Source organism: Polypterus senegalus, chromosome 5 (assembly GCF_016835505.1).
Source record: "Polypterus senegalus isolate Bchr_013 chromosome 5, ASM1683550v1, whole genome shotgun sequence".
Lineage (NCBI taxonomy): Eukaryota > Metazoa > Chordata > Cladistia > Polypteriformes > Polypteridae > Polypterus > Polypterus senegalus.
Window position 1 is genome coordinate 48,908,249 of NC_053158.1, and position 144,179 is coordinate 49,052,427.

Genomic DNA, 144,179 nt, shown 5'->3' on the forward strand with positions numbered 1-144,179 from the left:
CTCCTTGGTTTTGCTGGTATTCAGTTGTAGGTTGTTTGAGTCGCACCATTTAACAAAGTCCATGATTAAGTTCCTATACTCTTCCTCCTCCTGCCCACTCTTGATGCAGCCCACAACAGCAGTGTCGTCAGCAACTTTTGCATGTGGCAGAACTCCGAGTTGTATTGGAAGTCCGATGTATGTTATGTATGTTATGGATAAGCAGGGAGTTTACAAAAATGCTTACCTCTAGGTGCAAAAGATGTAAAATGTTGCAAAGCCTTTAGCTTTTGAACTAGATAAAGATGGCACTTTTTAAAATTAGGAGCACATTAGTCCAAGAATTCACATCAGAAAAGCTCACAATGTACGAGATACAGTGGACTTGAAAATGAAAGGATGGAGTTAACACGTAACACAACATAAGGATGACACAGTATGTCTAGATATCCAAAACAGACTTCATTATTTTAGACAATTTAGGAGAACCACACTCTTCACAAATATTATTTATTAATGTGAAAATACCCAGGATGGATTAACATTATCATAACCAACGCAATCAATATCTTTAATTATCTGAGATAATAACTTTTTGTTTCCTTTCTATGCAATTACCTGGTTTAGGCACTTCAAACCACCTCTGTACTGTATACAGTATCTTCACCATTTACGTAATGCATCATATAGTCCAATCTTATTACGTTTCCCTGATCAGCAGCATTTTATGCACGATAATCCTCATGCTATGATGATCACATTGTGCTTCTTTCTGTGCTGAAATAGAAATCTATTGCTCAGCAAAAGCAGTGGTTATGATATTTGATACAGATAATAATAGTTTTACAAGCTAACATATTAACAGTTGCATCCATGCACTTTTTAAATGAGGCCAACAGCATGATGCATTATGGATTAATTGTTCTTCCTGTGTAGAAACATTCTCAGATTAAACATACCTGTTTTCACTGTCTGCGGATATATACAGACCATTTAGTAATTTATTATCATAATTGTTTGCATGGAGGCTAGAAGAAGCAAAATATTCGATATTAACAATAAATCACATTTCTGAAATCTGCTTAATCCAAATCAGGGTTCTAAAGGCTGGAACCTAACCAAGTGCCATTGGGTACAAGACAAGAACAAGCCTCAAACAGAGTGCCAGTTCATCCTCGGACCCGCTCATGAACACTCATGCTGGACTAATTTAGAGTGGTCGGTTAACCTAACCTGCATGTCTTTGGGAGTGAGAAAAAGAAACCAACACAAGCATGGAAGGAACTTTGGGACAATGACTAGTCACTCAATTCAAACCCAGAACTGTGACATAGCTAACCACTGCACCAGGTGCCTTGCACTCCAAAGACATATTATTTGATTTAAATGATTTATAACTTGTCTATTAAGTATTCCAATATCATTTCTAATAACAAACAATATCACATACTCATGTGTTGTCCTTGCTTTGTGCAAACTTTCCTCAAAATGCATTCCCTTTACAACTGCAACACAATGACCGGGGGTGCAGTGCCAGTTGGGTGAAGGTTAGAAGAGCCTCATATACTGTCTGATGGCCATCCCATTCCTAAGATGAGAGTTTACTTAATAATGCTCAGTATCTTGAGTCACACGTTTACTATTCATTGTGTTATGGCTGTTTTTGTTCTTTACATTTTTTGTGCACTTTTCTAAAGTGATCAATGTCTGCTGGGTGTTGTTAATGGCATTTTCAGATCCAAGGAATCAATTTCTGCAGTTTGATTTTTATTTGAAAGCTTATGTTATCTTTTGGCACTACTTTGTTTGGAAACTGGGCACTACTGTTTTATGGATTTTGCATCATTTGTTACCTAGGTAACATTTGTCATAGTTCTCTAGGACAACACATTATCGACATGACTATTTAAAGGTCTCTTGTTTTAGTTGTAAACTATTGGAGTGGAGTTAAAAACCCAGGAATTCCTTTTCAACCATTTCTTTGTATTTCTTGGCTTTGAAAGACCTCTTACTTTCTAACGTTCGATTTCAATTTTGCCCTTTTTGCTTTGATAAGATGAAACTTCCATCTGCCATTAAACAAGTCTCTGACTATGCTTTCTTTTCTAGTTCTTTTCAAAAATATTTCTGTCTAGCTTAGGCAGAACACATTGAATACAGTGAATTTAAGCTTTTTTGGTTTAACATTTTGGCTTTGGAATCCAGATTTTGATATTTAGATTTTTGTTGTTAGATTATTTTATTTTCCTTCTAGGCTTTAAATATTTGGCTTCTAGGATTTTGAGGTTAGGATTTGGATCTTAATTCTTATGTAACTGAAGCATTTTCCTATTCTTGATTTAGTTTCTCTTTAGTTTTTTTTTTCTTCTTGTTTCCCTTATTTAGAACTTTCCTTCATTTAAGAATTTGTGTTTTTTTCAGGGGTTCTGCCTTGCTTTTGTTTTCCTTTGTAATTTAATGTTAATTAGATGGCAGGTTCTTTCTTGGCCTTACTTATTTTACCTTTTGTTCATCTGTTCTGTTTAGTTACTGGTAAATCAGTGTTTCTTATGACTCTTGTTCTCCTTTGCCTTTTGTGAGAACGGTTTAAATAAAGATCCTTTTGTGTTTAATCCTGTATTATTATTCTGGTTTGTCTTTCATGCTAATTACCAATTAAGGGTTAATTAAATATTCTCTTGTGAAGTCACTACTGCTTAAAAACAGCTGAAACACTTATTCATCATTTTGTTATTTTGCTATTTTGTCAGAATTATAGTAATGCTGTATTTTCTGATGTCTCCAGCAAAGTACTAAACAAAGTATGGTACGTATATGCAAGAAGATTATTTTAACTCATGCAAAACCTTTAGTCCACATTTATATTTTATGTTTATTCATTAAGCAAAGCTTTTAACCAAAATACATGCATAAGAGATCAACATAACAGAGTAAACATCAGTCTGGGGACTGTTTGGGAACAAGTTTTATAGGACAAAAAGGTTAAATTCACCATCACATATGAAGCTGAACAGAGCAAACAAAGAACTTACTATTTACTTAATAGTTACAAGAACCTATCAAAGCCATTATAAAATTAGATATTGACAGAACAAGAGGCAGCAAGTGCTTCTTAAAACACATTGAGAGATTCAGCAGCTTGATTGGAGGTAGACAGCTCTTTCTACTATCTAGATTGAGATTTCATGCCATGCAGATATGGTGTCACCAGATGCTATTCGCTAGTGGATCTGAGTGGGCAAAAAGGAGCAAAGGACTTTGCAAGCTTCTCCATTTACAGTACAGTACATAGGTACTGATCTGCAGACTTCTCTGTAGGCAAGCATCCAGGATTTAAACTTTATGTGCGCTGCTACAAGGAACCAAGGTAATAACCTAAAAAGAGGAGTGATATGTGTCTGTCTCAGCTTGTTGAACACAAGACATGCTGCTGCATTTTGAATTATTTGCAGTGGCTTGGCCAGATGTTGTACAGAGTGAATCTGCTTGAATGATAGCCTGTTCAGTGTGATCAGTAAAAATAGCTGGTCATTGATTACCACCCCGAGGTTGGGTACAGTATTACTTTGACGGCTGTTATAACCATTTCTGTCATGACCTTGCACTGGTTGCCAGTTAAATATCATATAATTTTGTTTACTTAGAGTTCTCCATAACAGTGACCCACATTTTCTTTGTAATATTATATTATTATGCATCATGTTCCAGCCACCGTAAAAAAGCTTCACGCAGTTCTGAGATGAGGGACAGGACTCCTTTCTGCTCTCCGCTGGAGTAGCTCTGCTGCTCACATTATGAAGGGAATGAGGGAAAGTCCTCGGGAGACCCATCACCGAAAAAGTTAAAGCCGTCGGAGACCCAATAGGGTCAGTCCTGTTGGGGATCAGAACTGGTGTGGTGCTGAGGCCTCGCCCGCTGCACAACAGCACTCGGGTCTATCCCAATTTGAGGTGGCCTATCCTGGTAGGTGTGTGGAACATCTCGTCTCTTTGGCAAGATGATCATCTTCCTCTGCTGTAGGAGGGGCTGCGTAAACTCCACATTTCAGTGGCGGCACTCTCTGAGGTGCACAGACCTGGGACTGGCCAGATTTCTGTAGGTGGGTACACTTTTTATTGGTCTGGTCATTCTGATGGCTGTCATACTCGGGAAGTAGCTGTTGCTGTAGCGGATCGGCTATTTCCGATGGTATTCGATGTCACTTCTTTCAACAAGCGTATTATGAGACTCAGATTAAGGCACTCTCTGGGTGCCTTGTCTGTTGTCTCAGTGTATGCTCCAACCATGGTGAGTGATGTCTCAGTGAAGGAGACATTTTATTCACAACTTCAATTGGTGGTTGATGGATCCCCACGAGATGACACACCACTGGTCATGGGTGACTTCAATGCAACCACTGGCACTGACAGGGTTGGCTATCAGGATTGTATCATTCCCCATGAGTCTGGTGACCGTGGTGAAAGTGGCTCCATGTTCCTTGACTTTGCAAATGGTCAGGGGCCATGGGTTGCTGGATCCTGGTTCCAGCGCCCTGAGCCATATTATTGGACTTGTTCTTCCAGTACTGGTGGTGCAGTGAAGGAGATCAATCACATCCTTGTGGTTAGGCGCTGGAGGCTCCTAAAAAATGGCAGGGTCTACAGAAGTGCCCAGTTTGTGAATTCTGACCACAGACTTTTTGTTGCTACTCTGAAGATCCAGCTTAGGTTTGGTAGGGTACCACCTACTTGGAAAATGAGGCTAGACCTGGCCAGACTGCAAGATCAGGCTGTTTCTGATGAGTTTGCATACAGTTTATTTGAGGAACTTATGGACTTGGGTGCAACTGCCAATACTAATGTGATGTGGGAGACCTTCTGTGGCAAGACCCTGAAGGTTGCTGAAGGTTGTGTTGGTGTTCCCAGAAGGAGGCGTTTCATCTCGTAGAGCACTCTGGATATCGAGAGGTGTCAGAGCACACAGCTTGATGGCAACTCCTGTCTGTACCAGGACCTGAGAAGGATGGCTGCGAGGACTCTGAGGGCAGATAAGGAGGTGTTTGTTACAGGAATCAGTTGATCGAGCTGTGCTGTGGGGCATCTTGGGATTTTGCGGGTTCCCCTCAAGGTTGCTGGATATCATGGCCAGCCTGTACACTGGTTGCTATTGCTGTGCAGAGTGGAGGCTGAACCTCTGCATTTTTCTCCAGTTGACTCTGGGGTCTGCTGTAGGCTGGCACCCTGCCCAGTGATTTCTTCCTGCCTTGCACCCTGTGTTGGTGGGATTGGCTCCAGTAGACCCCTATGACCCTGTGTTAGGATATAGCGGGTTGGAGAATGACTGACTGACTGATTCTGGGGTTCGTCATGGATGTGTTCTGCTCATACTCTGTTAATTGCTTGCATGGACTGAATTTTGGGCAAGGTCAAGGGGTCCAGCGGCCGTGAGGCATCTGTTGGTGAAGAAAGATTCACTGATCTTGAGTTTGCTGATGATGCTGTGTTCTTTGCGGAGTCAATGGAAGCTCTTATCAGGACTCTTGAGAAACTGAGCAAGGAGTGTGAGTATCCGGGTTTGTGAGTGTCCTGAATAAAAACCAAGATCCAGGCCTTTAATGACCATTTTGGCACAGCCATCAGCAGTGTGTCTGTCTGCGGAGAGAGTGTCAACCTTGTCGAGAAGTTTACTTACCTTGGCAGTGACATTCATGTCTCTGGTGACTCTTCCTGTAAAGTCAGTAGACAGATTGGGAAAGCATGGGGGGTCATGAGGTCGCTAGAAAGGGGTGTGCGGCGCTCCTGATATCTATGCAAAAGGACAAAGGTCCAAGTCTTTAGAGTCCTGGTGTTTCCTGTCTTGTTATATGGTTGTAAGACATGGACGCTATCCAGCGACCTGAGACGAAGACTGGACTCTTTTGGTACTGTGTCTCTCTGGAAGATCCTTGGGTACTGTTGGTCTGACTTTGTGTCGAATGAGCGGTTACTCATGCAGTCCCGAATGAAACACATTACCTGCATTGTGAGGCAGTGTCAGTTACGGCACTTCGGCCATGTGGTGAGTTTCCCTGAGGGTGATCCGGCTCGTAAGACCCTCATTGTTGGGGACCCAAGTGGCGTGACCATGCCAAGGGGTCACCCACGTAACACCTGGCTGCGGCAGATAGTGGGTCATTTCCGGAGGGTGGGACTAGACCACTTGTCTTCCTGGGGGGTTGCTAACTGGGATCCCTAGTTGTTTCATCATGTAGTGGATTCGGCAAGGCACTGTACCAGTGCATGCTCCCCAACTTGACTTGACTTGACTTTCTTTTCTACTTTAATGACAAAATAAACTACGAGAATAAGCATAGAGATTAAAGTGGATATGTATGTCGACTAAATTCTCGATATACACTTTTTTTTCTTCACTGTGTCCCTATTTTTTTTTCTTCTCCATGGCCCTAATATGCTTCTGTATTAAACAGGTTGCACAATTCAAAAGCCACAAACTTTGTGTTTTTAAAGTAAGACTTACAGTGTGCACTGTAAAGGTAAATTAACATATTATTTGCTGTTGTATAATTAACTACAATAAGAAACTATCTAACTTTATGTAGATAAAAGCAGACTTTTGTGTCAAGAATAGTTTTGGTAGTAATGGTGGAAAATTGAAAACTGAAAGTTTACGCGAGGACAACTTTGACATAAATAGGCAAATGTTTGCCATCCTTCCAGAATGAAAGCTTGTGCTTGTGTAATAACCTACTTGCTGTGAGTCACCACCACGAACCGCAACCCCAGAAATAAGTGTTACCCCCGCAATGTTTTTCCACCTAGATCTATGTTTTTCTGTTCCTGTCTGTGTTTCTATGTTTTTGTCTCCTGAGTCCTGGCTTTTTTATCACAATCATGTATTTATTTTAGTAGAATACTTGAACTGCAGTTTCTTCTGTACATAAATTTATTGTTTATACATCTTAGCAAAAACCGATCAACTCCGCGCATCTCTAAAATGTAATTACTAGTCTGTGCATAACCAAATTGACTTGGTGATTGTGATTGGTGATGTATACCTTAATGTCAGTCACTCATGTGCTGAGAACAAAAGAGGTCATTAAATATCAACTGCCACTCTTGGAAACCCTCAAAATCTGCCATTGAGGACGTCAAAGAAGGACGACACCCTAAACAATGTTGTAAGAAACTATAAAGTACAAACAGGAGAATATAAAGTAAAAATTGTTGATTTTATTGAGGATGAGTCCTGTCTAATGTTCTGTTCCCAAGCTTGAATCTGACATTTCCTGCATATATAGTTTTTTCACACTTCGATTTATTTTGGCAGACATGTGCTGCTATTGTGTTTAATTAGAAAATTCCTTGTATACCTTATTTAACATGTCTATGTCTTTCTGTGTTTATTTGATTACATGGTCTATGTTTTTCCTAAGGGTTAGAGTGGCAACACTGCCAAAAACACTTCATGAAGCCAGCCGAGGAGCAGCCAGGTGAGTCGAAGGTCAGCGCGGCACTTTGGGCTTCTGATAACGAGAGTATCTTTAGACCTTCGACAGTTATTTTTTATTATAGAATTCATTGTAAAATTTAAGAAGTGCAGTGCCTTTCCTTTTGTAAGTCCATAGTGTGACAAAATTATTTGGAAATCTAAATCTAGTCTCTCTTGAGTGGACACGGGTGTTGGCTCCAGCCTTGCATGCAGTGTGGCTGAGAACGACTAGGACTCCTAGTCTTGAAAAAAAGGCAGTTGATAGGCATTGTGGTGTAATGGTTAAGGCTCTGGATCTCAAGCACAGAGGTTGTGGGTTCAAATCCTGTGACTGTGAGCAAGATGCTTCATCTGCCTGTGCTCCAATTGAAATAAAAAAAACAAAACAAACGTGGCCAGTTGTTGCAAGTCACCCTGGATAAAGGTCTCATCTAAATAAGTAAACATATAGGCTGTAGCTTTCATCTTATTGCCTGAAGTCATATGATGCATCACTTGATGTTTTCAGTTTTGGCAAAAATCAGTGTCCCTTTCTGACTGGCAATTTGACAGGGGGTGTTGCGGAGAGCTGTTAGATTTTGTTGCTGACATCTTGGTTGGCTCTTGCTCAATACGTTGCCATGTGAAGTATTTTTAGAACCATGAAACTGCAGGAGAACTGGGTTTTATTTTTATGGAGGTCATCTCAGCACCATTTCCTTTGGCTTGCTCACACTTGCCGGCCGGCTGGCTGAGCTTCCTAGAATGATATCAGTAGTGGTATTGGTCTTCACCTGTTAGCTTAGCTTGAAGTCACAGGGCATTTTGTCATTTTCTTTGAAACAGGAATGTTAACCCATGTGCTCCTTCCCCTCCCCTCACTCTCAGAGCCTTTACCAGCTGCTGGAGTTTATCCCCTTGTCATTTTCATATAAGGACAAGTTAGCATAGCAACCTGTGACGGGGTTAGTGCTAAAAACAGCTCCACTGCCCAACAGATTGCAGGCCGTTAAACAATGTGACCTGCAAGTAGGCTGAGGACATTGAACTATCCAAGCAGGCAACCCATGAGGATAAAAACGTGTTTGTAGTATATACACATACTGTTTAATCCCATTTATCTGCCTTTTATTAATCAGTGCAATGAGCACCTCTCTGGACTACTCGTTTTCCAAAGAGAAGCAAACCATGGATAATTTGGAAAAGCAGCTCATCTGTCCAATCTGTTTGGAGATGTTCACAAAGCCTGTGGTGATCCTCCCCTGCCAGCACAACCTCTGCCGGAAGTGCGCCAATGATATTTTCCAGGTAGGCGTTTTGTTTTTTTTTTTTGTTAACATACTACACATAAAAAGTAAAGCATTTTGTTATGCAAACGCATGGTGACACAGTGCTTAGCTCTGCTTCCTGACACCCTCCAGGACATTGGGTTCAATGCCGGCCCTGGCATTGTCTGTGTGGATTTTACTTAATCTCCTCATGTTTATCTGAGATTTTTTTTGTTCAGATAGATCTGTTTTTTCCCCAACATCCCAAAACACATGGGTTGAGCTAACTTATAACTGTGCACTGTTGCTACATGTATAAATATGACACCTGTCTATGGCTGGCTTTCACCTTAGACGCAGCTCTGCCAGAACTGACTCCAGTTCTCTAGGAAAATAGGTGGATTAATATTATGTTCTCATATTCAAGGAGTGTTTGTATTTAGAATAAGACCTAGGGCTTTATCACCTTTATGCAAATAGCGCTACTAGTTTTTAATCATTAAGAAAAAAGAACACTAAAGAACTGTAGTCAGTTTTAGTTTATTTCAAAAGACGAGCAGTACACCGTCATTCTTCCACAATGCTAATTGAAAATGGTTTATTGATGTCGTTTTAGGAAAGTAAAAATTTGAAAAGAGTTTATCTTTTGCAATAATCTAACACTTTTTCTTTGAATGAAATGTTGTTACTTTTTCAAGATTTTATCAATTTTTGACAAAGCACTTATTGTATTCCTTTTTGACTTGCTCCTTTTCATATGCTGGTTGTGCTTAGGCTTCTAACCCTTACCTACCCACCAGAGGAGGAACCACGGTTGCGTCAGGTGGTCGATTTCGATGTCCATCATGTAGGCATGAAGTAGTCTTGGACAGACATGGTGTTTATGGTCTCCAGAGGAACCTACTGGTGGAAAACATTATTGATTTGTATAAGCAAGAATCCACCAGGTAAGGCTTGTCTTAAATGATGTTTCCAATAAGTGTAAATCATACTATTGCAATGGCACCAAATTAGTGTACTTTGAAGCTAAAACACGATATGCACGTTAATTGTTTTGTGGACCAATAGAAGTCATAAAATAGCAATCTGACACGGTGAGTCATATTTTCTAAGTTAGTCAAATCTCTGTCCTAACAGGTGCAGCTGAATAAATGATGTCTGTAGCACCCAGTTTAGTAGTACACTCATAATTTTCCATTAGAAGGTAAAAAAGCATTTATTTTAATAATTATACATACAGTACTACTTGTCAGAGAAAAGCAATAAATAATACAGGGGAAAAATCCTAAAGTAGAATTTTACAGTTCTAAAACAAATCATAGACCTGCCTGGTTTGCTTCCAAAGCCTCACCCTTTCAAATTGGTGTTTCATTTTATGTTCCTATTTTCAGTCTAAAAAATCTTCATCAACCCTCCAAAACAGCACATTAAATTACTGAAATTAGTCTTTTAAAAAAAATGGGCATTTCTGGTTTCCCTCGCCTTAAAGGGCAATAATCAGTTGCTCCTGCGTAATGTGACAACAATAAAGAAAATTAATTCATTTCTTTTTAATTTATCTTTGATTTGAAAATGTAATAATCAGTATTAACATTCTAAAATGGCACGTGTTTGTGAGGTGTCACAGACCTACCCTCAGAGCTTCAGAAATCTAAAAAATTAATGTCAAAAAAGGCTCTAATTGTTGTGATGAATGTTTTTTATTTAATTTCCTTGAATTTCCTTTAAGCTTAGAATGTATCTTCACATCTCCTCTGTGGGTTTCATATTTTTGATGTGTATTTTTTGTTTGGAGCCTGTATTTACTAGCTGTTAATTTAATAACTTTATTTTTGATGCCATCTTGTTCTGGTAATGCCATCATGTCATTTTGAGAGCGGTGTGTTGGCTGTTGCCTTGGTAGCATTCCCATCATGCATCAGGAGTATGTGTCAATAATATCATCAAGAGTGACCGTATAATGGTCCCCCCTTGTAAGCTCCAAACTTGTTAACCTTATTGGTGATCATGTGCAGTTGTTATTTTGCGATTTTATCCCAGCTTGAAATGAGACTTTTGCATTACTGGTTTTGACGAGCAGTTTTTGACTTACAGTTTCAATCTCAGTGTTGTTTTTTGACCACATTATTCTCCTAGTTCCTCCATTCAGATTCCCTACTCTCTTCTCCAAGAAAATACACTGATTCCTCCTACTTTTCTGAACCCAGATATGATTTCTGGGGTCACCTCTACATGGTAGAACAGGTGTAAGAACTAAAAAAAATCAGTAAGAAATTATCCATGCAGTACTTCCATTTAAATTTCATTTTAGTGATACCCCAGGGATCCACTTAACAAAAGATTTTACAATACAATACAAGCAATTGTACTTTACAATAATATACAATAAAATACATCAACTTACATAAAACATAATTTGTACACAAATAAATGGCAGAGGAAAATGAACAGAAAATTCAGTAAAGTGAGAAACTAAAATATTTAATTTGAAACTAAACACATTGGGTCAAAAAAAGTAAACAAGTTGCAGGAGACCGGCAGATTGGTTCAGGGATCATTTAGTGACTCTGCCTATGTTAACGTTTTCAAAGTTATTGTGATGTGTGTGTGTTTGTGTGCATTCATGTCTTACTCTTCATCATCTAGCATATGCTCTGGTAGGGCAAACAAGCTGTCAACTCTGTTGACAGTATCGCAGATGGCTTGCGACCCAGCCGGGATGCCTCGGAGGACCGGAAGAGGGCTTGTGCCTCCCTCAGACCATGTGGGAGCGACCACCCTGGTGCCTTTGGTGGCTTTGAAGTTCAACCCTGTAGGGGCTCGTGGTCACCACCAGGGGGCACCCCAATGCGTTGGGGACCCTGGACCTCAGCACTTCCACCACACCCGGAAGTGCTGGGGGGAAGAAGAGCAGGGACGCCCAGAGTGCTTCCAAGGATGCAGCCGGCACTTCCGCCACACTGGGGCGTGTCGGTGGAAGATTGTCGGGAAGCACCTGGAGCACATCCGGGTGATTATAAAAGGGGCCGCCTCCCTTGATTCAGGGCTAGAGTCGGGTGGAAGAGGACAAGGTCTGGAGGAGAGAGAAGAAGGCAGCCTGAAGAAGAGGCATAGTGTGGTGTTGGCCTGAACTTTGGGGGAGTCTGTGGGTTGTGTGGCACTTAATATTTGTAAATAAACGTGTGGTGGTGAATTTACCATGACTTCCTGTCTGTGTCCAAGGCTCGTTCGACACCAGCAACATTCAGAGTGTATATCTTAGAAACCGCTCCTTTTAAATGTTTGTATCTTTACTTTGATCTAATCATGTAAGCTCTAAATAACACAAAAAACTGCACACTTCTTCTTTGAAAATTGTAATTTTAAGACATCAAAATCACTTTTGATTTTCCACTGACACATACACATACCGACAGCATGCTAAAATCAGCTTTTCTTGACATTTTGAACTTTGTCACATGGAAGTAAAAGTGCATTAGCAAATGTTCATATCTTTAAAATTTTAATATTATAATAAATAGTCAGTATAAAATAATCAAAATATATTTTTGAATTAAGTCAGAAAAATATTTCTGATATTCCTCCCACAAAATGACCATGGAGAGCTATACAATGGTCTTGACAAACCCCATTTCTTCAATATTTTTGGAGTTGATCAGAAGTTTTCACAAGGTTTCCCTACACAAAGGAACATTTAACTGAGGAAATCCTGTAAGCCTACTCTAAGCACTTCCAATAATCTTTAATGACAATGCAATTGTGACCCCAGGAAAAGTCACATTTGTGCTGGATTTTCCTGTTTAAATGGATTAACAGGATTTAATTAAGGCATTAACTGGTCATAAATATGCTTTTTGGATGAATGGCTGACATCTTCATCCACTTAGCACAGATTGACAGTATTAAGATGCAGAATGCCTCTTTATCTTTTCTGAAATCTTTTGCTTTTGTGATTTTTGATTGTTTTTGGAAGAAAAAAATAGGCTACCTACAAATAATATTGTACTCAGAATTTAGAGAGTGATTTGATACGGTGTAACCTATGTTCCTTTTTAATGAGAGCAATTGGGCTTACAAGGCAACTGGCCGTTCTAGTAACTGACCATTCTCAAAATCAAACCAAAACAAATAAAAATTGCAAACTCTGCAAATAAACTGCTTTGTTTATATCAGGGTAACATCCTTTTACATAGTTTGTGTCATTCAAAAAACAGATTTAATTTGCACAGTAGCTATAGTGATTTCAAAACAGGAGCACATCTCCTTTGCACATCTTAGGTGTTTAGTTCCATATATACATCTAAGCAGTCTGAGACCTCATTAAGACCCCATGTAACAGTTTTTAGTATTGTGCTGGCATCAGTCAGTTACCCTGAGTTGCTGACAGCACTGCAGCCACAGATAAAGCCAGAAACTCATTTCACTAGGACAGGTCCTTATCACACAGTCTGGTGTGGCACACTTCATATCCATTGTAAGTTCTGTTTCAGACTGTCCTGCATTTTAGAGGATTAACAAGGTGGGGCTTGGACTTGTTCTGATTAATTAATCAGAGTAAATATTCGTGGCCCTCACTGAGCCAAAGAGATTAGAAATCTGACGGGAGGGCAGACAAATTAAGTGCACATTGAATAAATACTCATTCAAATACATTTATAAGATAAATGTTTCTCACCAATATAACTGCTACCGAGGTTTCTGACAACTTTCCAACCCTAAAATTGTGGCATCAAAATGAGGGAGTGCTATTATAGACACTGTTATATCCAAAATAATATGATAAAGGCCAAAGTATACAAAGCCATGGTAACACTTTATAATAATGCATTGATTAGCCAAACATAATATAACACTCTACAGATTATTTATTTGTGTGCATTTCAAAAGCTGTAAATGTCATTAAATGAAAATTCATATATAAGAGTCAGGTATTTTGAAACATTTATAAATTATTTAACAAATAGTATTTTTTATCATTTTTTAAATTTATACTTCAAAATCATTCATTAATGTCTAGGTGTTTCATAACAAATGTCTTTAAAGTCCAATTATGTGTGTCTTATTTATCATGTACTAGTTTGTTGTTCATGAGTTGAACAGTCCTGTAAAGATGGCTAGATCATATTTCTGCCTGAATTGTAACATACTTACAAATCATTCATTCATTCTTTTTCAGTACTTAAAGTTGAAACATTTAATCCGTTACAAAGGTTTGTGCATTTTTGTTAATGAAAGTTATTATAAAGTGTTACAGAATTTATCGAATAACCCACATTTATGGGATGAGAGAACACATGTAAACACAAATTAGGCAATGTTCTTCTTTCGGCTGCTCCTGTTAGTGGTTGCCACAGCAGATCATCCTCCTTAAATATCTTCTTGTTCTCTGCAACTTGTCACACCCATCACCTGCATGTTCTCTCTCTCTCCACATCCATAAACCTTATCTTAGGCCTTCCTCTTTTCCTCTTGCCTGGCAGCTCTATTCTTAGCATCATTTTCCCAATATACCCAGCATCTCTCCTCTGCGCATGTCCAAACTAACCTCTATGATTTTGTCACAACCGTCCAACTTGAGCTGACCCTCTAATGTACTTACTTCTAATCCTGTCCATCCTTGTCACACCAAATGCAAATCTTAACATCTTTAACTCTGCCACCTCCAGCTGTGTCTCCAGGTTTTCAGTCAATGCCACTGTCTCTAACCCATATAACTTAGCTGGTCTCACTACCATCCTGTAGACCTTCACTTTCACTCTTGCTGATACCCGTCTGTCACAAATTACTCCTGACACTCTTCTCCACCCATTCCACCCTGCCTGCACCTTTTCACCTCTCTTCCACAATACCATTACTCTGTACTGTTGATTCCAAGTATTTAAACTCTTCCACCTTCGCCAGCTCTACTTCCTGCATCCTCACCATTCCACTGATCTCCCTCTTATTTATACACATGTATTCTGTCTTGTTCTTACTGACCTCTCTAGAGCATATCTCCACCTCTACCGGTTCTCCTCAATCTTTTCCCTACTCTCGCTATAGATCACAATGTCATTAGCAAACATCATTGTCCATGGAGAGTCCTGTCTAATCTTGTCTGTCAACCTGTCCATCACCATTGCAAATAAGAAAGGGTTCAGAGCCGATCCCTGATGTAATCCCACCTCCACGCTGAATGCATCCGTCACTCCTACAGCAGACCTCATCACTGTCACACTTTCCTCATACATATCCTGTACATCTCTTACATACTTCTCTGTCAATCCTATCTTCCTCATACAATACCACAACTCCTCTCAAGGCACCCTGTCATATGCTTTCTTCAGGTCCACAAAGACTCAATGCAGCTCCTTCTGGCCTTCTCAATACTTCTCCATCAACACCCTCTGAGAAAACATCGCATCTGTGGTGCTCTTTCCTGGCTTGAAACCATATTGCTGATCACTAATCATCACCTCTCTTCTCAACTTAAGTTCCACTACTGTTTCCCATAACTTCATGCTATGGCTTATCAGTTTTATCCCCCTGTAGTTACTACAGCTCTAGTGCATTGCATCTACACTCCTTGGGCATCCTCTCACTTTCCAAGATTCCATTAAACAATCTGGTTAAAAACTCCACTGCCATATCTCCTAAATACAGGTATGTCATCTGGGCCACCAGCCTTTCCATCCTCTTCATAGCTGTCTTTATTTTCTCCTTGCTAATCATTGCACTTCCTGATTCATTATCACCACATCATCTAACCTTCTCTCTGTCTCATTCTCATCATTCATCAGCCAATCAAAGTACTCTTTCCATCTGCTCAACACACTCTTCTCACTTGTGAGTATGTTTCCATCTTTGCACTTTATCACCCTAACCTGCTGCACATCTTTCCCAGCTCGGTCCCTCTGTCTAGCCAATTGGTAAAGGTCCTTTTAGTTGCACAGCTATCTGGCAACTCTTCACAGCCACCCAGTACCTGTCTTAACTCCTCCCTGAACTCAAACTTGCAGTCTTCCTTTTTCAACTTCAACCATTTGACCCTTGGCACAGCCCTCACTCTCCTCCTCTTCTTGATCTCCAATGTCATTCTACAGATCGCCATCCTATGGGGCCTAACTACACTTTCCCCTGCCAAAACTTTGCAGTCTTCACTTCTTCAGATTGACCCTCCTGCATAGGATATAATCTACCTTCCTTCACTCTTGTACGTCACCCTATGTTCATCCCTCTTCTTAAAATACGTATTTACCACAACCATGCTCATCCTTTTCGCAAAATCCATTATCATCTGACCTTCTTTATTCCTCTCCTTGACACCATATCTACCCATCACCTCCTCATCTCCTCTGTCCCCTTCACCAACATGACCATTGAAATCTGATCCAGTCACCACCCTCTTTCCCTTGGGTACATCACTTCATCCAACTCACTCCAGATATCTTTCTTAACCATCGCACACCCAACTTGCGGGGTATATGCACTAACAATATTCATCATCACACCTCCAATTTCCAGCTTCATAATCATTACTCTGTCTTACACTCTTTTCACCTCCAAAACACTCTTGACATACTGTTCCTTCTAAATAACCCCTACTCCATTTCTTCTCCCATCCACTCCATGATAGAACAATTTGAATCCACCTCTGATCCACCTGGCCTTATTCCCCTTCTATTTAGTCTCTTGCACACACAATATATCAGCCTTCCTTCTCTCCTCTATTACGTCAGCTAACTTTCTCCCCTTACCAGTCATACTGCCAACTTTCAAAGTTCCTACCCACAGTTCCACTCTTTTTACTTTCCTCCTGCCTCCTGGCATGTCTCCCCACTCTTTTTCTCCTTCTTCAGCCAACAGTAGCCCAATTTCCGCCAGGACCCTGTTGCCTAACAATATTGGTGATGGCTGTTATTAACCTGGACCTCGACCAACCTGTTATGGAAATCTGAATTGTTGTCTGCATATAGATATGGCAAAATTTTACACTGGATGCCCTTCCTGATGGTAACTTTCCCCATTTATCTGGGCTTGGGACAGGCAAGAAGAAACACACAGGTTTGTGCATCCCCTGTGCCTGGGTTTAAATACAAATTATGCAATAAACTTTGCAAAACTTACAGTCTATCTAGTCCAACCTGTATATATGTTGAGATATTCTGTTAAGATTTGCATGAACTTCATTTCAGTTACTGGTACTTGTGATCTCATTCTTTTAGGCAATATCCAAAGCTTTTGTTGATAAGTTACCTTGATTAAATGAGGTGAGACACAAAAATAACCGGACTGGGCTTGGGGCTTTACTGGAAAACTGTCTGGAGGTCGGCTGAACGTGAATCATATAACTATATCCCCTCCTACACACCCTCTCTAATCACTGATCGGCTAGGTACTGTATATCCTGTGAATAGCCCAGTCAGTATTGTACAACAATCGCTACACAAGTTGCCTCTAAGATGTTGAGTGAAAAAATCGAACAGCGAATCAGCATCAAATGTCTCACAAAATTGAACAAAATGGCCACAGAAACTTATGAGATGATAAAAACAGTTAACATTGATAACAGTTTGTCTCACACACAAGTTTTTGAGTGGCACAAACATTTGAAGGAAGGACAAGAACATGTGGAAGACGCCCAGGTCACCCATGCTCATCTCGGATGGATGAAAACAATGGTGAATCAGATTGTTCGAAATGATCGTTCAACTTTTTCTGTAAAGCAGTTTTTGACTGACAAAAACATTCTTGTCCTCAATCATCCTCCCTAGATAGATAGATAGATAGATAGATAGATAGATAGATAGATAGATAGATAGATAGATAGATAGATAGATAGATACTTTATTAATCCCAAGATAGATAGATAGATAGATAGATAGATAGATAGATAGATAGATACTTTATTAATCCCAAGGGGAAATTCACATACTCCAGCAGCAGCATACTGATAAAAAAATAAATAATAAATTAAAGAGTGATAAAAATGTAGGTATAACAGACAATAACTTTGTATAATATTAATGTTTACCCCCTGGGTGGAACTGAAGAGTCTCATAGTGTGGGGGAGGAACGATCTCCTCAGTCTGTCAGTGGAGCAGGACGGTGACAGCAGTCTGTCGCTGAAGCTGCTCCTCTGTCTGGAGATGATCCTGTTCAGTGGATGCAGTAGATTCTCCATGATTGACAGGAGCCTGCTCAGTGCCCGTCGTTCTGCCACGGATGTCAAATTGTCCAACTCCATGCCTACAATAGAGCCTGCCTTCCTCACCTGTTTGTCCAGGCGTGAGGTGTCCTTCATCTTTATGCTGCCTCCCCAGCACACCACAACGTAGAAGAGGGTGCTCACCACAACCGTCTGATATTCGCCCGATTAAGCTCCCAGTGATTTTTATTTGTTCCCGAAAATCAAAGGTGACCTGAAGGGAACACATTTTTCTTCAATGGATGAAGTGAAGACAGAAACAGCAAGCCTGTTGAAGAGCCTCAAGCAAGAAGACTTCCAGCACTGTTTCAATCAATGGAAGATACGTATGGAGCGGTTTAGAGATCTTGGTAAATAGAAAGTGACAATGTTTAGAATGCAATATTTCATCAATAAATAGATATTTTTTTTACCAATCTGGTTATTTTTTGTGTCTCACCTCGTATGCTATAGAAAGGCTGGTAAGACTGGCAAACTTAGATCCAGCTTCACCACTCTAGTCCTGTACAACAATTAATACCAAGTATACATAAATAATTCTCAACTCCACAAATTCAGGGATCAAATGACATACAGCAGCAAACCCATACTTTTGAAGCCTACTCCACAAGGTGCTGCAGGGTACATTCAGTACCAGTAAAAAGTATTCACCCCTTGGAAGCTTTCACATTTTATTGTTATAAGACATTGAATCACAGTTGATTTAGTTTGGCTTTTTGACACTGATCAAAAAAAAGAGACATTTTAATGTCAAAGTAAAACTACATCTCTGCAAACTGATATAAACTAATTACAAATCTAAAATACAAAATCACATGATAGCATGTCATTCTCTAATGTTAACAGTACCGTTTTCCACCCTGTATTTACATAAATCAAAGAATCGCCATTTTGAAACTCATATGGATATTATTTTGCAGTTTAATTCCCTTACTGCGTTTGGCCTAGCATCACATATGCTTTAGTATACCTTAAAACAATAGGCTTTCAGGAAGATGGAAAGCTGCACAAACCCTGTTCCCATCAGCATAGCAAATGTATTGGCTTGTAAATTACCCAGCTACTGGTTCAGTCTTCACCTTTAGTTCAGTCAGTGTCTCTGAGTAAGTCCGGTTTCCCATCAAGTGAATATAAATGTGAACCCATGGTTACACTGTATCTGAAAATGTACATGAAGCATCCAAACACACAATACTCTGTTGCAGAAAGGTCAAAACTATGTGTGTATGTACTGTATATACAGTATACACACTGCAGTGCCTTGATGTTGAACTTTGACTGGCAGTGCATAGTTTAAAAGTAAATGTATTTACACAGGGAAACATATGGACTTGGGTTTTGCATTATAGTCTCAATTGTTTGCCTTTTGGTTCTATAATTGCCTTAATGCTGTCAAAGCTTACCATTTTTCTTGGCTTTGGTTCTGCTTTTCCATTATTTTGATCGTGTTCCAGATATTTCTGAAAGACGCTAATTCCATCTTTGTTCATGAAACAACTCTCTAATTTGCCTCACTTTTGCAGATTGCTGCAAAAGATGGTAAAATGAACACCATAAAATTATGTACAGAAGGCAACCAAAGGAGATTGAGCTTAGAAGTTATACTGATAGCTGAAGCTCACAGGTGCTTAGATGAGTTGACTTTCATTAATATGACATTTACAAAAGGATGCTGTAATACATTTAAAAGTGTAAGTTTAGAAAGACTAAGCAGTTGACAAGGAACAGGATTTATATATAATATTGTCCTCTGAATTCTTGTCTAATCCATACAAAATGCATGAAAAACAAACACAAAATTCTAATCTTGTCCATTAGTTGAATGCACTTTTGAATAATTCATAACTAATTTGCATGACAGAGAAACATTACACATTAAGAAAGCTCATATTCTTTTTTCTTTAAAGAGAAAACTATATTTCTTTCTTTTAAACTAATGGCATCAGAACTGAGAAGAAAACCAAAGCGGTAACCCAAAAATATGTCTATTGGTCAGGACTTTGTTCTCTTGCAGAATCACCTTTAGAACATTAGAGAACATTTGATGAGAGCAGGCCATTCTGCCCAGTAAAACTTACCAAATGTATTCCCCGATTTTCTGCAAAATAACATCAAGTCAACTTTTGAAGGTCCTTACAGTCCTACTCTCTACCACACTACTTGTTCATTTATTTCATGTGTCTATAGTTCTCTGTGTGAAGAAAAACTTGCTAAGGAAATTTACCCTGAACAAGTTTCCAACCGCGCCCCTGTGTTCTTGTTCAATGCATTTTAAAGTAGTAATCTGGATTCACTGTACTAATTTCTTTCATGATTTTAAAAACTTCAGTCATGGCACCTCTTAATCTCATTTTCCTCTTTTAAAACACACATCACGCAGAGCATTTGTATGGCAGATGCACTTAAATGAGGTGGCTGAGGTGGCAAGTGTGTGCATGTGTCTGACAGTGATGTTCACAGAGTAACAACGGCGTGTCGTCATGTGATTCTGATGATGTCATTGACATGACATTTAACAACAGAATTGAAATAATAATATTGTCATTATGTATATTTATTCTAAATTGTCCCTAGTGTGTGCTTGGTGTGTGTGTGTGTGTGAGTGTGTGTGCCCTGTGGTGGGCTGGTACCCTGCCTTGCACCCTGTCTTGGCTGGGACTGGCTCCAGCAGACCCCCGTGACCCTGTAGTTAGGCTATAGTGGGTTGGATAATGGATGGATGGATGTATATTTACATGACATATTTTTCAAACCTACAGTATTTATTCCAAATCAGGGCTTTAAAGGTCAAATTCTATTCATCCCAGCAGCAAAGGTAGTGGGCAGTGCTGAACTATATAATCACATCAATACAATTCTTAACTTTTTTGCTACTTTGTTTGCTACTGACTAAAGGATAAATATAGTCAAGGGATGCCCTGCTAGTAGAAGTAACAGTTTCTCGAGTAATACCTTTATATTTAGTTTATTTTAGAATAATTCCTTCACATCTAGTTTCTGTAAACACCTACAGAGTGGAAAATGCATCTCTTTCTTGAAAAAGGTTGCCTCTGGTGTGTGGTTTGGGTGAGAAGATCCTGCAAAATGGTAGCCACATTGTGTGCAGTAATTGAAGTGCAGCCATAGCTTTTTGAGATAATCTTAATGCTATATTTGCATGCTATAGGGTTTTCTAGAATTGTGATATGCTCATGTGAATTTCTGCTGTGATTTTTTGGAGAATCACAAAATGAGTGTTTGATATTCTGCTTGATCTTTACCAAAAACAATTAAAGGTGAAGGTTTATTTTATTTTATTTTTTTATTCAGATAACAAAACAAAGGAAAGGAAAGAAAATGAATTAAGCAACATAACTTACAAGTATCATCTCTCACTTATACATTAACTTTATGTATATAATGAAAGTACCCCATATTCCTGAATTTGCTGAGGAGGGTATGACAATGTTATGTTATAAAGGAATTAGGTGAGAGGTCAGTGCTATGTTGTAACACAGAGTGACCACATGAAATATCCCACTGGGAAGCTTGTATTTCCTTGGGAAGATTGTATTTCCTATATTTCCCATAGTACATGAATGCAGCATGAGAATGTCTGCAAACTGGGGTGCAGTGCTTATAGGGTCCACAAGAGTGCAGTGTTTCCTGGTGTTCATTACAATTTAACACTGTGTAGTATTTATTTATCTAATTTTTTTTTTGTCTTTTTATCAAGGTAACTCTTAACATCTAATAAAAATGTTAAAATGCAGTATATTAAAATTTTACATTGAGTATGATGTTCCAGTTATTGCTTTGCATATGTCATGCCAAAGTCCTCTTCTGTTTGCATATTGTTTTATAAAAGCAACTGTGTAGAAGTACATACAAACTAGTAAAAGCTGGCAATAACTTAAGATACTTTAATACTATGATATGCATGTATCTGTCTAACCTTAATTTCTACTTGAGTGTAAACAGTAGATAAGAAAATAGGACTAAGTAAGTAACAAGGTCATAGACTGAAACCTCTGTAATGGTGAAACAGAACAATGCTATGAACTTCTGTTACTGACTTTGTATTTGAGTTCTGCACATACACCATTTGGACATTATTTTGCATTGTGCAATATGCAAAAATATTTAGAATGGCACTGCGTATTATAGGAATAATGAGAAGAAAAAGTATGTGAACACTTTGGAAATAAATGTATCTATGTGTATATTTGTCTTAAAATATGGTCTGATCTTCAACTAAGTTAAAATAATAAACACAGTCTGTTTCAGCTATTAATGAACACATTGTTGTATTATTCTTGTACATATTGAATACACCATTCAAACATTCACATTGTAAGTTTGAAAAAATATGTAAATCCCTAGGGCTGATGATTTCAGCAAAAGCTAACTGGAGTCAGAAGTTAGCAAACTTGGAATCCAGTTAATGAATCGAGATTGAAGGTGTGGTTTAGAGATACTTTGTCCAATAAAAAAAAGACATTGTTACCTGCAAGATAAATCTGCTGATGTGAAGCATGCTTCGCATTATGAAACTATAGTTGGATTATCCTGCAAGAATATGCACCAGTACGTATGGCGTAAAAAGGGCACAGCATACCAACCAGAAAACATCATCCAAACATTGAACTACAGTGGAAGGAGAATCATGATTTGGGGCTGCTTTGCGGACTCCGGGTCTGGACAGCTTGCCATCATCGAAGGGAACATGAACTCCCAAGTTTATCAACGTATCCTACACGGTAATGCCAGAGTGGTTGTCAACCAGCTGAAGCTGGATTGAAGTTGGGTGATGCAGCAGAACATTTGCCCTAAACATTGAAATATATCTACTACAGAATGGCTTCAAAAAAAGAAAATCCATCTTTTGGAAGGACTCAATCAGAGCCCAGGTCCTAACCCAAAACAAGTGCTGTAGAATGAACACAAATGAGCTGTTTGCAGCAAACATCCTAAGAATATGCATGAGCTGGAGCAATATTAATCGAAGAATAGACCAAAATTCCTCCTGAACATTGTGCAGGTCTAATCCACAACCACTGGAAACGCTTGTTAGAGGTCATTGCTGCCAAGTTAGATTCAATCAATTATTACATTTCTACAGCGCATTGTGAATGTTTGATAGATGAGCTCAATAAAAACATGAAAATTATAATTGTTTCAGTATTATTAGCTAAGCATATCATGTATGTCTATACTTGTGACTTTGATCAAAATCAGATCACATTTTACGACTAATTAAGGCAGAAAATGAAGTAATTTCAAAGAGTTCATATGCTTTTTCTTACCACTGTGCATAATACAATAAATGCTTTGTGTGTCAATCAATCCTTTAACTAAATATGGAGCTTAACTCTAGTTCAGATCTACAATAAATATTATGTTTTTTTGATGGTAAGTGTTGTGTTAAATGTATGCACGGTATCTTTTGTTTTAATTTGAATTACTTGGGTGGTACTGCTGATGGAGCTGCTGTGATGTAAATAAAAATTTGGACTTGAATGACAATAAAGTATTAACATATAATATCACAAATCAATAAAAATACTATGATGAGCACATGAAAAACACAGCAATTTAGGAATTTTGATGTGCTATTAGATTAACTGAAATATCCGCTGCTCCTAAGATGTTAATTCTGCCCATTAGCAGTAAAACCAGCACTGAGAGGAAGCGTGACCAACCCATGTGTGAGGAACACGAGGATGAGAAGATCAACATCTACTGTACCACATGTGAAATGCCAACCTGTTCTTTATGTAAGGTCTTTGGAGCTCATAAGGACTGTCAGGTGGCACCTCTTGATACGGTATTCCAAAGACAAAAGGTACAGTATGACAGTAAGCTGCTGTGCTGTGATCACTTGTATTCTACAGTTTACCCATATAACATTACAAAAGATTTTAAACATACAGTAGACACTTCTTCATATGAAATATGTAGAGTGGGTTGTCTCATTTTAGTTCAAAGGTAGAACCTCCTCTCTTATTAAAGCATTGCTGTTATATTTTTAATGAGAAATTAAGTGTGTTAAAAAAAATTCAAATTTGATTATTAGTATAACACAGTTTTTCATTAAAAACCAGAAATGTAATGTTTTTGTATACTAGGGGGCTTGGCCCCCTGCTCACTTCGCTTGCCCACCCCCGGGTTTGGTTTACCGGATATACAATTTAATTGTTGTTTTCATGAGAATTGTTACATATGCATTAGTAAACAGTAAAAACAATATTTGCAATTAACTTTTCTTCAAGATCGCATTGAATTTTGATTCCGTGTTTGGACTTACATCGTGATAATGCAACGTATAACGTGAGTGAATATCGTTTCTTTCTCTCTAATAAATAAAATGACTTTTTCGAATGTTGGTCCATGCCATTCTTCTTCGCTTTGTCATTGACATATCATCTAGAATGTATAAAATAATTGTCCTGATAAAATTTATGAGCTGTGAGCGCAGGAAGCGTGTCTGCCAAAAGCATTCACACGACTGAGGTTAGACGACTGTGGTCTTGTTTGAAAATAGTTGTAAGTAAGGCGTGACTTGAAAGAATCTGATGTTTTTTTTTCCCTGATGGCAACACAAATTAGACAACCTACAAGTCTCTAACTTAAAGCTTAAATCTGAACAATATATTTGATTTCTTTTCGTGATTAATTTCCATTTGTTTGCACTAATGCGATCTTTCCTATTCCTTTTTTGAAACTTTCAAATTTGTGTACTTCCATTATCTGTAACCTGTGTACTCATGTGCATCGCGCCAACATTTTTTAATTCTTTACGACGTTCTACTTTGTCATCTACTGTTTGTCCTTTATTTTCGACCCCAGGCGTGGTTAAATCTCTTTCTCATGATATGCATAAGTGTCTCTCCGAGAAAATCACGTCTCGTCTCCTTCCAAGATTTTTTTTATAATAGAGAGATACCATGGTATTTTACTTATTGTGATTGGGAATAAAATTTATTTTTAAACTTTGCTTGTGTTTATACATGAAAAATTGATTAAGGAATTCTCGCAAAGGAAGTATGGTCAAACTTAGAGGATAACTTAAAGCATAATTGTTGGCATTTGTTGGGCTCATTATTTTCATTGAGTTGGTACATTCAGTACTTCAGTTCATAACTAATTTTAAGCGTTTTGTTTGAGGTAAATTTGTATTCAGTCCTTTGGTGATACATGAAAATGTATTACCAAGAGTTTCTGAATTGCTACCTAATACATATATAAAAAAGAAATTAGCATAGCCTATTTTGTAAAAAATCAGATTCAAGACTAGTTTACCAGATGATACTGACAGAAATCCTAAACAAATGACCAAAAATAAGTAGCTAGAACATGATCCAGCTTCCCTTGCTCTATGGTTGACACAATGAGTTTTTGTTTTTCAAACAGCCTCTGATCTTTCAAACCCTGTGCGGATCAATGTATTAGTTCTCACAGTTTTTCTTTTTGATTTTTCTTTCCCAGTCAGAGCTCAGTGACGGCATTGCAATGCTGGTGGGTAGCAATGACAGACTACAGGGCATAATCAGTCAGCTGGAGGACACATGCAGAACTATAGAGGTAAAACAACATTTATCAAAGAGATTATTAGTTTACATCATAATGAATTTACTATTGATTTTAGACAAATATATGTTGATGGTGTGACCTGTAGGGGGTACCTTTAAAAGCTACACACAACCTCACCGACAAAAATACTGCTTCAAATAAGTGTGTTTATTTAACAAAGTACTTCACGGTGGCTTCTTTCTTTTCACCACCACCATACAATTCTCTTTTTCTCTCTCTTCCTCCTCCACACCTCCCAGGCAAGCTTTGTCCACTTTCCACACTTGACTCCAGTATGCCTGTGTGAGGCAGAGCAGCTGATGTTATACAGGGCCCAGGAATACTTCCAATGCTAGGATGTTGCATGTAGGAAGCATTTCTGGATCATGCGGAAGCCCCACAAAATTGGGATCACTAATCTCAGCAGCTCCACCTGGTGGCACCCACAGAACCCAGCTGCCCCACAGAACTATAGTTCCCAGCACACCTTGTAGTTGTTCATATGGGTACCCCGGCCTAGGAATGCTGCCATCTTGCACGTCAAAGGGGAACCTACATTCCTGGCAGGCTGTCTTCCCCTTCCCCTCTATTATACTGGCCTTCCAGCTGGATAAGGATCTTTGGTCAGCATGCCCACTTCTATCTTCATATTGACATCTCCTGCCAACCTCCTGGCTGAGACAGGGAATGTTCTGCCTTTCTTCATGGTTAGGTAAAGAATTACAAATCATCCTGGCGGAGATGCCATCTGATGCCTGCCATCCATTCAAATGGTAACTAGTGCAATATGTTTATTTTGATGTTGACCCATACACAACTTTCAAAAAACACCACTTCATGTTCAATGTTGTCGTTGTATTATTGCCAATGGGTTTAATATATTTGAATGGAATGTCAGTCTAGTACAGGGTGCTAATTCATTGTTAAACTTTAGTTCTGTGTATTCCAGAAAATGCAGTTTAAAATTAGGTATAATTTGCTGTCAAATTAAGTTCTGATTATTTTATGTGCTGAATAATTTATATCTAAAATATGTTCTTTTAAAGAACTTTGAGAACTGATTCTATAACTATTTGCTCATAATTGTAAACACATAATATTAGAATGCAGCTATAAATCAAGGAATTTCAGACGTTTACAATAATACACTAGATCTTGACTAAGAATAAATAAGACCATATAAAATGTCTTAATCAAAACATTAGGGATTAAATTGAAAATTAAAGTTGCATTTATCAAGATGCAGTTTACTAATTTTATTAATGGATTAAGGATAGCTGGAGACAGTCCCAACAGAAGTGAAAGAACCATTTACATTTACTGTATGTGACCTCATTCACAACCCAACATTGAATTGATTTAAAGTTACAAATGAACCTTGCCTAATTGTCTTTGGGATGTGGAAGGAAACCAGAATACATAGAGAAAGCCCAAACAAACTCCATAGTGAGGCTAAGAATTGAATCCATGTTTGTGTCATTGGGAGACTGATCACTGTGACATTGTGATGGCTTATTTTCTTTTCAGTGACACAAATTATTCTCTGCGATGATTTAAAGAACAAATTCCTAAGTAACTGGAGTAGTCAAGACTGGGAGAGTGCCATGGGAAATAAAGATTCTGCAACATGATGGCCAGGTGCTTTAGCAAGGAGAGAAGAGTTTTACTGTGATGGGATTTTTGTCAAACACAACAGGACCTGCTTGCATCATTTTCTATCCCAAATGCATACCTACATTTCTTCAGAAATATCCTAACCTGACCTACAAGTTGCTTGTTCTTTTTCACAATTAAACTTGTGGACAAATGCTGTAAAAGTAACTATCAAGGTGGGAGCCACCTCATTTCAGTCACTAAAAGCACACTGCTGGCAGCCACAGGCACAATGTCTCTGTTCTATTGATGTGTTTTCACTTACTTTCCCTTTCTCTATGATATTCTCTTCCCTGCTTATCTTTGGTCATTAGATACACTAAGCAATTGTATAGGCAGGTTAAGAACGGCTGGGAACCAAGCTTCCTTTTATGCCTAGGAGAAGAGTTGACATGTTTGTTAATGTTGTGGATTTAGGTTCTCCTATCCCATAAAAAAAATGTAGTGATCACACTCACAAGCTTTCCCCACAATAAAGGCATATGTACAATAATGGCTATAGTTCAGCACTATATAGTATTGAAGCATAAAATGTCATACATTTTACACACTTTTTGTATATTCTATTCTGCAACTTGAACCCTGGTGCCAGTTGGTATGAAGCAGCACTAATAAGTACTTCATCATAAAAAGGTATATTGTCATAAGCGCAAGAAAATATTTGGGTCAATCATGTTGCCTGTTGTCTCATGCACGACTCCTTCATATTATTTTGTTGCTTACGTAGTGTCTGGTGAGTCTGGAATTCTTTCACAAAGCTCTGCAAATCTAGACTTGACCATTTTTTGACTTGGTGTACCTGTTGGAATTCTTTTATACAGCAAATACCAGTTGTAGTGGCATATGGCAAGTCTTAATTTTTTTGTAAAATAGAAAAATGTCAATCTCTCTCCACCAGTTTATGACCATTTCCTCCCAGGTTTGCCTGCTGCCCCAAAATCTTGTGAGTATTGTAGTAATATACACTCACCTAAAGGATTATTAGGAACACCTGTTCAATTTCTCATTAATGCAATTATTTAATCAACCAATCACATGGCAGTTGCTTCAATGCGTTTAGGGGTGTGGTCCTGGTCAAGACAATCTCCTGAACTCCAAACTGAATGTCAGAATGGGAAAGAAAGGTGATTTAAGCAATTTTGAGCGTGGCATGGTTGTTGGCGCCAGACTGGCCAGTCTGAGTATTTCACAATCTGCTCAGTTACTGGGATTTTCACGCACAACCATTTCTAGGGTTTACAAAGAATGGTGTGAAAAGGGAAAAACATCCAGCATGCGGCAGTCCTGTGGGCGAAAATGCCTTGTTGATGCTAGAGGTCAGAGGAGAATGGGCCGACTGATTCAAGCTGATAGAAGAGCAACTTTGACTGAAATAACCACTCGTTACAACCGAGGTATGCAGCAAAGCATTTGTGAAGCCACAACACGCACAACCTTGAGGCGGACGGGCTACAACAGCAGAAGACCCCACCGGGTACCACTCATCTCCACTACAAATAGGAAAAAGAGGCTACAATTTGCACAAGCTCACCAAAATTGGACAGTTGAAGACTGGAAAAATGTTGCCTGGTCTGATGAGTCTCGATTTCTGTTGAGACATTCAAATGGTAGAGTCAGAATTTGGCGTAAGCAGAATGAGAACATGGATCCATCATACCTTGTTTCCACTGTGCAGGCTGGTGGTGGTGGTGTAATGGTGTGGGGGATGTTTTCTTGGCACACTTTAGGCCATTTAGTGTCAATTGGGCATTGTTTAAATGCTACCTGAGCATTGTTTCTGACCATGTCCATCCCTTCATGACCACCATGTACCCATCCTCTGATGGCTACTTCCAGCAAGATAATGCACCATGTCACAAAGCTCGAATCATTTCAAATTGGTTTCTTGAACATGACAATGAGTTCACTGTACTAAAATGGCCCCCACAGTCACCAGATCTCAACTCAATAGAGCATCTTTGGGATGTGGTGGAACGGGAGCTTCGTGCCCTGGATGTGCATCCCACAAATCTCCATCAACTGCAAGATGCTATCCTATCAGTATGGGCCAACATTTCTAAAGAATGCTTTCAGCACCTTGTTGAATCAATGCCACGTAGAATTAAGGCAGTTCTGAAGGCGAAAGGGGGTCAAACACCGTATTAGTATGGTGTTCCTAATAATCCTTTAGGTGAGTGTAGCTCCCTTAGCTACCTTTTATGATATGCTAAAAGGATGGTTACATTATTCTAACACAGATTAATGCCAATAGTTAACTCCACAATTGGAAAAGCTTAGCTATTAGCTAAAAAAAAAGAGCTTGATGGACTGAATTGTCTCCTCTTGTTTATCAAAATATTTATAATATCTTAAATATATGTTTTAAGAAACTTTGTTTTTAGATATTTTCAGGAATATTAAATAAGATTCATGTTTGAAATGTAGCATGGTTTAAAAAAAGATATCACCGGAAGAAAATGTAAACTTCCCATAGACAGTGACCTGACCAGGAATAAAGCTTTGGTCCCTGGAGCTATGAGGCAGTGCCACTTAAGCACTGTGACACCATGCTGCCGTTCCACTTACATAAAGAAGTAAATTCTCCAAAGTGTGGCAACAAGGATTTCTTATTTTAAAAATTACAAAAGACATGCATGCTTGGCACTTGTGTGTGGTGTGAAAGTTTTCTATTACAGGTTGAATTGTCAAGGTATGATGGGAGTCACAAGAAAGGGGTACCAATTATTGCTTCTTTTCTCGCCTTTCACTCTACAGCTCTTAGCATAGTGTTAAGGGTGAATCTTCACTGTGGGCACTGCTGAGTCTCAGATGATGTTTTCAGTCAGGAGGAGGAAGAAGTGTTTCAAGACTAGGAAACACAACGCTCTCATTAACTAATCTTATTCAGGGCACCCCAGTAAGGCATATGCCCATCCAGAGAAGAATATCTCATTGTAGGTGTATGTGCTTTGTAAAAATTAGCACACATCCAAATTAGTAAAGTTGGTGTATAAGCAGTGATCCACTGTTATTAACACAGGGGGAAACGCAAAATGTATTAGTCTCAGTAAGAGGTCAGATTATCCCTATAGGATAAATGATGGTATTTTCAAAGGAGACTATTAGATTTCTGACTTATTAAGAGACATTGGGGCTACCATAGAGTAGTTCTAGATGTCAAAGTTTTTTGTGAGTAATCATGAAATCTTGGTGTTGTATGGACGGAAATAACTCTCAGCAAGGGTATAATGGCCTTCTTAATGAGCTTTAAATTGCGAGGCTGAGGACAGTGGATGATTCACCAGGATGAAGTGTAACCAAACACTATACAAATGAGAACATGTAAACTGAAAAACACAAAGGACAGTAGGAATACTGAAGAGCACGAAGCAAAACAGACCAGCTACCTCTTCTTTTAATTACGGTACTCATTATTTATTGAGTCCGCTTTTTTTAGGAGACCCATAATATTATTTTAGAATATTGTCCATGCAATTTGTACAAAAGATGATGTCTCTGCTTCCTATAAGGTTTGACAAGTCCAACTGATCCATTGTGACTCAGTGACAAGATGTCGAATGTTATATGGTCTACATTAAAATTAACTCTTGTGGCATTTTTCAGCTTGGATTTATATTTTTAAGATATGAAAAATATGTATGACTCGTCTGTTTTAAAGTGTTATGGGAAGATGGAAAACAGTCTTGAGCTAAAGCAGATTCAGAAAACATTCAGACTTTTTCACTTTGTGTACACTTTACTGGGTTGCAGATTTCATTTTAAATGGATACATTTTTGCCCATCAATCTTCACTCAATAACCCATAAAGACAAATCTAAATATGTTATGAGAAAGGTTTGCAAATTTATTAAAAATCAAAAATTGAAATCCCTCTTTCATGTAAGTATTCAGACCCTTAATTCAGCACTTTGTGGGAGGCATTTTGACAGAACTAAGTATTCTCAAAAATGTTAAATATAAGAAATTAAAATTAAATCGACAGCACAATTATGTGTGTAGGAAGTGAATGGCTCTGAATAATTTCTTAATCCACTGTAGGTTGCTGAAGTTACATATAATGCAATGTGTTGCCTTATATGTAAATCTGTTTGTTTTTCATTATTAGTACACTTTTATCAAGTTATATTTTTGAAATGTAATTGACCCAATAAGCATGAGTCTATAGGTAAGCATGCTCTGTGACTGAATGTATTTTCCATGCAGCAATTTCTACTGCCCTGTACTCAATGCTACTTGTATAGAATTCAGCTCTTCGCAACCCTTTGATAGAATCATTTTATAACTGAATTATGATGGAAAAGAATACATAAGAATAAATGCCAATGGCAATTCAGAATGCCTAACCTTCTTCCTGTGCAAACCTTGACAAACTTTACAACATGAAGAAGGAATACATTTGATTTGCTTCCCATTGAAAACCATTATACATTTTCTCAAAAGTTTATCTTTGTGTTATTTTCAAGATAGCAATACATTGTTAAATGCTTTGGAAAATAAAGCACACAAAAGACTTGCTAGGCTAATATCGATTTTTCTTTGATTTTACTTTTGTCAATAAAAAATCACTATGTGATTGTTATTCATTGTGACACCAGTCATTTATGTATTCAGGAAAACTGTCGAAGACAGAAGTCACAGATTTGCGAAAAGTTTGATTACTTGTACGCGGTACTAGAGGAACGAAAGGCATCAATGAATCAAAAAATAACCAGTGAACAAGAAGAAAAACTCCAGTATGTGCGCACTCTGAAGAAAAAATATGGAGATCATTTGGAAACTGTTTCTAAGATAGTGGAGTCTGGGATACAATCTATGGATGAGCCTGAAATGGCTCTCTTTCTACAGGTACATAGACTTACTTTTTAAAAATTTTGGCTTAGAGAGAAAACATATTTCTGAAATGACTTTCACAACCATGCAAATGAAGCTTCCTGAAAACTATTTTTTACATGAAACTAAAAAAATTTGATTATTTATTTTGATTATTTAGGTGTTTAACCTATTAACATTTGAGCTTATTTAAGTAATGCACATATACCTAATTTGTTACTTATTGTTTTATGTTTCATTCTTTGTGTGATGGAGACATTTCAAATCTTCTAATTGTATGTGTTAACATATATTTTTTTACAGAATGCTAAACCATTGCTACAAAAGTAAGTTATATATTTTTTAACATACCAATCATCTATCATTTTAGCTACTGTATTGCTAGAAAAGCAAAAGTAATCTGTCTTGATTACCTAACCAGATTTGCAGAAGTTTCTGATATATCACAGCTCGAAAAAGTGGAACGGGGCTATGAGAATATGGATCACTTTGAAGCCAATTTTGAAAGAGAGGGAAGAGCGCTGAGAAGCATCGATTTTATGAGAGGTAAAAGTTAAAGATATCATTTTCACTCGATTTTTGTAACTGAAAAGAAAAGCCAAAAATAAGAAAAGAAAATCACAATGGAAGATTTGTTAGTGTCCAGGGAAGCATTTAGAGTGTGAGTCCTGGAAATTTAACTGAAATGTACCTCTGACCCCAAACCGGTTTTTATCATTATGTGTTTGCAATACTTTTGGCCACAGTCATATTCATATAGTGATTATCTGCAAGACTGTGGCAGTACCTCCTTCGCCATTGACTGCTCTAAAGTCACTCTTAAAGGGTTTCCGTCTGGATATATTTATTTATTCAGTATTGTAGAATAGGGGTAGCAACTGAAGTATTCGTTCTATTAGAGCCACTTTGTGGAGCTAAAAGAAATCCTTCGTTCTACAATGACCATACATATGAGTAATGGCTATGCTACCCATCTAAGACAGGTTGAAACCTAAGTAATGAACATAGACCTCATATGTTTTTTATTTGATACATGGGTTGCCCATTTAGTCTGGTTTAATAATATGCACCCAGTCCTTTTTGCTGGCAGCAGCCTTTTTCTCTTGGGACAGAGTTACCTGTTTTCACTGCTTCCTCTTGGTGCCACTCATTGAACTGACCACTTTTATAGTCAACTTCTTCTTCAAGGAAAATGCAACACTATATATAGTGAAAGAAAGAAAAAGATTTGTGGTCCCGGGGGATACCTCGTTTAATGTCAGGATTGAAAAAATGTAAGGAATTCACCAGTTTATAATGGTGAATTATTTGTAGGTTGTTTGCTCCTCAAAGTGTCAGATTTGCTTCATTTTTTTTATTAATTTTATTGCAATCCATACAAAGCAATCAAGTTTTTACAAAAAGAAAAATTGAGTTAAGAACAGATCAATCCCCACTCCTGAGAGAGAGAGCAAGCCAAATGGAATGAAATTTAAGGCTTGTAAACATACCTAAATTAATAAATTCTCTGTGCTTTATGAGCTTATTTTAAAATATTACTGATTAGATCCTGCCATGTTTTGAAAAAAGTCTGTACGGATCCTCTAACTGAGTATTTGATTTTTTCCAATTTTAAATAATATAACACATCGGTTTCCCACTGACTTAAAAGAGGAGAGTTTGGGTTCTTCCAGTTTATGAGAATAAGTCTGCGTGCCAACAGTGTAGTGAATGCAATCATGATTTGTTTGTCCTTCTCCTCTTTAAGCCCCTCTGGAAGAACCCCAAACACAGCTGTTAATGGGTTAAGAGGGATTGTGAGTTCAAGGCTATCTGAAAGGTAATTAAAATTTTTTGTCCAGAATAATGTTAATTTGGTGCAGGCCCAGAACATGTGACCCAGTGAGGCTGGGACTTGGTTGCAACGTTCGCAGGTTGGATCATGCCCTGGAAACTTTCAGTCGAGACAAATGTGCTCGATATATAATTTTGAGTTGTATAATTGTATGCTTTGCGCATATGGAGCTCGAGTGAATTCTTTGCATTGCTACTTTCCACTCCTTTTCTGATATATTAATTGAGAGATCTTTTTCCCAGTGTCCTTTTCGATCTTTGAAAGGGAGGGATTGTAAAATGATTTTATATATTGTAGAGATGGAGTCTAAGTCCTTGAGATTGAGCAATATTTTTTCCAGCATGGATGAGGGTGCAAGATGAGGAAAATCTGGAAGGTTCTGTTTAACAATGTTCCTGATTTGAAGATAGTGAAAGAAATTTGTAGCTGGAATGTTAAATTTGGAACGTAATTGTTCATAGGATGCAAAGACGTTGTCTATATAAAGATCTCTTAACAAGTTAATTCCAAATTTTTTCCAGATATTAAAAATTGCATATTTTTGTGAAGGTTGAAAGAGGTGGTTCTCTTGCAGAGGTGCCACAGATAGAAGCTTCTCCGTCTTAAAATGCTTTCTACATTGGTTCCAGATTCTAAGTGAGTGGAGCACAATTGGGTTATTTGTATATTGCCGATAACGTGTGTTTATTGGAGCACAGAGCAAGGAATACAAAGAAGTACTGCAGGATTTTACTTCTATTGCGGACCAAGCCTGTGTATGTTCTTCTATTTGTGTCCAGGTTCTTATCGCCTCTATATTTGCTGCCTTTTGTCTTTGTAAGGTCGCTTTTTTGATGCGTGGATGTTTTGAATTCCAAATAAATGAGGTTATTGTTGAATCTAATTGCTTAAAGAATGATTTATTAATGTATATTGGGATGTTTTGAAATAAAAAAGGAGCTTAGGAAGAATATTCATCTTAACAGTGTTAATTCTTCCAGCTAGTGTGAGATGAAGGGTTGACCATCTATGCAAGTCTTGTTTAATTTTTTCCATGCAGACGACGAAATTTTTTGATAAAGAGCTTTATGTTTACTTGTGATGTTTACCCCTAGGTATTTAAACTGTTCTGCAATGATAAAAGGTAGGATATCTAATCTAAAATTATATGCTTGAGAATTCACTGGAAAGAGTACACTTTTATTTAGATTAATTCTGAGACCAGAGATCTTTTGAAATTCTGTGAGTGCTGCTAAAACTGCAGGCACAGAATTTTCTGGGTCCGAAATAGACAGTACCATATCATCTGCATATAATGATATTTTCTGTTCCAGTCCTTCTCTGCAAATCCCCTTTATCTGATCAGTATTTCGACAATGTATTGCCAGTGGTTCAATGGCGATCGCAAACAGCAGCGGTGACAAGGGGCATCCTTGTCTAGTGCCATTTTCTAGTTTAAAGTAGTCTGAGCAAATGTTGTTGATGCAAACTGAAGCTTCTGGGTTAGTATACAGTAATTTAATCCATGCACAAATGTTCGGGCCAAACCCAAACTTCTCCAATGTAGTAAAAGGTATTTCCATTCAATCATGTCGAATGCTTTTTCTGCATCCAATGATAATAATATTTCTGGGGTGTTTGATTTAGTTGGTGAGTATATTACATTAAACAGGCGTCGAAGATTTGAAGATAAGTGTCGGCCCCTAATAAATCCAGTTTGGTCTTGTGATATTACCGAGGGAGCACTTTCTCCATCCTTCTAGCTATGATTTTAGAGAGTATTTTAACGTCGTTATTCAGAAGTGAAATTGGTCTGTATGATGCACATTGTAATAAGTCCTTATTTTGCTTTGGAAAAACGGTGATTAGTGCTTGGCGAAAGGTTTGAGGAAGAGATTGGTTATCTCTGGCTTCTGTAAATGTTGCTAATAGGAGGGAGCTAGCTGAGCGGAGAATTTCTTGTAAAATTCTGCAGGGTAGCCATCAGGGCCTGCTGCTTTCCCGCCCAAATTTGCTTCATTATTTGATGAGTTGTTTCAGCAGGTTCCAGTCTGAATAGGGTCTGAACGTTTAGGTATAGTCTTTAGAGTGGTAGGAGCGGAACGGGTGGGGCTAACAGCAGCAGAAGCCGAAGTGATGTCAGTTATTCTGTGGCCCATTCTCTTCCATTCTTCAAGGAATTAGACAAGTGGTTAGTGATGGTGTCACACCCAAAACTTTCCCCATATTATCAGATATGGTCATGCCTGCAATAAACACTCTTCAGGCTGGCATGTTTATCTTTTGCTCTCTCTCACTCTCTAAATATATACAGGACATATACATAGAAAAATAAAATTTCCTCCATGCTATCCATTTATTTATTACTGTTATACATAGAAAAATAAAATTTCATCCATGCTATCCATTCATTTATTACTTTTAAATCAAATGTAATGTACCAGGGACTAGTAACTATCCCTGAATTACTGGGTGAATTTGTTAATGTATAAGACAAACTAGACTTTTATTTAGTATCAACAAGAAACTTCACATTTTTTACTGGTGACTGACTGTCTTCTGGTTTCATAATCACTGAATAAGTAGAAGACTTAAGCTCATAAATAAGCTGTGACCACTGGAAGAACACACTGCTTCATCATATACAGTATACAGCTGTAAACAATACTTTAGACAATTTTAGGTACACAGAAATAACTTACACACATACTGCAGATATAACTATGAATGGTTTGTAGCAGTAGTGGTAGTAATAGTAATACTGTAACCTAATGCTTTCTGAGAGCTGATAGTGATCAATCATCTATCTAGTTTAGTATTGTTGACCATGAAGACTGCAATTTAACAAATGTCTTCTCTAATAATCAAACCTATTCCTTTATTTAGAAAGACATTTCACACATATAGGTGGTACAAAGGCATTTGGGACTAATTACTGCTGTTGGAACTCTGAGACGTTGTGTGTTGTCCATTTTAATGGAGCACTAGGGAATAGTCAAGGAAAAACAAACAAGTGATGCCTAAAAGAATAAATGATGTTGAAAAGCAAACTGTTAAGGCAGGTCAATTGACCCCTGAATTATTGCGAGGTACCAGAATAGGAGGTATTTTAAAATGCTGGACAGAATTGTAGTCTTTTTTGCAGACAAAGGGTAAAACCAGAAATTCAGAAAGGAAAATTCAGTGGACAAGAACAAAAGAGCAAAACAAAACTCAGAGTCATAAAGAAAGTCAAACACCAACAAGAATTAGCACTGGCTAAGAATTTTTTTCTACTAACTAGCTAATGTTGAGTCTTTTAAGGTGTTTTCTCGATCCAGTGGAAAATGCCAGCAATAATGTATTCCTGAACTTTATAGTTGACGTCCACTAATATGCTACACCACATTGTCAAGTAGCAATGGACCTGGGTAGTTAAAACAACAGGATGGCATCCAGGAAACATAGGACCTCAAAATGTTAACCATCCATCCATTATCCAACCCGCTATATCCTAACTACAGGGTCACGGGGGTCTGCCGGAGCCAATCCCAGCCAACACAGGGCGCGAGGCAGGAAACAAACCCCGGGTAGGGCGCCAGCCCACCGTAGAAATGTCAACCAAAACATAACAATTATTTACTGTATACAATGATGAAAATAATATTACTACAAAAAATTCATAAGGATAAGAAATAACAAATAAAATAACAGAATTAAAGCACATAAATACAGTATTTTGCAGTACAGGGTGGTCCAGATCTAATTATGCAGATCCAGATCATCTGGATGACTTTGATTTATGTGGGGATGATTCCAGTTTGGGGCAAAGACGATTCTTCATGTCGTTAGTTCGCACACTTCTCAATCGTCTGGGATTTTTCAGGTGATTTTCTATGTAATAAACTTAATAAGTTACAGTGTAATGAAAATTGTATAATTAGATCTGGACCACCCTATATATAAAACCTCCCGCATCCTATAATGTGCACAATAATTGGTGAGCCTAAGCTGGTCTACTTTGAGTTATTATGAGTGTGAGCAGTACTGTCCCCTGTCCCCTGCTATGCATATGATGCTCTTGGGAAAGGCTTTTGTTCTCTAAGATGATGACATTGGATTTTGCTGTTTCATCAAATAGGTGTTTGGATGTTTAATGCCGATCTTCATACAGTAAATGAAGAGTAAGCTCATTTTTGTAAAGGGAATTATCATACTGGAGATCAATAAAAACTTTTATGTTGTTTTGAACAGGCCCATCTTGAAAAAAGAAAATTTTAAAAAAGTTGGAACATTAAAACAACTTTGGTGAGATGGCCAGTGAGCCCAGCATGTCCGTCTTATAAAAGAGATATAAAAATTTCAGCATTTTAATATTTCATGTAACCTACATGATATATTTCAGTCACTTAAATTTATCAATATGAAAATTTCCCTGCACAAGTATGTTTTATGGCTTACAGTTTCCTACCTTTTTATATCATTTCTGTATATAAGTTTCTTTTTTGCTACAATAATCCACTTCTCATTCTCATAAGACTTCTGTGATGCCATTGGTCACTTGTTTCGTGTATCTAAATGTTTTCAAACACCTCCTCTTGTCAAAGGTAGCGATGTTAATTCAATGAAAATGAAAAACAAGTGGAGATACACAGTAATCCTTAAAGCTTACACTATTTTGTTTCTTTGGTTTTATTCCTATTTCAAGTTTTTTTTTAAAGGAGACATTTACTAGTACCTGGTGAGGTTGCTTCCACATAGACAGAGGAATGTCATCTTCTTGTAATTCCAACAGATCCTTTTCTTATGGGTATTACATAAGTTTAATGGCAAAATATTTGTCTTGTAAACTTTATTAATGTGTATAAAGTAAGTCACCTGCCACAACTTTGTTGAGTGTTTTGAACATAACCAACTGGATGTCAGCCACCCTGTTACATTGCTACTGTGGTTTTTTGCAACATGCTCTGCAGCCATGTATTCATTTGAAATACTCAGGAGATGTGATTTTAGTAGGGCACTGTTTATTATTTAGATTTCAAAGTAAGAATTCAAAAACCTAAATTGTGTGTCTTTATGATGTAAGAAAAAAATATTTTTAGATAATGTTAGGATTTGAACCTAAGTCCACTATGCCTCTGTTTTGCCCTGCTTCATGAGGTCTTTTGTAAAATGTATTAATGAAACAAGAAAAAATGTAGCCTATGGAACATGTTTGTTTTGTACTTAAATATATTTTATTCATTCTTTTTTGTTGACTTTTTTAATATTCATAAGCCAGCAGAAGGATCTGCCTTGTCTCTTTGTCTAATTTATGTACTCCATGTATGTATACACAGAGGAGGATGAGGAAGACGAAGAAGAGGAGGAGGGTGAAGAAGTAGAAGAAGAAGGGGATGCAGAAGATGAAGGAGTTGCAAGTGAGGAAACTGAGAGAACAGAGGAAATTCTTACAAATATTGGGCAATCAGCTCCTGGTGAAGGAGTCTCAGAGACACAGTTACCGCTAACACAGATCCCTGCACAGGAAGAAACAGCTCAGGAATCATTAGGCCTCAGTGCACAAGAAACCGGGCCTAAGCCAACAGATACTTCTCAGCAGGTAACAAACCATGATGTGTCTGATTTCAACATGAGGTTCATTGATTCTATTGTGTGTCATGCTTATCCATCTCTCATCCAAGAAAATACCAAGCTCCTGGAATTCTGAAGTTCAATAAAATATAAATATATATACAGTTTATGATGAAGTTGGTAGAGAGTGAAGACAGTTCATAATTGGAAATGTTTGATAGCATGCAATTGGTACTATTATATCACAGCAATCAATTAAACAGGATTGCTCTTACTGCAGTACACAAAATTGCTAAAGTGATTTGAGGCCTCTGAAAAAACAGGGCCCAAAAACTCCCTAGTAGCCTTCCCAGATAAGTCTGTCTCCATACTGGGCCAAATTGACTTGGACTTCAAAAGTTAAAAGAAAAAAAAAATATATATATATATAAATATTATATATATATATATATATATATATATATATATATATATAGCAGAATACCAGCTTCAGGGAGAAGTAGTGTGTTAAAGAAGTTATGAAAAGAAAAGCAAACATTTTAAAAATAGCGTAAGATGATTGTTAATGTAATTGTTTTGTCATTGATATGAATGTTGTTGTCATATCTATCTATTTATATATATATATATATATATATATATATATATATATAAAAATAGCTGCGATTGGCAGCGAGAAGTAAAAAGAAAAGGAAACATTTTAATAATAGCGTAACATGATTGACAATGTAATTGTTTTGTAATTGTCATGAGTGTTGCTGGCATATATATATATATATATACACACACACACAGACACATATATAAACATATATATACATATAAACATATATATATATATATACACATCTATACACATATATATATATATACAGTTATATATATATACATATACATATATATACACATACTGTATATATACACACACACATATATACATACTGTATATACAACATATACATATCTACATATATACTGTATATACACATATATATACAAATCTACATATATATCTACATATATATATATTAGGGTGGGACTCGATTAAAAAATTAATCCAATTAATTAGAGGCTGTGTAAGAATTAATCTTGATTAATCGTATGTAATCGCACACGTAAATTTGCCCCAAATCGCAAATGTTTTTTTTTTTTTTTTATTTAAAACGGTTTTAGTGGGTGACAGAATCAAATAATAGACATGGACATGAATATTGTAAACTGAAGCTGTTTTAATTTCTGAAAAAAAAGCCTTTAAACTGCATTTGAATTCAAAACAGAAACAAAAATATCATCCCTGGTTAAAATTGGGCAGACTTAAAAATAAAGTGGTAGTTTAAGTATTTTCAGTACATTTTCAGAATAGTATTGTCTTTAAATAATAATAACCAAAATTTCACCATAAAGTGCAGTTTTTCTTCTTAAAAAAATAAGTCAGAAACATAAAAGGTAATTTTACCAGCTTACTCTTTAAACTCTGAGTAACATTAGCCAAAATTATTTTGTACATTAGGCTAAAACAGTGTGATCATTGAACATTTTGTAATTAGATGTATTTAGAATTACTAACGGTCACGGAAGTCCAATGATCCCCAGTAAGAGCCACAAAGTCCGCTTTCTGTAATGCATCTAATTTTGCTTGCTTTTCAGTGTGCACAAAACCATGCTTTTATCAAGGCTTCGCTCGGGTAGTCGAAATGATCAGTCGTACCATAAAGGAGATCGCGCATGAGTCGAGGTACGGCTGCAATTCTTGAGAGACGACCTACCAAAAATTACTGCAGGGACGCGAGTTCGAATCCCGCTCAAGGCACATTGCCGAATGGAAAAAAAAAAACTTTCTCTTCAACGAACGGTGCCTTGAATCCTACATTGCAGTTGTTGTTTGTTTATTTTTCTTTTTTGATTAAACGAAAACTGTTTAGTGTATGATTTGTCAAGGAACACACAGACAACAAGCAAAGTTAAAAATCACACTTACTGCCTGCCTATTCTATTGAATCATAATTATAACAAATAATAATGCATTTCACTTCCTTAAAAAGTGCCTTTACTATCGTCTGAGACGGCTGCACAGCATAATCAAGAAGGATAAAATAAAAATGAAAGCACAATAAGATTTAATAAATAATAGTGCACAGATTTGTGTTTGTATATATTTATAACATTTGGAAAGTAATATATTCTAGTTGATGCTGACAATTAATTTGAAGTAGGTAAAATTAAATATTTGGAAATATTGCAAAGTAAACAGTAAACAGCACTTATATATATATATAGCATTGTCTGAGTATTAAAGGTGTAGGTCTACTTTATAAGCATAATTTATAACATCAATGTTAATATAGAGTATTATTATTATTCTGTATTGGCCTTGATATGAACGATTTGTGAAATTAGTGTTAAGTATTAAAAAAAAAAGCATACCGGTCTCTTGTTTTTACAGGTACATATATACACAGTATATATATAATTTTACTGCAGTAATTCATTGGTCTTTATATACCAGAAAGACTTTCCAAGAGTCTTTTGTAGGAAATATGTACACATAGTTGATTTATCATTTTCAGATAAAATTAACTCCCAAACAATTCAGTTTAAAGTTTTAAATTGGCAAAGATAAAGTCAAGAAAAAAAAACTTTTCACTTTCTATGATTTGTATTTTTATAATTATAGAGCACTTCATATTATTTTTAAAGCTCACTGTGTAAAATTGAACTGATTATACAATTCAATGTTTATTATATTTATAGATTATTATACATGTCTTTACACTTGTTGCATAAATATTTAATAAATGTAATAAACTTAACCAAGAATGTTTAAAAATCATTCAAAAATGTGCAGGTAAATGTAATTATATCTGCACAAACTGACATTCTTGAAGTAGGTAAAATAAATATTTGGAAATATTGCAGAGGGAAATGTTTATATACTTAGTGCAAAACAGCTATATGTGTTCTAGTAAACAAGCATAATTAACTATATATATATGCTATTCTACTGCATGATATATCTATCTATCTATATCTATCTATATACAGTATATCTATCTATCTATCTATATATAACATATATATATATATAAGATATATATCTATATCTATAGATAGATAGATAGATATACACTCAGCAAAAAAAGAAACGTCCTCTGACTTTCAACTGTTTTTACTTTCAGTAAACTTAATATGTAAATATTTGTATGAACACTAAAAGAGTCAACACCTTAAGACATAAACTAAAAATGTTTCACAATGTGCCCCTGAATGAAGGGAGGCTCAAAATCAAAAGTACCAGTCAGTCTCTGGTGTGGCCACCAGCTGCTTGAAGTACTGCAGTGCATCTCCTCCTCATGGACTGGACCAGATTTGTCAGTTCTTGCTGTGAGATGTTACCCCACTCTTCCACCAAGGCACCTGCAAGTTCCTGGACATTTCTGGGGGGAATGGCCCTAGCCCTCACCCTGCGATCCAACAGGTCCCAGACGTGCTCAATGGGATTGAGATCCGGGTTCTTCCACTGTCTACCTGTAGCACTGTCTTAGCCGTCTCACAGTGCAGACATGGCAATTTATTGCCCTAGCCACATCAGCAGTCCTCATGCCTCCCTGCAGCAGGCCTAATGCACGTTCACGCAGATGAGCAGGGACCCTGGGCATCTTTCACAGTCGGTAGACAAGTCTCTTTAGTGTCCTGCGTTTTTAGAACTGTGACCTTAAATGCCTACTTTCTGTAAGCTGTTGAGGTCTTAACGACCATTCCACAGGTGCATGTTAATTAATTGATTATGGTTAATTGAACATGCATGGAAAACATTGTTTAAACCCTTTACAATGAAGATCTGTAAAGTTATTTGGATTTTTAAAACATTATTGTTGAAATACACAGTCCTGAAAAAGGGACGTTTCTTTTTTGCTGAGTGTATATATATATATATATATATATATAATATATATATAATTAATATATATATATATATATATATGTATGCTATTCTATGGCATGATATATAATTAACTATATATATAATATATATGTATATATATATATATAATTAACTATATATATCTATAATATGCATGCTATTTTACAGCATGTATATCTATAATATATATGCAATTCTACAGCATGAGTAGAATCATCTGAGTATTAAAGGTGTAGGTCTGTTTTATAAGAATAACTTAGTGTTAAGTATTAAAAAAAAAGCATACCAATCTTTTGTTTTTACAGGTACATATATATACATATATATTTATATACCAGAAAGACTTCCCAAGGGTCTTTTGTAGGAAATATGTACACATAGTTGATTTTCTCTATGATTTGTATTTTTATAATTAATGAGCACTTCATATTAGTATTTTTAAAGCGCACTCTGTAAAATTAAACTATGATTATACAATTCAATGTTTATTATACTGTATTTATACATTATTATATCTGTCTTTACACGTGTTGCACAAATATTTAGTAAATGTAATAAACTTAACCAAGAATGTTTAAAAAAATCATTCAGAACATGTGTAGGTGAACGTAAATATATCTGCACAAACCGACACTAGTGAGTAACATTTTTAGACAGTTCAAAAGGCGCACGCAAATCGCGAAGCGTTAGTGTGTGTGCCGACTCGAAGAAGCTTTTGCAGAATACATTAACTGACAAGAGGTTGGCCCGCCCTCTCCGAGTTTTGCTAGTCGTGATTCGTCAATTCTTGGTAGCAGAGCGAGCCGTCATTGGCCAATTCTTGGTAGCGAAGCGGGCGCGATTGGTCAATTCTTGGTAGCCGATACGGGCCGCGATTGGCCCGTGCTTTCAATTCTTGGTAGAATCTTGGTAGCGGAGAGCGATCCAATTGGTTCTCGCTACCAAGAATTACCTCGACTCTCGGCTGCTGGGAGGCGCCATAAGCACAGTCCTTCACCCGTGAATATTTACCCGTGGCAGTTTGCTATTGGATTGCCGCTGACGGATGGCCTTATATGGGCAGGCACTAAATTACAAACGCCAGCGGCAGCCTGTCTATGAACTTAATTTAAAGTGTAGGTTTACATCGTGCTTTGTTTCCGAAGTAGCAGAACTCGCTTCTTATTGTTTCGCTGCCTTCTCAATTATATAATGCATGTTTTCTTGAGCGCTTTTTTGAGGTCTTCCTGGTTTTCTATGTACTGCGTGATTACGTGGGAGGCGTGATGATGTCACACGAAACTCCGCCCCGGCGTTGAAGCTCATCTCCATTACAGTAAATGGAGAAAAACTGCTTCCAGTTATGACCATTACGCGTAGAATTTCGATATAAAACCTGTCCAACTTTTGTAAGGAAGCTGTAAGGAATCAACCTGCCAAATTTCAGCCTTCCACCCACACGGGAAGTTGGAGAATTAGTGATGAGTGAGTGAGTAAGTGAGTGAGTGAGTGAGTGAGTGAGTGAGTGAGTGAGTGAGTGAGGGCTTTGCCTTTTATTAGTATATATATATATATATATATATATATATATATATATATATATATAATGTGTGTGTGTGTCTGTAAATGTGTTCACCCTGCTATGGAATGGCGCCCTGTCCAGGGACTGTTCCCTGCCTTGTGTCCTATGCCTGCTGGGATGGGCTTCAGCCTCCTGAGACCCTGTTCAGTATTAAATGAGTTTAAAAAATGGTATGGTATAAGGAAAACACAACAGAATGATCAAAAGAGCACAAAAGACTCAAAAGGAGGAACAAAGCAATCCAAAAGTAAACAAATCCTAATAAAAATTCCTTAATCAAATCCTTAAACAGAGGCAAAAAAGAGTCAAAGAAACTATTTAATTTAAAGAAGCAAAGCAATGCTCTCCACTCTTCCGTGCTGTCTTTTTAATTAAGCTGGGGGCAGTTCCTAGCTGTGATTCAAAGAGTTGTCTTACTGTTATCTTTTGTTTACACCCCTAAAATACAAAGAACATAATAAATACTCAAAGATCTAGCATAAAACTAATCTTAAAATATAACACAATCATCAATATATTGAATGAATCGAATAATAATAATAATAATAATAATAATAATAATAATAGAAATAAACATAATATATAATCCAAACTGAAAAATAAATGAAAAAGAGTTAAGGAAAAGAAATATAGATGTAAGGCAGGAAAGGAATCCCGTTTAAATCATAACAAGGGTCCTAACGCTGTGAGGTGTCACTGTTCACTTCTGCATTTCCAACTATATATGATTAATTTCCCCATTCATTTACTGAACCTGTTTAATTTAGTTCAGGAAAGTTTATTTAACTCTTATTATGTGCAGTTCTACTTAAGAGGTCAGTGCACTGTACAATATGGCAATGTTTCTCATACTGTGTGGCGCGAGTGCTGCTGAAGCTGTACAAGGGGGGCACCGGATAAATGAACATGAAATGAAATGAAGACAACAAAATAAATTTTTAACATTTTTTTTTCAAATTTAAATTTGCAAGCATATAATCACAATGAATGCATTGTAACTAAAATTAAAATAAAACATTTCAAAGGCATAGATCTAATGACTAATATGTGCCTGCTTTAAAGTACACAGCCTGTCCAGGTTTGGTTTGATATTCGAGATATCGAGACACTCTGAGCTCCTTTTCTATTTAAAGTTTGTTTCTATGATGAGCGGCGGCACTACTTAGGCTTTTATAGTCATGTATTTTCAATCCAGAAAGTTCGAGAGGTATTGGTATATCTGTCGCGAACATTCGGGTAACAGAAGATCAGGTGATGATGCAGCGCGACTGCACCACATTGGCAGCGTAGCCATTATTGCCAAATTCAGTTAAATAATTTACTGCATATTGGGTTACTTTAATGATACAACTAACAGCGATATAATATGTGTCGGACGAAAATGCATTCGTCTCTCGCAGATTGACTTCATTGGTGTCCTCGTTTACGAGATTTTTAAAAATTAAAACATATTTAATCATTTCTTTACATAAAAAAATAGTTAAATAAAAATGAATAATTTATGCTTTGTTTTTGGGATTAGAATTACTACCAAAAACCACACAAGGCATTTTAACAGTTATTAAAGCACTTTAAAAAAATAAATTGCAAATATTTAATCGAAGTTAGCCGAACACATGCAAATCTTATTGAAGTAAAATGATAGGATACCGCGATACCGCACGAGTATCACACCTTTGTTAGTTGTATCATGGGTTATTCTCATCTATCTTATACTATGCAGGGGGTGCAGAATTATTCCAGGTAGAAAAGGGAAATACAAAAGTTTGAGAATCACTACAATATGGTATGAAACAAGGTACGCAATATAAACACAAGAGATAATGTTGAAATATAAAAAGAGAAACATTTGACCATATATACAAAATATGCATACATATACATATATAGGTATACTGGGTACTTTTCAGTTCAAATTCTTGAGGTTCTAGGTCAGTCACATTTTGGAATGGTTCATTCCATTATCAAATAACCATAATTTAATTTGAATAGAAAATGTCTAGAGAAAGGTCCATCACATATGATGACATATGAACTCCTAGGCAGACAAAATGCCAGTACTATTGTTGAGAAGAGAAAGAGAAATGCACGAGTTACTAATATTTTTTAATGATGGTGCTGGGGATTGGAAAATACATGCATATATCAATTTTACTGTACTCTGTTTATGTGACAATTATGAACCTATAAACCTTTATAATAATGCAATTTGAAAGGCTCAATGTCAGATCTGGGGTGTTATGCACTATTAAGTTCTAATTCTGTAAGGTAACAGGGAGCTAAATCATTTACGTTTTATTTATGGATAATAAGGATTTAAAAATCTGCTCTAAACATCATTGAAAGCCACTAAATGAATCAAATAAACTGAGTTATATGGTCATACAATGTAGTATGGATAAGATCCAAGCTTCCATCTTTTGAACTTACTGTAACATAGTAATTGAACAACTTAAATAGCCTGATCATAAAGTATTACAATAGTAAATTCTGCTTGAAAGAAATTAATTAACAAGCCTTTCAAGATCCTGCAGCTTAAAAAACTGAAGTATGCAATGTTTTTAGGTTGGAGAAACCATGCTTTAGTAAGTACAGAGTTGTGAAAATATCTGTGTCAAATATAACAACTTTTGGACAGATTCGACTAATCTAAAATTGTGCTGCATAAGCAGTTTTTCTGAATTTTAAGAAAAAATATTTTTCATCCACATTCTCACTTTGATAAAACATTTCATCAGTAATGTAATTAAAATAGTCTCTCTATTATATAAAAAAAGTCCTTTTTAGCCTGGGACGAGACGTGACTTTTTCAGAGAGGTAATTTCACATCCAGAGATACTTTGTGCCAAGAGATTTAACCATGCCTGGGGCCGGAAATAAAAGACAAAGAGTAGAAGACAAAGTAGAATGTCGTAAAGAGGTTCCAAAACGTTGATGCGATACACATGCAGAGCAGGTTAGAGATAATGAAAGTTCTAAAATTTGAAAATCTCAAAAAAATGATTGTAAAGATCGCATTAGTGCAAACAATTGGAAATTATTACTCGGGTAAATAACGGAACAGTGAAAAGAGATCGAATATATTGTTTGGATTTAAACTTTAAGTCGGAGACTTGTAGATCGTCTAATTTGTGTCAACATCAGGGCAAAGTAGTGTTTCTTCCCAATGAAGAGACGTATCCACGAGAATTAAAAGATTTGTTGTTTGGTGAAAGTGAAATCCACATATGTGAGCTGCAGAGATGTGAAGTGTCTGGCGCATAGCACAGGCCAGGGGGTTAGTGAGTGAAGTGAGCAGGGGGCGAAGCCCCCTAGTATTATTTGGATTGAAAAAATGCTGTTGAGTTTCATCAGCATACATTTGAAAGTTATTCCTGTGTTTCCAATTTACATCCCCAAATGGCAGCATATACAAAGAAAAAAAATGTTCCTAGCACTGGCTGGATCTAGGAGGGTGCTGGGAAAGTTGCCCTGCCTCCCATCCATGTTAAATATGCTTTTTCAAAACAACTGAGGATACACATCCCTTCACCTCCTCCCCATCATGTACAACACAAGTTTAAATAATTCTGTGCTGTGCTGCTAGGACAAAGATCAAACTGAACTTCCTCATGAAAATTATATCATTTTAAAGTAAGATTCAAGCTCTACGAATACTTCAATCAAAATCTAATTTGGAAATTGGTGTGCAGTTAATTGTTCATTTGAAGGAGTAAATTTCAATGAATACTTTTGGTGAAATGAGTTCTAGAGTCAGTCCTGACAGCATTCGTTACACAGGAGCACAAACTATCCCTGGGCAGAGTGACAGGCCATTACAGGACACACTCACAAACACAACTTGTGACACTAGGACAACTTAAAGTCACCAATCAGCCTAAAGGGGGAGTAAACTGATTAAAGGTATCGTGCAGCCGCCTGTGATATCAGAACATAAGTGGATACCTACATCTACTGAAGAGACCCACTGCATCAAATCTTCTAGGATGAAGCTTATCAAACAATAAGGACCAACTTAAAAGATATGTTCAGTATTATTCAAGGCGAAATTATTTCTTCACAAACATGGAATACATATGAATTTGCTACACAACATTTTGTTCTAAAGTTAAGAATTTTCTGTAAATTTTAAAAAATATATTGTCTGTCTTGGCATTTTATAATGACGTAATTCTGATTACTTTACTCTGTTTGCTTTGCTTTAGGTAACAGCTGAACAGATCACTGGATCTCCAACTATGGAGCAGAATGAACTGAGCACCTCACCACCTTCGACAAATCTCTTGCTATACCCTGGATGGTACAAATCAGCATCCTCTGACACATCTGCCACCAACCAGTTAGGGGCAGTTCAACAGGCGCCTGCAGATTCCCAGGAGTTAGAAAAACCTGCAACAACAGCAAAAGGAACAGCGGACAATGAAAACTCAGGGGCAAACAATAAGAATTCCAGCTTTGCTGAAGACACGGCCCAGGTGAGTAAAAAGCACAACCTATATAGAGCTGCAACTTGCATTGCTAAGAGGCTTTAAAGAGTAGCTCCTGAAAAAGGATACATATATCGTTTAATTTCATAATACAGTAGCATATTATAGAATTAGAGTATATGCAGTTTCTAACACTTTATGCAGGCATAGTTTTTATTTTTTAGTACAATCAATAATTCTACACCTAAGGACATCACCAATGGGTGTTATGCATCAAAGAAATATAGTACTTGCCTTCAAATCTACCCTTATACTTGTTTGTGCAGACTGCCTGTTTTTCTATTGACACTCTAAGATGATCAAATCTTATCCATTACATATATATGCATACTGACTCCATGGATTTTTGCTCATTTCATCACTCTCTTAGGTAGCTTGCTACACTTAGAAGGTCCACTCACTTTAGCCAAGCTGGAATGGAGATAATGTCACTGTGGCTGACTTGCCATTTTTGTGCGCTCTACTGAAGCAAGTACTGAGGTTTTTCATTTGAGTATGCAGTGCCAGCTAATACTGCCATGGAATCATCCCCAGGATTATACAAGAGTGAGCACTATAATATACACCATATATATGTATGTATATACTGTATATATATACATATATATTACAGTTGTGCTTGAAAGTTTGGGAACCCTTTAGAATTTTCTATATTTCTGCATAAATATAACCTAAAACATCATCAGATTTTCACTCAAGTCCTAACCAGTTAAACAAATGAGACAAAAATATTATACTTACATTTATTTATTGAGGAAAATGATCAAATATTACATATTTGTGAGTGGCAAAAGTATGTGAACCTCTAGGATTAGCAGTTAGTTTGAAGGTGAAATTCGAGTCCGGTGTTTTCAATCAATTGGATGACAATCAGGTGTGAGTGAACACCCTGTGTTATTTAAAAAACAGGATCTATCAAAGTGGTCGACCAACAAAGATCACTCCAAGAGCAAGGCGTGTAATAGTCGGCAAGGTCACAAAGAACCCCAGGGTAACTTCTAAGCAACTGAAGGCCTCTCTCACATTGGCTAACATTCATGTTCATGAGTCCACCACCAGGAGAACATTGAACAACAATGGTGTGCATGACAGGGTTGGAAGGAGAAAGCCACTGCTCTCCAAAAAAAACATTGCTACTTGTCTGTTTGCAGAAGATCTTTGCTGAAGATCACGTGGACAAACCAGAAGGCTATTGGAAGAATGTTTTGTGGACGTATGAGACCAAAATAGAACTTTTTTGTTTAAATGAAAAGCATTATGTTTGGAGAAAGGAAAACACTGCATTCCAGCATAAGAACCTTATCGTATCTGTGAAACATGGTGGTGGTAGTATCATGGTTTGGGCCTGTTTTGCTGCATCTGGTCCAGGACGGCTTGCCTTCATTGATGGAACAATGAGTTCTGAATTATATCAGAGAATTCTAAAGGAAAATTTCAGGATAACTGTCCATGAACTGAATCTCAAGAGAAGGTGGGTCATGCAGCAAGACAACGACCAAAAGCACACAAGTCGTTCTACCAAAGAATAGTTAAAGAAGAATAAAGTTAATGTTTTGGAATGGCCAAGTCAAAGTCCTGACCTTAATCCAATCGAAATGTTGTGGAAGGACCTGAAGCGAGCAGTTAATGTGAGGAAACCCACCAACATCCCAGAGTTGAAGCTGTTCTGTACGGAAGAATGGGCTAAAATTCCTCCAAGCTGGTGTGCAGGAATAATCAGTTACCAGAAATGTTTGGTTGTAGTTATAGCTGTAAAGGGGGGTCACACCAGATACTGAAAGCAAAGGTTCACATACTTTTGCCACTCACAAATATGTAATATTCGATCATTTTCCTTAATAAATAAATGATCAAGTATAATATTTTTGTCTCATTTGTTTAACTGGTGTCTCTTTATCTGCTTTTAGGACTTGAGTGAAAATCTGATGATGTTTTAGATCATATTTATACAGAAATCTAGAAAATTCTAAGGGGTTCACAAACTTTCAAGCACAACTGTATATATATATATATATATATATATATATATAGTTACAAAACTTTTCATTATGCTTAAGTAAATAGATTCACATTTTTGCTTGATTCCTTATTTGAATAAATAACAGATCTGTTTAACTATTTGTTTCTGTAACAAATCAACTGAGAGTGCACACAGATGAAGCAATGGTGTCTTGTCTCCTCACACAGGGTTTAGCGTTCTGCTTGACAATTCTGGCTTTGTTTGTCATTCTGTATCAGCTTTGGAGTCAGATTCAGTGCGTGATTGTAACAGTTTTGGGTAGGATTCTTATTTCTGTCTTATTTTCCTAATTCATGTCAACTAATTTTGCTGCAATGTAGTTTCTCATTATCCAAAAATCTTTACATTTACTAGTTTGAAGTTCATACCTTAATGAAAGGATATTGCAATAGAAAAGATACACTAATAATTTTTGTATACAATTGGATTTTCCATCTCTGATAATGGTAAACTACAATGAAATATTGTTTTACTATCAGCTGTCCTAAAAGTACGGATAAAAAGTGGTTTCCATCTTATTAAAGTTACCCAGCTGTGCTGTTACTGAAATAGGACACTCTTAAACTTACCCTACCTTTTTACATATTTAGATGAGGAAATATTAGACTAACATAGGAATACTCTGCATATTCCTTGGGTGCATTTATTCAGATCCCAGAAGGCTAAAGGGGCAGTATGTCTAACCTCTCTCCTGTACCTGTGCATATATGTTATATTGTGTATCTTTATCAATACATCCATAGCCATTTTTGTTGGTCAAAGTTGCTGGAAACTGGAGAGTATCCCAGAGACAATTTAAACCTAGTTAACGTCTAGAAAAGGTTAAATTCACATGTTAGTAGTATTGTTTTTTGTTCCTGTTGTCCATCTGTGCACCTGACCATCTATGCACGCTCATAGTGTGTTTTCAAGGCTTATGGAGGCCCAAGGATGGCAGAGAGGGAAAACAGAGAGAAAACAGAATGAGAATACTCTTAATTTGAATTTGGCACAATTATATGAACACTGCTTATTTATAGTTTGCTAAAAGTAGGAACAACAAACTATCTACTATAATTATTCTGAAATAAATAGTTTAGCATAAGTTAGCTGATCCAGATATTTTTTTACTTCAAGATGAAATTTTAGTACCAGCTTCAACAATTATATTTGAAATGGCACATATAATTTACAGAATGTACCATATAAATGAGCTTTTCATAAGGTAACAAAATAATATTATTTTGAAGCTGAAAAGCCTAATGGTATTGAATATATAAATCATATGAAATCAAGAACCTAATAACATTACTTCAAAATGCTTAGAAAATTGCTTCTGTAGGTTTAGTGATTTATCTAAATACTAATCCATGTGTCTCTGCTATATGGCTAGAATTTGTTTAGAAATTTTTTGCGTAATTGTGAACATTTGTTTCTCTGTTGCACCAGTTTATCGATTCCACACAACAAGAGACCTTCAGCTGCATTAACTACATTCTTCTGACATTTCTGTGTCTCTAGGTCACTTCCTGAATTATACATCCAATGCACAGCTATCTCTTATGTTGGCCTTTGTAGCCAAAAATGGATCTTCATTTGTTTCCACTACCCTTTCCAATTTTCTGCCACACATGTTGATTCATCCTCATCTAATTCACCTCCTGTAGATCATACATAACTTTTTTTTGGAATGAGTGTTGGAATGGTCTAGTGGACGCCATTTAGCCTTTGTTTTTAAGCTTGTTTTTCCTTTCTTGATATCAGGCCACATCTTTTTATCAGACGTTTCAGTTGTGAAATAGGCCACTGGAATTAATGAAAACCCTCCTTCAGTTACTTTGCGTATCTCTTTTCATCTCCCTCATACTTTACTTTCTCCTTTGGTTTAAATAAATACCTCCAAGCTGGTTCCTTTTCATTTCTTTTTCATTTGTCTCTAATCAGCTTACTGTTCTTTATTAGACATATCACTATTTTCCAGTCTATTTGGAATTCACACATAAGAATATCCTCTTTAATAAAACCCCTGTGTGTGTCCAGGTGTCCGTGTGTGTGTATTTTCTGGTGAAGTGCGAATGCGCGGAGCCAGACGTTTTTAGTCTATCCCTGTGCATTCCCTGTGCAAAGAGAGAGAGAGAGAGAGAGACACACACAGGCGTGTTCGTGAGAGAGAGACACACACACACACACAGGGGCGCAAGACACACACTGACACACACAGGCGCGAGAGAGAGAGAGACACACCCACACAGGCTCACGAGAGAGACACACACACAGGCGCACGAGAGAGACACACACAGGCGCGCGCGTGCATTGTTGCAATGTTACTTTTCTTGGTGGTTTATTAAATTATGGATTTTTCAAATGTTCATTTTTTTCCCTATACTTAAAACTCTTAAAGTACTTAAAGTGTTTTTGGCGAGCAGTTCGTAGCGCTATAGCGCGAACTCTTGCAGTGTTAGTTTTCTCTGTTGTTCAAAGTTTTCTCAGTGTTATTCAATGTTTTTACATTTAGTTTACTATTACACTGTGCATTCTATGGTATAATTAACTATATTTGTGCTTAAAAACTTAAAAAAATATATATTTACATACAGTTCATATGGTCTGGAATGGATTAATTGTATTTACATACAATCCTATGGGGGAAATTACTTCGGTTCACGACCAAATCGGGTTTCGACCAGAGTTTTGGAACGAATTATGGTCGTGAACCGAGGTTAAACTGTATTTCTGTCAAAGAAAATTACAGGCATTTTGCGGAAATACAAACCAGTATTACTGCGAGAGAAAATTAAAGGCACACAATACAGTGACGCATAATACAGCCACATACAAGGTCCCTTGCCATTTAATATAGACTGTTCATACTAATATTTAAGCACTACTGTTCTAGTGGGTGGGTGGATGGATAGATAGATAGATAGATAGATAGATAGATAGATAGATAGATAGATAGATAGATAGATAGATAGATAGATAGATAGATAGTGCCCGTCTTCATATCCTGTGACATAGTTCCTCAATATAACACTTCATATTGCATTATATTACAATTACTTTGTAATTAATTACAATTTCTACATATTTTTTTTGTTTTTTCTGCTTATCTGCACATTTTAAATTTAGGTTTTGGTCTATCATTAGGTGGTTTGCATACATTTATCACAGTCAAACTTGTGTCTGTCAGTTATTTTACCAAATTTACAGCTTTCCTTCCTCGTTGCCAAGTTCCCTACCATGGCTGTAAGCTTCAATATTAACCTTTCATGAAGATTCAGTTTTCTTTCACTACCTTTTCCCTGCTTCTCAATTACAATATCTCTTCTTAGTTTTTATTTTATGTTAACTGGAAAACAAAACAATAGCACATAGTTCAGTCAAAGATACATTTTTGTTAGCAAAACAGAGGTACAAATGTTTTGCTCCAAAAAAGAATTACATTTTCTTTAACTTAACATAATATTAGACATCACGTTCCCGGGTTATGAGAGGTAGATTAGGTTTCCTTAACTTAAGCAAAATAAGTTTTCATGTGAGAAATGTCTTAGAGGATACCATCATAGGTTTTCCTTTACATAGTATAATCCCATCTGGTGTTAATCAAAATATTACTTTTAAGGGGTTGAGTGTCAGACTCCATCTGAGACAGGGCGAAATATTTGCAAAACTACTGGTCAAAAATGATCTTATCTGAATGTAGAACATTCCCCAAACATATGACCTAGTAAGGTGGGTGACTGTTGATAGCATTCACAGTTCAGATCTTGTCCTGAAAATATTTTCAAATGAGATACTGTTTATGTGCCTGATATACAAATATTAGTTGAATTATCATATACTTTACACACATTGAAGAAGAATGAATTTTCTGAATAGCTGAGATTCATTATTTATCTGAAATTATTTGCATTTACTATATGCAAGATGGAGAAAACATATCTTAATGATACCCCAGATATTATTTATCACTATCTATTGTATATTTTCAAAAGTCTTAGTCTTAAACTATATGCAAAGTCAAGATCCATTTTCTGGCAAATTTGGATTAACCATATCCAACAAGGGTCTTACTTGAGCCCCAAAACTTGTCTACCTTCTTGTTGTTGCATCTCCTTTGTTAATTTTGCCATTTTTATCCACCACTGCCTATTTAACTTAGATTTCCCCTCCCCTGAGTCCATTTACGTAATTTATATAGTAACTAGTTGTGCTTAGTTTACACAGTTGAGAATGTAGGATAATTAATGAAGAAAGTAACAATGCTAGATTTAAATAAACAATTGGAGATGTAAAACTTGAACTTACACCTAAGAGTCATAGTGGACTCTTTGCCTTCTACATCCATGCAGTGTTCTGAGGTAATTAGGAAATCTAATAGAATGTTAAATTAAATTGCATGATGTGTAGAGTACACGTAAGGGAGGTTATGCTTAAGCTATACAAGGCACTAGAGAGGGCTCATCTGGCGTACTGTGTGCATTTGTGATCTCCATGTTGCAAAGAAAACAAAATGCATCACATAAAAGAGTCTAGAGAAGGGTTACTTTGCTCATTTGCAGGATTACATGGTGTGTAATAAATAAAGGTGTTTGTTGATGAATAAGAGACGAGTATCATGTAAGCTGTAGCCTCTTGATACCTTGTGAGGACTTTTGGGGTGATAACTGGCTTGCATGCAGCATGTGTTGAGCTTTGGTTTTCTGATTAAACAGTCATTAGGGAAATGGCCTTTGCAGTTGTCCCTTCTCTTGTGACACAAGACATAACCAATGAGGAAAAACTGAATTACTTAACACTAGAATCCCTGAAACCTACGAAAAGAGTCGTAATGCCTGGCCACCTTAAATTCCTTTGCTCCTCCTCATCAACGTCTTTGTCTCTGCAAATGTATTGATCAGCACTGGCAGCAGGCCGCCTGCTCACTCATCCCCCCACGGAGGCAGCGGAAGTCAACTCAGATGCTGAAGTCTCTTTATCTTGCAGTGAGGGGTTTGGAATTGTATAGGGTAAATAATGTATTTGGGATACATGCATTTCATGTGTGTTCTGTGTCTACAACGATCTGGGTAAATGTAGCATGAGAGGAAATGCGAGACAAGAAATGTTGAACACGTAACTAAAACAAAAAAAAAATGTCATCTTACTGTAATAATGACAAAATGTCGACATGAAGTGTATAATGTGTGAATACTGAAGTCCAAATATCAAATAAACAGTTTCTCAAAAGGTATAAAAAAAAGAAGTGCGCATTTATTCAAAAATATACCCAAAGGAAAAAAAATCATTTAATTTAAATGTTGCTGTTAAATCTTTTCAGTTTAAGCAAACAGAAGTTAAAAGGTGACATTACTGAAGTGTTCAAAATTAGGAAGAAAATTAGTATGGCGAATCCCAGATGTTTTTTAAAATAAGTCTTTAAAAAGAAAGCAGGGAGGTATGAAACATATTAAGGGTAAAATTCACACAAACATAAGAATTGTTTTTTCTGTTAACTGAGAACCATAAGCACATGATATAAGTTAACAAGTAGTTCAGTTGGCAGTTGTACTTTAGGGATCTTAAAAATATGACACAATATTATTTTGGAGAAATTAGTCAAATATGATTGATAAGCATTGTTGGGTTGAATGACCATTTTTCAACAAAAATATTCTTATGTTCCAATGCTTCAGCTCTTCTTTCTTCTGGAAAGAATTTTCTTACATCATTTTTACATCATTTTCTTTTAAACTCAAATTCAAAACTATTTTTTTTCCTGGGAACGGGAATAGATAATAAAATCACCAGGTACAGCTCCCAAAGTTTCCCATGAGATTTACCTGCTAACAGTGAATTTTCCCATCTAACTTCCAAATAGCAGGTCAAGCCTCATTGTGTTTCTTCTCCCTGCTTGATTCACAGGAATCTGTCTTTAGTTATGTTTTCAACTTCTCTCAGGCTCTTTCTGCAAATTTCTTTAGCTCTTGAGTATCTGTTCTACAAAGTATACTTATTTTATTCTGTCATTTTAGAAATAAGTCATTAAATGGCCATCATTTGTTTAGAGGCTAAACCTATTATTCCCAGACCCAGAGGCTATGAGACATTGCGTAGCTTGATTCTCTGATTGGCCCGGTGGAGGACTCAAACATACACAAGAGATCAGCGTCAGATGTCAGAGAAGCAGCATCACAAAACTATAACTTCACATCCTAATAAAGTCTGAGTTCTTGATCTGTCCTTCATGTTGCCTTAACTGGTGATATAAATTAAGTTGTTATGGAGAATATATCTGTGGTTTATAATAGTAATTAGGAGACCAGTCAAAATACCATGCAGGTTTAATGACCAATTGTAAAATACTTCCCCAAGAGAACAGGTTCACTTCAAATTGACTGCCACTGTCAAAATTATTTTGGCTGGTTAAAAGGGAATGGGAAGCTGGTAAAAGAGATAACATGTCAGCTATTGCTTTCTTGGTGCTATTGTGTTGAAAGGACTAGCATATTTATCACTACTCTTTTACAGTGTCCAAAAATGTATTTTTAAATCTTTAATGGATAACATCTCAGTCAAACAGGAAAAAATATTATTTTAGATACTGTCAACAAAGCAACTGCCAAAGACCCTGACTTTTGAGCATGTGATTATAGTAGGGCAAAAAGGGCAAAGGGTTATCACTGTGTCCAGCCTGTTTATCTCCAGTAGCTTTCCAAAGTCACCATTATTACATTCTCATAACGTACTCATCCTGGTTACTCTGACTCATACCGAGGGATAAAGCTTTTTATTGCTCTGACTCACATAAGGAAAGTGAGATGAGTTTTCAGGTGACAGCTCTATCAGAACAGATAACCAATAATTCTTTCTCTAGCCTGAGACTTACAAGAGAAGGATGGTGGGCAAATGACCACATCTCAGCGTAGATAACAAAGATTTATTATGGTTTCTTGTCTGGAATGAGCATTCAATTTGTGACTTTCCTTCATTTGAAATCTGGAACTTCATATGTACTAAGAGTAGGCCCCAAGAAAAGCAGAGGAACATAATTAGAGTAAGGACCAAACAAGAATAATGTCTGACAGCACTTTTATGTAGGTGTCTTTGCTTGGCAGACACATATTAGGGTTCGATGTGCCTTTGATTACCAGTCCAGGCAACCATGCCTCCATCTCACACTTGGCTTTAACCTCTGCACAGCCCAGTGCTCTCATGTGGAGCTTGGACTCCATTAATATGGTGGTCACCTAGCAAGGACAACAAATGAGGCCTGAAACTCTTTCTTAAAACTGTTGAAATAAATGTTCGCTAGTATTTATTGATTATGGGTTTTCATGTACGGCATTACAATATAGTCTGCATTTTCTTTATGTCTACATGATTCTCCTGTATTTGAAAGAGAGATGTGTAAAATTAATTAATCTATGTATGAGTGTTCAATTCATTTCAGTTTATTTTCGTATAACGCTCTTCACTTGAGTTTCACCTCATTTAGAATTCTTTTCGTTGTTATATCCTCAATTCTTTTAGCATAAGCTCCCCAATGACCCCATATTGCATTAAGTAGATATGAAAATGGAAAGACGGTTGTAGTGAAGGATGCAGTTATCCATCTGCTCCACAGGGCTAATTCTCACCGGGAAAAATCTAGCAGCATTGTGAGGATTATGTTTTTAATTTCTCTGTGCCTTCAGTACCAATCAAGCCATTTTTGTTAATGGGTAACCTCAGAGATTTGCTGGTGGATGCACCTACGGTGTAATAGATAATTAACCAGATGTCAGAAACAATGAAGCACCACAAGGAACAGTCCTGTCTCCTTTTCTCTTCACTCTGTACACCCTAGACTATAAATATAGTTATTGGATGAATATGCACTTATAGGGTGTATTGATAAAGGGGGATGAAACAGAGTATTGGACTCAGGTGGAGAACTTTGTTTCTTTGTGCAGAAAGAATTGTCTGCAACATCAGCAAAAGCAAGTAACTGGTTTTTGATTTTCACTGCACCAAAGAACCTCTATGTCTGGTCACTATTCAGGGTGTGGATGTAGAGGTGGTGCGCTCCTATAAGTATTTGGGGATCCACATTAATGACTGGTTGGGATGGTTTCATAACTCAGAGGAACTATATAAGAAAGGGCAGAGCAGGCTCTTTTTTCATAGGGGACTGTGTTCCTTTAATGTGGGAAGACACAATCTTCACATCTTCTACAACTCTTTGTAGGCCAGTATACTTTTCTAAGCTGTGGTGTGCTGGACTGGTAACAACAGGCCCATAGAATCCATAAGCTAATCAAAAGGGGGTTGCTCAGTTATGGGACAGTTATGGTAGTAGCAGAGGAGATAATTAAAACAAATCTAAGTGCCATTATAAACAATGCTGCACATACTCTCTCAGACACACTAACATTGAGCACCATCAGCCAAAGAATTATTCACTAGAAGTCTAAAAAATCTTGAACTATTCTTTACAGAGGATAATATTAGAAACCACTTTCCATTCTGTTAGGAGAGACAGGACTGGATTCCTCCAGTTGAGCAATATTTCCATATTTAATGTTGTCCCATCTGGTGTTGCTCCAAAAATTACCGTTTAAATGACTGAGGGATTTTTTACATCAGAGGTAGCCTAAAAGGTATGCCAAAATTGTACTCCAAAATGGTCTGATTGTAGAGCACTCCCGAAACATATGATCTAGTCAGGTGGCACCTGTTGGCAGAATTCACAATCGGACTTTGTCTTGGATACATTTTCCAAAAGAAATGGAGTTTGCACGCAGGGTACAATTTTCAGCTGAGTTATAGTATGTGACGCATCAAATCTCAATCCAGACTCTTTTCATATGCAGCTTCTAGCTGGGCCCCAAAAGCTGCCCACCTCCATCTGAACTGCTGATTCCCTCAGTGTGTTTAGGAAGACTTTGAAGACTCTCTTGTTCTGTGACTACCTGTCTAATATTTAATGGCTTTAATAGGCTCTTGTAACTAAGGAAATATTAACTAGTTTTGTGGTGTTCTGTATGGCGTAGAGCTCTTCAGTTATGATGGTCAATTTTTTTAAACACTTGTTTCAAAACAGTCCTCAGAAAGATGTTCACTTAAATATGTTGACCTCTTTTGTAAGTCACTTTGGATAAAAGCATCTCCTTAGTGAGTGAATGTAAAATGTAAATGTAAGTATGATCTGTACATTCTTAAGAATGATTGTAAGATCCCATCATCCATTGCAATCATCTAGGTTGAATTCTTTAAATGTTTTTGATAAAGCCTACAAATACTAACTGTATCTTCATCAAAACTAGCCAGTATTTCTTCACTAATAGAGAACAGTGAAAGATGGTGCAAATATTTTAATGATAACTGGTGATTTCCATCCATCCATCCATTGTCCAACCCAGTATATCCTAACTACAGGGTCACAGGGGTCTGCTGGAGCCAATCCCAGCCAACACAGGGCGCAAGGCAGGAAACAAACCCTGGGCAGGGCGCCAGCCCACCGCAGACTGGTGATTTCCATATACTAAATATTTAACACCTATGTAGTATTTTTGTAATGTTAATTAAACAGAAAAATAAATACATTCTTATTTAAATAGGTTTCCTAATTAGCTATACTTCATAGAGTCTGTTTATAGATTTATTGGGACACATTACTTTTTGAAAGGTAGTGTCAAATAAGAACTCACAAAGTAAATATAAAATTTACCCCATTCTCCTTAGGTAATAAAACTTGAACTCCCTAAAATGCAAGTGAAATTTTGAAAACCAGCCCGGAGGTACGGTTAGTATAGCTGTCTTGTGGCTGTGTGAACCTGGATCAGCTTGTAGGCTGAGCATTGTGTGTGTGGAGTTTGGCACAGTCTGCCAGTTTTTGCCAGTTTTTCCTCTTAGTATGACAGTTTTTCTTCCTCCATGTTAGGGTATAATATACAATAAGTGAGTGTGGAAGAGAGTGAGAGTGTGCCCAGTACTGAGTGGGTGGTCAATTAAGTGCATAAACCAACTTTTATAGAATTTACCTATCTCACTTTGTCATAGAAAAATCCCTTGCAGAAAATAGAGACACAAAATTTACGATTCAGATACAAAATCTTTTGTATAAATTATGCTTATATTGTCTTTTGTGCAACACCTTAAATGCTTTAAAAAAGTGCACCATATCATAAAGCGTTCAATCATTTTCATGCAGGTTATCATTATTTTTTTAATCCATCTGTCTTGCAAACCATTATGACATATTCTTATTTACATTGTTGAAATACCTTTATTCCTAAGGCAATGGTTCTTAAACTTTTTTTTTGTTGCAACACAACTTTGCCTTATTTGTGTCTTCGAAACTCAGAATAGCCCCTAAATGTCATTCTGTCCACTTGGAGAACCACTGCCAACCATCATCCTTTCTTATCCTAGGTGGGGTGGGTTTCTTAGAGAATCACAAATGCAGGTTGTAACGAAGCAAAGAAGTTTAGCTGCTTGTGGCCACAAGTCAATAGACAATCCACAAACTGTGAGCGACCCTTTCACATTAATTACTATTGAGAATCTCAACCCTGTGTGACCCAAATTCAGACAACACTGATCAAGTTTAAGAACATATGCTTTAAAGGAATACTCAGACCAAAAGTGATTTTTTTAATAAGTTGCTTACCCCATATTCTTTGTAGTAATGGTCGAGAGAAATTTTTAATCTCATATTTTCATAAAGAAATGACACATTTTTTGATGGAACATGACCCAAAGGTGAGTGATCTTGTATGATAGCAAACAATATAAAATGCCCATAAAACAAATCACATGCTGGTTGTGTTGTATAATTCACACATCAAGTCATTCAGTTATATGCTGTGGAAAATAAAAGCAGTTCACAAACAAGAAGTGCTTCATCCGGAGTCACACTTTTGAACTGAAATCAGTACTCTTGACCAATGAATGAGGGGGAGAGGCAGTTCTTCAATTCAAAACTGTATCCTGGTCATGTTTTATTTTCTGGAATTATTTATTTAAATAAAAAATAAATGCACTTTGCATGTTCTGAGTATATGACTGGATGACTTAATGTGTGGATTATATGACACAAGTAACATGATATTTATATTGTTTGCTATATTTCAGCATTGGTTATTTATGGGTCCTGTTCTATCAAAAAATGTGTTATGTTATTTGTCATTAAAAGTACAAGATTAAAAGGTTTTCGTAGCCACCACTTCAAAGTACATGAAGTAGCATATAAAAAAGATATCATTTTTGGGTGGGGTATTCCTTTAAGTATTTTTTGCCCTGTGAATAAACATAATAATGTAATAATGGTAACTGATTTTATTTTACTCTTTTTAATGTGATTTCACTAGAGTTTGATTTATTATCACATTATCAAGCTGCACTTCACAGTATTAGGATTTCAAGCTCAATTCTGAGCATCACTTGGATTTGGTCCACTGTACAGTATGTGCAGAATTTACATTTTCTCCCCATGTCTGCATTACGTTTTTCCTGAGTGCTCCAGTTTTCCTTCCACATTTCAAAATCATTCAGGATTAGGACTGAATTCAAAAAGTGAAGGGTGGATTTATTATTTTGTTCTTTACCATGATATCGTGATATGAGCTTTTCACAAAAGTTTTTCTTTTTCTTTTTTTCTTTCTTTCGAATTGAACAAACAGATAAAAACATTGGAGAAGGGTTGAATACTGTGTACATTATACCATTACATAATGTCATCAAAGATCCTCTAATGATAAATATGAATAGGTCTGTTATTATTATTATTATTATTATCATTATTATTATTATTATTATTTCAATATTGGTTGCTACTTTACCTTTTCATCCCTTTGTTTGGTGAACATCTGCTCTTGGTGTTAATTCACCTTCTTTTTTTGTCTTACAGCAGCGCTGAACACCTTTTACTGAGCATGCCTAGGTTTAGATAGATTTTCATTAAATATTCCAAGTTTCAAAGCAAAAAAAATTGAAGAGTCTCTCAAATTATGCTTAGAAAACAAGAATCATAAAGGAGAGTATTATTTTTAGGGATACACTGTAATTCAGTGTCAGTTTCATTGACCATGTGTTAAACCTTCCAAAAATGTTCTGTTTTCAAGTATAACACTTATGTTTCAAGAAGGGATTTTTAAAGTTGTTTCTTTTATTAATTATTAGTTTAAAATGGAAATAATATATTAAAAATAGTGTTACTGCATGAGAGAGATTTGGCATTTGCATAAGTACATCAAGGGAGGCACGATGGTGGATTTGGCAGTGCTGTATATGCACAGAGCTCATGCCAGACATCATCTATGTGAGGTCTGCATGTTCTGTGACTGATTGTGTTGGTTTCTTTGTGGGTACTCAAATTTTTTTTTTCACATCTCCAAGGTCACACAGGATAAGCTAATTGGTGATTCCAAATTAACCCCTGTACAGGTGTGTGCATGAGTAGGTCCTGTGATATATTGGCATCGTATCCAGGGTGACTTCCTGCCTTGTGCCCAGTGCTGGTGATATAAGCTCTGAACAGAGACCCTGAAATGGATAATGTGTGTCTGAGATAGGATAACATGATGAAATGTCTTCTTTCTGACTTAACCAAGAAATATCAAATGACCCTGAACAGGAGTCCTGTTTGGAGTTGTGTTGTACTTTGCACCCTGTACTGCTGGGATCATTTCCAAACTTCCACAACACTGGGTTGTATAAAGTTGGTTCAAGAATGTTATCTGTGTATATATATATATATATATATATATCCATCCATCCATCCATTATCCAACCTGTTATATCCTAACTACAGGGTCACAGGAGCCAATCCCAGCCAACACAGGGTGCAAGGCAGGAAACAAACCCTGGGCAGGGCGCCAGCCCACTGCAGATATATATATATATATATATATATATATATATATATATATATATATATATATATATATATATATATATATATATATATACGTCCATCCATCCATCCCTTTTCAAATTCACTTCATTATGAGTATTTTTGCAGGGATGCTGGAGTCAGTCACAGCAGGCATCAGGCACCAGGCTGGAATAATCCTTAGATGGAGCACCAGTCCATCACAGGGTGAACACTCATGCACAATCACACACTTGCTAGAACCGATTGTAGCATTACTCATAATCCCAATTTAGAATAGTGTGAGCAAACTGAAACTGTCTTAGAAATATCTGCTTACTGTCAATATATGATGGCGATATTTTCACAGTTTCAACCTATACTTAAAATTCACTGTCAGTCACGTAAGATATGGGTGTGATGACACCAGAGGAAATACAAATTGAAAACCTTTTAAAAAAGCAATACAAATAAAAAATAATATGCACAAGGATGGAAACTTTTGGAAACATTCAAACATCCATCCATTTGCCAAATTAGCTTATTCAATGCTTATCCTGACAACATCAGGCATTAGATAGGAACATGGCACCAGTCCATCACTGGGCACACTCACCCACTTGTCCTTACATTCACTTACACTGTGCAGATGGACTAGATGATCTAGCATGCACAGCTAGGACCTGAATTCTTGCCCCCAGAAACCGTCCAGTAGCAACATTAATAACCACACTCCCTTGCAAGCAGGTCCTCCAACTTGCAGGAAGCTCTTAGGAGTTGGTGTCAGGATTGGCCCTCCAGCCGCTGTAAAAACCTCACACTGTTCAAGTGTGGTGCTGAAGTGTCACCCACTGCACTTGGATGCCAATCCAGGTGGGTGTGGATGCGGCAACACGCTATCAGCATATGCTCCCAGCCTTTCTCTCTCTCTCTCTCTACCTCCTCTGCAGGGCATATTTCATAAAAACATTTAAAACAACAGTCATCCTCCAGTAAACTGGGTTCAAGTTACTGCCTGTGTGAAATGTCCATTTTTTTCCCCATGTCTATGTTGGATTTTATGTGTGCATGCTGGGTTTCTGCCCACATCCCAACCATATGCTTGTTAGCTTAACTTTACTTTGTCCCTCCATAAATGGGTGTGTTTGTGTGCTTGAGTGTGCCCTGTAGTGTGCCCTGTAGTGTGCCCTGTAGTGTGCCCTGTAGTCGCCTTCCAGACTTTCCAGCGCTGGCTTTGCCTTGTACTTGATGCACTCAGGAAATGTTTCAGCCCTGTAAACCTGCATTATAGACTAACGGGGGTCAGTAGATTTCCATTTTCAATTTTACTTCTAGTGTTTAAAGCGTTTTTAAGAATTTTAATGTGTATTTTAATGCATAGGAGTATTTTTGTAGGTGGGTTTTGAAATATGCAAAAAATACATTTGCTATGGAAAGTATCTTTATTGGGTTTTAGTACACTTGCAGCATACTGGAGCAAGAAACCTACTTTATTATCCGCAAGCCTTTAGGACTGATTACTCTTTCACAAAGCTTGAGAGCAAAATTGAATTTAACCCTAGTCATGCTGCTCCATATCAGAAGACAGCCTTTAAAAGTGAAACCCCTAAGCATGTCTGAGCTTCTAAGATCCCACTAAACCATTAACTTCAGAACCAATGCTGCATGGTGCACACGAAGAACAATAAGTAATGGCACATATTTCTTTTTTTAATAAAAAAACGTTTTTGATGTGTTTTTGATAACATATAGCTTTTTGTTTAAGAAAATGTTGAAAGTAACACAATTTATCATTCAATAGAGGTTGCGTTTCTCAAATACTGAATATGAAGAGCCTCCATCAAGAAAACAATGTACAGTAGGCTACACTGAACAGCCTATAATGAAATATTAAGTGGCAAAAATGAAAATCCGTTCATGTTGATCTTTTAGAATCTCAGTCTGGCCCAGAAGAAGGGATCTCTGTTACTGGATGGCAATACTGACAAGTGTTTTTTATCCATCTTTTATTCAAATCCTGTTTTATATTATATAGAGTCCTGGAGTGCTGTAGTGACTATATGTTATGTTTATAACCAGCTTAATAATCAGAAACTACTTCTTTCTTGTAATTAATTATTTCATTTAATTATATAGATCTGCGGTGGGCTGGCGCCCTACCCGGGGTTTGTTTCCTGCCTTGCGCCCTGTGTTGGCTGGGATTGGCTCCAGCAGGCCCCCGTGACCCTGTAGTTAGGATATAGTGGGTTGGATGGATGGGTGAATTACATAGATTGAACCAGCTTATGATCTGCCATGTATATCTGCCACTTCACCATTCTAAGAAACCCAGTATTTGGTGGATTAGTATCTCTTAATTCTCATTTATTTTCAATCTCATTTCTTTCTGCATACTTTAGGAAAAGGTGGAATGGAGGCACAGTAGACTGCACTGCACCCTCACACATCCAGTTTAATGGGTTCAGATTTTGCACCAGAACATCGTCTGTGTTAGGTTCTCCCAGAAACTGTGTAGGGTTTTCTCCATGTGCTCCATTTTTCCTCCTACATCCCCAAAGACTTACTTTGCATGGTGGGTGTTGGCCCCCATATCAGTGACTGTAGGTGTGTGCCTGCTTGTGCTCTGTAATAGTCCAGCATCTTGTTCAGGCTGTTTCCTGCAATGCATATTGAATTAATTATTCACATTTATATAACACTTCTCTTACCACTCAAATGTTTTACATAGACAGAGGTGAACCATTTCAACCACCACCAATGTATTCTACCACCTAGATAATGCAACACTGGCCATTATTGAGGCAGCACACTCACAATACGTTAGCTTTTAGGTGCTGAAGGGGTGAGAGAGATAGGCAATTAGAGACAGAGATTGATTAGGGGACCAGAATGCACGAGGCCATGGTGGGCAATTTAGCCAGGACATCTCTTTTTGAGATATGCCCAGAAATCTTCAATGACCTCAGAAAGTCAGCTCCTTGGTTTTACGTCTCATCTGAAAGATGGCACCATTTTTACAGAGCAGTGTCCCGATCTCTGCATTGTCTCAGTGGGATCCACATGCAGACCACAGGGTAAGCACCCTCTGCTGGCCTCACCAACAGCTCTTCTAGCAGCAACCCAAACTTTTCTTAGATGGTCTGCCATCCAAGTACTGAATGGCCTGTTCTGAAGCACAAATAGTATGGCTGCTGTGATGCTGGGATGGGCTGTAGGTCCCCATGAATTTAATTTGGATTAAGTAGGTTTGAGAATACAGTATATGAAAGTATGAATGTATAATTGTGTGTATGTATATATGCATTTATGTATGGATGTATGTATGCATGTGTTTTATCAAACAGTTTCTACACTACTAAAATTCCAGTGTTTTAACAGTACCATTTGATCTGGTAAGCTGTTAACTGGCGTTTTTCTGTTAGTCTCACTGTTAATTGGCTGTTGTGTAACGAAAAAATTAAATCTTAAGAAAAGGGAGAGCTAAATTAGACTCCTTTGCACTAAAATGTGTAAAAACACCAAACATCTTAGAAAATTGAGTCGTTGTCCAACCTGCTATATCCTAAAACAGGGTCACGGGGGGTCTGCTGGAGCCAATCCCAGCCAGCACAGGGCACTGTTAGGAACAAACCCCGAGCAGGGTGCCAGTCCACCGCAGGGCACACAGACACATACAACCGCACACCAAGCACACACTGGGGACAATTTAGGATCGCCAATGCACCTAACCTGCCTGTCTGAAGTACCCCCTCCAGACATTGTGGCCCTCGAGAACTAAGGTGGTGGGGAGCTAATATCATTCTGGGTGGCAACAGCCATGATTTGAGATTGATTGCTGTCACAGTGCATGGCCATACCCACTCATAACAGGACAGATTTATGAGGAAGTTAGTTTCACAAAGACTCCACACAATTAATAAAACCTAATGTTGCAAATTGGGACAAGCCTTCTCATCACATATGAAATTCAATTAACAGAAAGAATTAATCTCAACTGGTTTAAACAAACATTTGCACCCACTGTGGCATCACATTTCTCTAAACTTGTTCTTCTACGAATTATATCCATCCATCCATTCTTTTCCCATCCAAATCAGGCAGCCTATCCCAACAAGCATTAGCAGGGCAGGGCATCAGACCATTGCACACAGACACCCCTACGCCAGTTTATCAATGCCGATCCACCTAATCTAATCTAACCTGCATGTCTGCAGGAAACCAGAGTACATGGAGGAAACCCATACATACACAGGGAGAACATGCAAACTCCACACAGACAACAACCTACACCCAGGATATGCTTGATCCATGTTAAAACAGTGCTAAACACTTTATCATTGTACCATCTTGCTCCACATAGTTCAGAATAAATAATTTCTAATGTTCCATTAGAGAATTAAACAAAAATCTATCTATCTATCTATCTATCTATCTATCTATCTATCTATCTATCTATCTATCTATCTATCTATCTATCTCTTGTCAGCAGCCACAGTCTCACAAAAACACAAACTCGTTCGTGCCGAACCAGTTAACTTACTATTTTATTAGATGCTGGTAGAAGAATTCTGCAGAAAACTGGCCGAAAACGAATTCCCTAATAACTAATATTAAACAAAGATGTTTAAAAGGTAAGTTTCAGGAATACCGGCCAGTTTGTATTGTGTCACAGTCCAAGTTTCGCTGGGCTTTTGTATCTATTCTAGTGTCTGCATGAGCTTTTATCAGATGAATCCAGGTTTCTCCCACGGTTAGGTCACTGCCATGACAGTGAATGTGCTCAGCGGCGGCCAGGCATCCCGTCCAAGACTCATTCGTGACCGGCACGTTGTGCAACCTGCAGAATTTCAGATCCGTCGTCAGACAGTTTCTGATGTAAGTTGTTCATAAGCGGATGGTCTCGCAATGACCAAAACTAAACCAAACTGTCCTGAATATATTTCTGTTAGAACCAAACGACTCTGTCAAATGAAACGTGCCTGTTCTCTAAACCTGCTTATCGGAGGTGCACATAAAATCTCAGCTTTCACGCTTATAAAAACGCAACTACATCAGTAACCAATCTGTAACACTTACTGTATTTGGAATTGCCTATGCCTTCAGAAGTGACTTCCCAATAAACGGAGAATCCTGCAGAGTTACATTTACTGGGCTGTGCAGGTCGAGCGTGGGCACTTACTGTCTAAAACACTGCGGTCTCATCATGAAGCTTTTATGATTTTCCTCTTTTCTCTTTTTCATTTCTGCGCAGCCTGGCTCCGGTGAAGCATCTTCTCAACAAAATGAAAGTCAACCAAACGCAGACGCCAAAGCCGGCGAGGGACCTCGACATGTTTTCTCCTTTTCCTGGCTCAATTCTCTTACTGAGTAACGAATCTTCGAAGCTGAACAAGACCGGGGTTGTTTCGTTCAAACTGGGCCAAGAAAAGAGCATGTGAAGACTTGGAAAGAAGAAGAAGAAGAAGATGATGATGATGATGATGAAGAAGCCATTCTAAAGCCTTTAGGAAGGGAAGGATTCCAGGTTGCTGGTGTACTTATTTAAGTTGAGTGCTGCTTGGGTTGATTCATAAGCAGCCTTGCGAACTTTTGTTTTTTAATTCTCCAAAGCGGGTTACTGTCAGTTTCTTGTATTAGCATTGCTTGTATCTTTACACACCGCTGGGATTTAACTGCATTGTAAGGGGAAGTCATCTCGCGCCTATCCTGACAAAGATCATAAATGATGCTAACATTAAAAATAACAAGATCTTCACACTCGAATATAAACATAGCGTTGAAAGTTTTATTAAAAATATAAATATTAGACATTCTGTTAAACAACAAAAATGCCGGATTGCTCATATTATGTTTATTATTAAACAAAGTACAGTGAAATTGATTTCACGATTTATTATCCATTTTTTAATACAGCAACCGGAATTTTGTGGATTTCATATCAACCTAATATGAATTTCTATTGTTACGAAAAGAATTAAGATCTTTGCGTCAATGTTATTGTTTTGTATTATCACTGGTACAATAGTTATACAAATTAAAGATGACTTATGCTTCAACTGCCTCGCATTTCTGATACGATTCGATTACCATCAAGCGAAATACATTTCCTGTGCCTGTTTCTTCAGCGGGAGGTTTAAAGCTATAAAAATAAACAAATAATGTAAAGGTAGCACTATGATACATAATACTGCGTGTTTTAGGTTAGCCTTCACTCGGGTTTGGCGGAAGATCACTTTCCGATGACCTCCATCATTTTCCTGTTGTTGTGCGCCTGTTGGGCCAGTTGCTCAGCTCGAGCCATTTCCAGAACCTCTCGGAGGAGATGGAAGGTCAGGTCCAGTGAAATGGGGGGCTCCTCGGAACGCTTCCCCTTCTGTATTGAGCCGTCAGTCTGGTCAGCATAGTGTTTCACCAGCCGGCTGACGTTGTCAACTTTACCTTGTAAAAGCCGCTGAGTAAGTTGAACCTGAAGAGCTCTGGACAGCGTGTCGGGAGGCACATTTGATAAGGACAGAGGTGAATTTCCAAGTCGAATGAAGTACTCCTCGCCCATTCGCACCAGTACTGGAAGAGACTGCTGCTGGAGATCTGTTTGAGGATCGACGCCGGTCTGAGCTGCTCCGCCACTCTCGGCTGGTCGACATTGACGACGTGGTAGAAACGCAACTAGGAGGGCAGCGGTGCAAACGAGCAAATGCAGCTTCATGTCAAAAATCCTCCAAGAACCTATAAAAATAATAGTAAGAAGTAAATAAAGAGTCTATCTACTAGGTCATTTTTATTATGTATCTAATTATTCAAACGAGGCTACTTTTCCGTGTTTTTGTTCACTGTAAGTGAATCAATTTGCTATCCCATTCCGTGAGAGATTATTTTAAAGGTTTCCCACCCCTTTTAACAGTATAAGTGTCATTTTCATAATCGTCAAGTAAATCAGCTTCTTGGAGTTTGGCAATGCGCTGTTTCCCCATAAACTTTTTTTGTTCATATTCTATGTGGTTTGTATTCAGCGAAGGGAACGCTGCGTCCCATCAACAGAATTGTTTTAGCAAATCATATTTGCTTAGCAGCGCCTACAGCCGCTCTGTAAATGCACGCTGCAAAATGTACTTTATTACTAAAAAAAGAAAAGTTCTATAGTAAAAAAAAAAAACACACATTAGCAAAACATCTCCTTTTAAACTAAAATATGATCTGCAATCAATCAATCACATTCCACTTTCATATATTAGAAAGCCGAAACATATGTCTTACCTTAGGCAGAGTAAGTTGGTAAATGTCTCAGTGGAAAGGGCAGAACAATAAAAGAGCAGTGTCCTCCTGCTTGATTTGCTTCTAGGTTCACAAGAGATCTCTATATCGAATTTTACAAATAAAGAAAGGAATTTGGGTTTTATAGCTCGAGATCTGCGATTAGAGTCACGCTATGAGCTCAGAGCTCGCGCCTGCGTAGACACTTGAATGAGTAGACACCTGAATGAAGAATTCATTTTAAAAGGTGCTGGGCAGAGTTAGCCAGTGTCAAGTGTAGCCACTGTCCAATTGTTTGCAAATACCTTTAATGTGGTTGAATGACGCAACATAAACTGTAACAAATCCGTCACAGAGATCGACCCTCTCCATCGAAAAGCACGAGAGCCGGCATCTTTTTCCTTTTTATCACACAACAGCTGGCTAAAATCGGCGCGGGTTTGTTACGCCTCGTAGCGGTTTGTCATTTCTGTACTCTGGTTTTACTGCCACGTATTGATTTCTGGATCCAACTAATAACTTGCACTAATTAACCAGATTCATTGTCTACCGCTGTCCCTGGTGCTGAACATTGAAGATTCGTGTTGTAACTTTTGTATTACATAACCAAAACGAGTTAAACGCCTTCTATTGCAAGCAATCTTTTAGTGACTTACAGTGGAAATATAAAGTCAGAAACTAAAGGGTAATATCAACATTAATTAACATAAAAGGGGTTACAAGCGGAAAATATGCATTTAATCCACGGAATCAGTGTCACGTAACGCTGCTTTAGCGCACAGGCTACTACAGCTTATTCAAATAAATGTATTAGTTAATAAATGACTATAGTGCTCTTATGATGAACTTTACATTAAAAAAACACGGAGCTCTTCATTAAGAATAATGCTATCTACGCTCATTTTGCTTAAGTGGCAGGGGGATAACACTTTAGAAATTCTATCAAGTTATGCAGACAGGAGAGGATGTCGGGATGGGTTATTGTTTTTATTCTTATATTTCAACCAGCTTTTTAGGATTAAACATCAAATTATTATTATTATTATTATTATTATTATTATTATTTGTCATCCTCGCGAGTAAAAATATTTCACTCATTTTGTCTCATTTGAATTATATCCAAACTATCAAAGTCTGTTAGTCTCAGAAAATAAACGAAAGCATTTATAACAACAAACGTAACATGTAATTGAACTGATTTGAGTACTTTTGCACATTCTAATCAATTAATTAGTCAGGCTGTGGGCTCTGTTGACTGATTTTGTCTTCTTTATACATTATATAGTTTTGTCTGAAGTAGATAAAAAAGAATACTGAGTATTTTGTAATTGCAATTAAAACAATGGAAAAAGACTGTTTTGAACTACCTCATTATTTGCAGGGAAAATGCAAATTAAAACATCAAATATTTCCAATGGTGAGAGTTACATATAACGAAACTATGAACTGAACTCAGTAATCTTTTTCTATGCACAAAACAAGCATCTCATCTTTTGAGGGTATTTATGTATTCTGACCACGAGATTGGCCTGCGGTGTTTATATCTGAACTCTGATTAGAATGGTGCTAGACATGACTGGCAACAACTGTACAGGGTAATATGGATAAGCAAGATATTGATAAAATAAAGAAAGTAAAAAATCCTCACATATCCATATACTTCATGGCAATACGTTTAATACAGTTAAACAGGTTTTTAGTGGCAAATAAGTTACACTGAGCGACATTTATTTCAAATGTTTTGCTTCCTGGAAAGTGGCAAACTTTAATGGATTCCACTTGCCCTGATAACGCTTTTCCATCATTACAATTTCCTACTGAAATCTTCCACCATGTTCATCACTGACTGCACCAAGATTACCAGGGAAGAAGTCCAGGTGTGAATGCAGAAACAGAATCTTCAGTGACATGTTGAACTTCATGGTTGTGTATGTTTGAAGCATGTTGTCAACCAGCACAATAGGGTAAGATAGGTAGACTTTATTATTTTGTAGTGATATCTATATTGTTTAAAAATGCATGCCAAACCCAAAATGCAAACCGGAAATCATGGTCAAAAATAAATGTTGCAAAATCTTAACTCAAACTTTGAGTATGTGTCCCTAATTAAATATAGAAAAATGTTAGTTTGTATCGTTGTTTTATCCTGGAAAATTGCTTGTAAAAATCTTTGGAAGATAATGTAAATATTAGCACACTGTGGATGATTATTAAATTACAGAGATTGCTGCATTCATTTAAAAAAAGGTGTAGTGGAGTTTAAAATGAGTAATATCTAGCATATCTGTTGTTAAATGTTCTGCATGTCTTTATTTGTCATGTGACAGAGTCAGGATGCTGGACAAACCAGCTTTCTATCCCCAGAGTTCGACTGAAAAGGAAATCAGCACCTGGGCGAGTTTTATGACTTAATTGCATCCTTCCTTTCTTTTTTATTTGAATCTACAAAAAAGCTGGACTGGGAATGTTCAGGTTGCCAGGAAGGAGGTGTGTGTGTGTGTGTGTGTGTGTGTGTGTGTGTGTGTGTCAGGAGCTACACAAGGACAATAAAGAGGGAGCCATGCTCTCTCTGCCACTTTCCATCCTGAAGAGAGCAGACATGATGATGACCTGGAGAGAACTGACCAGAAGGAATCAAATGAAACTGCAAGTTTATGTGCTGCCTGAAACTACAAATTTAGCGTTATCAGGCCGTATGGTTTGGTTTGTGACCAGCATTCACATTGCACTCTGCTTCCTTATAATATGGGCCTATTATCAAAGAAACATAATTAAATGTGTGACTTAACTCTGCCTGTTCTTTTACCTTATCTAGTTGTCTGAAGTTATAGATGTTAAAGTCGAGGAGGGTGTGAGGGTTTAGTGCACCTGACAGTTCAGTAAGAGTATGGGATTTGAGATATTCTGGTAAAGTCTATAAAATAAAGAGTATAACAGGGAAAACTTGGTCACCTAGGTCTCTATATAACAAAACAAAGGTAAACATTAAATGTAAAATATAACAACATTTGACCTAAACCTTTCTTTTATCAGACATAAACGTTAACATGAAAATGTAAATGTGATAACATTCATTCAGCAACCTATCTGTCACTTTGACGTATGGTGATATATCCTGTAGTTTTTCACCAACAAGGATTTAAAATTTTCTTTCCTGAATTTATTTTCTATTTAATTTTTAAGGAAAGAAAAGTATTTTGTATTATAGGTAAGAAAGACCATAGTGAACTAGGGTCTTAATATATATCATATAAGACACATTGAGATAGATAGATAGATAGATAGATAGATAGATAGATAGATAGATAGATAGATAGATAGATAGATAGATAGTGTGAAAAAGGCGCTTTATAGCGCCCGACCCGGCACAGAATACGCAGAGGCACGTGTTCACACTCAAGGTCTTTTATTTTTTCCTCTTCAGCCGTGGGCACACGTCTTCCCCGGTCCCAACACAGCACAAAAACCCCCCAAACCAATCACAATCCTGCTCCACCACTCCTCCCAGGCAACCTCGTCCTCTTCCTCCTGATTCTGGCCTCGAGTGGAGGTGGCTGGCCCTTTTTATACCCCACCCGGAAGAGTTCCAGGTGGCTGACCAACTGGTCCCAATTGCCTTTCCGGGTGGGGCTGAGAATTCAAGCAGCTGGACTGCGGAGTCCATACAGCTCCCCCTAGCGGCCACCCGAGCCCCCAACCAGGCTGTGGAGGACTCCATCTCCCATGGAGCCCTGCGGGTGGTTGGGGAATCACTGTCCGCCATGTAGGCTGCCACCAAGTGCCCCGGGGGAGGTACTGAGCTGTCCATGGTGGCTTCCCCGGAATATACACAGCAGGGGCATCCCGGCCGGGCATGGGACCCGGCTGTCCGTCACAATAGATAGATAGATTCTACTGCAAGGATGTCCCGACTGAGACAAACTTGTAAAGAAGGCAGGCTCTATTGTAGGAGTTAAGTTGGACAGTTTAACATCTGTGGCAAAGCGATGGGCATTAAGCAAACTCCTATCAATCATGGAGAATCCACTGCATCCACTGAACAGTGTCATCTCCAGGCAGAGGAGTAGCTTCAGTGACAGACTGAGGAGATCGTTCCTCCCCCACACTATGCGACTCTTCAATTCCACCCGGGGGAGTAAATGCTAACATTAATTTTATTTTAATTTTTTTTCTTTTTTATTACTATTTAATTTAATATTGTTTCTTTGTATCAGTATACTGCTGCTGGATTATGTGAATTTCCCCTTGGGATTAATAAAATATCTATCTATCTATCTATCTATCTATCTATCTATCTATCTATCTATCTATCTATCTATCTATCTATCTATCTATCTATTGAAATATGGGGAGAAGGTAAAAACCAAAGTCAGAAAACTAGCAGGGTCAAAACCAAAATAAACTTGAGAAAAGCATTCTTTTAAAGTCTTCAGAAATAAACAAAGTTGAACATTTCTTAAAATTGTGTATCATCATTTTACCTGCAGTTGATTATTCCAGTACAGTAGGCTCTGATCATAACATAAGCACTAAATGCGATTACTTCAGATATCAATCTATCAAGTAGATAGACTTCACAGTGTGACGTCAGATAACTGACCTAAGAGTAGAAATGGCAAGTATTTTATGCTGAATGATATGCTAAATCAGAATCATTCTTGTAATTCAATTTTCAATGTATTAATGTTAGGATTTAATCCCTGGCTCATGTAAATTGTTGACGATTTCAGTTCGGCGCAAAGGCGATCCTTCATGTCGTTAGTTCGCACACTTCTCGATGGTCCGGGATTTTTCAGGTGATTTTCTATGTAATAAACTTAATAATTTATAGCGTAATAAAAATTGCATAATTAGATCTGGACCACCCTATAGTTTGAAGTCCTTCTCCTTTTCAGCTCCTGAGATTTGGCACAATGTTTGAATAATACAACTTACATAGTTTATCATAAGTCGGAGCATGTCTTGAAGTGATGAAATGAAAAAAGCCATAGCTGCTTGAAAGTTTAAGATAAATTATTTATTGTCTTATTTCTTTAATCTCATAGTCTCTCAGTTTTGTTGTTTATTTTGTATATGATAGAATTCATGATTTAAGAAATTGTCTAATAGTAGGGACTTTTTTGATTGTTTCTTTTTGTCTTTTTTTTATTTTCGTACGTTTACTTTTTTAAGTCATTTATTTTTAGTTATTTAGTTAAAGAAAGATGAATCAGTTTAAATAACGTAAAACAAGACGTAGGAATGGAAAAAGGTTTGGAGCAAGTCTGTGACCTTGTATAATGAAAATAAATAAAATAAATAAACAAATTAATTAATTAATCCGATCCTCGGCTACAGAAGCTGGTTCTTAGGACGTGGAATGTCACCTCTCTGAAGGGGAAGGAGCCTGAGCTCTCTCCTTGAGACGGGCTGGACTCTCTACCACTCCGGAGTTGCCACCGGTGAGAGGCGCCGAGCGGGTGCGGGCATACTTATTGCCCCCCAACTTAGAGTCTGTACATTGGGGTTTACCCCAGTGGATGAGAGGGCAGCCTCCCTCCGCCTTCGAGTGGGGGGACGGGTCCTGACTGTTGTTTGTGCATATGCGCCAAACAGCAGTTTGGAGTACCCACCCTTTTGGAGTCTCTGGAGGGGTGCTAGAGGGCATACCTTCTGGGGACTCCCTTGTACTGCTGGGAGACTTCAATGCTCACATGGGCAATGACAGTGAGACCTGGAAGGGCGTGATTGGGAGGAATGGCCCCCCTGATCTGAACCTGAGCGGTGTTTTGTTATTGTACTTCTGTGCTCATCACGGATTGTCCATAACAGACACCATGTTTAAGCATAGGGGTGTTCATATGTGCACTTGGCACCAGGACACCCTAGGCCTCAGTTCGATGATCGACTTTGTGGTTGTATCATCGGACTTGCGGCCACATGTCATGGACACTTGGGTGAAGAGGGGGCGGAGCTGTCAACTGATCACCACCTGGTGGTGAATTGGCTTCGATGGTGGGGGAAGATGCCGGTCAGGCCTGGTATGCCCAAACGTGTTGTGAGGGTCTGCTGGGAATGTCTGGCAGAGTCCCCTGTCAGAAGTAGCTTTAACTCCCACCTCTGACAGAACTTCAACCACGTCCCGAGGGAGGTGGGAGACATTGAGTCCGAATGGGCCATGTTCCTTGCCTGTATTGTTGAGGCAGCCAACCGGAGCTGTGGCCTTAGGGTGGTCGGTGCCTGTCGTGGCGGCAATCCCCGAACCCATTGGTGGACAACAGCGGTGAGGGATGCCGTCAAGCTGAAGAAGGAGTCCTATAGGACTTTTTTGTCCTGTGGGTCTCTGGAGGCAGCTGATAGGTACCGGCAGGCCAAGCGGAATGCGGCTTTGGTGGTTGCTGAGGCAAAAACTCGGGCATGGGAGGAGTTTGGAGAGGCCATGGAGAACGACTTTGGACGGCTTCAGGAGATTCTGGTCCACCGTCCGGCGTCTCAGGAGGGAAGCAGTGCAGTGTCAACACCATATATGGTGTGGATGGTGCGCTGCTGACCTCGACTTCGACTGTTGTGAGTCGGTGGGGGGAGTACTTCGAAGACCTCCTCAATCCCACTAACATGCCTTCCAATGAGGAAGCAGAGCCTGGGGACTCTGAGGTGGGCTCTCCCATCTCTGGGACTGAAGTCACCGAGGTGGTCAAAAAACTCCTTGGTGGCAGGGCCCCGGGGGTGGATGAGATACGCCCAGAGTTCCTTAAGGCTCTGGATGTTTTAGGACTGTGTTGGTTGACACGTCTCTGCAACATCGCATGGACATCGGGACAGTGCCTCTGGATTGGCAGATGGGGTGGTGGTCCCCTCTTTAAAAAGGGGGACCGGAGGGTGTGTTCCAACTATAGAGGGATCACACTCCTCAGCCTCCCTGGAAAAGTCTATTCGGGGGTTCTGGAGAGGAGGGTCCGTCACATAGTCGAACCTCAGATTCAGGAGGAACAGTGTGGTTTTCGTCCTGGTCGCGGAACAGTGGACCAGCTCTTCACCCTTAGCAGAGTCCTGGAGGGTGCATGGGAGTTTGCCCAACCGGTCTACATGTGTTTTGTGGACTTGGAAAAGGCATTCGACCGTGTCCCTCGGGGAATCCTGTGGGGGTGCTCGGGAGTATGGGGTACGGACCCCTGATAAGAGCTGTTCGGTCCCTGTACAACCGTGTCAGAGCTTGGTCCGCATTGCCGGCAGTAAGTCGAGCCCGTTTCCAGTGAGAGTTGGACTCCGCCAGGGCTGCCCTTTGTCACCGATTCTGTTCATAACTTTTATGGACAGAATTTCTAGGCGCAGCCAGGGTGTTGAAGGGGTCCGGTTTGGTGGACTCAGGATTGGGTCACTGCTTTTTGCAGATGATGTTGTCCTGTTTGCTTCATCAGGCCGTGATCTTCAGCTCTCTCTGGATCGGTTCACAGCTGAGTGTGAAGCGGCTGGGATGAGAATCAGCACCTCCAAATCCGAGACCATGGTCCTCAGCCGGAAAAGGGTGGAGTGCCCTCTCAGGGTTGAGAGAGAGATCCTGCCCCAAGTGGAGGAGTTCAGGTATCTTAGGGTATTGTTCACGAGTGAGGGAAGACTGGAGCGTCAGATTGACAGGCGGATCGGTGCAGCGTCCACAGTGATGCAGGCTCTGCATCGGTCTGTCGTGGTGAAAAGGAGCTGAGCCGTAAGGCAAAGCTCTCAATTTACCAGTCGATCTACGTTCCTACCCTCACCTATGGTCATGAGCTATGGGTAGTGACTGAAAGCACGAGATCGCGAATACAAGCTGCTGAAATGAGTTTCCTCCGCAGGGTGTCTGGGCTTTCCCTTAAAGATAGGGTGAGAAGCTCAGTCATCCAGGAGGGGCTCAGAGTAGAGCCGCTGCTCCTCCACATCGAGATGAGTCAAATGAAGTGGCTTGGGCATCTGATCAGGATGCCTCCTGGACGCCTCCCTAGTGAGGTGTTCCGGACACGTCCAACCGGGAGGACTATGTCTCCTGGCTGGCCCGGGAACACCTTAGGATTCTCCTGGAATAGCTAGAGGAAGTGGCCGGGGAGAGGGAAGTCTGGGTCTCTCTGCTCAAGCTGCTGCCAACGCGACCCGACCTCGGATAAGCGGAAGAGGATGGATGGATGGATGGATAATTAATTTAAAAAATCTTTTTTCAAAGACACTGCTGACATCTTTTCAGATGGGAGTCCGATGCAGTACTGACTCAAGGAGGTCTGAACTGTGGGTGATATGCTTGTCATACTGTCAAAACTGAAGAAGCACACAGTGCAAACCACTGCTTCGGCAGGTACCTACCATCACCAGAGCCCTTATGCTGCCTCCCAAGCAAAGGCATGCCAACAGAAAATTGTCCTCAAGGGCAAATTTAAACCAAGCTTCTTCTTATTGCTCTCAATTTGGAAAAGTTAGTTGCTCAGTACAACCTTTATGTTTGTCCAGAACCACAACCCATAACATAAATTATAGGTATATAACCAAGTAGTTAAGTAGGAGCAAGGTCAAATGCAAGATACAGGGGTGGACAAAAGTAGGTTTACAGTTGTTTGTACAGTAAAGCACATGCAGGTAATGATTATTAGAATTGCTTGATTAACTCAATAGCTTTATGAACTTTATTAACTCAAAAGAATGTCACAATGGCACAGTGCACAGAATCAGTCTTGCAAGTGCTCAGATTGCCAGCCTTACGTACTTACAGCTGTAAGCCTACTTCTGCCCACCCTTGTATATGGGGCCCTTCAGAAAATTATGTATTATAGAGCTGTTTTCTGCCATGGGTATGTGACACTTTAAGTGAGAATAGGTGCTCAGTGGTACAGGATTACCTGACATCACCACAGAAGGATGTCTTAGTAATTTCCTGAGAGCATAACTAACCATAGTAATGGATGCCAGTTGTACTCTGGAAAAAGACTCAGGCTTTTACTGAAATGAAGCTCCGTATCATTGAGTGGTTGAGTGTTTGGGATATAAATGAGAGTAAGCATTGGACCTGTGGGAGGAATAATGGCCAACGAGGAAGAGAGACAGGAGGTGGAAGGTGGAATAAGGACACATATACGGGCACTTGGAGATGGATAATTGGCGAGGCACTCCACCTAGCAGACTGAGTTTCCAGATCTGTATAGTCAAGCTCAGTGATGAATCAACATTTTTATGTTACTTACTTATTTATTGGTGTGTTATGAATAGGTTTATTATTTTTCAGGTTTATTACCCTCCTATTGTCTTCATGTGTTTCCTTTGAGCTAATAAACACACTGTCATTTTTTGCATCCTGGCCTGCTTAGTGATATATTCTGGGTTCAGAAGCAGTGCAAGAATCCACTCTTTTGTTTTCAATACTTGCTAATTGATCTTTTTTCTCATTTGTCTTTACACTCATTTAACACAAAGGGATGTAGCTGTGTGACTCATGAATATGATCTTTACTCTCTCAATAGGCTGAAATTGATCAACCTAATTCAATCTGAAAAATGAACTGAAAAAGTCACCATGGGGACATGAAAGGAGATTACTTGGTGAGACTTGTGTAATTAAACCAATAAATTTTAGAATAGACAAATGAATGTAAAGTAATAAATGTAATAAAGATGTCACTTCAGTATTGATACAGACAATAGATTTTTTCCTTGTAATTTTGGAATAAGTGCACAAAATTCCAATTTATACCAACTGTTATCATTTCAGTTAAAATTTTGGGGCTACTTGTATGTGTAAATCACACAACCCACAGAGAAAATGTTTTTTTATAGAAGCCAAAGTTATTTTTAACAAACAAGACAGTGATTCACATTAACATTAATAAACATGAATTGCATTACAAATACAGTACATACATACAATACTATCGTAAATATCTCACATAGCTTTAAACTAGGTTTGCAGTAGAATTCCATAAAGCTTATCCCATTTTGTTTTATGAAGTTTGGTGTCACAGTAGTTCACAGACGTACTCTGGAGGTACAGAGCTTTTAATGTCCTCTTCTATGAGTGCTACACTGGCATCCTGTGGTGACCTGTATTGAGTTTAAATCCTTGATGCTTTCGTGCAGAGTACAGAGTAGGCAACAGGTCAGCATCAATAAGTATATACAGCAAATGGAGACACTTGTTCCTTCTATGTTCCTTCTCACCCACTCAGGTCTGCTGATAAACAGAGCCTGGCAGTGCCACCTCTGCATGGCAGCAAATCTAAATCCGACACTTTTCTTGTGCAGCTCCTAGCTGGTGGAATGATCTGCCCACCACCATTCGAGTTTCTGACTCCCTCAATGTGTTTAAGAAGCATTTGAAAACTCTTGTTCTGTGAATTTCTGTTGGGAATGGCTTTGACAGGTTCTTGTGACCAAGGGAGTTTAACTAACTTGTAATTTGTTGTCAGCTCTTATTTATGATGACCATGACTTTGTCCTGTAATGTTTATTCCTAAACAGTGTCACACACGTATGAGTAGGAGTCAACTAAAGGGCCTGAATAATGACAATTCCACCTCTGACCTGGGAGCGTCAGGGTGCACTAACTGTCTTTCTTGACCCCTTTCTCAGGAAATCCCACAGGATTCCGGCACCTTTGATGACATCACTTCCGCTTCCGCCGTCGTTGATGACATCACTTCCTGTCCCGCATCTAATGACGTTACTTCCACTTCCAGCCCCGATGACGTCACTTCTTACACTGGCCATTAAAATCTTGAATCAAAATTGCAGTTCTGTTTTGGACTTTGTCGAGTGAACAACTCACTACCTTTAAAAATTCCTTTTTGTAGCCAAGTCACATGACTGCACCAAACCTTTATGATGTCTAAGTGTCATTCTTCTCACAACAGGCTGATGTTTATTTGATTATGTTGACCTATTTTGTAAGTCACTTTGGATAAAAGAATCTGCTTAGTGAATAAATGTAAATGTAATCTATATTAATTAAAAATCATAGGCTCAGCTGCACAAGTTTATTTCGAGATAGCTACAGTAGTGTTAAGGAGTGCATCCTGTCACACACGTGCTTATAGGAGGCAGCTAAAGGGCCTAAATAAGGGCAATTCCACACCAGACCAGGGGGTGGCGAAGTGTGCTGATCCTTTCTCTGTTTCCACTGCAGACCAGTTACGGGAAAATCTGCTGGGCCCTGACGATGTCACTTCCAGTTCTGGCCCCACTGATGTCACTTCCTCTACTCACCCTTAAAACTGCCATCTTTGCCTCAGCAATTCAGTTCTGTTTTGGACTCCAACCTGTACACAACTGTACATACTTTTCAACAATTTTGCAGACAGGAACTATTATACGGGTGGCTGCCCCAAGCCTTTTTGTGGCTCCTTGTCTTATCTTTGACAATCCATAAAACATAAAAGTTCTTCTATAAAATAAAAATTGGTTATTATTTTAGAGTAGAGAACAGATTTTGTGAGCATGCAAGCATCTTTGCTAAACTTATGTCTGTTACGGTAAATCTTTCACTTAAAAGTATGGAAGGAGGGACCCTCAGTCTACTCCACCTCAGTCCAACTAGCACGTTTTATGAGTTAACATCACAATATCCATGCTGGTTCCTCAAACCTTTTTTTTGTTCTTCCTAACAAATTACCTTTTGCGTTTTTCTAAGTGAATGACGTGAATCCAGCTGCGCTTATTTGCTTCTGGTGGCTCCTCAAGCGGACACTTTGAGAAACAAAGCCCATCTTATGTCCTATTGCTGATGGCAGAATCAGATCCTGTACCTAACTGCCATACGTGTATGCTTTGTGTTTAGACCTGAGGTTTTCAAGTTCAGTCCTGTGACTGCACTGTGACTGCAGATTTTCATCCCAACGAAATTTGCAATCAGTGATTCCATTTTAACTTTACTTAACCTTATTGTTTAAATACCTGATCTTTGTTTCTCCTATTATTTTGCATTTAAAGAAGTGCAGTTGTGCATAAGAACTAATTTATGCAAGAATTTTTTTTTTGCCATACAGTTGTGCTTGAAAGTTTGTGAACCCTTTAGAATTTTCGATATTTTTGCATAAATATGACCTAAAGCATCATCAGATTTTCACTCAAGTCCTAAAAGCAGATAAAGAGAAACCAGTTAAACAAATGAGACAAAAATGTTATACTTGATCATTTATTTATTAAGGAAAATGATCGAATATTACATATTTGTGAGTGGCAAAAGTATGTGAACCTTTGCTTACAGTATCTGGTGTAACCCCCCTTTGTGGCAATAACTGCAACTAAACGTTTCCGGTAACTTCTGATCATTCCTGCACACTAGCTTGGAGGAATTTTAGCCCATTCCTCCGTACAGAACAGCTTCAACTCTGAGATGTTGGTGGGTTTCCTCACATTAACTGCTCACTTCAGGTCCATCCACAACATTTCGATTGGATTAAGGTCAGGACTTTGACTTGGCCATTCCAAAACATTAACTTTATTCTTCTTTAACTATTCTTTGGTAGAACGACTTGTGTGCTTAGGGTCGTTGTCCCACCTTCTCTTGAGATTCAGTTCATGAACAGATGTTCTGACATTTTCCTTTAGAATTCCCTGATATAATTCAGAACTCATTGTTCCATCAATGAAAGCAAGCCGTCCTGGACCAGTTACAGCAAAACAGGCCCAAACCATGATACTACCATCACCATGTTTCACAGAAGCGATAAGGTTCTTATGCTGGAATGCAGTGTTTTTCTTTCTCCAAACATAATGCTTTTCATTTAAACAAAAAAGTTCTATTTTGGTCTCGTCCGTCCACAAAACATTCTTCCAATAGCCTTCTGGTTTATCCATGTGATCTTTAGCAAATTGCAGACAAGCAGCAATGTTTTTTTTGGAGAGCAGTGGCTTTCTCCTTCCAACCCTGCCATGCACACTATTGTTGTTCAGTGTTCTCCTGATGGTGGACTCATGAACATGAACATTAGCCAGTCTGAGAGAGGCCTTAAGTTGCTTAGAAGTTACCCTGGGGTCCTTTGTGACCTCGCTGACTATTACACGCCTTGCTCTTGGACTGATCTTTGTTGGTCGACCACTCCTGGGGAGGGTAACAATGGTCTTGAATTTCCTCCATTTGTACACAATCTGTCTGACTGTGGATTGGTGGAGTCCAAACTCTTTAGAGATGGTTTTGTAACCTTTTCCAGCCTGATGAGCATCAACAACTCTTTTACTGAGGTCCTCAGAAATCTCCTTTGTTCGTGCCATGGTACACTTCCACAAACATGTGTTGTGAAGAGCAGACTTTGACAGATCCCTGTTCTTTAAATAACACAGGGTGCCCACTCACACCTGATTGTCATCCCATTGATTGAAAACACCTGACTCGAATTTCACCTTCAAACTAACTGCTAATCCTAGAGGTTCACGTACTTTTGCTACTCACAAATATGTAATATTTGATCATTTTTCTCAATAAATAAATGACCAAATATAATGTTTTTTTCTCATTTGTTTAGCTGGATACTCTTTATCTACTTTTAGGACTTGAGTGAAAATCTGATGATGTTTTAGGTCATATTTATGCAGAAATATAGAAAATTCTAAAGGATTCACAAACTTTCAAGCACAACTGTAGGTTTAAAAGCTCAACTCAATTTAGTCATTTTCTTTTTAGTTCATTTTTTTCTGTGGAATTTGCCTTGCTAATTGTATTCAAATACTGACAATTAATGAGCACCATGACAGACACAGGTGCAAATGACACTGAATGCTAAAGGATAGCAGCTACTTCTGTGTTATCAACTCGCAGGCTCATTAGCAAATAATGTCTTAAATGACCTGAACATTAACAAAGAAGAACATATTAAACAGCAAGATAAAAAGAACAGATCCAACCCTGCTTAACACTCATTAAGGCTTAATCTAAAAGTCATTTATCATAACCAGTCCCTGAATAACCATAAATTTCTGGAGGAACACAAGCAAATAATGAAATCAGGAAATGACAGCTTCATTAATGGACGAGTCCAACTAAAAGAAGATATTGGTTAGGGTAAAAACCAGCAGACATAGGGGGCCCAGGGCTGAACTTGAAAATAAATCATTTTAGATAAGATTCTGCACATACATCATGTGTCCTGCATTACCGACAAACAAGGTGCGTATTTATTTTTGTGATCCAAAACAAAAAAATAACCTACTTGAAAACTGTTTTCAATTCCTATAAAATGCAAACACTTCATATATAATTGCCCCTTTAAGATTCACCACTCCAAATCCTGTTGAGGCAAATGTTATTTTAAGAATGCCATTAGCTCCATTTGTTCTCCAGATTAAGCTGGCCTCGTGTTCTTAGTTTGAAATTTCCCATCTAATGGGGTTTAATAAATGCATGCATAATTAAATGTCTATGTTTCATTAAATATTGAAATTGAAAAAAAGAAAAACAAAACAAAAAAACTGTCAAAGATTGTTTTTACAAAATCAATCAAAAAAAGCAAATACAACTACAAAGCAAAGCAGATTTTTTTTTTCCATGAAAGATATTTTAACGTAAAGTGTGTACTTGTGTTTTAATTAGCGTAAGTGTCATGTTGCAACACTTTTAATTTGAATTTACTTAAAGTCGCAAAATAAGCTCTACTTGCATCGTTTCCCATAGGAAATGCGCTTAGTTTTCAATGTTTCATTTCTGTCTCCCTTTGCTTTCTAATCATCTCATTTATTGTTAATATCACCCTCCGAACTGCTTTACTTACATTTACATCTACCTCTAAATTCAAGTCAAGACTAGCTGATGTATTTAGTCTTGATGGACTTTTAAATATGTCCCTTGTGTGCAGCGTATGTAAAGCAGAAAGGAATGGGAAGAGTTCTGAGGCCTCTAGAGTGGCTTCCAGTGATTCATTACAAGTCATTTATTAGAAAAACACGTCACTGGAGCTGTCAATCCTGCTCACACCATTGGGCAAAAAAAAAAGAAAAAGAAAAAAGTTATCTTTCAAGCTGTTCAGTTCTGTGCACAAGTTTCCATCATCTTCTGAGAATCTCAATCAGCTCTTTAGATTATGTAAATGGTCTTGCTTTCGTCATTACTTTGCCACAGAACCACTGGGGAGCAGAGATGAACAGAAAGTTCATTTCAATTCTACACTGCACAGTCAACTGAAGAAAATGACAAGTCTTCAGAAGATGGGAAAGCTTTCATGAGCACCTTCAAAAGCCAGAAGGACAAGGAAGAGCACAACGTATGCTGGGCTTAAAATGAAGCGGAATCAAGACAAAAAAGGGGCAAAACGAATTCAGAGTTAGGCTATTCATTTTACAAACCCAATTGGGCAGAATCCAGTTCTGGATAGGATGCCTTCACAGGATGGGACATACACCCCAGTGTTAAATCAGTGTTGGGCAATTAGTTGAGTATGCAGAACTATGAAATGTAAGTCGAAACCCGAGTCCATACAAAATAGCATTTCTGAATACACAGAAAGTGTGCGCAGTCCTCACATACACAGTGGTCAGGCTACGATTCAAACCCAGGTCTCTGAAGCTTAGCTACTGCTGCAGCTCTGATTTATATACTGTGAATAAAGGAGCTATATAGTGCCCAACCTGGCACAGATTCACACTGAGGCACGTGTAAAAAGACACAGACTTTATTTTTCTTCAGCTGGAGGGCACGTCTTCCCCGTGAACCCCCCCAGCTACAACACAGTCCCAAAAGCACTCCAAACACAAAATACAACCCTTTCTTCTGGTACCACCACTCCTCCCTGGCAACCTTGTCCTCTTCCTCCCGATTCTGGCACTGAGTGGTGGTTGCCGGTCCTTTTTATAGCCCATCCAGAAGTGCTCCAGGTGCTTGATCACTTGTTCCTGATCGCAGCTCCGGGTGGAGCTGTAGAGTTGTCCAGGCTGGCTCCAGGATCCATGCAGCACCCCCTGGCGGCCACCTCGGATCTCAACAGGGCTGTGGAGAACTCCATCTCCCATGGAGCCCTGCGGGAAACTGAAGCATCATCGTCTGCCAGGGAGGCTGCCACCTAGCGTCCCGGGGGAGGAGCCCATGGATTCTCCCCCGGAACAAATGTAGAAGGGGTGTCCTGGCCGGGCATGAGTTTAAACGATTTGCTGAAAAGCAATATACTCCTAATACAGGGCAAGCTCTTCTGGAATTCATTTGTATTTGAAGTATGGGTTATAAAGCTCAAACATTTCTCTAAATGCTAAATCTTCTTAAATGTCTTATGCTAGTTAACTAAGCTCCAGTGCAACCTTTCTTGGTCTGAGACATTTAAAAACGATTACAGACCCCATAATCCTCCCAGATATTTATGGACCCCAGTGCTCTCATGCTAGCTTATGCCACTTGTGCCAGTTTTATATTTCTAGTGGTGTTTTAATTTTAACTTTGTAAAAATGTCACACTAAACTTCACGTCAGTAATCTGTGATTCATTGTTTTGGTTTGCTTCGACGTCTTCAAGCCATTGAAGCTAAATGGCATTTAAGTCACAGGAAAACATGGCATATTGATATTTTCTTCTCATTTAGAATATCAATGTAGAAAAGTGAATCATTTTTTACAATCATGTTATTATGACCTGAATTTAATGGTATAGTTGGGCTGTATTATTAATAAGAATTCTTTGATGAGCACCTTGGGATTTCAGCAAGAATATTTAGATGCTGATGATGCTTGGGGCTTCTTTTTTGACGCTAGTGCATGTTGTTCCTTTAAACCATTTGAACATTATTTAATGTTACTGAAACCATTAAAAAAAGCTTTTACAAATAACATTATAAATAATTCATTGCTTCTGAAAATTTGCATCAAATTATCATTAATGTGACACATTTTAAAATTCCCATTTTTTGACTCCTGTTTGTGTCTATCATTAATCTGAAACATCTTACACAAATTACACTTTCCAGTGGCCCACAGGAATGAAAACCCCAAAAAAAGACAGCTCCTTAATATCCTTTTGGTTTCTCCTGGACAACAATTAAATCAGAAATCATTTGTCTCATGCTTTCTCAGATTTTTCTCCTGATACCCCAATATTCTCACAAGGGTGTCCTCTTGAGTTTCAGCAGAGATCTCAGCAAAGTCACACTAAAAGATCAGATTATCCAAGTAGCGTGTTGACATTTTTTTTTTGCAGTTTGAAAGTGTTTACTTTGTGTGCTCAGTAATATATAATGACAAGTATGGACAGTTGTTTGTGATAATAAAACATTATGATTACAAAACTGTAATCCGTTACATTTATATAGTGCTTTTCTCAGTAGTCAAAGCACTACCCACACAGGGAGGAACCGGGAAGCGAACCCACAATTTTCCACAGTTCCTTACTGTAAAGCAGCAGCACGACCACTGTGCCACCAAACTGATTAACAACCCCTTCTGCTACTTGACTGACCAGATCAATAGCCCAGAAGTTTCATTGACTTGATGCTATACTCTGATTAGAAAGTGTTCCTTTAATTTTTTGAGCAGTATACTATTAGCTGCTCTAATTTATATTGCATCTGTGACAAAGTAGATTTTAAAATTAAACATAAATGAGAATCTCTTCTAAGTCTGGTGAGCCATTAAAGATCAACTTTGAAGTAGCAAAATTTTCCTAGTGGAGGCTCTGATACAAAAGGTCTTTCCTGCCTTTAGGACTGAACATTTCAGGAAGCTGGTTTATTGTGTGATCAGATTAAGTTCTTAGGTTCTTTTTTAATGGGGATAAGAAGAAAATTCAAAAGCAGCTAAGTTTGTTTCAGTTAGAGAAAGTCTCCTTACCATTGTCCATTTATGCAGTACTGAGCTTTTTATAAAAGTGTCAGAAAAGCAGCAACTGAACTGAATGAGTCTAGTTTGAAACAACAGCTGAACTGAAATAAAAGTGTTTGGTTTTTCAAGCAGTAGCTGAAAGTGAAACCAAGAATATGATAAAAGGCAGCCACTCTCCTGATTCTGTTCTGTACCAAAATAAGTGCACACTCTTGGCTTTCTTTCTGCTAACAGTGCAGCTTCTTAGTACAGTTTCTTAGTTTCTCAAAACACAAAAAATGTTATTGAATCATTATCACAAAGTCAAGGTTATTTTCCTATGGGAATCAAAAGCTGAGATTTTTAACTAATCCTGCTTTGCCTCAAGGCCGTCTTAATGTATGGGCACAATGGGCAATGAATGGGGGCTCCATGAGCACCATGTTTCTCATGCTTATGTATGTTTCTGTTTTGTTATCAAAACATGGGCCCCAGCACATTACTTTGCCAGAGGCCTCTAATGCTGTTAAAATGGCCTTCCAGCTTTCTAAGAATACCCTGTACTACTGTTAAGTTTGACAAGACTTTCAGAATTAAGGCTTATTACCTGAGATCTGTAAGCAGTAAAGGTTAAAGTACCTCCCATACAGAAACTGAACCAGAATATTTTTATACTGGGCCCAGTTCAAAGCTTAACATTTGCATAAGTCAACATCCCTCTTTATTCTGTCCCTGAATTTTACATTATTCTGACAACATCAAGTGCAAAACAACACCTATAAGCCCTGGATTCAGCAGGCATACACGCGTACTCAGTCAAACTAAAGATGAGAGCAATCTGGAAAATAGAATACATCTTGTGGTTATGTGATTAAGCTGGAAATTGAATGAACATCCCAGTATCCAAGCCGCTGAACAATTCTGTTACGCCATAATTAAATATACAGTAATTAACTCCTAATGAAACATTTAAGGAATATGGGTGACAGCCTTTGGATTAAAAATCTTATCTTTACTTAACTATTTTAGAAGCCCTACCGATGTTACTTCTTTAATTGCTATCTTTTATGACCTGCAGAATTAGATGAAATGCAAGAACTACTGTAGGGAATTCTCTCTCACACACACCCAGACTCACTCATGCAGGGCCAGTTTTAAAGTAGTCAGTTATTCCTACATACAAGCCTTTTCAGCGTAGGAAGAGGACCACAAAAACCCATGGAAAACCCAGCACAGATATGGAGAACAGACAAACTCCACACAGACACTGCTCACTCAAGCCTGAAACCAGCTACTGCAGAAGATCTGGAGGAGGAAATGCAAAAAAGATAAGCAACTCCCCCTGGAAAAAGCCATGTCATCTTTGGTTTAGTTTTCTAAGAAATAGTGTATGACAAACATTTAGTGGCCTAGTGCCCAGGGAATGAAAAGAAAGGTGCATCCTTGCTCAGCAAACATATTACTGTGGTGTTTTTCATCATGGAAGTTCTAACCACAGTAACACTATCACCCTCTCTTGTGTGCATATACAATTGGTGAGGTGTTGGTGCACTATGAGCTAATGGAGGGGAGAAATGATCACAGAGGTGAATATAATCTGCCTCTTATAGGGACTGTTCTTAAAGGGCCACAGGACATACAGAAGTCTCGTGCCAGAAACTGACATCAAAACTTAAACCCACTAGACCTGCTAGTATGATAGGAAAACGTGTCCCTTTGCAGATCAGCTGATCTTGGAAGATGACAGGATTTGCCTGTAAAAGAAAGAGAGAATGAGTGAGAGAGACAGAATGACTATTTTAACAGTATGGAGTAAATTGACCCTGATGTAACTTCATCTACCACAATAATGAGCCAGCTGTCTGACTTCTTGCGTAATCATGAAGCAGGCTTAATACTAAATGATACACAGCAAGAAAATGGCAAACTAAACCTTCTAAATATGAATACTAGGAAGAAGTGAATATCTCAAAACAAGAATACCATATTTCAAAGCTGTTTCACTTCAAAAACTCACAGCACTGATCTTAATCACTTCCAAATTAATTTTCTTATGGTATGCTGAGGTTTCAGGCTCAACAAGTTTATTGTCACCATTGTATAGTAAAGGAAACATGGATTTGTGAGAAGCAGCCGCTCTCAATAACACTGCTATCCCATAACATTTACCTCTAAGGGTCAGTGATTCTCATACGCAAGTTTAAAATGAAACTCCCATGAATGATTTTCTGACTGGCCAGATACAAATGGTACGGGCAGAAATGAAACCCACCTAATTAGAAAAGTCATTAAAAGTCAGGGAAATCTTCTGAAACAATGGCTAACCACCAGACCCAGAACAGAAAAGCCAGAGGAAGCCAGGCAAAAGTCAATAATTCTGCTGGCAATGAGGTAAGACCTGTAAACATGTACTATACAAGAGGACCAATCCAAGAACAACACTTTAATGTAAGAGCTTCCATCACACTGGCTCAAACAGTTCAAATAAATTTGCTAGAGAATCTGGCAAGTTACAACTGACAACACAAAAATCCTCTACAACATCAATTTGCTAAGACGATATCTCCAAACTCTAAGTGATAAAAAGAATGAACAACTGTTAAACCTGGCCATGGCATCAGATTCCTGTCTCCCAAGCTGTGGAGCTCTAGTGGGATCAGATGCACTGAGAAGTAAGCAGCACCGCTTCGTATGCCTCAAGACTTAAAAGAACACACATTTTCATCATTTGTGTGTGTGTAGATATTCTTATTCAATTAGCCTTATATAATGAAGAAACTTTTTCATTAGGCTGGCCCACTACGTCAATTACCTAGGAAAGACATTTTTTAAAAGAATATGAACTTAAAGTGAAAATTCTGAAAGCCTTTCAAATGGCAGATTAAATGATATGTGGAAAAGGCAGCAGTTTAATGAAATCAAATGTTTTTTTTCAAGTAGTAAATGAGATAGATGATGAGCACACAAGCCAAGATATGTTAATACCAACTAGTAATCTTTGTTAAGTATTACAAGGCCTCGGTAAAAAAAGCCACAAAGGATCTAGCAGATAATGGTTTGAGAAACTGCAATGGAGCCATCATTATATTTATTAAGCTGTGTTTTGTCTTCATGTTTAGTTAGTATACTGTTATGTATAAACATGAAATTCATTTTGAAGTGAAATGTGAATACCTATGTTACTTTCTTGTCTCTTACGTAATGTTCTTAAATTTTTAAATTGTTTTTTTTTTTGCCTTAATCTAAAGCTATCAATCTGCCCATTTTCTGGACCCCATTTTTCCACTACAAGATGATGAACAGTCAAGGCCAATTGTATCATTAAATGGTGCAAAGCAGGGACCAAACCCGGGTAGGATATCAATGCATTGCATAACATAAAATTACTTTTCCATTATTGCGCATACATTTTTTACCAGTTCAAAGCAAGAGGAAGTTGGAACCATCTCAGTATTATAATAAGCATCTTTAATAGCATCAACTGTCAGTCCCATGTCTGAAATGTCAACCTCAGTCTTGAAAACAAGAATGGGTTCAAGGATCTTAAAATCATTATATTTTAAAATTGTAAGGACAAGATAGGTGATAATAACTTAAACAGTGAATACTTTATCTTTTTAATAATAATTATAAATCTTATGAATATATAAATATATATAACAGAGAAAATGTATTAATTAGCAATAGCCTTGATTTAGCTGTCCTGCGTTATCTGTCTATACAGAAACAAAACATAAGGGAATTTATATGGTTTTCCAATGTATGAAAAATATTTCCTTAAGATATAACAACACTTTCTGCAAAAAGACTAATCTGATATTCTCACCTTCTGCATATAATTACTTTTGATGCTGTACCTCTCTGTCTTGCCCAACTCATAAGGAGCAGACTTTAACCCTACTCCTAACCCTGGCCCAAACTCCACTCTGTAGGTATTTACAATGCAATCCTCCAAACCATTTCTGGGCTCAAGAATGCTTAGGCTTTCCTCACAGAGTTCCCTTTGGTGGCCCAAGGTGTTCCTGCATTCCTGAGCCCCAGTACCTGCAGTGGTTTTAGGAAATATTTAGAATCCTTCACTTTTTTCACATTTTCTTATGTTAAGTTATTTAAATTCATGTTTTCTCTCATCAGGCATCACTTAACACCACAGAATGACAAAGCCAAAGCAGGATTTTAGCCATTTTTGCAAATTTATTAAAACAGAACTTGAAATATCACATTGATACAAGTATTCAGACCTCTTCACTTTGCTATGACACTTGAAAATTGGCTTTCGTGCATCCCATGCTATTGATCATCATTGAGATTTTTCTACATGTTATTTAGAGTCTGCTAATGGTCAATTCAGTTGATAGGAAATGATCAGGAAAGGCACACACTTGTCTATTAGAGGTCCCACGGCTGAAAATGTGTGACAGAGCAATTCCAAGTCAGGAGGTTGAAGGACTTGGATACAGAGCTTAGAGACAGGATTGTGTTGAGGCACAGATCTGCAGAAGGATGGAGCACCAATTGTTCCCAAGAGCACAGCCTTTCAAAATTTCTAAATGGAATAAGTCTGGAGCAACCATGATTCTTCTTAGAGCTGGCAACATGCCAAAACTGAGCAATCCTGTGAGAAGGGCCATGGTATGTGAGGCTACCCAAAAACCTGTGTGGAGATGGGAGAAACTTCTAGGTCAACTTTCATTGCAACACTCATCCGATCTGGACTTTATGAGAGAGTGGTCAGACAGAAGCGTCTCCTTTCCTAAAAGACACATATACGCCCTCTTGGAGTTTTTTAAAAGGCACCTAAAGGACACTCGGACTGTGAGAAACAAAAGATTCCCTGGTCTGATGAAAACAATGGAAGTGTCATGTCTGCATAATAGCATTCCAGTGGTGAAGCATAATGGTGACGGAATAATTCTGTGAGGTTGTTTTTAACAGGCAGGGACTGGGAGACTAGATAGGGTTGAGGGGAAAGTTGAAAGAAGCAAAGTACAGAGATATTCTTCATAAAAACCTAAACCAGAGAACTTTGGACCTCAGACTTTTAAAAGGACACTGACCCGAAGCACCAAGCAAAGACAACATAGGAGTGAGTGACTTACAGACAATTCTGGGAATATACTTGAGTTTCCCAACCACAGTCCAGACTTGGACCAAACTGAACATCCCTGTAGAGATCTGAAAATAGCTGTCATCTGAAAGTCTCCATCCGACCTGACAAAGTTTGAAAGGATCTGCAGAGAAGAGAGACAGAAACTCTGCAAATTCAGGTGTGTGACGTCTGTCACATCATAGCCAAAAAACACTTGAGGCTGTAATTGCTTCCAATGCTTAGTGTTTCGACTAAGCATTGAGTAAAGTGTCTAAGTACTTGTGCCACGGTGATATTAGAGTTTTTATTTTCAATGCATTTGTGAATTTTTCTAAACGTCTGTTTTCTTTTTGTCATTATGAGGTGTTGAGTGTTGATTGAGGTGGGAAACAATTAATTGAAATGATTTTAGCACAAAGCTGCAGGATAGCAAAATGTGAAAAAGTGAAAGGATATGAATATTTTCTAAATCCGCTTTATTTAATGAGGTAGGCACCTTTAGTGTTCTTGACGTTGCCTGTAAACGGACGCTGAGACATACCTCTCCCATAGTAACACCCTGTGCTGCGGCCTGAAAGTCTGGGAGAAATTACAGCCCCATAAGGTACCCCATTAGGTAGAATGCCCAGCAGAGGCTGGGTGGTCTCATGGCCTTAGAACCCCTGCAGATTTTGTTGTTTTTTTTTCACCAGCCCTCTGGTGTTTTTTTTTTTTTTTCTGTCCTCCTGGCCATCTGACCTTACTTTATTCTTTGCATACAATGACCTTTCAAAACCTTTTAGTGATTGTGAGTTTTATTCTCAAGTAGACCCAAGTAGCAGATTTGTGCAGCTTTGTTCTGATTTTGACTTTTGAATTCACTTTCGTTTATTGGTTTTGGTTGCCTGTTGATTGATTGAATTCCATTGTTTAGACTCCTGGCTGTCCTCAGACCATGGATTTTATTTTCGTTTATTATTCCCCAGTATCTTCATGCTCACAATAATCCTCAGGCACAAAAGTGTATCCTTAACATCTGGCAACAAATCATTAATAAGTTTCATGTGAGGAAGAGCTTTTTGTTTGGTTAACGAATCCCCAAAAGTTAAAGTTAAGAGCAGACATGAGGCAGTAGTTTAGATAGAAACATAAACTATAAAAATTCTTAAAGCAAATTTCTGTACAAATGATGATTTCAGTGTGTCAGATTCATTTTTGGATTGCATTACTTGATGAATCTGGCAATCAATGAAAAAAAAATGTTTGCAGACATAAAATAATGACATTTAAGCTAAATGTTTTAATCATCTTGTTTATGTAGAAGCCAATTATTCTTAAGGAAACATTATTTTTTTAAACTTCTTGAGCTCAAATCTGTATATTTTGACTATTGTTATGTCAGTGGTGTATTCAGCTTCTCAACAGCTCAGTTAAGCTTACCCTCTAAAAGCAAGGAATTCTCCGGATACGTGTAACTGATTATTCCCTTGCCAAACTCGTTAAGCTTGCATCACTAAATTATAGTTCTATAATATTTTAGTTACCACTGTAGTGCACAATGATGGCCAAGAATTTTTAATCTCATGTTTTCCTGCAGAATGGGGATAACAAATTTTATCACTGAATCGGAGTCAATGGTAACCAATGGTGAAAAAAATATTTCACATATCTTATGCCACATAATCCACATGTCGATTTATTCAGTTGACAACATCCCGAGCACATGTATTTTTACTAAAATATTATTTCTGAATAACGTTCTTATGAATTAAATAGAACAAGCCCAGAAGCAAACAAGCATTTGAATTTGCAGCCCACCTCCTGTCATTACATTTGTGTATACAATATATTCGGAGTACCTGGGATTTTTTAGTGGTAGTCTGTGAAACTGTATCCATGAATTGACCTTTCACTTGTTGAAACACCTCAGATATGCACACATGCGAGGCCTAGACACTTCCTAATAATGTTTTATCTAGCTCTTCTTTAACTTTTAATCTCCAGTTGTATCAGTGAACTTTGCACTGCTGATATCACATGAAGCGTGATGTTTGCCAATAAATAGGCTGTCTCTGTGCTGAACTCTTGAATAAATGATGGGGGGTCTTCAGTTTCAGTGCTCAGTCAGCACGCTCCATTTCAGTTAATGTGAGTGTTTTCTGATGTTGATTATTTAACAATATTTTAGTAAAATTGCATTTATTTTATACTTTGTAGGCATACAACTGAATGACTTGACATGAGGTTTATGTGACACAAGTAATATGAGATTTTTGTCACAGGCATTTTTGATATTGTTTGTTGTTGTCCAGCGTTGGTCAACTTAGATGCCTATTCTTTCAGAAACTTTGTTGTTTTCATTCTGCATGAAAACATGAAGTGAAGTCTTTCTCAGCCATTGCTGCCTATTAAATAGAGTAAGCAGCATATGAAAAAACATCATTTTGGGATGGAGCATTCATTTAATGGCAGACTCCTTTTCCCTGATGCTCAGGTCAAATAGTTCTAAGATACTCCTTTTTACCAAAAATAATAATATACAGTGGTGTGAAAAACTATTTGCCCCCTTCCTGATTTCTTATTCTTTTGCATGTTTGTCACACAAAATGTTTCTGATCATCAAACACATTTAACCATTAGTCAAATATAACACAAGTAAACACAAAATGCAGTTTTTAAATGACGGTTTTTATTATTTAGGGAGAAAAAAATCCAAACCTACATGGCCCTGTGTGAAAAAGTAATTGCCCCCTTGTTCAAAAATAACCTAACTGTGGTGTATCACACCTGAGTTCAATTTCCATAGCCACCCTCAGGCCTGATTACTGCCACACCTGTTTCAATCAAGAAATCACTTAAATAGGAGCTGCCTGACACAGAGAAGTAGACCAAAAGCACCTCAAAAGCTAGACATCATGCCAAGATCCAAAGAAATTCAGGAACAAATGAGAACAGAAGTAATTGAGATCTATCAGTCTGGTAAAGGTTATAAAGCCATTTCTAAAGCTTTGGGACTCCAGCGAACCACAGTGAGAGCCATTATCCACAAATGACAAAAACATGGAACAGTGGTGAACCTTCCCAGGAGTGGCCAGCCGACCAAAATTACCCCAAGAGCGCAGAGACGACTCATCTGAGAGGTCACAAAGACCCCAGGACAACGTCTAAAGAACTGCAGGCCTCACTTGCCTCAATTAAGGTCAGTGTTCACGACTCCACCATAAGAAAGAGACTGGGCAAAACAGCCTGCATGGCAGATTTCCAAGACGCAAACCACTGTTAAGCAAAAGAACATTAGGGCTCGTCTCAATTTTGCTAAGAAACATCTCAATGATTGCCAAGACTTTTGGGAAAATACCTTGTGGACTGATGAGACAAAAGTTGAACTTTTTGGAAGGCAAATGTCTCGTTACATCTGGCATAAAAGGAACACAGCATTTTAGAAAAAGAACATCATACCAACAGTAAAATATGGTGGTGGTAGTGTGATGGTCTGGGGTTGTTTTGCTGCTTCAGGACCTGGAAGGCTTGCTGTGATAGATGGAACCATGAATTCTACTGTCTACCAAAAAATCCTGAAGGAGAATGTCCGCCATCTGTTCGTCAACTCAAGCTGAAGTGATCTTGGGTGCTGCAACAGGACAATGACCCAAAACACACCAGAAAATCCACCTCTGAATGGCTGAAGAAAAACAAAATGAAGACTTTGGAGTGGCCTAGTCAAAGTCCTGACCTGAATCCAATTGAGATGCTATGGCATGACCTTAAAAAGGCGGTTCATGCTAGAAAACCCTCAAATAAAGCTGAATTACAACAATTCTGCAAAGATGAGTGGGCCAAAATTCCTCCAGAGCGCTGTAAAAGACTCATTGCAAGTTATCGCAAACGCTTGATTGCAGTTATTGCTGCTAAGGGTGGCCCAACCAGTTATTAGGTTCAGGGGGCAATTACTTTTTCACACAGGGCCATGTAGGTTTGGATTTTGTTTCTCCCTAAATAATAAAAACCATCATTTAAAAACTGCATTTTGTGTTTACTTGTGTTATATTTGACTAATGGTTAAATGTGTTTGATGATCAGAAACATTTTGTGTGACAAACATGCAAAAGAATAAGAAATCAGGAAGGGGGCAAATAGTTTTTCACACCACTGTAAAAGCTACACATTTTCTTTTACAATACACATTAGAAGATGTAACACAAAATAAACTGCTTCTGTTTACATATTATAGCTTTACTTTCCTCTTCTTTAATGAAACAAATACAGAAAATCAGACAAGGAGGCTATCCAAATAAGCATACCAGTCATTACAAATTGTTTCATTCCCTGAATGCCAAGTTTTTCAACCATGTCATTAGAGCTGCAACCCGGAATAAACAGCAAGTGAACACAATGAGGAAGATATCAAGAATATCAACAGCAAGTGAACACAATGAGGAAGATATCAAGAATATCAACAGCAAGTGAACACAATGAGGAAGATATCAAGAATATCAACAGCAAGTGAACACAATGAGGAAGATATCAAGAATATCAACAGCAAGTGAACACAATGAGGAAGTCCAACTTTTCTTTTGTGAAAGGTGACAGCTTTTTATTCTGTACTTTCAAAATTGTTCTTATGTATTGCAGGAGATCAGTAGATGTTTCATAAAAATGATGACCATCATCCAAAGAAAATGTATATAAACTACTCAGAAAACATCTGCTTTAGGGGTCATAAATAAATACAAAATGAACTGGAAGCTGTCCACAATTCTCAGGATGAACATCATGTTAACACAGGAAGCAATTTCAGTTCTCATGCCAAAAAATCTTGGTTGTCTTTCATGACTTCATGCAAGTGGCTATTCTAAGGGTTTTTTGGGGCGGGTGTTTTTAAATGCTTGTCAACCACTGAGAGAATCAATTGTTGTGCAGCTTGATGTTAATCATATACAGTATTTATTTGTTCATGTATTTATTTGCCAGCCCAATTCAAGAAGTTGAGCAAAAACAGGAAAGAAGATATTTTCAGACTCATAATTATCCATGTTTGGCTTCTTTTAATGGCACAACTGTAAGAATCATTCTTTTCTAGCACAAGAGAGACACTAAATTACTGTTCCAATAAAAGCCATATCCAAGGCATATAACTTTTAAAACTTGTGTGAGGAAGATAATAGAAAAGACAACACAGGAAATAATGTAAGTACAGGGCTATGGAATTGGTAAAAAAAATGACATGCAGCCATACCACATGCACTTCAGAACAGGTTATCTACCTGAAGCTAAGAATGTTCCGGCCCAGCCACTTGGATGGGAGACCATCTAGGAAAAGTCTGGATTGCTTTAGAGCTGTAAGAGGTGTTGCTCAGGCTAGCAGGGGCAACTTACTCTGTGGTCTGTCTGTGGATCCCAATGTCCCAGTGCAGTGATGGGGACACTGTGCTGTTAAAATGGCACCATCCTTCAGATGAGACATAAAACTTAGGTCCTGATTCTCTGTGGCCATAAAAAATTCCAGGGCATTATTCATTAAGAGCAGGGTGTATCCCGATATCAGGGCAAAATTGCCTTCCATGGCCTAGTCATTCTGGCCCCCTATTCATCAACGATCTCTAACTTTCTATCTCTCTCTCACCCCTTCATCACCTAACAGCTAATGTGAGGTGAGCATACTGGAGCAAAAATGGCTGCCGTTGCATCATCCAGGTGGATGCTACACATTAGTGGTGATTGAAGTGGCTCCCCACTCACTATGAAAAAAAAAATGCTTTGAGTAGTGAGAAAAGTGCAATATAAATGTAAAGAAATATTATTATTATTATTATGAAGCAATAAACTTACAGTTAAAATGAATAATTGTCAAAAACTAAAGTAAAAAAAACTGTAGAAAAGAATCTGCCGGAGAAACTCGATTTCTCAAGCTGAACAAACAGAAGTTTCCTTTGAAACGCATTACAGACAATTACAGAGTATGTGCCTCCCTCTTAAATAAGATGGCCACCAAAAGTATGTTTGGTCACTTGCACATACGTACAGTGTGTAGGACACAAGAAATGGTTAACATATAGTGTTTGCCAACCACATAGCAAAAGGCAATGATAGATGGTGTCACCAAAATATAAAAAATAATCAGTACATAAAAACAAAAGACCTAAATAAGAACACTTTGTAATCGTGACACACACTTCAAGGGTGCCAAGCATGAATAGTCAGATATTCCACAGCAGATGGAGAAAGGCAAAATTCAAGGCAAGGGACATAGCACTTTAGAAGATAAGGCAAAGGTAAGGAAAAGTAATTGTGAGTATACTTTTTACAACCAAAATACTAAAGACAACGTCCTACATTTAATTCTTCTTTTTTTTTTAATTATGAGGAAACAGGTTGAGATACATGCACGTAAACAAGGGTGCTATCTGGTAAAAATCACTTATGCGACTGAGTTTGATTGGGCTGCCTTTGTATACTTTTATTTATTTCAATGTTTTATTCCTAGCCATAGTGTGACAAACAGTGAAACTGAAGAATGCTTTGCTTAGCGTTTGTAGCAAACCATGAGCAACTTGGGGGGCTCTGAGGAGACAAGTGTTTATAGCAGAAGAAATATAGTGATAGGGAGGTTACAGAGCAGAAAGCAGTCTTCATGATGGGAAAGCATAGGAACAAGTGGTAGTGTGTTAAGCAGTGGATAACGAGACTGAAAATGCAATGTCATCAGATAGTACAGAATGATTTATACAATTTGTTTATTAATTTTATATACTATAGCACATTGGACTTCTACTCCAATTTTAAATGGAATACATTCACTGCTACTGCACATTATTTAAGTTAGATGAATGATGAAAAGATTAAAATTTAGAAAGGCCTACATACTATCTATATAATAAATGTGTAAAATGTAATCTGTTAACGTTAAACTTTAACAAATGAGGTTTAAATATTTCTTAAACTACAGTTAATATTAATATCATTTTACAAGAGATTTAAAATAAACGGTTTTAGTGAGCATTAATGATTGTGAATAACAAAGAAGCTGGAGATGTTCTTTCCCTTTGTATCAGTCAAGAATGTTTAAGCTTTACATACAAGGTGTCAAACATGTGTGCATGAGAAGGTAGCTAAAGGGCAAAAGGATAATTCCATGCTGGACCAGGGGATGGCAGAGTGCGCTGATCCTTTTCTCTTTTTCCACTGCAGACCAACCACATGAGATTCTGCTTCAGCTTGATGACATTACTTCGGTTTCTGGGCCCGATGACATAATTTCCGGTTTCAGGCCCAATGATATAACTTCCACTTCCTACACAGATGCTGTCATTTCCCCTGCCCGGCTTTAAAACCATCAAGTTTTGTCTGTAACCTCAGTTCTGTTTTAGACTAATGTCTGTAATGGCCATTGCTCAAATCTTTGCCTTTTTTACAGCCAATTCTCAAGTATACAGGTTGGCTGCTCCAAACCTTTTTGCAATGTCATTTTGAATGATTTCACAAAGGATAAGTGTCTGTTGGTGTGTCCATCTGGTTGCTATGTCTCTGTCATTCCAAAAGATGGCACATCACAAACATTTTTAGCAATTCAATATATTGCCTTTTTCATCCCAATAGATGGTGCATATAATAGAAACATATGTATTGCAAGGTGCTCTGCAAACGTTAGCGCTGTGGTCCACGTTGATTATTTAGATTTCAACCTGCCTTAGACAGTTAGCATAGCTAGTTTAAAATGAATTGCACGAATAAATTACGATAGTGATGTCGTAAACTTAAAATAAAGCCCTGAATCTGTGGATTAGACACAGCTTTTGCAGAAGAGACCAAAATAAAAGAAAATGAAATGCCCAATGGCATCACTAGGGTTGGTGTCACCCATTGCAGTAATCACAGGCCCCTGGGCGACTTGATGAACAGTGCTCCTTGACTTTACACAATGCAGCACGTAGACCACCTAGCCGTTTAATGCAGCGCAGTAATTACCACGATTAATGGTATGAGGACACTCGATATTTTTATTGAGCAGCAGAGGATATTTTCCTTGTAGATTTCAGCCAGTATAGAGCTGCCACTGGAAATACCAACTAATTTAATGTTGTTAAAAAATTGATAATGTTGTATATAAATGTAAATTTGTGAAAAACACTGCAGTTTGCTATCATGTGAACAGCCATTTCAAATGGCTAAACCAATATTTGTCATGCATGTGTTACGGGAGTGTTTGGGAGGCTCAGCACACAAAGTAAACTGGGGGATAAATAGCAGGGACACAAAGCTTGTTACCTCTCTTCCTCTTTCAGCACTAGAGTGAAGAAGGAGCCCTCAGCGGACTGACGATGATACCTCTGGTCCACCTCAGAAGCTCCACCCCTGCTGCTTGCCTGGCTATTAAAGAAACAACACATCAGAGGATTGTGATCATCAAGGCCAGACTGCCTAGAGAAGCAACCCCAGCTTGACTGCTAACGATCAGTGAAGGTTTGTACCCACAGACACCAACAGGGCTGCACCCAACTCCAACTCCAGTGAAGCCCTGTGGGAGTCCTAGGCACCACTGCAACCCAGGGGGGCTGCCATCTAGTGATCAGGGGGAGGTAATGCTCTGGATAGGCTGGTTCCCCCAGTCCTCCCAGCGTGGAGGCGACCCAGCCGGGCAAAGGCCCCAGCTGTCCGCCACACCTGTTTGTAATTGACTATCTCTCACCACTTCACCACCTAATAGCTATTACATGGTAAGTGTACTGGTGCAAAAATGGCTGCCATTGCATTATCCAGGTGTATGCTACACATTAGCGGTGGTTTGAGGAGCAACAAAAATGTTACATAAATGTAAAGAATTACTACTGTTATAATCATTATTATTATTAAGATTGTCTGTAGTTTTTTCAGATGTTTATGTTCTGGCAAACAAAATACCTCACAATTATCACAAATACTAGAGTAGTCAGGGCAGACATGTTGCCCCCAATTCTGCAAAGAGAAGTAAAAAATAATTTTGACAAAACCTTTTCATATCTTCTGGAGAAGATGAACTCCTGAAAAAGTAAACTAATTGAAACATTGGGTTAACTTGGATGGACTGACCTCACTTGAACCACTATATATACGGGGATTTACTCCGATAGTAGTATTATTATGTGATGTTTACAATTTCATTCATTTATTTTGTTTTATGTTTTTCATCAGTTGTATGTTCAAGCTTCAAATTGTTGTAATTTGATTTTTCAATTTTATTAATATGGATTAATTCTGAAAGTCATAGCCAGACAATAAAGTTCTAACAGTGAATTGGGTGTTAATTTTAAGTTATTACAAACAGCAATGACATTTATAGGCTGCACATTTATGGAGCCCATGCAGTGCATTGAATGACTAATTTTATGAGTTGCTTTTTCCCTGCAAATGTATTGTAGTGACCTTTTACCTTAGGGGTAAACGAAAGAAAATGTGAAGAACGTTTTATAAAAGAGTGAGGTTTAAAATAGGAGAGAAGTAGGGATTGTACAGGAAAGAACAAATGAAAAGAAACAAAATATCATGAACTATGTATAGCGTCCACCCCTTCTCAGTTTTATCTTTGGGGAACTCCTAAGGTAAGCTGCACTAGCATGTAAACTGACCAAGGAACACTGTTGCTTGTCTTAGACTTAGTGACAACACCACTTCCCCCTCTGTTTCTTTCTTTCTCCCTCACTTGTTGTTTCTGGTCAAGTAACACCTACTCTCACAGCCACAGTGCCTGGCACCCGCACTCAAGCATTATAATGCACTTGCTAAATACATCTTGGGTGGCACGGTGGCGCAGTGGTAGCACTGCTGCCTCGCAGTTAGGAGACCCGGGTTCGCTTCCCGGGTCCTCCCTGCGTGGAGTTTGCATGTTCTCCCGTGTCTGCGTGGGTTTCCTCCGGGCGCTCCGGTTTCCTCCCACAATCCAAAGACATGCAGGTTAGGTGGATTGGCGATTCTAAATTGGCCCTGGTGTGTGGGTGTGTTTGTGTGTGTCCTGCGGTGGGTTGGCACCCTGCCCAGGATTGGTTCCTGCCTTGTGCCCTGTGTTGGCTGGGATTGGCTCCAGCAGACCCCCGTGACCCTGTATTCGGATTCAGCGGGTTAGAAAATGGATGGATAAATACATCTTCCTTGAGATTTGATGAACATTTCGTCCTTCCACTTCACAACTCACTCTTCACACCACATGTGATCCCTTCTCTTTTTCCTGTCCAGGAGACCTCCCCATCTTCACTTGATCCAGAACCATCTCCCCAATTTGCCAGAGACAGTCTACTGTACATATAACCAGTGTTTCTGCAGGCGGCCTTTACTTGTATAAACTGGAAAGGACAAACAGACAGCTGGCACTGTTTCTCTCAGTGTGCCGTGCCAGCAATGTATGCAGTGTATTAACATAGCCTACTCACTACTTTATTGTTGACAAATGAAAGAAAATGGGGCAGCAAATCTTTTTTACTATTTTGTGGGTGAGTCAGTCAACTTCACACACACACACATATATATATATATATATATATATGTGTGTATATATATACTGCAAAAACAAATATATCATCACGGGTACACAATACCCCGCAGGGGCAAGAGGGGGTGCTGTCATTAACAGCCTCATCTTTTCTCTCCCCTGCTGTGAAGATCCCTCTTGATGGAAAGTAACCCTGCTCCTGATATCAGCATCTCATTTGGACCTGAACTTGGTGAAAGAATGGAGCTTCCTGTGACTGACCCGCTTCCCTGAGAGGCAAAATCTTCCATGAAGCCAAGAAGGCTGCATTAAATGATTTCTGTTTTTTACCCTCTGATTGTGATTTATAATTGTTTAAGAATTAAAAGGGGCAACCCTGTTGGCACCCCAATATATATGTATATATATATATATACACACACCAGAGGGAGCAAAGGCTTCTTTTTATAAACCCATGGCTTCATTGATATCTAGGACAACACTTTAAGAAAAAAAAAAAAGATGTTAGCAGTGATTGACAGCTTGAAAGATGAAAAAAGGTTTTTTTAGTCACAGCATATTTTTATCTGACCTGTTAGTTTTGTAGCACCATGCCCAATTTGAAATTCTTGAAAGCAATTCAACAATATGTAACTTGTACTGTTTCTAGGACTACCAGACTGTCTTGTGGAACAATGTTCATTTCTCTTTGCTTTTCCATTTTTTCCCAGGTTATGTGAACGTATGTGAAGAGTGACTCTTAAATTGTATAAATCTTGTGCCTTGGCCCTAAAGCCCCCAGAACAGTATACAGTACATCTTTGTGTTTGTAATCATTCACAAGATGACCAGGCAATTTCCTTTATTTGTGTTTACAGATGTTTGCTTTTGGAAAACCTGGAATGGTCTTTAAGCAAGCTTTCAATAAACATGAAATGATGGCAAGGGCGCTTTCTGAAGCACAGCAGGAACCTTTATGTGAAAATGACTCAAGCTTTCACATTTAAACTTCGAAGAGAAGCCAGCTGCGCAGAGAATTGTAAGCTGTAAGTAAACTCCTTTCCACTGCTTCATCTGCTTGAGTGTTGCTTTTCTTTATTGCTCTAGTTACACAAACAAAAATTTTCATTAAGCTTTTTGAAGCTTTATGATACTTCTGAATTTAAGGTTTAAAAAACGTAATGGAAATGGATGGAATCCCAAAAAGAGGGTAGGATTTATTCAAGATGGGTGACCTAATAAAAAAAAAGAAAAGTTTATATTTTTAATTGTCACAGAAAATGGATAAACACTACATTCAGCATAATTCAGGGTTCAGAACATTTACAGTAACTCCAATATCAGACCTGATACTGATGGAGGCAGAAACACAAGTATTGGCTGTCAAAGGTTTAGGGAAACACCAGTCTCCATTTTATTATGAAGTTAGAGAAAAGAGTATTGTGGATTGCTACGCTTCATTGGCTGTACTTGTTTTAGAAGGAGGTGATCCATTCTAACAAGATTTTCCTTGGGTCCTATTATTTGTTTATATTCACTTTGTCTTTCCTCGGTCAATTTTAAAATTTAGTAGAAAAATCAGAGGATATCATATACATGGGTCATGTGTCATACATTGGAAACAAACACAGCACCACTATATCGGTCCATTTTTGTGTTTCACTTAAAATATTTCTGTATGTTTTGTGTTTAGAATAAATGCAACATATTATACATAAAACCTGATCGACAGGTCAGGAATATCTCAGCCAAGCTTCATTCCATCATGCCCACTGTGCTGGAACCCATTAGCTGAGTACACGACATCCAGTATTCGAATGGTGTAGGTGTACATACATTAAACATAACATATTTTTGCCACCATAAAAAGGCACTTTGAAGAAGTTTCCTGTTCTCATCTAGTGAGAATGAAGCTGCTTTTATTACTATAAGCTGTTAAATTTCATTAAAGCACAAATTGTGTTGCCAAGATGCGGCTGAAAACATCACATCCCTGTGGCCTGGTCAAACCCATGATTCATTTGTTTTGAGGAAAACTAGCTTTGGCAGACTTCAGTTTTCCATAATTACTATTTGTTCTATCAGGAATCGCGTCTTTAGATGTGCCAGGTAATAGCGGCTACCCGTTTGTACAGCAGTTCCCGGAACCCCAGCAGACAGAACAATGTTGCACATGAATTTGCGCACTCAGTTGTGGAAGGCAGACAGATGCTCTTGAATGCAGGTTGGGGATTCTTGACATGTTAGGAGGACACCAATGAATGCCTGCAGCATCATGAATACAAACTGTATAGATTAGGTTGATTAGCATCGTGGCATGTTCATGAACACACATGTACAAAGTGATTGTAAACAGGGTAAATTTCGTAGAATTGTGCATACGCAAAGCTTTATAAATCTTGTTTTTCCTCTTTTTTGTTGTGCACTGTCATACAAATGTACGTCGGGACATCTTAAAGGCACTGGTGGTGGTAATTCCTTATCAATCCACAAGGTGGTGCTGCTTACTAATGCCTCTTCTCTTCCTCCCTCTATGGACTGAATGATTGACAGCCCTACCACCTCTGTTGTCACTTCCAGTGTCTGTCCCTCGGAACCCGCCTCCTAATCCCTAGGCTGCATTTAACTGGAAGTGTCGCCATCTTGGAACAGTCACTATTGAGACTCACGTCTGCAAAGATGTTTTTTCCCTTCCTAATATGTTTATACCTCCCATCTTCTTTCAATATTTTATGCTTGTTTGTGTTTTTTCATTACAGTACATATTTTGATGCTCAAATCCACACAAAGTTTTATAAAAGAAACCCCAGATTTGCCATCTCCTGACTCCATTTATCTACTGTTGAAATCATTGGCCTAGGGGTTTATGTATTTTTCCATCCATGTCTGCTAATATTTAAATGATACTGTATGTTCAATATTTACATTAATAATCCAATAATTTGTGCATTATTAGTCAAAATGGATTGTATTTTCAAACCAGTAACAGCGCACTGCACGTTACACTTGACGTGAGCATAGATTTCATACTCTTTCTCTGTATGTTTACCATTCATTTTCTCAGAGGTTGATTTGCTTGCTGCTTCATGAGCAGCTCTTCTTTTCTCCACCCTAGTGACCCACTTCTTCTCTTCTTTCGTCGGCATCTTTTTGCTGATTAAATCAGTGTTTGTGTTGCAATTACTTAGCATGTTTTCTTTAATTTTTCATTGAAGATGGCAGTTAAGTCTTCAAACTGCCTCAAGAATGATTTAAAATATGAAGAGGTAGGGGAAGTGATGGCGAAGGTGGTAGGGAATGAGAACAGCGCCTGTACACATGCGCCACATGGCCTCCCTGCTGGCCGCTGCCGAGAGTTGATTCTACAATAAAATAAAAAGAGGTCTAATCTTGGAGTTCAATCATCACCCCGAAAGCAGATAGTAGACGTCACGTAGTATATGTGTACCAAATTTCAAGTCAATAGGTCAAACAGTTTGCGAGCTACAGGTGATTTAAAATCCTGGACAGACAAACAGACAGCCATGGTAGCATATTATATATAAAGATTATTGATGAAGATCAGACCATACTTAATTAAAAATTTTATATCAATGAGGTTATTTCCAAAGGGTTCACGTACTCTTTTTTGCCACTGTATTCAATTCCTTTGCTTATGCTCAGGGACCTGATTTTCTCTTGTGCGATTGTCTTTTCTCACTGTATCATTTTCATCCCTCTGTTCTTCTTATTCTCAATGGATTGGTTGATGAACTTCTACTCTTCAAGTATGTCTCTGCCGATCAATAAACTCTAATTTTTTGCAGCACCTGTCACAGCACATGCCACTACAAAGTGGTTTATAAGTCAAGCAAGAGTACTATTTAAAATAACAATCTATTATAAAAGATCAGTTCAATCTATGACCCCCAGTACCTTCAATTTAAATACAGCTTTATATAACACGAGTAGCTGCTTTTATCACCTCACACTTAATAAAGCTGGCAATGCCCACAGTCTGGCAGACCGTCAGTGTTTAATTACTGGTGCGCAACTGGAGGTGAAGGCGCAGCATGTGATGATGTTAACTTGCAGAGACCTGACCGCTAGTCTTTGATGAATTTTCATTCTGATTATACCTGCAGCTCATAAAAAAGTGAATCACTGCATGCTGCCGTTCTTCAGTTAATGTGGTAAGCTGAGAGGCCATGCTGACCTCAAAACTAGTGAAAGACATCTGAGTAGACAAACCCATTTATACTTATCTAAATGGAGACAACAAACATCAAAAGCATTGCCCTGATTTCAAGATCAATTAAAAAGCATTGTAGGAAAAGTAATTTATGGAATTTGATTCAGTATTTAATCCAATAATTAAAGTTTATTTTTTTTAACATATGAATAAAATTATAAGAGACTTTGAAGGAGGGCTCATAGTTTGTCCCCTAAAGGGCACAATCTCATCTTGGGTTATTACAAGTTATATTATTGAACACAATGGTGGCACAGTGGTAGAGGAGATCCGGGTTTGCATCCCAGGTATTCTCTTGTGTGGAGTTTACATGTTCCCCCTGTTTCTACATGAGTTTCCTGCTGTTGTCCAAAGACATGCATGTTAGGTGAATTGGTGAATCTAACTTGGCCTGTGTTCGTGTGTTCACCCAGCAATGGACTGCCGCCTTGTCCAAGGTTTGTTCCTGCCTTGTGCCCTAAGCTAGCTGAGACAGGCATGAGCCCCCCTTGACCCTGGTTTGGAAAATGACAAGAAGTATTACTATTAAAAAGAAAAGCAATTTTCAAAAGTGCATGGATATATTACTATATGAATCTCCTCAAAATTATATTTTGCTAAATGTGTTTAAAACAATACACCTTTTAATCAATATTAAAAAAGCTAACATTATGGGGGTAAATGTAACATGTTAACAGAACATACATTTGCAGCACATTCACTGCAGACCTGTGCAAATTCTAACAATTGGAGGTACATAACAGTGCACTGTCTTAAAAAACCAAGCATTAAAAAAAGGTAAAAAATAATGGATGTATTTGCAACAGCTGCCTTTCATAATGTTACTAGGCCACAGGCAAACAATTCAGAGAACTTCAAACAGTTGGAAGCCTAGCTCTCTATTTATTCAGTAGTAAATGAAAAATATTACTCCTAAAGGCAGTTCATATGGGCTGTTCTGTCCAATAGAAAATAGTTCAGTGTTTTCAAATGCTTGGCTATGCCAGATGACTAGATGACACTATAAACCTGTGCAGCCAGTAGGGAGTGTTCCTGCTGGTCTACATACCCAAATACAAACCAACTAGAACAAAAAGGTTTCAGTTATTATAATAGTGAAGCACTTTAGGGTGGGTTAAACTGTAAGATTTCAAAAAGTTCAAATCCTGGAAAAAAATAATTGTTGCTCCAACAAACCTACCAAAACAGTAGAATATGAACAAAAATACTCCGCACCAGTTACTCCTCTTAACTACCTTGCAATACCTCTTTATATCTCTTTCTGAGAAATTAATTCATGCATTTACTTCTAGTAGGATTGACTACTGCAATGTGGTGTTCACTGGATGATCAAACTGTTCTCTATACAGCCTCCAGTCAATCCAAAATGTTGCTGCAAGAATTATTACAAGAACAAGAAAAAACGAACACATAACTCCAGTTCTTAAATCCTTACACTGGCTCCCAGTTAAGTTTAGGGCAGATTTCAAAATCCTCCTTTTAACATATAAAGCCTTAAATGGCCAAGGTCCGGCTTACTTGTCTGAACTTATCATGACTTAGAAACCAGAGCGCACATTAAGATCTCAAGATGCTGGTCTGCTTAGGATTCGAAGGATTAATAAAATAACAGTGGGAGGTCGATCCTTTAATTATAGGTTCCCTAAATTTTGGAATGGTCTGCCTTCCTTCTACTATAAGAGATGCCCCTTCGGTCTCAGCTTTCAAATCCCGGCTGAAGACTCACTACTTCAGTTTAGCATAACCTGACTAGAGCTGCTGATTAACTGTACAGACTGCATCTCTGTTGTTAGTCATTACCACTAAAACATAAGTAACATGATAGTTATAATTTGTTACTAACCCTCACCTATTCTGTTTTTCGTCTTGGTACTCATATATGGCACTTGGTGCCAAGGCCCACCTTCCTAGTTGTTCTGCCTGCCTAAGGTAAAGTCATCCCTGATGGAGGATCGCAGGAATCGTCAGGTAGAGGGGTCCCTTCATCAGATTGGCTGACTTAGCACTGTCTCAGCTCTGGAATGGCCAAATGGGAGAGGCAGCTTGATGGCTCCAGGACTCTGAACAAAATCCAAATCATATTATGTGATATCATCTACTTGTAATATTTTTATTTTTATACTTTATTGAGGATTACTTGTGTTCTGTTCTGTGTATTGTACAGTACTGTATTGTATTGACTCCCTTCTTTTTGATACCCACTGCACACCCAACCTACCTGGAAAGGGGTTTCTCTTTGAACTGCCTTTCCCAAGGTTTCTTCAATTTTTTCCCTGCAAGGGTTTTTTTTGGGAGTTTTTCCTTGTCTTCTTAGAGAGTCAAGGCTGGGGGGTTGTCAAGAGGCAGGGCCTGTTAAAGTCCATTGCGGCACTTCTTGTGTGATTTTGGGCCATACAAAAATAAATTGTATTGTATTGTATTATTATATCACCTCTGGTATCTCATTCTCCCTCCAGCTAAAGCCTCTCTATCACTTGTTTTTGGACTCCAAACTCTCTGGAATCATAAATTAAAGTGTTGATGCAAGCAAGTAGCAAGGAGCTTTTAAGTTGAGTTGAACTCCAGGACCATCAGGTGAAAAATGCCCTAAGAAAATCTTGGGACTGTAATCCTAGTAGCCCCAAGTATCCCTGCAGACCTGAGCTTCAGACCACCCTAAGAGGTCCATCTACTGAAATACAAATCAGGACACCTTGCTCACCAGGAGCTCACAGCAGAAAAATGGACATTTTCTGATTTAAGGATTTTACTAAACAATAGAGTGACTTTGAATATATCTTAAATATGAGTTTTACATTTTATGTGAACAACCTTCAACATGGGAGCTGTTTTAAACTGATGACACAAACATAGCAAAAGGGAGTAAGGCTTTTAAAAATTACCCCCAAAGCAGACAAGGACCTCCACTAGCCTGACTACAGATGGCCTTACTCCAGGCAACCGGCCCCCAGCTACTACAGACAGGCTTCACCTTACATAGGCCTAAAATGGAGCCTGGCTTTTTGCAATATACTTTATATTTGTAAAATGCACAAAAACATACCCTTCAATGGATGAGAATTACCATCAGTTTCCTGTTTGATAAGACAAGTCTAACATGGATTATTTATAAAAGAAGAATTTATTTGAACTTCACAAAAAACAAGCAAAAGAGGCACAAGGGAGCTAAAAGGTTTTGCTTAAAAAGCTGGCCCACACAAGCAAGCCCAAATACAAAATCCAAGAATTAAAAACCAAGAACACAGCAAAAAGGCTACAAATCAGAAAATCAAAAGAAGACAATTCCAATAATTCTAATCTCTAAACACACTAAATAACACTCTGCAAGAATCCATTCTCTCCACCAGAAGATAAAAGTGGAGGGCAGGCCCTCGGAGGTGACATCATGGTGGCCTACACAGGCAGAATACAAGGGATAAATCCATACTTAGCTACACATTACATAAATGCTAATCAATAAATAATAACATTAACAGAAATAACATAAAAACATAAAAGATATCTGAAAAATAACAAAAAAGTAATAAAAAGGAAAATACACCTAAGCAAGGGAATCAACCCTCATGAAAGGAATTCCAAGTGAAGCAATTTGGAGATAACAGTACTACCAGAATTCACAAAGGTATGGCATAGTATTGATCTTTCATCTCATTGACTAATATAAAATAAAAAAGTAATAATCAAGTTCGATGCAATTGGCATTTTTGTGGTCAAATTGTGTTTGGAGTGGTGTGACAGTCACCTAAAAATTTAGTTTGGTTTCAATTTTCTTTCGAAAACTTCTTATTTTTAATTGTTTTTTGTGTTGAGTATCAAATCAACAACAATTTCACATTTTTTCCCAAAAACCTGAACGGAAATTTATGTGAATGTAAAGAAGTATGAAAGTGAGATGCTGTAAGAGAAAACTCTGCCAATCCCCATCCCATGCGAATGTCACATAGTTACATGGTGATTGACCTGTTAGGTCACTTCCTCTATCAAAATGGTGGCAAATTAGTTTGTCCAAACATTGGAGGAAAATTCTAAAAATGAAGAAAGTACTAGTGCTAGTGAGGGTAAAAAATAAAAGTTAGATTTAGGTTTTTGATTATGAATTTGTTTTTATCTTCATTTTGGTTTTGGTTTTTATAAGTAAACATGCTTAGACCCCAGCTAGCCTAATGACAATTCTACTCCCTGCTGCTCAGAAAGCCTGTCATTTCCGGGTTATTAAAGTGCTTCTTCTTTGGTTTGTATCTCTGCCCAAGGTGTTCACAACATTTTGAGCTAAAATCCTAAATTTTTGTTTACTATAAAAACATGGAATTTGAGCTTCAGGAGTGAAGTAAAAGAAAACAAGACGATTTGTTTCTCATGTTTCTTTCTTCATCTATAGACATACACTGCTCAGCCACAACATTCAACGTCCTGTCTAATATTGTGTAAGCCCTTCTTCTGCCCCCAAAACAGCTGTGATCTGTCGAAGCATACACTTCACAAGACCTCTGAAGGCGTCCTGTGGTATCTGGCACAAATACATTAGCAGCAGATTCTTCAGGCCCTGTAAGTCTCCATGAATCAAACTTGTTTTTCCAGCACATCCTGCAGATTCTTGATTTGACTGAAATCTGGAGAATTTACAAGACAACACCTTCAATTCTTTGTTATGGTTCTCATACTGTTTCTAAACAATTTTGCAGCACGGTGCATTATCCTGCTGAAAGAGGCCACTGCCATCTGGGAAGTCTGTTGCAATGAAGGGGTGTATGTGGTCTTTAACAATTTTTAGGTAGGTGTCACATGTCAAAGTAACATCCACATGAATGCCAGGACCCAGCAGAACATTGCCCAGAGCATCACACTGCCAAAGAGTTCCCTGTTTGTTTCTCTCGCTCCGTTTCTATACCATATCTCAGTTTTATTTGAAAACACAAAATCTATGAAAAGAAGCCATCTGGAAATGGAATGGTCATCAACTTCTGATTACTTCTACCTGGACATTCAGGTTGTATGAATCTTTCTATCACTATATATTTGCTGTTAATTGTTTGATGCCAATAAACATAAATTTTAATTAAAAGCCTATAGCCTTGATTTTGCCTGTTACTAGCATCTCTGAGAGGTTTACGTTATTCATTCTTTGTCTAACAGTTATATATTCATTCACATCTGCTTATTGTCATATAGTACTCTTTACTGAGTGCAGACAGAGAATGCTGTAGCAATTTAACTGGTAAAATACAATTACAGAATGTACAAATAACTAATTACATAATATATACACATACATATTCAAACACCCAATAAAACAAAGCAGTTCTAAAGTGATTAGCATAAATGGAGCTTTGCAATATCTGTCCACTAACATTAGAGTTGAACCATAGCCAGTTGTCAACAGACAAGAGGAAAATGAAAACCCACGTAGGCACATCCCTGGAGAAAATAAACCTCTGGGGATCCACAGTCAGACAAAGTCAGACACAGCTACAGTCCTGAAGATTTGGGCCAACTGGCCGTCCATCCCATCCTGGGAGTCTACACTAAAGTCTGGGCACGGTTTTCTAATATGTTGACAGAATTTTTCCAATCTTTGATGCCAAGGCTCTCGAAAAGAGAAATGGAATAGAGGAGATTATTAATGATCTTCCTAATTGTTGTATTTCTTATATTTTTAGACAAATGACTAAGAAACAGTGATACAGTATGCACATCTAGTCAGCAGCTTTGATAACACTTACCTACACACACACTTCCTACTTCAGAGGTTTTAGAATAACTCAACTGAAATTCTAGGTGCTTAATAGAGACTCTGTATTGTCAAACTTGCTTTAATGACATTCTCAGAGTCTGGCCTTTAATTATCTTCCTGCTTAATAGCTTTATTTTATTAATTTCACTATTAGGAAAAACTGCCTGCAATTGCACACCAAAAAGTTCAAAGCTTCTAAGCCTTTACAGCACTGAAAAAGATGTGACAACACGAGCGCATGACTCAGTGAGCAGTTTCTGAGAGCTTTCCTTAACACGTTAAATGGCAGTTTGACAAAAATGTCACATAATTCTGAGTGAACACTTCCTTAATGTATTTCTAATACACATTAAGAAACACTTTCTGAATAAGAGGACACATACTGAAAAAAAATGAATTTTTGAGACTTAAAAAAATGGCTAAAAAATGGGGGCATCAAAAAGAGTTTTCAGGTGTATAATCATTGCTCTAAATCAGTGGTCCCCAACTCTGGTCCTGGAGGACCACAATGGCTAGAGGTTTTCATTCAAACTCTTTTTATAATTATTGACCTGTTTTTCTGTTAATTAACTTCTTTTGAATTAATTTTAATTAATTTTGGAACTAATTACTGATTTAAGGTGAGGTATTATTCTGTCTCTCTCTCTCTCTCTTTCTATATACAGTATATGTATAGATATTGTTTAATATATATATATATATACTGTATATATATTTACCAGTAACTATGCACTGCACGATAACATGCAGAGAATACACTTGACTTGCACATTTCTAGTCTTCATTCTCTTTCTCTGTAAGTTTAACATTCATTTGCTCAGAGGTTGATGCGCTTGCTGCTTTCCGAGCAGCTCTTCTTTTCTCCACCCTAGTGGCCTGCTTCTTTTCTTCTTTTATCAGCATCTTTTCATGTTAAAACTGATTAAGTCAGTGTTTGTGTTGTAATTACGTAGTATGTTTTCTTTAATTTTTCACTTAAGCTGGCACTAAAGTCTTCAATCTGCCTCAGGAATGATTTAAGATATGAAGAGTTAGGGAAAGTGACAGTGAAGGTGGTAGGGATGAGAATGGCGGCTATACGTATGCGCTGCACAGCCGCCCTGCTGGCCGCTGCCAATAGTTGATTATACAAGAAAATAAAATAAAAATAAAAACAGGAGTAACTTTGGAGGTTAATCATCACCCTGGAAGTGGACAGTAGACGTCATGTAGTATATGTGTACCAAATTTCAGGTCAATAGGTCAAACGGTTTGTGATTTAAAATCCTGGACAGACAAACAAACAGCCACAGTAGGGTATTTTATATATACTGTATTTTATATGTAGGGCCGCCTTTCCTCTCCTCACAGGAGCTTTGTCCTGCTCCCACTCCCGACGCTAACTCCATGATTGGAATGAGGCGGCCCCTTTTATTTCCACCCAGATGTGCTCCAAGTGCCTGATGACACTCATCCGGCAGCACTTCCTGGTGTGGCAGAAGTAGTAGTAGTAGTAGTTTATTTATATAGTGCCCTTCACAGACAAAAGGTCACAGAGCGCTGAACAGCAAATACAGAATAAATACAAACAGTTGAACAAAAACATAAATAAAACCAATAAAAACAATAAATAAACAAACTGGAACTATTCAGCACTGATTAAAAGCTTGTTTAAAAAGAAATGTTTTTAGTTGCTTTTAAAAGAATCAACAGACCCGACTCCACGCAGACAACAAGGCAGGCTATTCCATAGTCTTGGTGCCACAGACTGAAAGGCACGATCTCCACGGGTTTTTAGCCGAGTGAGTGGGACAACAAGAAGGCCCTGTTGCCCAGATCTTAGAGTCTGGCAAGCTGTATGACATTGGAGCAGGCTGGTTAGGTACTCAGGAGCTTGTCCATGCAAAGCTCTGAAAGTAAGTACCAAAACTTTAAAATGAATTCTATAAAACACTGGGAGCCAGTGCAGTGTGTGCAGAATGGGGGTGATAAGATCACCCCGGCTAGCGCGAGTCAGGAGCCTGGCAGCTGCATTTTGAACTAACTGAAGGAATGAGAGAGGGGACTTGCTGAAACCTGTAAAGAGAGCATTACAGTAATCAAGCCGTGAGGAAATAACAGAATGAACAAGCATCTCCAATTCTGATTTTGAAACATTTCTTAGTTTTGAAAGATTTCTTAAATGAAAGAAACATGAGTGGCTGACTGACCTTACATATTCATCAAGTGTCAGGGACTGGTCAAAAATAACCCCAAGGTCACGTAGACTCAACTTAATAACAGGAGAGACAGAAGATAATTTTAAACTGATCTCAGAATGAAGAACATGAAGAATGAAGTGCTGCCCTTGCACCTGGAAGCACTCCGGGCGTCACTGGAAGGATCTTCCCCCACTTTCCCAGGTGTGACGGAAGTGTTGATCTCCCGGGCTCCACGACGCTCGGGGCGCCTCCTGGTGGTGGACACAGGCTCCATTGGGCTTGAGCCTCCTTGTTCCTTCCCCATGGTCCCCTCAACATCCAGGGCTGTTGCCCCCTCGTTGCCCAGGGGACGTATAGACCACCTCCCGGTCCTTCCAGGCGTCCCAGCTGGGTCTGAACCCTAGCCTCCTGTGACAATATATATATATATATATATTGTGACAGATAGGGGGTGCTATCGCTCCCTTGAACCCCTGTCCAAGACTCCAGACAAATGTTGACTTTATTTAAATGCAACAGTGCACAAAGCACCCTCTTCTCCACTATACTCATATAAAAATCAATAATCACTAATAAAAAATCCTCCACACTCCCAGGCGCGTTGCCACCCTTCCATCCAGCTCCCACAGTCCTTTAAAATACCCTGACCCGGAAGTGTTACCAATCCCCAGTCCATGTGATTCTTTATCACTTCTGGGTCAGGTACCAGTCGTTTTCTTCACCCCAGAAGTACGTCAATTCTGTCATCGCTCCTCCTATGAAGCACTTCCGGGTTATAGGGCACATATGACTCTTTGCTCCCCCCTGCAGCTCCCTCTTGCAGCCCCTGTAGTATCCAGCAGAGCTGCGGATGAAAACTATATTGTCCATGATGCCCTGCTGGTCTTCGGGGCACCTCCACACTGCAGGGAGGGCTCCATCTGGCAGCCTGGGGGTATTGGCCGGGATGACAAGCCGGCCAAAGACCACAATATATACATACGCCCAGCGCGTTTCTCTCTCTCTCTCTCTCCTTATCTCGTTCGCTCGCTCACCCAGCGCGTCTCTCTCTCTCTCTCCTTATCTCACTCGCCTGTCTGTCTCTCTTTCTCTGGCAATCGTCTCCTATTCTCCGTCTGAGTCTGTGTGCCTCACTCATACAGTCTACATCCGTACGAGCGTATACTGTTTACTACAGCATTGTGACTGTGTGTGTGTGTGCGCGCTGTGAAGTGCGAGTCCCCATCTTGCTCCCCAAAACATGAAGCTGACTCTCAGTACTTTAACACCAGCTTTATTCAGCTTGAAACAGCAACAGCGCTGTTATTTATTGTAGCGGGATCTTTATAATGTTCCTTGTGTGACCCATTGACGACAGGCGCTTATAGCATGTCTGCGATCTTTTTGGATGCGCTTATACGACGAACTGCTACAGTGCTGGGAGACTGCATGGCTTTTGGATGCTCTTCTGCGTGTCGTCCCGTTGGGTGGAATCCCACATGAGTTTAGAAACTCACACCAGCCATGATTCTTTTTAAAGAATAGTGCAGGTTAATTTGTATTATGTATTTTACTTTATATTTTGTATTAATCATTTTTATATGAATAGTTTTAGATTGTGGAACGAATCATCTGAGTTTCCATTATTTCTTATGGGGAAATTCGCTTTGATATACGAGTGCTTTGGATTGCAAGCACGTTTCCGGAACGAATTATTCTCGCAAACCGAGGTTCCACTGTATATTTATTTATGAGGTCTGCCTGGAAAAAGTCCAGCCACTGTTAGTATACCAAGAACAGTTTGCACGATATCAATGTAACCTGGCAGCCAAGGAGAGTGAACTGGAATGCATGTGTGTGACAATGATAACTTCACTCGACTAGTCAGTGGGGGAACTACACGAAACACAACGAAACTGCATTGAATTTTGTGTTAAGCTTGAACATTTGTTCGGATGATTCAGAGGGCTTTTGGGGATGATGCAATGAGCGCAGCGCAAATAAAAGCGTGGCACAAACGAGTCAAAGATGGCAGAGAATCGGTTGATAGTGATCCACATTCTGGACTTCTGGCTTTTCCCAAAATTAAAATAACTTTGAAAGGGAATTGATTTCAGACTGTTGATGAGATTCAGGAAAATACAACGAGGCAGCTGATAGTGATTCCAACAAACGATTTTGCAGAGTGTTTTGAACAGTGGAAGATGCGCTGGGAGAACTGTATGAGGTCCCAAGCTGCCTACTTTGAAGGGGACTGAGTAGTCCTTGTCCTATGTACAACATTTTCTTCAATAAATGTATCTATTTTTCATATTACATGGCTAGATACTTTCTGGGCATATATATATATATATATATATATATATATATATATATATATATATATATATATATATATATATATATATATGTTTCACTATTAAAAATGTGCTAAAGTATTTCACTGAACTTCATCCAAATAGCTGTTGGTGCTCCACCAGTGAGGTAAAATGGCAAGAATTACAAAAAAGGGCAATATATAGTCAAAAACTGTAGAGTGAAATTATCACTTGAAAGTGAAAATCCCAATCAGCAAAATTCAAAACGTGCCAGTGAAGAATGCTTGCAAAAGTTCCTGCATATCTGAAAGGTTCTCTAATTAAAAAGCAAAGGTTCACCACACTCTCCACAAACATGAAACACCTCGATGTTTGTGCTGACAGCGCAAAAAACAAAGTTATAACAAAAAATAGCAATGTTATTAGAAAAAAACAAACGCACCAAAGAAGTACAGAAATGGATTCTGCACATTATGAACCATAAAACTGTAACAATATGTCAGAGCAGCTAGCTGTGTCATGACAGCTGATTTTTTGTAATTTTTTTTTTTTTGTCTTTATACAATTTTCTCCTCATTTTGATAATTAACTTTTTTATTTCATTTTTAATTGCAGAGAATACAAATATACCAAAGTGTTTTTTTTATAAATTTTGGTTTGATTTTAGCTAGACTTGTATATTGTTTTGTTCTGAAATATTCCCCAATGCCATCTTGGGTTTTGAGTAGCCACAGAGGTACGGTCCTGGAAGTCAGGTTGCATGACATCATCAGCGTGACAATATTTCAGCTGACACTGTGTGTAACTGTTTGTTCAATTTTGTGGATATATTCTAAAAAGAATGTTTTGTGAGTGCTTTACTTTTGATTCACTGATTATAATATTTTTGCCTTCCTATTTTTGACTTCCATTATTGCTTTGACTCTTGATAGTTAGTCTTTCTGTTAATGACCCATGTATTGTTTTCTGTCTACATTTCACCTTCCAGTCCACACTGTTCCTTTTGACTGTCACTTTCTCGCCTTCTGGCAGAATAAACAAGGCACCAATATACTCTGGATATGACAGCTGTCCATTCAGGGCAGGCACAAAGCCAGCCAGGCATGCTTGCACCAGCAGGTCCAATTTGTAGCTAACATCCTACCTGACATCCTTGTCTTTCATCTGTGAAAAGAAAAACAGAAGGAAAAAAAAACAAAGTATCCCTGTAGGAAATTTGTTTGACCCCGGGGAGCACAGACAAACTCCATTAACTGCTGCCTACACTCTCTGCTCCTGGCACATGCATTACCTTAATTAGAAGAGAAAGTCTCTTAAACATAATCCAGTGCTAGCTACAATTTTACTGGGATCTTTCACATATTATTATTGTTATAATATAACGGATATCATTATTAATAGGCAGCACGGGCACATAGTGGTAGTGCTGCTGAATCACACTAAAGAGGCCAGGGTTCGTGACCTGGGCTCTCTCTGTGTGAAGTTTGCATGTTCTCCTTGCATTTGCATGGGTTTCCTCCTGCAGTCAAAAGATATGCAAGTTAGATGGATTGGCAATACTAGATTGACCTTAGTGTGTGATTGGGACATGTATATGTGTGTGTTTGTGTGTGTTTGCCCTGTGATGGACTGGACTAGGCTGGGATAGGCTCCTGCACCCCCTCAACCATGTTCAAGACAAAGCAGGTTAGAAAATGAAAGAGAAATATGATTATTATTATTAGTTCAGTTCAATTTCAATTATTTTTCTGGTATCTATCTATCTATCTAGAAAGAGAATGACACAACAAATGAAAAAGTTTAGGGTTCAACCTGCCACCACATACTGTATATTGTGGTTTCAATAAAAAAAAATAAACAAATGAGAAAAAGTTTTTTTCAGACTTGAGTTCAATATAGAACTAGTGAGAGCAGAGCTTCTGGTTTTCAGCCTTCCAGACAGGAAGGGTCAGACTCAGGTGGACAGACACAAGAAGTGACTTCTGTGATGTCACAGCTGTCAATCATCCAGTCTACGGAGGAGAAAAGAAAGAGGCATTAAACACAGCGTCAACCCCTGGTGAGGTGGTATAGTTACAGTCACTAGAGCCATTCAGCTCTCCTCCATGCACACATGCATGACAAGACCCCCCCTCCAGCCCAAATCCATTGGATAGGGCGTTCCGAACCATAAGGTTTGAGCCAGAGAAAGAGCATTGGCATTGGCAGGGAAAGAGCCCCAACAATGGAGAACTTTAAACTGATAAACTTTAAAATGATAAAGTGACTTCAACACTTTCACTCAACACAGCACTGAGACCTGTGCCCATAACAACAAAAGGCAGAAAAGAATGAGGAGATATCAATACAGGTGCTGACGTATGGGCTTTTTTAAAATCTCAGAATGCGGTGTCCATTTTAACATCCCATGCCATCGTATTAGGGACTGCTTCTTTCTGAGGTCTGTCAAGGGCTCTGCCCTGTTGGAAAAATGAGGAACAAACTGGCAGTAGTACCCTGTTAAACCCAAGAAAGCTTGGACCTGCCACTTGGTTTTCAGACAGGGCCATTTGACAATGGCATCAACTTTGGCACATTTTGGTCTCACCATACCTCTTCCCATTAAGTATCCTAAAAATTTGGCCTTCTTCCACACAAAGAAACATTTTGTCAGGTTGATCTGGAGACTGGATTTGTTTTGTACCAGGAGTACCATGCATGTCTGTCATACAGTGGTGTGAAAAACTATTTGCCCCCTTCCTGATTTCTTATTCTTTTGCATGTTTGTCACACAAAATGTTTCTGATCATCAAACACATTTAACCATTAGTCAAATGTAAACACAAAATGCAGTTTTTAAATGATGGTTTTATTATTTAGGGAAAAAAAATCCAAACCTACATGGCCCTGTGTGAAAAAGTAATTGCCCCCTTGTTAAAAAATAACCTAACTGTGGTGTATCACACCTGAGTTCAATTTCCGTAGCCACCCCCAGGCCTGATTACTGCCACACCTGTTTCAATCAAGAAATCACTTAAATAGGAGCTGCCTGACACAGAGAAGTAGACCAAAAGCACCTCAAAAGCTAGACATCATGCCAAGATCCAAAGAAATTCAGGAACAAATGAGAACAGAAGTAATTGAGATCTATCAGTCTGGTAAAGGTAATAAAGCCATTTCTAAAGCTTTGGGACTCCAGCGAACCACAGTGAGAGCCATTATCCACAAATGGCAAAAACATTGAACAGTGGTGAACCTTCTTTGGAGTGGCCGGCCGACCAAAATTACCCCAAGAGCGCAGAGACGACTCATCCGAGAGGTCACAAAAGACAACAGGACAACGTCTAAAGAACTGCAGACCTCACTTGCCTCAATTAAGGTCAGTGTTCACAACTCCACCATAAGAAAGAGACTGGGCAAAAACGGCCTGCATGGCAGATTTCCAAGACGCAAACCACTGTTAAGCAAAAAGAACATTAGGGCCCGTCTCAATTTTGCTAAGAAACATCTCAATGATTGCCAAGACTTTTGGGAAAATACCTTGTGAACTGATGAGACAAAAGTTGAACTTTTTGAGAGATAAATGTCCCGTTACATCTGGCGTAAAAGGAACACAGCATTTCAGAAAAAGAACATCATACCAACAGTAAAATATGGTGGTGGTAGTGTGATGGTCTGGGGTTGTTTTGCTGCTTCAGGACCTGGAAGGCTTGCTGTGATAGATGGAACCATGAATTCTACTGTCTACCAAAAATCCTGAAGGAGAATGTCCGGCCATCTGTTTGTCAACTCAAGCTGAAGTGATCTTGGGTGCTGCAACAGGACAATGACCCAAAACACACCAGCAAATCCACCTCTGAATGGCTGAAGAAAAACAAAATGAAGACTTTGGAGTGGCCTAGTCAAAGTCCTGACCTGAATCCAATTGAGATGCTATGGCATGACCTTAAAAAGGCGGTTCATGCTAGAAAACCCTCAAATAAAGCTGAATTACAACAATTCTGCAAAGATGAGTGGGCCAAAATTCCTCCAAAGAGCTGTAAAAGACTCATTGCAAGTTATCGCAAACGCTTGATTGCAGTTATTGCTGCTAAGGGTGGCCCAACCAGTTATTAGGTTCAGGGGGCAATTACTTTTTCACACAGGGCCATGTAGGTTTGGATTTTTTTTTTCTCCCTAAATAATAAAAACCATCATTTAAAAACTGCATTTTGTGTTTACTTGTGTTATATTTGACTAATGGTTAAATGTGTTTGATGATCAGAAACATTTTGTGTGACAAACATGCAAAAGAATAAGAAATCAGGAAGGGGGCAAATAGTTTTTCACACCACTGTATGTGTTCCTACCAACTGGAGACATAGCACTCTATCCATTGGATGCTGGAAAGTCACTGGTGCCCCGTACAGTCCAAGTGGGAGGACACAATACTGTCAATGGCTACAAGGGGTGGTAAACATGGTCTTGTCCTTTACGGATTCTGTTAAAGAAATTTGCTAGTACGCTTTCATCATGTCAAGAGTGGTCAAATACTGAGCTTTTCTAAGTCGCTCGAAAGAGTTCGCCCACTCGCAGCATTAAGTATGTATCGAATTGGAGATTTGTCGGCGGAAGTTGTTGCAAAGGCACCAACTGTCGTCTGGGTTTTTGACTAGGACAATGGGGCTAGACACGGGAATAAAACTCTCTTCACTCCTGACTCACTCACTCATCAATAAAACCACTAGCTAAAAGGCTGAAATTTGACAGAATGGTATATCTAAGTCAGTAGGTATCCACTAAGAATGAGAATTTTGATATATCAATATTTATGAGTAGAAAATCCCCCTACAGAAGAAAAAGTAAATACCCCAAAAACTCAAAAATGCCTGGATGGATTTGACTGAAATTTGGGGACATTATACAAGAAATAAAATTACCTGACATTCGTTTTTTATTTCTCAGTATTTGTCAGTAATAAAGCTGTAGTGAGTGGAGGATTCTTAGGCAGCACATCCCTTTTTGCTGCAGTTGTGATTGCGCAGAGAAATGTGGTGTGCACTTTATGCAAATTAAGACAGCAAGCAGAGTGGTGGCACTGCACAAGCTGACACTGTGGGACTGGCAGTGAGAGAAAAAGAGCAGTGCCTGCCCAACCCAGGCAAAAGAGACAAGGTGGCGAAATGCAAAGAAAAATGAGAAGTGAAGTGGATGAAAAAAAGTTAGGCAAAACTCAAAGAAGAAGTGGTTAACAAGTGGCCTCCTTGGGTACACATGGTATTCTCTATTCTGTCAGATTCTTCTTACTCCTCAAAATGTGTTATAAAATGCATTCAAATTTAACCCTGTTGGGTTTGTCCAGCGTTCTTATATACATAAACTTCAAAGAACATGGGTTGGGAAGCTGGCTTGGTCATAAAAGACAAGCAATATTGTGGAGAAATGGGGTGTCCCTTTTGAGGTTGTACTGCAATGAGTCACTACACTCTGATCAGCAAAGCACTAGCAGAGAACTCTTGGTACAGTGCACCAGCCCACTTCATACCCTATGTACAATTCAACAACACCATGCCTTGGTCAATTTAAACCCTTACATAGCTCACAGAAGTGGCCCTCTACAGACTGAGTACAGTGGAGGTGGACATTGTGCAAAGTTCATGATATTATTCCTTGTTACCTGTTCTTTTCTGTACAATGCTGAAAACGAGTTCATTCCATTGCATACATAAATGTGCAGCCTGTAAATGTCAATGCTGTATATAATAAGTTAAAGTAAATCACGATTCAGTTTATATTGCTTTTCATTTAAACCCTCCAAGACTTGTGTAGCAGTACATGATTACGAATCAAAGAATTACATTCAAATCTTACTACTTTACAGGATTTTCTATTGGGTGAAATTATATTTATACCTAAAATACCCATTACTGAATGACTTGTGCCCTGTCCAGGGTTTGTTTCTGCCTTGTGCCCCATGCTGGCTGGGATAGACTGGATTAGAAAATGACACGACTATCTCCTCTAAAATTGTGCTTTGCAATAACCATCAACAAAAGCCAAGTTACTAGGAAAAGCAAGAACTGATCTATGGCAGGAATGTTTTACTCATGTGCTATTGTATGTAGCAAGTTCAAGAGAGGGTGACACTGTGGCATGGTGGCACCTCACAGTAAGACCACCAGGGTTCTCATCCAGAGTCCTCCCCATGTGGAATTTGCATGTGCTCCGAATGTCTGCATGGAGTTTCTCTGGGTGCTTAGGTTTTTTCCCAAGGTGAGGTGAGGTGGATTGGTGATGCTAAATTAGCCTGTGCGTTCCCTCTGTGGTGGATTGACACCTTGTCCAGGGATTGTTCCTTCCTTGCTTGCTGGGTTAGCCTCCAGCTCCCCTACAACCCTACTCAGGATTAAGTGGGCTTAGACAGTGATATGGTATAAGAGTAAAGATTGCCATTGAAATAATATTAGCCCCTGGGTTGAAAAACCAAAACAAAACAAATGCTGTTTACAGAAAAGTACTCAGTTACTTACATGGTATTCTGATACACCAATTAACCCTCAGTAACCAAGGCCCATTGATTTAGGAAACGTCTTGGGAAAAGTTAAGTAACACAGTTAGTTTTACAATAAAATACACAGAAGACATTTTACTGAGCAATCTTCTCAAGGTTAGGGTTAAAATATATATTTCGACATGCAGCCTATTAATCTCTGCCAGAGCAAAATTAGGCACGAAAATGATAAAAAAAAAAAAAAACCTGGGTAATGAAGAGAAGTGGTAAATCCAAAGTACGAACAGTACCTGGGCATTATAGGGACCATCAGGCTAAGTGAAAATTATGGAACAAGTTCTATACACCAATTCAATGCTGCTATAGAGAAAAAGTGGGCCTGTACTATTGATTGTGGACCATTTGTGGGCACCAGCCCCTTTAAATGTCAAGCAGTTCTCAAGGATGAAGAGTTGTCTATCTTGAACTATAAATACACCACTGCATAATTAACATAGACATAAACCAAGCTGACAAAACATTTCGATTTATCATCTTCTGGCAACCAGAGGACACAGGTGACATTCTCTCTCTCTGCTCAGGTCTGTTCAGCAGTTCAGAATATGGTTTACATGTACATGAAGTTTATTGAACAAAGTCACTGACTCATCTTGCATTGTTAAATGCTGCATTATTCTGATAATGCTTTGCATTTAAATGACAAGGGATTGAGGAACTGAGGCTGTATTCATGAGCCACGAGTCATAAAAAATTAATCTTACCCAGATATTAATAAAGGTTTACATGAAGATTTAGGCTTTAATTATTTCAGGATTGAAAAAAGAAATATGTGTCTACTCCAGTAAACTTGATAAGGGCATTAACAGTAATTAAAAAAGATCCCAGGGCTCCGTACCATTGACGTAACACATCATTTTTAAAAGAAACCTGAAGACACAGATGGCACCAATGTGGAGACGAATCTCAAAACATAGATAATCGAGCAAATTAACTTAAATATGAATTAATTAGCAAAATAATGAAGATACAGTAAATAAGCATTTTTTATCTCCTGTCATGTATTCAGCATGTTGGGTTTGACTGACTTGCTAGTTGAAATCTAAAATAAAACTGCATTGAAAAGAAAGTTATAACAACCACAACCAACGGCTGACCAATAACAAGCTGCTTACTGTTTTATGAGAATCTACAGTATCTGTATCTTGCTCCCTATTAGTCATGTTGCCTCCACAGTAGTCAAAGGTCGGGCAACAAATCACAACTGCAAAGGTAGCGTTTTTCTGTTCATGAACCACCTACACAAAGTAAAAGAAGGTAAAGAAATGAGAGCAAAGAAACACAAAGCAAAACTTTTATGCACATACTCTGCTACTGTGCAGCCAGTCCTCCCCTTGCCCAGCCCATCTTTTTAAATATTTTCCCCTTTTTATCTCCTTTCTTACTGTATTGTAATTTCAGAAATGTTTTCTCTCTACAGTCAATTGTCATCTTCATTAACCTTCCATCAGATTGATCTTGTCTAATTTACTCTCAGTATTCTTCCACATTATCTGTGATAGATAGATAGATAGATAGATAGATAGATAGATAGATAGATAGATAGATAGATAGATAGATAGATAGATAGATAGATAGATAGATAGATAGATAGATAGATAGATAGATAGATAGATAGATAGTGTCATAGACTGGGTTGGGTCCTATAACTTGACTGGAGTGTGTGTCAGCAATCAACAGGGGTGGATAAAGGACCCTTACCTGGCCAAGAGAACAATATATTGGGAGGACTCCATACCCTAGATGGCAGAATTCTTGGGCCTCAGTACCCAAATGGACACCCGCAAGGCTTGCTGGGAACTGTAGTGCCATGGAGCAGACTTGCTGGGTTCCATTGGTGTCGCCAAGGGAATTCTTCAGGGATTTATAAACTCTGCTTTCATGGAGTTCCACCTGACCCGGAAGTGTTTCCAATGGGATATATCCTGGCACCAAAAGTTCTCCCGGATAAAAGGAGCTGCTCTGCCTCACCCAGGCGAGATGGACACAGGTGGAAAAAGGAACACTGCTTGCCTAGGAAAAGTGCAGGAAGAACAGATAAAGAATAATAAATGTGTTTGTCTTAAGATTATTATAACAAAAATGAGCCTTTACTAAGGTTATTTATTATAATAAACATTTGATTCAAACCCTGGATATGTGTCCGTGCAGTTGTGTCTGAGGTTTGGGGTGCTGCAATGCCCTCATAATGGTCACAACAGATAGATAGATAGATAGATAGATAGATAGATAGATAGATAGATAGATAGATAGATAGATAGATAGATAGATAGATAGATAGTCCTGACCACCCGAAAAAAGTATTTTTTGAAGTTTTGTAGACAATAGACAGTGCAAACACTATATAACACTGGTATAAACACATATAAATGCTGAATGCATAAAAGGTAGCAAGAATGTCTCACAATGTTTCTTAAAAACTCTCTCTGTGTTGCCCTGTGCAGAATTCTTCCAAGCTTCTTGCAGGATTTTCCATAACTCTTCTTTTGACATTGGCTGCTTTTTTCTTGTTTCCCTTGTCCATCTGATCTCACACAGCTTTATTTATGTTGGCACCCACCTCTCCTCCAGCCTGATGCCCAGCACTGGTTTCCCACAGGGCTTTATGCTGAGTCCCCTCATTTATGTTTCATGCACTTGACTACATACCTGCAGATGACACAAAAGCTATTATTAAATTTGCTGATGATAAAACATAGGAGTGGCTGATCTCAAATGGAGCTCAGCTAGCCTACAGGGATGAAGTCTACAAATTGGAAATATGGTGTTCAGAAAATAGCCTGTTATATAATACCAAGTAAAAAAAAGGGAGCATATCCAGAACATTACCTCCCCAGAGCGTTAGGTGGCAACTCCCCTGGGTTGCAGTGGTGTCTCGGACTCTCGCAGGGATCCATTGGAGTTGGAGTTTGGTGCAGCCCTGTTGGGTTCCTTGGGCACTGCCAGGGGGTGCTGGAGCTGCTGCTGACCCCTTAATTGCTGCCCTTCTGCCACACCCGGAAGTGCTGCCAGAGCTAGGTCAATGAGCACCTGGAGTACTTCTGGGTGCTTTATAAAAGGAGCCAGCAGCCACAACTCCGGGAGCCAGAGTTAAGTGGAAGAGGATGAAACTTGGCAGAAGAAAAGAAAAGACGGTGTTTGGTTTAGTGTTAGATTTGTGATGTGCCTGTGCTGTACACGTGAGAAATGGGGGAAAGCGTTTCCCACGGAAAAAAGGAAAAAAATAAAAACGTGTGCCCTAAACTTGGGTCCTACATCTGTCTGTGTTGGATTTGGGCGGCGATGCACCCCCTGGTGGTCCACAGTGTCCTTTTCCCACTGCTCAATAGAAAGCATTCTGACATAATGCATCAACGGGTAGCCATCATCTTTTAACCTGTTGCCTACTGGGCTATAAAAATCCACATCTCCGGGCTCAAGTCAAGTCACTTCAAGTGGCTTTATTATCATACCATTCATACACAGTAACATGAAATAATGCTCCCCTGGACCGCGGTGCAAAATATACAAATATATAAACACAGGACAAGTGCCAAACAGGTAAAACAAACAGTACAATAGTATAATAGATAGATAAATAATTAAAAATAAATAATAGGTAAGTAAATAAAAAAAGTTTTTATTGTAGAGACATCATTGAACTGAACTTAGTGAAAAAATGACCCCACAAAGGCTCAGATTTTTGGGAACCTTACATGTAGTTTTTATTCATTATGTAAAATACTGTTCACTGTTTACAGTCTACCAGTAATTCAATATTAATTATTTTTTTATAAAATTTAGCATTTGCATTATTCAATATATATAAAATCACGCAAAAAACTCACAAACCACTTGTCCGTCACCTTTGATCTTGCTCTCAGTCAAGAGATTATGCCATGATATGTGTAACATGACCCATGAATTGGTCGTGGAGTCTGTCTTGGGCATGAAATTAGGCTTCATGTCCTTCCTGACAGGAAAACAACAGTAACATGGGCATTGCCAACAGGTAAAGAATCCTGGCAAACTCTGTTAAAGACAGGAAAACAACAGCTACACACACACACAGCATTGCTGGCATTAAAAGGCCTGTGGTGAGCTCTGCTGACAGTGAAGCACATTGAACAGGCCATTGAGCTGCAGCCTCAACTTCAGAAGGCAGTGAAGGACACTGCAGCAACTTCGGGGTACTGTGTTTTATGAAAGGGGCATGGACCACCGGTTCTTCAAAGACCAGAGGTCCAATTATTACTTTTATATTATATTTATATTTTGTTTGTGAGTGTTCTTCAATAGTTTGTTAGATTACAAACTATTATTGAAGGAGCCGGAGTTGCCTGTAAAACTTGCATATTGTAGTCTTTTTAGTTAGCAAATAAAAGGTGTAATTTTACTTGACTTGTCACTACATTCATAATGGCTAACACAGTACAACACCCTAGTACTACTAGATTACATGCAAAGTAAAAAGAGTTATAGTCACCTAAAAACATAGAAAAAGTGTTAGTATTATATAATATTTATTGCACTAAATTGCTATAGGTAAAATTGCATTTAGCTACATTTAATTATGATAATAATGATGGAAATTAAAAAAACATTCATTAAATTTGATGTATTACCAGGAACATGACAGGGACGCAGCAGCTTATTGTTCCCATTACATCTTTATATTTACATGGCATGTTCAATGTTTACACATTATTCTTAAACTGATAATGTAAAAATGGAAACAAAATTAATAATAGTTATTGAAAGAATATGCATTAAATTGAATACAGTTTTTAATATCATGTACGCATTTACAGTTCCATGATACAAAAAATGTGGATGATTGTTTAAATAAAATACTACTTCCGGTTGAGTAATTTTTCTCAAATTTCATATCTGTTTGCTTTTTATCATTATAAATATCTGTACAACATTTTAATCATCTATCTGTATTTATAACCATAGTTTACTTGAAAATTCACACAAGTATTCAGTTCCGGTTGCCAGAAGTGGCCCAAAAGTTAGGATTCCTTATTTTTGATATAAAGTAGGTGTACAAAATCTCATTGACTGAGGTCAAAATGTTTTTGAGTTATCGTGTTTACACATAGACAGTCACAATTTCAAAAGTGGTATTTTCGGACTCAGGAAGGTCTAACATGTCAAAATTCATTAAAATCTCAAAGTCAAAATTTTTCACGATTCCTATACTTTCTCTATGCTATGTTATGTGAAAGTTATGACTTAATGTAGATTTCAAAACTATTCCTAATAGAGGAGTAATGGTTATGATGGGGAACTGAATTGTGCACAAAGGGTTGGAATTCTGGAGCCTGAATGAGGAAGTTGTTACTGCACAGTCACCTAAGAATTCATACTCAGCGGGAAAGGAAATTCTGAAAATATTTATAAAGATGAACAGTGAGATAAGTGCTTAAGATTAATGTGACCAAGAGTACAACATGCTTTTTATATGACAAGAACTTTATAACATATACCATTGTCACGCCTATAGCAATGTACTGAATAAGTAAAGGATTAATGTGATGACAGAATTTATAGTTTAGAACAAATAATTGTTTCCAATTAACTTTTCTGATTTATCACTACCAAATATGTTGTTTCAAAGTAGTTATAGCTAAAAAAAAAATTGTTCAGAAATTTTCTGTCTCTTTACTGGAGGCGTAGGCTTTTTTGTCATATCATTGCCATAGAAATTTTAAACCATATGAACTTAAAAGGGGATCAAAAAACAACAGAGTCAGTTTGCTTTGCAGCTCAATGTTAAATGCTCATTGTCCATTTGAGAAACCTATAGTAAACAGTGCATATATTTTCTATTTTTTCTGAGTACTCTGGTTTGATCTCATATTGACGGTTGTCAGATTTTTTTACAGCTCAATTACAGTCAAAATCCCACCCAATCCTACAAAATCTAGCCCAGTACTGGTTAGTCCATTTCAAGCAAACAAATTGCAACTCAGATATACCTCCCTGCGTTCAAGCTGTAAACCTCCATGAATGTCACTCCTCTGATTGGCCAATTGGTCCTTAATTTGCATGAGTGGGTGGGGTCAGAAAGTTACATTTTGAAAGTAATTGTCCTGTTATGGCTAATGTCCAAGGGTACAACTCACAGAGCGAAGCCTTTAAAGTGATATTTAAAAAAAAACAATTATAGTGAGAGTTCATTTGGCAATGTGTGTTGCGTTTTTTTCTCTTTTTAAACAAAACAAAATGAGAGACAGTGAAGGGTTATTTCTACATGCATCTGCTACGGAAAAAAGTTCAAAGGTTATTTCTTTGATGACCAAGAAAGAAGGTGAAAACAAAACACAACATTTTGGCTGTATAGCCTTTGTCACGTGTGTCTCTTACCTTATTTTTTGTTCAGAGCAGAAATAACCATTTAATTTGTTTTTCTATTTGAAAGATATAACACTGCTAACTAAGCCCAAGCATTACAATTATAAACATCCTGGTAAAATGCAACACATTTTGTTTTCACAGGACCCATCTTTTTAAAAAAAAGCTACCAAATGCATAAATATTTTAACAGTTTAATGGTTTATTATACAGTAAATACTGCAGACAAATAAATATAACTTACTGACCATGCTGCAGACTTAACCTTCATATTATCTCAAAGAACAAAAGCAATCATTTTAAATCAGGAGTATCTTCTCAGACCTTCTGCTACATTGTTTTTTAATCTGTTTTTACAAATATTTTAAAGTTTTCCTACAAGACTATAAAACCCGATCTGATAATAGTTGAGCTACCATGAAAATGCCTTATTTATTGCAATTATCACACCTTTGCATTCCTAATTTTGACATCCATTTGTGCTTTACTTTTTTAGACAGACTATTCAATCAGGCGTAATTGGTTAATTCCTACTGTGTTGCCCAATTGTATCAATAATTGTATAGCAGTTGCTGTCACTGGCATGTCATTGGTTACATGAACCGTAACTGTCTGCAAAATTGACAGGTTAAAAACTTTAAATGAAGGAGGTTGTGTGACATTTCACTGTCATTAGGTTGAGAAGAAAATGAGACAGTTTTATAGGCTAAAGTGGCATGGAAATGCAGACAGACACTTGCACACAATTTCATGAAAAATAGCCCAAAATAAAGAATCACATCTACCTCATTTACAAATAGCCCAATAGGGAGTGAAACCACCCAATCAGGCAACAATGCCCACATCATAAAAATGTTCAGGTTTGGCTGACTGGAGACTCAAACTTGGCCTTATATTGGACAGACGTCCTCTCCTCATGTTCTGGTCTGATGCTGTCAGCATCTGCTCCAGCTTAGGGCAACCTTACTTTGGAATAAGCAAGTTCAAGCATTAAAGTAGTACATGAAAAGTGTTCGGAGTATGGATGGGAGATGCTTTAATCTTTTCAACAGACAGATTTTAGGTAATCAGGCCTCAGCCTAAAAATGTTGCCATACTGAAAAGAAGTGGAATGTATTCTGGGAAAGCCAAAAGGCAAAGCAGGATTCAGAGGATTTTATAGAGTTAAAGAGTGAAGCTGGACTTTAGAATGTTTTGTGTGGGCAGCCTGTTTGCATCTTTGTCTAGCTTTTGATCCTCATGAGAAAAGACCTTATCTTGGTGATAATAACTTCCATGTTTTGAGAAACTGTCTGTTCTGTTAGTGGAAAGAAAGCCAGGTTTGAGCACTTATTAGGGGGTCTGGAAGAGGGCAGAGAGGGGCTCTGCCTTTTATTAGGCTTTTTTCAAAAAGAGTTCTTCCAGGTTTGTTTAGTTTGCGCGCCTTTTGATACAAAAATGGAAGTCCCAGTTGTTTTTCTGACTTTGGTAAAGAGCTGAGCATTTACAAGGTAAGCTTGAGTTTAATATGGATACTTAAATGGAGTTGCTATTTGTTGCTGTTTAGTTGATCAACAAAGGAGCTGTCTCTCTGTCTCTCTCTAGCAAGAAATAATTCTTTTCACTTTTCAGTTAAGTAGATAGATAGATAGATAGATAGATAGATAGATAGATAGATAGATAGATAGATAGATAGATAGATAGATAGATAGATAGATAGATAGATAGATAGATAGATAGATAGATAGATTCATGACAGGTCTGATGAATGAAACGACGTGCCAATGAATGTATTTAAAAACTAAACTTAAACACATTCTGTATAGATTGTTTTGAAGGCATAAAGCAGGGATGGCATCGGCCCAGCTCGGGATCTGATTACCACCCTAAATGGTCATTTATTCCACGTGTTTATGGTTCTCTAATAATCTACCCTTAACAACTTTCAAATCATGCCTGCATGTCTTTTTTTTGCAGAATTTATTTTGAAATAACACCTGCGACCCTCTGGACTACTTCTTTTAATAATTTTAAATACTTTGACCATTTCACCTTTTAATCTCCAGTTCCTTAAACTAAAAGACTTCAACCTCCTACACTGTTAAAAATAAAGGAGCCACAGTAGTTCTTCAGAGCAACACCAAATGGGAACCGTTTTAGGTTTCCAAAAAAGTCATCCACCTGAAGGTTCCAGAAAGAGCCTTTATTTATTTAGATCTATAACACTGCACATAAATAACTGGATGATGATAGATTTGTGAAACTCCTCATTTTATTCCTGATTTTATAAGGACTATTTCTACATACAATAGCACAGATAGGTTCAGGTTTTCCTGGTCTGTTTTGTATCCTGCTAGGCAACCTACTATACATTAAAGTTTTCTGCTTTATCGCATATTGGGAACTTTTTCAAAGACCGAAGAACCTAATAGATAGATAGATAGATACTTTATTAATCCCAAGGGGAAATTCACATACTCCAGCAGCAGCATACTGATAAAAAACAATATGAAATAGTGATAAAAATGCAGGTATAACAGACAATAATTTTGTATAATGTTAACGTTTACCCCCCCAGGTGGAATTGAAGAGTCACATAGTGTGGGGGAGGAACGATCTCCTCAGTCTGTCAGTGGAGCAGGACAGTGACAGCAGTCTGTCGCTGAAGCTGTTCCTCTGTCTGAAGAGGATCCTGTTCAGTGGATGTAGTGGATTCTTCATGATTGACAGGAGCCTGCTCAGCGCCCGTCGCTCTGCCACGGATGTCAAACTGTCCAGCTCCGTGCCTACAATAGAGCCTGCCTTCCTTACCAGTTTGGTGAGGCGTGAGGTGTCCCTCTTCTTTATGCTGCCTCCCCAGCACACCACCGCGTAGAAGAGGTCGCTCGCCACAACCGTCTGATAGAACATCTGCAGCATCTTATTGCAGATGTTGAAGGACGCCAGCCTTCTAAGGAAGTATAGTCGGCTCTGTCCTCTTTTGCACAGAGCATCAGTATTGGCCGTCCAGTCCAATTTATCATCCAGCTGCATTCCCAAGTATTTATAAGTCTGCACCCTCTGCACACAGTCACCTCTGATGATCACGGGGTCCATGAGGGGCCTGGGCCTCCTAAAATCCACCAGTTCCTTGGTCTTGGTGGTGTTCAGGTGTAAATGGTTTGAGTCACACCATTTAATAAAGTCTTTGATTAGCTTCCTATACTCCTCCTCATGCCCACTCCTGATGCAGCCCACGATAGCAGTGTCATCAGCGAACTTTTGCACGTTGCAGGACTCTGAGTTGTATTGGAAGTCCAATGTATATTCGCTGAACAGGACCGGAGAAAGTACAGTCCCCTGCGGCTCTCCTCTGCTGCTGACCACAATGTCAGACTTGCAGTTCCCGAGACGCACATATTGAGGTCTGTCTTTAAGATAGTCCATTATCCATGCCACCAGGTTTGAATCTACTCCCATCTCTGTCAGCAAAAAAAAAACCTTTCCACAATTTAATGGTACTTTGTCAAGCAACGGTCAACGTGGAACCCCACAACCCAGTAAGGTGCTATTTCAGAGCCATTATTTTTAAGAGTGTAGGAGCAGTGAAGAGCATTTACAGTACTTATTGTAAAGTCACTTACACTCAGCATTGTGACATCAAGTTAAACATAATAAGTAGTTACGAAAGGTCATAACTAATATATTACTTGCAAGCTGGTGTCACTTTAATGAAGGCCCTGTCACAGCTCCTTGCCTTTTTCATTGTGTGTGTGCCTTTTTAACTGTTGTAGGTCATCTCCACCCTTCAGCTACATTTTGTCAAACATCTTCAAGGGTTAAAGCCATTCAAGATAGCGTAGTTGACTTGCCTGTGGTCAGAAACAAAGTCAAAAGCAGATCCGATCTTGAAAGCTGGCTGCTTGAAGACCAGCTCTTTGTCTTATGAGTTCGCGGCATAGAGGTCAAGAATTTTAAAGCTTTCCTAAGGTCTTATTCTATGTAACTATAAGATGCTATAAGTGTATGGATTGATGACTAAGAAGGTTTGAGTTTTAAATTTGTGAAGTGACTCAATTCATTTTATTAATCAAGTTAATTGTGCGTAATGCAGCAAGGAGATGTTGGCAGCTATTAAGAAAGTTGCTAGGTTTGAGGATGACGTGCCTTTTGGCTTTTTTAGAATAAAAAAAATTCTATGTCTGTACTCATGAACAAAGCTTAATGTATAATCTGAGGTTTGCACCATTTGTGAACTTTATTGTATTTTTTCACAAAATAAACATACCGGCTGCTATATGCTTTTTTTTCATGTTTTGATCTGCTACAAGAAAACTAACTTTTTTCTGATCAGGTTATTTTAATTTGTACTAAATTTAATGCCCTTTTTGTCCATTTTAACATTATGAATTGTAAGGCTGTTGTAGCAATTCTCAGTTGGCTTTTCTTTTGATGATTACTTTTAGGGAAATGTTAGCATCATTTCATCAATATTTGATGCTTTGCTTCCTCTTTGGGTATAATTATTGAATTCTATTTTTATCATCACTTTTTTATCTCAGCAATAGTGAGTTACACTGTTTTTGACATGAGCCATATGCCATAAATATATTACCTCTCAGCAGGCCAGAACACAATGACTTCTTTTCCATTTTAGAAGTTCTGACTGTAAACATTCTGCAGTACCGGAGCCTGAACTATTTACTGTCCACCATAACATCCTTTGAGGTTACTGGCATGATGGCTACTCATTCTCTTTTGTGGTGTAGGGCGTTGAATTGATGACACTGATGTTACCAAGTATATCAAACGTCACCCCACAATTAAGGTTGCAAGCATGTCTTCGGAAAAACATAAAACAAAAACACACAAATAAGGTGCAGAATACACAATAACTGACACCAGGCTGGGATTTGCACTCAGTATTTTAAAATTGTGCAACAACAGTGCTTTCCACTGCACCACCATGCCATTTTCTTTAAGTGCTACCTGTGCTATCCGTCTAAGACAGCTTCAAATCTAAGTCATTAATGTAGACCTCTATGTTAACATTTGCAGTGCACCACACAATGCATAGATGACTGTTATGTGCCATTTGGTGTGAGATTCCTAAAAGCAGCATTAATGTGTGGGATGTGCCATCTGTTGGAATAAAAAATGCAGCACGTTTAATTACTACAAATGTCTGTGATGTGCCATCTTTTGGAATGACAGAGACATAGCAACGGGACGGACTTACAGACACTTAATGCTTTTATCAAGGTGGAAATTTGAACCGGGCGGTCTTCAAATACTCTTTAAAACAGTAGTTTTGACTGGCATTTGACAAGTCTTAAAGTGTTTTAACAATACACTTTATGTAATATCATCAGATATATCTGTTGGGGAAAATGTAGCTTTTTATAAAAGCTCTTAAATAAATAAATACATAAATATATAGTGTATAGTGTACATATATACATATTTATTTATTTATCTATGGTTTGAACACACACCAGAGTGACTAAAAAGACTTCTGACTTGGCAGTCCCAGTCCCAGTGATGCATTATGCAGGCATATTGCCATTGGTATAAAGGACCCCCGGCAGTGTTTCCTGACACACTCCCGATGTATGATTCGTTAGCTGAAAGTCCTCAGTGTCATTGTGTTAGTGTGAGGATGTGCAGCATTATTCAGAATGACACTCAGTTTTGTTTTAATTTTCTCCTTTGCTACCACCTCCAGGGGGTCCTATATCTGAGTCTGTACATTTCTTTAGCTTCTTGATTCAGTGAGACCCTAATTACTAATTAATTATTATGCAAAAACATAAATCTGTGATGTTCTGCTATTTCATCTTACTGCCTATTTAATATGATATGACTAAGATGATCAGGCATTTCCATATTCTATTCTTTAACATTCCTATCTATTTTCCCTCCTGTGAGCCATCCAATGCGTTTTAAAATGGCTAGTAAAATTCAGCTGGAGAAGCCCCCTCATCTCAATTCTGCATGTCTGATGAATCAAACTGAACTTTTTTGAGTTTGTAAAGGTGATCTAATAGGCCGGGAGTCAGACTTTAAACTCTCAGGCCTTAAGTTCAGTCCTTGTCTCCAGCTCAGCCTATAAAGCTATGCAGAGTGAAACACTATGCAGGTCCCTCAATCTGCTTCTGTTTCAGTTGTTAAACGTACAGGCGAACAATTGTCCTGTTATTCTGTGCTTGTAAAGAGCCATAATTAAAGAGATTTGCCAAATAAATAATTGCAGGTGTACAGACAAGCCAAGAACATAGGCCAAATTACTTCATTACCCCTGTCTAGCATAGTCTGTAAAATTATAGACAACCTCTCAGTCGATGGTAAGCTTCTAATTGCTGTCTATAGTTAGCAACAGCTCTAACCGTTTAAAAGCAGATCGATAGAAGCCATTTCTTTTGATTAATTGCTAATGGACATGTTTTTAAGCAAGTCTATGGTGTTGACAATGGACACTCTTGGGAAGCTATGAGGTATTAAAAGAAAGCTTCATTTGAATGGTTGATTTTCATAAAAAAGCAAGTATGTTTCTCTTTGCCTTTGTTCGCTCATTGCTGCATTGGTAGAGAATTGCTTTTCATTTAACTTGCTGGTCTAAGTTCAAGAATATCTTCCAGAGTTAGGAGTCAAGCCTCTAACGCTTGAGTGCCATCAGTTCAGAGTAGCCTCTGTCAGTTTCTAGTGTCTCGGCATGTTAATGTTTTACGTAGCCTATTATGAGGAAGGTCTGTATGGCAGGTTTCAAACAGGTCCACTTAAGGCCATGTCACATTAGATGGCTTTTCCCACGATTTTCATGCTGTTATAATGCCATGAAGGTTAATCGCCTAATGTGACTCTGCCCATTTACGCACTCCCGCTAGGGCTCTGTGTGCATGAGAGCTGACATACAATGAATGCTCATCCAGAAGTACAATACATAGAATGCAGCAGGAGGAATAAAAAATGTGGCTATTTTGTGCCTCACTAACAAAAGAGATGCTCCTCTGTCCGATATCCCGTGTTTTATGTACTACAACAGAATGAAAAACCCCAGCAGATTGGGCAGAGTTGGGAGGAAGGGTGACTGAGCTGCTGGGAGGTGTGGAGGATTGTGATTGTCACTGATTATTGATAGTTTATTGTATACTGTGGAGGTGGATGTGCTTCATGCACGTATTTGCCCGAATAAAATAATGTATTGGACTTTTATCTGGTGCCTTAAGTCTGGTCTGAGGGTTCAAGGGGACGATAGCGCCCCCTATCTGTCACACCCTTTATACAGCACCAGATCCATCAGGCAACACACTATTGACTTTGGAAAGACGTCCTGTATTCCTGTACTTTGAAATCCCTAGAGATCTTCAATCATGTAAATTAAAATGGTCTGACAACAAGATCAACAACTGCTGTCGGCATGTCAGACATATGCTACAAGTAGAAGTTGAGTAATGTGACATTGCTTTATGAAAACCATTTGTAACCCTCTGTAATCTAACTGGCTGTCACTAGGGTCCTAAAAGGATTTTTCCTTGGTCACATTCAACAGTGTCTGAGTATGAGGTGAGACACAAAAATAACCGGACTGGGCTTGGGGCTTTCCTGGAAAACTGGCCGAACGCGAATCATAGAACTGTATCCCCTCCTACACGCCCTTTGAAACCGCCGACCAGCTAGGTATATCCTGTGAATAGCCCAGTCAGTATATGCACAACAATTGCTACACAAGTTGCCGCGATAATGTTAGGTGAAAAAGTCAAACAGCGAATCAACATCAAATTTCTTGCGAATTTTCTTTTTCCTTAAAGCAGTTTTTTAAATGACAAAAACATTCCTGTCCTCGATCATCCTCCCTATTCGCCCGATTTAGCTCCCTGTGATTTTTACTTGTTCCTGAAAATCAAAAGTGACCTTAGGGAACACATTTTTCTTCAATGGATGAAGTGAAGACAGAAATGGCAAGCCTGTTTGAAGAGCCTCAAGCAAGAAGACTTCCAGCACTGTTTCAATCAATGGAAGATACGTATGGAGCGGTGTAGAAATCGGGAGGGGGAATATATACAAGGTGACAATGTTTAGAATGCTGTAATTCATAAATACATTTTTTTTTTAACAATGTGGTTATTTTTGTGTCTCTCCTGGTATACCACCTGTTATCTTCCTCTGCCTACACACACTAAATGTCAAGGAGACTTTCCTTTCTTTTGTCAATGTGGACTTCTCTCTCTTACTCATACTCATTTGGCCTTACTTCTGCACACTCCAGGACCATCTGCACATTTGTTCTTGCTGGCTGGGCAATGCCCTAGAACATCAAAAAAACTTGTTACAATTATTTTCTAGATAAACCAAGAAATAATGATGTATATATTTGATAAGTGTGTATTAGATCCAGGGTATTGTACTTTAAACATTGTCTGCATTTCATTGAACAGACAACATTACGTACCCATGTGAATACGATACTGTATGTGGGAGGTCCTGCTCAACAAGCTTTCCTTGAATTATTTCTCAATTTGTTATGAAAGCAATTTCCAGACTCTTTGGAAACTAATTAAATGGAAGCCCACAGAGGTAAAGATTATGCAAATATTCACCTAACAAATAGCCTAGATACTCGGCTGATTAGTTTCATAGCCCTGGGAGAATAAAAATTTGTTCCATGGCTTGTCTGCCGAGTATCACATTTGATAATGCAAAACAGTGTTTACCAACCGGTATTAAAATAATCTATGAACCCAAGCAATAATTAAGTGCCATAAAGTCCTTATTATGGGAAAGGTACAGCCTCATTTTTTATTTAAATTGACCTGCTTTTCATTACATTATAATGAAAATTTTGCAATGCAAAATACAATGAAATGTCTTCTACCTGAGATTCATGAATTTCATAAATTATTACTGAACGCCATGTGAAAAATATAACAAGGCAAATAATGAATGAAATGTGTCAGTATTACATATTGTAAGTAACTTTTGCATACTTGACTTACTTTATAGCAATTGTTCATATGGCATTAGTGTGTATATTATATACTGTATGTATATATACAGTATATACATATATCTCTCTATTATAAAAAAATCCTGGAAAGGAAAAGCAGGGCGACGAGATGTGATCTTCTCAGAAGACACTTAAAAGACTCACAAGATGCAAACAATATCAAATAAGGGCACAGCCAGCAAAACACTCAATCATCTAAAGGCATGTAGCACACATATTAAGCACATATAAAGCGTATAAGGACAATACATTCTAGATGAAACCTCAACGACTAAGCAAAGAAGAGAGAGCAGCACAGAGAAAAGAGACCCAAAAGTGTTGGAAAGAAAAAAGGGCAGATAAGAGATTATGAAAGCAGTGGAATTTGAAAGGCTCAAACAAACAATGGCGTGATACATATGCAGAGAAAGGTAACGAATATGAAAGCAGTAAAATTCAAAAGTATTGTAGCGTCCCAGCCATGTTGAAGCCTTTTTTGTTTTAAGTGACTGTTAGGTCCGATTGAGGGAGGGCAGAGTACAGCACGGAAAACTGATAGCGGGGTATTGAGTGATGTGGTAAGGGGGAGGGGGGCGAGACCCAGCAGATGAGGGGTAGGAGATTGTGCTCGAAAGTTGTGTTTGGGGTTACAAAGTCAGCGATTGTTCAAGTAAAACATTTGTGACACTTTATTACATCAGTCGCTACAGTATCAAAAAAAAGATAGCAAAGATTCACAAAAGGAAATTAATCGTCAGGACCAGGTGTAATTGAAAAAATAGCAGGACAAAGCGAGGTCAGAAAAAAAAGGCAAAGACCAGAAAACAAAATCTTTTCGTCTTTGCATCATTCAATGCACAAAATGTAGATTAACACGATTCAGGGCCATACACTATGGGAATCTGTGGATCCCGCAACAGTTACAGCAGTGACAAGTTTAATTTCAAAGAAAACACAATTCAGTCAGGTGTATTATGATCACAGGGAAGCAATGCAAATTTCAACAGGCGACAAGAAAGGTAATATATATATTCCGCGAATAACATTAGACACCAAAGGAGATCTTGATATGCCATTCATATTAAAATGTTTACAGTTCCCATGAGAATAGCTTTTGCTATGACAATGAACAAATCACAGGGACAAACATAAGAAAAAGTTGGATTATTTATTAGAGAAACAGAAACAATATTCACTCACGGGCAGTTATACATTGCATTGTCACAATGTGTCTCCAAAAACGGAATCAAAATTCAATGCGATCTTAAAAAAAAAGATAATTCCAAAGATTGTTTTTACTGAAACTTTAAAGTAAAAGTGCAAATTATAAAAGTGAAACAATTCCACAGAAAAAAAAGCTTAACTTTAACTTGCTCCCAGCTCTTAAAACAATGACAAGCGACAAGCAAAACACGCAGCTTGCAGCAGATGATCCGACCACTTCTCCTTGCGTGCATTCAAAAAAGCAATGAGACATCATTTACAGTCATGGTCGAAATTATCGGCACCCATGGAATTTTCCCAGAAAATGCACCATTTCTCCCAGAAAATTGTTGCAATTACAAATGTTTTGGTATGCACATGTTTATTTCCTTTATGTGCATTGGAACAACATACAAAACAGAGAAAAAAGCCAAATCTGACATCATTGCACACAAAACTCAAAAACCAGGCTGGACAAAATTATTGGCACCCTCAACTTAATATTTAGTTGCACGCCCTTTGGAAAAAATAACTGAAATCAAGCGCTTCCTATAACCATCAACAAGCTTGTTACACCGCTCAACTGGAATTTCCGACCACTCTTCTTTTGCAAACTGCTCAAGGTCTCTCAGATTTGAAAGGCGCCTTCTCCCAACAGCAATTTTGAGATCTCTCCATAAGTGTTCAGTCGGATTTAGATCCAGACTCATTGCTGGCCACTTCAGAACTCTCCAGCGCTTTGTCTTCAACCATTTCTGGGTGCTTTTAGAGGTATGTTTGGGGTCATTGTCCTGCTGGAACACCCGTGACCTCTGATGTAGACCCAGCTTTGTGACACTGGGCTCTACATTGCGCCCCAGTATCATTTGGTAGTCTTCAGTTTTCATGATGTCTTGCCCACAGTCAAGGCATCCAGTGTCAGAGGCAGCAAAACATTCCCAAAACATCTTAGAACCTACACCATGTTTGACTATAGGTACTGTAAACAGTAGAATGATGAGCTTTACCAAAAAGCTCTACCTTGGTCTCATCTGTCCACAAGACGTTCGCCCAGAAGGATTTTGGCTTCCTCAAGTACATTTTGGCAAACTCCAGTCTGGATTTTTTATGTTTCTGTGTCAGCAGTAGGGTCCTCCTGGCTCTCCTGACATAGCGTTTCATTTCATTCAGATGTCGACGGATAGTTCGAGCTGACACTGTTGCACCCTGAGTCTGCAGAACAGCTTGAATATGTTTGAAGTTGATTGGGGCTGTTTATCCACCATTCGGACTATCCTTCGTTACAGTCTTTTATCAATTTTTCTCTTCCATCCACGTCCAGGGAGATTAGCTACTGTGTCATGTGTTGTGAACTTCTTGATTATGTGGACAAAGGAACATGAAGATCTCTGGAGATGGACTTGTAGCCATGAGATTGTTGATATTTTTCCACAATTTTTCTTCTCAGGTCCTCAGACAAATTTTTGCTCTTCTTCCTGTTCACTTTGGTTAGTGTGGCACACTCAGATATGCAACAGAAAGGTTGAGTCAACTTTTCTCCATTTTAACTGGCTTCAGGTGTGATTGCTATATTGCCAGCACCTGTTTCTTGTCACAGGGGAGTTCAAACGAGCATCATATGCTTGAAATAACACGATTTACCCACAATTTTAAAAAGGTGCCAATAATTTTGTCATTTTTTGCTTTTTTTCTCTGTTTTTTTGTATTGTTCCAATGCACATAAAGGAAATAAACATGTGTATACCAAAACATTTGTAATTGCAACAATTTTCTGGGAGAAAAGTTGCATTTTCTGGCAAAAATTCCAGGGGTGCCAATAATTTTGGCCATGACTGTAGAACAAGTCCACGGAAATTTAACCTAGGAGTTGTTGGATTGCTTTTGGCAGACACGTGTCATGTGCTCCGAGCTCTTAAAACAACAACATGAGACAAGCAGAACTGGCAGCTTGCCAGCAGCAGAAAGACAGCAGATGATCCGATGGCATCTCATTAGCGTGCGTCCGCCCCCCCCTTCACAACGCGAGCAAGAGATGTAACCATGCCCAGGGCCGGAAAAAAAGGGCAAGTATTGTTTTTACAAAAGTTTTTAAAGTAAAAGTGAAAATAATGCATATGTAACAATTCCCATGAAAATAATAATCTCTTTAAATTGTTTATCCAGTAAACCAAACACGGCGGTGGGTGAGCAA

The 144,179-nt window shown here is 38.2% G+C and overlaps 2 protein-coding genes across 5 annotated transcripts; one reads left to right on the top strand and one right to left on the bottom strand.

Moving 5' to 3' along the window:
- Nucleotides 1–8,405: 8,405 nt before the first annotated feature.
- Nucleotides 8,406–82,244, top strand: LOC120530261 (tripartite motif-containing protein 54-like). 4 transcript variants are annotated; one of them, XM_039754591.1, is made up of 11 exons: nucleotides 8,406–8,733; nucleotides 9,468–9,640; nucleotides 23,527–23,704; nucleotides 25,348–25,443; nucleotides 31,696–31,929; nucleotides 32,218–32,240; nucleotides 32,336–32,460; nucleotides 39,046–39,308; nucleotides 48,969–49,238; nucleotides 51,438–51,528; nucleotides 80,794–80,813. In XM_039754591.1, the coding sequence occupies exons 1-11, from the start codon at nucleotides 8,569–8,571 to the stop codon at nucleotides 80,796–80,798; spliced, it is 1,623 nt and encodes a 540-aa protein (XP_039610525.1). In that variant the 5' UTR covers nucleotides 8,406–8,568; the 3' UTR covers nucleotides 80,799–80,813. The 4 variants fall into 4 exon arrangements, with proteins under 4 accessions (XP_039610525.1, XP_039610524.1, XP_039610526.1 ...); XM_039754590.1 differs by lacking the exon at nucleotides 80,794–80,813 and adding an exon at nucleotides 69,336–69,437; XM_039754592.1 differs by lacking the exon at nucleotides 51,438–51,528 and adding an exon at nucleotides 81,898–82,244 and having other exon boundaries at nucleotides 8,408–8,733; nucleotides 80,794–80,871.
- On the bottom strand, nucleotides 70,258–71,424 carry crhb (corticotropin releasing hormone b). Its single transcript, XM_039754593.1, has 2 exons — nucleotides 71,339–71,424; nucleotides 70,258–70,810 (listed from the first exon to the last, which is right to left on the bottom strand). The coding sequence occupies exon 2, from the start codon at nucleotides 70,788–70,790 to the stop codon at nucleotides 70,314–70,316; it is 477 nt and encodes a 158-aa protein (XP_039610527.1). The 5' UTR covers nucleotides 70,791–70,810; nucleotides 71,339–71,424; the 3' UTR covers nucleotides 70,258–70,313.
- Nucleotides 82,245–144,179: the final 61,935 nt, after the last annotated feature.

Excerpts from the sequence above, each read along its gene's own strand:
- LOC120530261 (XM_039754589.1), top strand. The coding sequence starts at position 8,569 with ATGAGCACCTCTCTGGACTACTCGTTTTCCAAAGAGAAGCAAACCATG. Across the intron at positions 8,734-9,467 it reads GCGCCAATGATATTTTCCAG|GCTTCTAACCCTTACCTACC; the intron begins GTAGGCGTTTTG and ends GGTTGTGCTTAG. Across the intron at positions 23,705-25,347 it reads CGGTATTCCAAAGACAAAAG|TCAGAGCTCAGTGACGGCAT; the intron begins GTACAGTATGAC and ends TTTCTTTCCCAG.
- crhb (XM_039754593.1), bottom strand. The coding sequence starts at position 70,790 with ATGAAGCTGCATTTGCTCGTTTGCACCGCTGCCCTCCTAGTTGCGTTT.